We start from the raw sequence: 144,179 nt of genomic DNA, 5'->3' as shown, positions 1-144,179 counted from the left end.
CTGCCTCCAGTACCTGGGCTTAAACACTGAGTCACTCCAGTAGCTGGCCATGGGTCCTCAGTTGCCTCATGCATAGACAGACACACACACACGTCTGACCTCAGCCAAGCCCACACCCTACAGGCTCTCTGCCACACAGCTGGGACCCCCGCTCCTTCCCACAGCCAGCTCCTCCAATTGTCTCACTCTCACATGTGCACACCTGGCTCAGCAGCAAGCACGCTGACTGACATACCTCACCCACTCCCCTGACTAACACCACAGCCAGTGCCCCCGGTGATCCCATGGCCCCACTCCAGCTGCTGGGCTCTCAAACCTCCTTACACACAGAAGAGAACCCTGCGCCCAGGAACACAAAAGTAGAGTTTAACGAGAAGACGGGACAGACTGTGCTGATCGACTGCAGGGATTGTCAGATAAGTCTACTGACCACTACCTGTTTACATGCAACTGCTGCCTTTTAGCCCCTTATCCCTCTGTTTTCCCATGGTTTTTTTTCTCCCCAAACCGGGGAGGGATCTCCCTTTCCCTGCTTGCAGTTCCTTTCCTAAACATCCTATGGAAAGTTTTGCACAATCCCAAAATGCTCTTCCCCTGCAACCCATAATACATCCTGTACTCTCAGGCAGCGACCCCCCTCAGTCTGTGAAGTGCTACAGAGACACACTCCCATCTTGCTGACAAAACTTTCTGTCTGTATAACAACAGCAGACCTGGATTCTGACAAAATTCAACATGAAATGAAAGCCTCTTCCCCTTACAGATTCCTCTACCAGTACAGCATCATCCCGACATCTGAGATGCTGTATCCATGTTCTCAGCTGCTCCAGAGCTCTTAGATCTTGCTGGCATCTGACACACAGTGATAGCTTGCTTTTGCATTCCTTGGTAACCACGTGGAGGGAAAAAAGGTGAAGACCTGCATGAGAAAAAAATACCCAATATGAAACAATACACTCTGGTTGTAACCCACCCCTCCCCTAAATCCAATGCACTAGCATTGTTCAAAAGCTGTTTATAAGAACATTAGCTGGCATAATCTTGTTGCCAGCTTCCTCCATGCTCTTTTTATTTCTATGTTCAAACGTGTGCGTTTGGACTCTTCACACGGCATAGACACCCCATGCTAGCCAACGTCTAAACCTGCAGCAACAATTGTGCCCTTCTGAACGGAAGGTTTGTTCAGCTGTAACATTACTGATTAACCACCAATTCAGCACAACAATGTTTTAAACTAAAAAATAAACCTGCTTCAGAAAACCTGGCATTATACTCGGCATTGTGTGTTCCAATACATACACACATGGTGCTGTGATGTACAGTTTCTAAAGCTGAGCATTTTCCTGGGAAGAATGTATCCCTGAGATGCGAGGGATGTATTGGTCAGGAGTTTTTTCTACCTTGAGAAAATTTTCAGCTAGGTATATATAACCTGGACACAATGCCTCCTGTAACAATAATTTCTCTCTGTACAAGAGTGGTGCAGCAGGAAAAAAAGAAAAACAGGAAAAAAAGCTTACTTTCAATAAGTATCGAAATAAATTTTCTAGCAGTGACTAGAGATGTTACCAGCTCAGCTTCATCTGAAAACTGAAGATAATTACGTGTCCCTCACCAAATACATTTTCATAATACAATCAAGTCACGCTTATATTTCAAGATTTTCAGAAAGTCTTGAAATGCATTTTAAAAATCAGTGCCAGGCAAACTCTGAAAGGAATTTTCTTAACCAAGGGCAATGTATTGCTTTATCATAACAAATGCATTTTGCATATTAACAACATGATTAAGTTTTATAAAAACATCTCAGTTATTTACAATAGCTGTTATTCAAGTGACACTGCTCATTTCATCTAATTAATCCAGCTCTTAAGTTGAAATTGGGAAGAAATTGTATACAGCAGCTAAAAAAGAACTAGATGAGACTATATATATAAGTGCTTTCCAATTTAATAACATACTTGCACTTCTAACATAATGATAATGCTCCCTAGGTACAGACTGGAAATCAGATTCAAATCACCATAGGTTTGTACATGAACATAATGAACGCTAGGTATTCTTTGAAAAATAATCATAACACCCTCTTGCCAAAAAATAGCAACACTTCTTTTAATTATTTCCTCTATAACAGCCCCTTTTCCATGTGCAGAACAGATCACCTCCTGTTTAAATACCACAATCGTGACTACAAAATACCAGAGTCAGCCAATACTAAAAACACTTATGTGCTGTATATGTTCATAATAAAGAACAAAAATATGAAAGCACTTGCGAAAACAGACTGTGCACGTTAGCTTTGAGGCAGCACAGATTTGCACAATGACAATCTTATCTTGATACTGTGCTTCAGTCTGCAGTGGCCTGTTTTGCCTAGGAGACACACCTGCCTCATCATTTATCTGACATAAAAGACAGACCATTTTTTCAAAGATATATAAACACCTTAATATGTCATGTCAGTGTCATCTGGAATGGCAATGAATATTATTTCTATTCCAATGATCTTCTTTCAGATGCATTTAATTTTGGTTTTCTCTCTCTCTCTCTTTTTTTTTTTTTAATTAAAAGACAAGCAGGTGAAGCAGATGATAATAGTGCTTTACCTCACATGTGGTGTACTGTGGTCCATATCCCATTGTGGCACTTCTCCAGAGACTGAAAGAGAATGAAGGTGATTAGCAAAGTACTGAAGTCTCTGGAAAGGGGATGAGAAGGGGCAAGATGGGGAATGCTCATACATGTTCTGTATCAAATTACATGCTGAGGAGGAAGCAGGAGAACCTTCCTCAAAAACCAAAAGGGTGTTGTAAAATAAACTATGAGAAATTGCCTAGAATATGTTTCAGAAATCTGAATGTTATTTCTGCTGGTGATACACAGCAGCCTTTGGAAAATCACTTTTCTTTGCATTCTGTTTGTAAAATAGAATAGAATATTTTCAGTTGGAAGGAACCTACAATGATCATCTAGTCCAACTGCCTGACTGCTTCAGGGCTGATCAAAAGTTAAAGCGTTATTAAGGGCATTAAAATGGAGACATCAATACCTTCTTCCTTCTGTACTTTCTCTTGGCTATTCACTGTACAATTTCCTTGTAGCCAAGACTTCTTGTGTCTCTTCATGTTTATGTAGAGAGTTTAACATAATGAGGCCTTAATGTGGACTGAGGCCTTCTGGTGTCTTTGTAATACCAGTATTTAAAAGTTAGCTAACTTTTATTTACAGTTCCACCACGGGCTTCAAAAGAAATTCTGATATTTCAATGAATGTGTATGCAATTTGACTTACAGATTTAGTAAATAATTTAGACTAATATTTACCAATCATTGTGAGATATGGAAATTTAGCTTAACTAAGATGTACAGACTACTTTTACTCCCTACAATAAGTGAAGCATGTGAGCCTCCAGAACATTAGTAGCAACAGCATACCTAGCACAAGTTGAGTAAAATATTTTTAAAAATAGCATTATATTTGGAAATTTGATGCCTTCAGGATGGTTTCAATGTTCAGTGACGTACATAGTTTTGCCAATGACTATAAAGGGAAGGAGTGTTTATGAATTACATTCACTCATTCCTCTTGCTATTCAATTAGATGTGGCTGATATGTTAAGTGGTTTTCAGTAAGAACATAAGGGACCAGCAGGAATGGCTTTCAACAGCATTAATCAATAATGCAATAGCACAGTGGTTGATAATGAAAAGGCAGCAGTTACTAATGGTTAGCACCGTGCTCTGAGACATTGCTCTTCTCTCATTGTGGAGTGATGGTAACCCTTCTACACCATAGCCAGGTAAGCACGCACCCCAACAGGACATTTCTTAAGGCTTTTTACCATTTCCCGCCCACTACCAGAGCGCTACAGAGTTGCAAAACTAACTTGCACTTTCATGCATGAGATGTACCCATCCAAACAGCCCAGAAATTTCAGGGCGTGAGTTCATTTGTGCCATTCATCGCTCCAGAGCGGCGATCAGGCATTGCACACATGATCACATTAATCTGAGGAGAACAAATTTTGTCTGAGATTAAAAGGGGAAAAAAAAACCCCTGAGCACAGTGTAACTTCTTGCTGTGAAGCAGATCTGCCTTAAACAAAAAGTTTTACCCATAGGGATACCTCTTCAAACAAGGAATACACCTTGTCGTGACCCAAAGCCCTGGGGTTTTTTGTTTACAAAGATTTTCTCTGATTTCAACAAACAGTGCAAACAGTAAGACCTTCTGCTGCTGCCAGTCGTTCTTACCCCTATAAATCTCTGTAAATGTGATCCCTCCTTCCCCTCCAGATACCCTTGTGCTGGCTGCAGCCCAGATTCCAGGGTGCAGTATACACAGTTTTCTACACACCAAAGGCCTCAACACTGACTCCAGCGTTGGTGCCAGCTGCCTGCTTGAGTGAATCATGAGCTACCACAGCTGGGACAAGCAAGCTCATTGAAGCTATTTCTTTCCCCCACTAAGTGAACTGACCTCAGTATCTGAACTCTAACAGCTGAAAAGACTCATCAGTAGATGGAATCTCTGGTGCCAACAGAAACACTAACCAGAGGATTTGAAAAAGAGTACCTGAAAGTACCAAGTGAAAGAGCTAGCACGTACTCTGGCAGTGAACAAGGACACTAGTTGCAATTACCAAGGAGATTCTGGGGGTTGTAAAAGAAAATATCCAATTGGAGCAATAGCTTGCAAAATCCTAGTCTAGAAATAAAGACAAAACAGCCCTCTTCAAGGCTGTGAGGAAAGCATAGCATCTGCCATCCTCATGTTCCACCTCTCTTCATCGTGTTAATACAATTCTGTTTGCTTGTTTCAAAAGCTTGCTTTAAGTTTTGCCTTTCACTGCATAGCCTACTGATAAAAAAAAAAAGCCTCCTCCCTGTCCTTTGATCTTCTGCCTTTTATTAGACATAGTTCAGACCCCGTTAAAAGAAAGACAGGTTCTCCTATTTATATCCCTCTCCTGATGATCATTTTTCATTGACATGTTTCTGACAAGGATTTCAGCACCTCTTCTGGGCAGGACCAAATCCACAGCGTATTCTTTCTCCACTTGCGTAATTGGTTTAAAGGTCCTGGTGCCAAAAGACTGCTCTATGGTACAGTGAATAACCTACTTCACAAAATAATGATGCCATATAAGTTACAAAGCAGAATTACATTGATTTTCTAGTGCAATCTACATTATATCTGGCAGCAGGCAGTGTGTAAGTCGCCTCTGAACAGAGCCCTTTGACCATGTGCGATTATTCCTTTTATATGGTGATCATGTGCCACAGAGCAAATGAAACAAGAAGTGGAATGGGGTCAAATGGGCATCCTTGCAGAGTATTAAGATAAAGGACTTTATATTTAAAACTGGAAGATCTAGTCATCTTAACACAGGCTAAAGATTAGGATCAGTGCTTTTACAGTAAGATGAATTATACTTTGAGAAGTAGGGAATCTATCAGAACAAAAAGCCTGCTTCATGAGAGCAATTTAGCAAATGCAATTTCAGCTATGACTGTAAAAAATGATGAACTTGACATGCTAGTAAATGTCAGTTACTTGAAGCTTATTATTCATTTTATGTACAACAGAGTTGTCTTAATACTCTGCTTAGAGCAGCTGAAAACAAGAATCCATCTGCTTTGTAATTCTGTAGTTGTAGGTGCATGGCCCATTAGCAATAGCATTTCTCCTACCAATAAGTTCATAACATCCCCTAAATTTTTTATCTAAAAGGATAATGGTACTGAACTTCTACAGCTGTTTTCAGTTTCTTCTGTTTTTTAAAAAAAGAAAAAGGAAAATGGAAAAGTTTATTTTCCTGCAAACAGAAACATGCAAAGAAATTTTTTTATGCTACCTCATTAAGTAGGGATGTAATCATTAAGATTCTTATGGTATTTTGCATATTGTAGCAAAAGTTGCTGGAAAAAATATACACTTTCTCATATAAAGGAGGTCTTTGAGTAAAATTAGGTTTTTTGTAATGTATCCTATCATAGCAGCAGTTTCTATCACAACAAACAACATTTAGATCAGATGTTTGTTAACATTGAGTTTCTAAAGATAAATAAAAAGCACTTTGGGACTACTCATGCTACAGATTTGTTTCTAATGCATTGTAACTTATATTGAGAGTCTACCAGCAATTTTCAGACTGTTAACCTTCTAAAATATTTGCCAGTTGTTTCATTGCAAACCATTACCATTTGATATAATAACGTACATGAAACATATCTCAATTTAGATTGCAGCTATCATGCATGAGGTAAACAAGATCTTTCTACTTTTCTCCAGCTATCTGATAAAATCTATGTCCTTGCATTGCTGATTACGGACCCTAGAGCCTCCACAGAGTCAGGAGAACAAAGTAGAGGTGAAAGACTGTTTCTGGTTTTCCTGAACACATAAAGAGAAACACATCACGTTTAGCCAGGTTGGGTGTGTACAAACTAAAGACGAGCTGAAGGGCTAGGCTCTTTTTATGGAGTGACATTCTGGGAATGTAGATGAAAAATCAGAAAGATTTAAATCTCTGAGTTCCATAAAGTATGAGAAAGGCTGTTAGAAGGATTAAGTAAATTAAATGTGTGGAATTTGGGGATGCTTACTTCTCTTCTGGAGTACATACTGTCTGATTCTTCTTCAGTATGTACCCTGCATTATTCCCTACCTCAGGTACTATTTTTCCTTGAGCAGCAACCAAGGGATGCAATCCTTGTTGAGCAGGCTAACAGATGTTACCAATTTGGGGGTTTTTATTACAAGAAATTTCTTAAAGCTCCTGTTCTAACAGTCAGGTGATTACATTAGTTTCCATTTTCAAGGAAGTCTGAGGAGTAGGCCTTGCACCTTTCTCCATCTGATCTGACAGGGACATGGCTTGACATGCCATGGCACAGTGGTACCAGTCAAGCCTCTCCTTTCGCAAGAACTCTACAAAGCCATTTCACCCTTCAGCACGGATGGGTTTATAAAACCTGGCTACTTCCTAATAACCAAGGAAAGCAAAGCCGCCAGAAGCTAGGATGTTTTGGGAGACATAAAACTGATCAGCAACACATGGTGACAGCAGCAACAAAACATTCACTTATCCATTCCACCAACCCTAGGCTAGATAACAAGCTTACAGAAAATAACTGCTTGCACATATACCCTACAACTACCATTGCAGGGTTTCCTTCCTGCTGCGGCAGACTGTAAGGAAGCAGGAAAGTGTGCAGAGACACTCCAGGGCATGATTAGTTGGTTATATATTCTGCAAAAAGCATAGCATACAGCAATCACTTTCCATAGCAACCTTAATGTATGGAGAATCAATTGCAGAAATAAACTGATTTTAATTACAGGAGTGAATGTAATTAGCAAATAAGCTACATCTAGACAATGTAAGAGAAAGGGAAAGCCTTTTTCCAAAGGTGTTTTGTTTCTTCAGTCAACTGAGAGCTTAACCAGCATTATGCTCGTATTCAGTTATTTAGCGTATGCTTGTATTCAATTATTTAGTGTGTCCTCAAGGGCAGCTCTGCAGCAACTGAAGGGAAGAAACAGGCACAGTGTTGCCAGCTGCAGGTTTCTGATCAGGAAACCAATGTTATTTTGGCAACTATGGTCACCAGGAATAAAATTTGTCTAGCCTAAAATAGTTGTAAACCTGTGAAATGTGTGTGTCTGAGTTAGTCACCCTAGGCTCATTTTATAAGTATTGGAGAAACATAGACATATTTGGTGTGAAATGCATCTCATCCTATGCTAGAAAACTAATTATTTTTCTCTGTAAAGAAGACCAGGGTGACATGCTTAAGATACTTAATTTCTACATGTAAAGGTAGGACTCAAATGGTCTTGACCAGCAGCAGAGAACCGGTGCTGAAGGCTGCTTATTCATTTCATCTAAAATGAGAGACCTTGGAACAGCAACCAGAAGCTAAGATTTCCCTCTACTGGACAAGTAGTTTAACCACAGTTTTAGACCAGCCTAATGAATCCATTTCTCTGCACATGGCACAGCTTCAACAAAAGGGCAAATTATGGCCCCAGGTTGGAATTTAGTCTATGAAACCTTGCTACTTAGGGGGAGAGGCAGACAATATCTTCCCCCCTTCCCCCCCCCACAAAAAAAAAAAAAAAAGGGAATTAAATTAGAGTTTTCCACTTCTTACTTAAAGGTGTATTTTGTAAGAGAAGAGTAACAGTAGTGGTGGCTTCAAACAGAAGACTGAACCTCCGTTAGGACTGTAAGAAGAAGGGCACTGCTGCTTGCCTTCAGGAAAATGCAGAGACTCTAATTAAGTGAAGCCAGGAATTCTGTTTTGTGAGCTGCTTTATACTGACAGTGCTAACTGCTCTTAAGCACCTGGCTTGGCAAAGTCTGGGCACCAAAACTTCTTTGGGTTTCAGCCCTCCTTGATAAAACAACTAAAAAGCGTTTCTCTGCTTTTCAGGGACACTGCTGATATAAACAGATCAGAGATTCTCAGGGGATCAGTAGTCTGGTACTGTCATGGTGCAAGTATTTTAAGATTTTATCATACATCCTTGTGTCCCAGTGATCTCATATTCTTGGCCTTTGAAAATGTCTACCTTTAGGGAGAAGGAAGAGTATGAAAAGAAAATTCTTTTCACAAAAAATCTTCAGCCTCTTACATGGAATCACAGAATCATAGAATCACAGAATGTTCAGGGATGGAAGGGACCTCTGGAGATCATCTAGTCCAAGTCCCTGCTAAAGCAGCTTCAAGAAGCTTGGTAGAAAGACTGTTGTAAGAGGTCAACACCTGTGTAAGACTTTAGGCATCACCAGCACACTGCTATATTATTAAATACCATTAGAGGGGTGCATTCATGAATATATTGCAGCACAGAGGATGTCTGTGTGTACAGCATACTACAGTATGTTTCTGAAAGCCTGTTGCACACTAACAATGACATCTCCCACAGGCAAATATGGCTAAAGCACCAGGATTGCCTTTGTAGCTTAATTTGGTTCTATTAGTGGATGACTGAAATTCATTTCCCTGAGATATTTCTTCTTGTGTATCAGTCCAGCTTCCTACATTCCTGAAAACTGCTTGCCAGCACCACCATTGAATCCAGCAGGTTTCATGCACTCCTTTATCTCACAGGACTCAAGGAGATAGGGAACGCTGTGCATCATGCACACCGATCAGAAAGTGTGGAAGGCTGTTATGCTTAGGGACTCATCGGAAGAAACAATGGGCCACCAGAATGGAAAGGGAATTATGCTAGCGGCAGGTAACATTATAAAAAAAATGAAAAGCACAGGTTCTTCAGGGCATCCCTATTTGCCACTCCCCCATTTACAGATTATGGCAAAAGGAGATTCCTGTAAGCATAAATGCCAAACTGCCGCATAAGAATCACCACTTACTTGGCACTACGCCTTTTTAAAAAGGTGCATAGTTTTGCACAGATTGCAGCGTCTGACCACATTTTCCTTTACAGCAGTGGCACAGCTCTCCACTTGCAGATCCCTGCCGGACTGGAAGCGCGTGGCTTGGCGCCATGGCCACTACAGCATCGGGCGCGGGCACGGCCGGAGCACCCTCCCGCAGCCACCCGCCACTTCCCACACAAAGCACCTCTGCGTAGTGACGTGCGGAATCGCAACTCTGCAACTCGAGGAGAGTTATAAAGCAGGTATGTTTATTGTGGCACTGGGTGCAACGGGGATCGCTCCTCCTAACTTGCACACCGTTTCAACAGGCAGCCCGATAGTTATTATACAAAGGCACGCACAGGTTTCCGAGCATTCAGAATCTCCTCCCTCTGGCGCCTCTTCAAGATGTACTTTTCATCTTCTTGGGCAGTTACCTGAAGTTCTTGTTTATCTTTGCATACATTAGCAGTCTTTCTTATTTAGTTTGTTATCTTAAAACATCTGCTAGCTAACAGTGAGCCCTTCCTTATTGCCCACTCTAAACATGCCAAGCTAACACATGCCCACAGGGCTGGTTTTAATCTGTACCAGCATGATCCCTGAGCGGGGGATCCACCCTCTTCGGAGGGGCGGGGGGGGGGCATTTCAGTAGGAGGTCGCTGATCTACTACTACAATTCCTTTACCCTGGTTTGTTTTTCTTGTAGCAGTTAGCACGTCCTCGTCAGAAGGTTCCTTATTTACATTCTTGTTAGCTCATCTACATCGATACTAATTGTCCCCTCTCGAAGTGCTAAGTGCAAAGCTCCCGCCCTTCGCTCTTTCTCGGGTGTTAATGTTTCTGTTATCTAGGCAGCTTCTGTGTGCAGCAGAGTTCTAGGGTTTTCACCGTATCGGTAGGACTTCAATAAGCTGCGCTGCAAGGCTGGCCCCGGGCACCCCTCCCACAGCCCCGCTGCGAGGCCTTCCCGAGCCAGCGCCGTGGGGCGGCAGCAGCCCGGCCTCCTGCCTGCCCACCTCGCACCGCCCGCCTGCCGGAACCGAGGGAGGGATACGCGGCTCCGCGGCCAGCCAGAGGCACGCTACCCTCGGGCAGCGAGGCCCTGCAGGCCAGCCGCCTGGGCACGGACACAACGCTCCCACTGCCCGCCGAGCGCTCCCTCGCCGGCCGAGCCCCCCCGCAGCGGTGGCGGCGACGGGGCCTCCGGAGAGAAACCGGCGAGCCACCCCGCGCCTCCTGCCCCCGCCCACCCAACGGATGGTGCCATGTGCCGCGGAGGGGGCACCGTGACACCCCCCTCCGGACCGCTACTTGGTACAGCCCGCTCGCATCGGCTTCCCGCCGCCCCCCCCCCCCACCGCGCATGCGCGGCCGCTCCCGCTCGGTTTGACAGGCGGCCCGGCGCCGTGCCGCGCGTGCGCAGCGGCTGGAGCGGCGCGCCCCGCCGGGTCTCCGCGTTGTGCGTCTGCGCGCCGGGCCGCCGTCATCTGCGCGCCCGGATCCTGCCGCCGCCGTCTCGCGGGAGGTGGTTGCTGGCGCCGGGGTGAGGCGAAGCGCGGGAGCCGTCGCCATGACCTCTGCTTTGGAGAATTACATCAACCGTATCCTTCCGGCGGGCGGAAGCGTCCCGGGGCGGCCCTAGGGGTGGCGGGAACGGGCCTTCCTTCTCCTTCGTGCCCGCGGGCGTGAGGGGAGGCCGGGCGCGGGGGGCCTGGCGGCTCGGTGCCGCGGAGGGCGAGCGGCGCCCGCCCCCGGGGGCTGGTGACAGAGCTGTTGTGGGCATCGGGTACCTCCGGGCCCGGCAAGGTGTGAGCTGCCAGGAGAGCCCCAGCCCTAGGCCGGCTGCTGAAGGGCCTGCAGAAAGCATACCGGCCGGGGCCGCAGGCCTCCTGCATCCAGCTCCCGCGGGTGGTGGCGTTCGTTGGCCCTTCCTGGCTGGCTGTGTCCCTTTACATAAGGTAGAACAGAGGTTTACGGGAGACCCAGAGAATAGAATCCCCTATAGCCTCCCGCGCTGCAAACTTGATCCTCGTTTGGTCGGTGTGAGGAATGAGGCCTGGCCCCATAAAGGGCTCTTTGCATGTATTAAGTTGTCGGCTTTACATCGTTTGCTCAGAAGCTGGGAGTTGCTGTTCTTGGAACGCCCTTCTTGTAGTTCTTTGCACTCCTAATAGCCTATGGGCATTTTCAAATTTATTCACAAACAGTAAGGTAGTAACCCAGAATCATTCAGGATAATGGATATGTGGTCATCAAATTGGGATAGCCAGACTGACTTCAGAGTGAGGGCATGTAGAATGCCAGGGATCCCCACTAGCAAAACAGCTAAGCTGTTTTGAAGGACTTAGCTTTGAAGTGTTTATAAAACTTGTTTCAATTTTGAGGTAGTGCAGTTAGTAATGGAAGAAGAGATGAACTTAAATCTTTAGTCTGCCTATGGTGTTCATGTTTGTGTATAACTCTCCATAGTTGAGTAAAGTGAAACTTTAAAACAGAATGTCATAAAAAATACTGCATTGTCAAATGTTGCTAACAACCATGGTGCTCTTTCTTATGAAAAAAAAAAAAAATACTGGTAGGCTTTTCTGGCTTTTACTGCCTCTTAAAACTTTCAGAAGTGTTAATGGTTCCGTTTCAGATATGTCTAAATATTTTCTTAATGAACTATCAGGTACTGTTGCGGTAATTACTTCTGATGGAAGAATGATTGTGGTGAGACTGGTATTTTTTAACATTGTATTTTCCCCCATAAAGACTCCATCATGGCATTAAAGAAGCAGTGCTAGGGTATTATCACTTACCTATTCACGACTTCACAAACTTTATTTAAAAGCTTTATGACCATTATTTTATGCTGTTTGATTTAAACACTGGTTCTTGCCTGTCAGCTTTGTCCATTGATAAACTTGTGCATGCAAATGCTTGACTTTTTTCAAATGTTTTTGTCTATAGGATTGCACAAGAAAATGCATTTTCTGTTCAGTAATATGGTTTCCACCTAAAATGTTCTCTTTGTTCAGTAAGCTTTTCAACTTCCATGCTAAAACCAATTCTTCTATATGGTAATAGAAAAAGTCAGCTAATAATTACTGAAGAATTGTGGAATTCTGTAAGCTTGAAAAGCTGAGGATTGGCAAACTGTTATATATCAGACTGCATAATGTTTTGGTTTTATTGCTTATGTATTATGTGGGGTTTTTCTTCCCCCTGCCCCCCATCTTTTATTCTTTTGTGCTTTAAGTTTAACTTTTTAGTGTGATCATTGCATGATGGTTATATCTTTCTGTCTGTACTTAGCTTTGTGCAGCCTCTGGACAGACAAAACAGTACTTTTAGCAGAAAAATACTAGTTTCACCCAATCTTCTGTCTGTTTGGAGTCAGTCTGGTAAATTTTGTGTTGTGATACAAGATCTTTTCCACCAAAAAGATTTGAATGAAATCAGTATATATGACTCATTGTTACATGGTTAGATGATATAAATGGATACTGCCACTGCTTGAATGATGGTGTTTTACATTAGTTGGAATTTCTTAATCAATTACAGATGGTAAATTGCACAAATCAATTACACATTTGGAAAAATGATAACGCATTAAAGTGGCACAGAAATTCTTCTCTTGATGCATTTTAGTTTTGCAGCTTGGGTGGTTTGGGGTTTTTTGAGTAATTTTATGGAAATAAGCTAATCTCTTTCAAAGAGATACCACTTAAAATTGCATGTTAAGAATAGATTCAATACTGTTGACCACAAGAATCCAACTTTTCTGTTTGTTAATTTAATTATTTGATTTTTGGAAACTTCCGTACAAGGAAGACTAACACAGTTTATAAGTAGCAAAATTAGTTGTCTAGAAGGCCTTCATTGGTAAAAAGGAAACTTTATTTCTTTCAATGTTAAAGATTGCTGTGGCTTTTAGCATGAACACAGTAGTAAATACAGATACTTAAATTGATTATTGCTTTTCAAGTTTCATTCTCCAGCTGTTTCTGTTTAAGCCTAACAATAAAAATTAAGTAGAGCATCTGTTCTCCAGTGCCTTAGTATTGCCACCTTGTTTAAGATATCCTTGAGACCAAAGATGATAAATTTAAAAGGTAATTGGAGTGTTTTATTTTTTGTCTTGTTTTTTTTCAGGGAACCCTCAAAGGTTTTGATCAGACCATTAACTTGATTTTGGATGAAAGCCATGAACGAGTGTTCAGTTCTTCACAAGGGGTTGAGCAAGTAGTGCTGGGATTATACATTGTAAGAGGTGATAATGTGTAAGTATAACATATTCATATTTAAACCAATTAATAAAAATTTAGTATGTGTATATATATAGTGTATCTGTATATATCTTAGCCCCAGACGTCTTATATCTTTGCATCTGTGGGTAGCACTAGTAGTACTGCCAAAGCTGAGGCAACCAAGGAGGTGGTTGAGTCACCATACCTGTATTTAGAAGACATGTAGATGTGGTGCTTATGGACATGGTTTAGTAGTGGACTTGGTAGTGCTAAGTTAGCCTTTGGACTTGATGATCTTAAATGTCTTTTCCCACTGAAACGGTTTTGTGAATCCTTAATAAATGGCTACACTTCTGTTACAGAAGTGATTGCATTGTAACGTTAAGATACTGTTAGTCTAGATTTACTGAGCTGTAAATTAACCAGATCACGTAGTGATTTCTATCTAGGAAAGGTCAGCATAAACCTCAGCCATTTTCCTTTGAGTCAAGGCATTGTGTAGATTTTCTTTATTCCAGTCTGTGAAAGGCAGGATCCACTGATGGAGGAAAAGATAGAAGAATGAAAAAAGATTAGATGGAACTTGTGTGTAAAAAGTCAGCAATCTTGTATACAAAGTTGACTTTTAACAGGATTTTTTTAGATTTTTAGAAAATATATGAAGGTTCTGGCTTGACAATGTAACAGCTGCTGAAGCTGATATAGTGACATGTCAAACGTATGAGTTGATATTTGATGTTAAATACGCTGACAAAATGAAAGTAAAAGCTCATTAAATGCAGTGAAAATTAGCTATTATGCAGAACAGATGGGATGGTTATAAGAGAAGTGGAAAGAAGGCCTGGTAAGTGGCCCTGCAAGGAAGATGACTTTTGCAGCAGCATTCTGAAACTCATGGTAAAAAATGAGATTATTTTTTATCACAAAGGAAAAAGGGCATGTTGCAGTGACCAAAATGTGTACCTGGACAGGAATCTCAATCTTCTAATTCTAATGGATATTTCTGTACAAAGAAATGTCAAGACTGAATTTTATTTAGACTTATTTAGGTGTGTTTATCTAACATCATTGAGAAAGTGGATCATTTTGGAAAGCTTTCATCATTTTTGACTTGAGCTTTTAAGCAAAACCACATAGTGACAAATGTACAAAGGTAGGCTAAACATGCTGCTTGTAACTTTTCAAATTGTATGGATGTGTATAAAGCCAAATTACTGCTTCACTTTTTCGCCATACTAGGCTGCCACATTACTCAATTATATTCAAAACATTCTTTTATAGAAATTAATCTTTTTTTTAATCATAACAAACTTGGAAACATATTTGTTAGAAGGAATAGTTCTGTATTCATGCAACTCCTAACAAACTAAAATTCAGCATCCTTATAGGAAGAAGAAGAAAGAAACAACAGCTAAGTAACAGTAACTTCAAAATAGGGGACTCGTATAATAGAGAAGCTATTGAAAAATAAAAGAAACAAAACACTCAAGGGATAAAGTGCCTCCAGGCGTTCCAGTGTGTATCACTAGAAGCTTGCAGTGAATATACAGCATCAATCAGAAGAACTTGGTATGGTTCAACAGCAAGTAAAGGCTGTTAGAAGGAAAAAGACAACTTCTGCTTTAGAAGGTGTGATGACTTAGGAAAATAAAAAAAAGGTATTAATACTAGAAATTTATGTGTAAAACTGTAATAAAAATTGTGAAGAAAAGCTGATTAAAAAACCAAAACCTCTTAAATACATGTGTGTTTGTTCTGCTGCAAGAGAAACAGAAAGTCTGTGAAAGAGATATCAGGAGTGACCGGTATTGTCTGTTCCTTTTTCATCTAGGAGAATGTGATCTCTAATGAAAAGGCTTTATTTCTCTATGTGAACTAAAGAGAAACTTACGCTGTGATACCATAGATGGATTTTAATCTAAGGAAATGTTTTAAATTGAAGTGTCACTTTGGAAAAAGCTAGTAAATGAAATGGTAATGAGCATGCAGGATCAAGTCCTTTTCATGCAAGAATTCTGAAGGCACTCAAATTTGAAGTGAGGCTTCATGCTGGTCAGTGCTTGAATATTCAGTTGGCATAAGCAGTTTACATTTGTGTTGTCTAAGCTCCCAGTGTAGTGATGGAACTGAGAAAACTACTCGGCTAACCAGATTACTCTTTCAAGGCAAGTTAAACTCCTCTTTAGTTTCCACTGACTGTCATAGGAACCTGGACTCCTGTATTGGGATGTTTGCTCTTAAGCTCAGTCTCACCCTGCTCCCTGGCTATTTTGTGGTAAATATGGATTCACTGGAAGAAAGAATGTTAGGGGTTATTAGGAAGAAAACTAGAACAGTGGGCATCATCATGTCATTGTATAAACACCTGTTATGCCACTGTGTTTAGAGGGGTACAGGATGAAATTACATGAAGAGCGCAAGTGAGGTATGAAATGTTTTCTTTCAGGGAAAGGCTGAATAGGCAAGGGCTCTTCAGTTTGGAAAAAGCACAGATATAGTGGTTATTGTTTGCTGTGAAATCAGGAGTTGTAGGAGAAGTTGGGAAGATAATTGCTTTATGTAAATTCCTCTGTTTTTTTTCTGCTATTGAAAACTGACATAATCTGACAAGTCACATACCAAGGTACTTCATTGCACACCGTAAAAGTTAATTGTAGAACTCACTGTTGCGGGATGTAACAAACACCAAAAATGGAAATGTATTCAGAAAGCTATTGGATGGATTAATTTAACAGTTTTTAATGGCTCTTAATTCATTTTGTGGATACAGCCATTAGCTCATAAGTCTCTGACGTGGTGAATGTAAGGGTGTGCTGGAAGGAATAGATTCTGTTCTTACTTTCCCTCTGGGTTACTTCCCATCCTGAGCTAGTGTGATCTCTATTATCTTAGCCTTCTCTTTAAAATGGTTTTACTGAGTCCACTAGTGTTTTAGTTCAGGTAAGTCTTAACATAGCATAGGTGAAATACTATGTACTCTCCCTTGGATAAATGAACGTTTTACTAGGTTGTGTTGAAGGAAATTGTCTTGCTTCTCTAATGCCATAGGCACTTACGAATTGCTACAGTTAGACATTATTCTTGAAAAGCTGTTATCTCTCTAAAAGGTTGTGGTTCTTGTTTCAGAGGCTAACCTGCTGCCTAAAACAAACCAGTAGTATTTGGTTCTTATAACCTGTGTCTTTAAAAAAAAAAAACCAACCAAAATCCAACCCGAAAACAACAAAAAATCCCAGCAACTTCCTTTAGATTCTACTTAAGACTATTTATAGTCATCAAAATTTGAAGTTCAAAGGATAGAGTTCTACAATTTTAAAAAAAAAAATCTTCACTAACAACTTCATTTTGTGGCTTTCCAGTTTTGTACCAGGGGATTTCAACAAATGATAACCTGTTTGTTGTTTGTTTGTTTATTGCAGTGCTGTCATTGGTGAAATTGATGAAGAGACAGATTCAGCTCTTGACTTGGGGAATATTCGAGCAGAACCTTTAAACTCAGTTGTGCATTGAAAAGATGAAAATGCACATGGACTTTGTAAATCTTCGGTTGTACAGACCTATTTAACAACGTGGATGATTTTTACAAATTGTGTTTAATTTTAGTCACCAGTTTTTTATTATGAATATATTGTAGTTTGCCATGTAAAGTAAAGTTTCTACGTTTTACTAAAGAAGTTTTCATTGAATTTCCTTTGGGGTTTCATGCTGTGTGATGTCACTCTGAAATATGTACTGGGAAATGTAAACAATGTCAGTGGTAGTCCTGTGTATATATACCTCATTCTTAAACAAAGATCTCAATCTTAAAGGAAAACCAAGGCTTTTTTAACTCAGAATTATTTGGAGGTAGATTGTGTAATGGTCAGTTTAACCAGCTCTAAACCTAGTTCTGGCTGTAAGTAGAAAACCAGGTTTTGTGCCTTTTTTTTTTTCATTTTATTTGTAGTGTAGAGAGCAAGAGCATTAAAAGCTTTTGCAGTCAAATTAATGACTTGTGCACATAACAGGGTTTTTTGTGGTTTATTTAACATTGTTCTCTAGTCCCTAAGGGTGTACTGGAGGTGCAAGAGTTCTTAGTGCCTTAAGACTTGCAGACAAATTAAATGGGGGAAAGAAAGACTTTTGAGTAGAAACACAGAACCTAAACCAAATATATGCATTTATTTGAAGCCCACTGAATTCCAGACCAACTGATTCTCTGTCTTCTCTTCTCACCAGATGTTGTGGTGCTCAAAAACTGGGTAAGATGTATAGAAGGAGAATTGTGTCTTTGCTAGTATGTAACCATTGTCTTGCTAGATTGGAGGTTTTAGGGGACACAGGAGTACTTTGGCTAGAGAAATTATTTCCTTTGAATGAAATTTGCCTTAATATTGGGTGTAAGAATTACATGTGACCGTAATAGACCTCCTCTTATACATCAGCAACACCTAATTTAAGTGGGACAAGCTCTGGGCAGCATGGTGTATTTTAGGCTTACTTACTCACTACCTAGCCGAAATACTGGTACGGTGGCAGCAAGAGGAAGTTGGTATTGGACAGAGCTGTTTTCCTTGTCCTCTAGTGTGCCAGCAGGTCCGGTATTCCTTCCCCACCCACCCACCCCATATAAACGTGCTGTTGAAAAAAGAAAAGTGACTTTAATGTGCATATTTGTTTTTACATTGATTTTAATATTAAGTGGGATTTGGTACTTTTTATTATTGCAAGTTCAGTTTGGAAGCCAAATACATTGAATTGAAGGTATTTGTTCTGCATGTAATTGGTTCTCAATTCTTGTAGCTTCCAGCTTGTTTTCTGAGATTGTTCTTAGTGACGCATGTGAAGCCCAGCAAACCTATTTCAACTTTATCCATCTTACGACCTGGTGATGTGTTGTTTTTTGTCCACATTTCTGCAGGGAATTGCTAAGCAGATGTCGAATTGGGGGGTTTCCATACCAAAGTCCGTAGAGTCTGGCTATAATTCATTATGTTAAAAGAATCGATCAATTTTGTTAAACAGTCAACAAAACAGTGTATAACAAAAAGCCCTTTTGCTACTCATACCAGCATGAGAGAAAAGAAAGTATAGAAAGTGAACTGTATTGATAAAGGACAAGTAATGTGGATGTAAATTAGCTACTTTGGGGCTCAGCCAAAAGAAATGCGGAAGCAAAAAGGTAGAATCAGGATGAGCTGAGTTTAAATGCACTGCTTGGCCTTGCATGTATTAGGAGAGTTACTGTTGAGATACACAGGCTAAATACTTATAGGAGCTCTGGAATGACTAAGGAAGTCTGTTCCTTTGTAGCTGTGGAATTATGTTTGAAGCAGAGTTATGGAATGTTAATACATACAGAGGCCTTCTGCCTTGAGCACGTCATTTGTAATGCAACTCCTTGGCCCTGTGCTTGGTTGAGGACTTACAATATGATGAGCTGCTGATGTTAATTGAAAATTTTCTCTGTCCTTGAAGTGATTATTTCAGATGCAAAGCTGTGGCACCGAAGTGGTGAAGCTGATTAATAATATCTAGGGACTGAACAGATGAGAATTCTGAGTAGTTCAGGCATTGCTCAAGCAGGAAAAACAGTCTGGAGAACCACAGTTTCACACAGTTATGTGTTTAAAATGCAGATTGCAAACCCTGTCATCTTCCCTTCTGGTGAGTGATTTCAGCTCTTGCATGCGCTCTTTCTGGACCTGTGAAATTGTGTGTGTGCAGGGTGGGGTGGTGGGGGAGGGGTTACAGCTTGAAAAATTAAGATGTGTTTCCGCTTACAGGCTGACATAAACGGAGGGCGTTTTCCAAGGCATTGAGAAAGGTGTTTAAATTCCCTTTCAAAAAAAGATCCTAACAAAACCTGGCTGTACAAAGCCCAAATGGGTTGATATGCAGTGCACTGTCAACTTGATTCTTCTGCAGTGAGATAGGTGAGGGATGGCCAGCTCACTGGTCTGACTGGGATTGTGGGCAGTAAAAGCCCTGCCAAGGCAGAGCCCACTCAAAAGCAAAATTCTGTCTCAAACCTTAAAACTGGCAACTGTGGAGTTTGCTTACCTTCATGCTTAGGCAGCAGCAATGTAAAGGTTTTTGGAGTTGTGGGTTTTGGCTTACACTTAAATTTTGTTTCGGTTTCTGGACCACATTTTGCTTCAGTTTGATGCCATTGACTTTGATCTGGGTTTGACTAAAGCCTTTTCTGGATATACTGGTGAAGGGATCAAAGCCAGGAGACCCAGTCAGAAGGGGTATCTTGAAATTTAATCTAGGGCTTAATATGCATTTAAAATTCATAAAATGAAATTATAGCCTTGTGAACTTACAGGAGCTTTTAATCCATAGGGGGTAGCTAGGTCCCTGTATGTATGGTGGAGAGAAAGCACTCTGGAAAAGTGTTGGATGCAAGATGTTGAATTATAACCAGCCTGAAACTGTTCTCATAGAATCAAATCTGTAGTGCAGTCCAGCTGAAGAAATAGGTCATCACTGAAAGTTAGGGGTTTTATATCATTAATTTATTTTGATTCATTCTATTAAAGTAGGAAAAATAAATGGGGTTGAAGTCATAAAGTGGACATAGTTATACTTTAGTATAACTTGTATTATCATTCTAATAAAGCAAGCCAGAGGACGTTAGTTAGTCCCGGGAGGAGGAAGAGTCTAGGGTAGAAGCTCAGCAGGTGTGAAGGTTGTGGATTTATCTAGACTCTAGGTGAACCCACACTGCAGCCAGTGTAGCAAAAGTGTTGAAGGTAATGAAGAGGTAAAACATAGAGGAAATTAATTAGAGCTGAATTTTTGGGTGGAAAAGTTATTTCTGATGCTGAGGAGGTATGAAAGAGGACTGGAATGGAAAAAGAGCACCGCAGATTACTATTGTGTGTTGAGTGGGGGTATGCCAGTCAGTGTCTGTCAGCTGGCTGGGGCAAAGGTTCTCTGCAGATGCCCACTGATTGTAGAGATGTAGCAAAGGAAATGTCTCCTGGGAGATTAGGAGTAGTGTTGTCTGCAAAAAGCCTTTGCTTTATTCTTGCTGGAGCAAAAGTACCCTCAAAGAAACAACAAAAAGAGTAACTCCCTTTTCTGACTTGAAGGCATTCACAGTGCTGGCCACTGTGGCTCTATGACTGAGCTGGTTCCCTGTGGTATGTGAAGAGCCCTGCTGAGATGGGAAAAAGGTCATCGTAGTCCATAGTGTTCTTGGAAACTGTCTTTTCCTGCAAAAAGCCTAGATTAAAGATTCAATAAATAACAGGTGATGTTCCCTAAAATCCAATGAGTCCTTGCAGAATAATAAACCAATTTTACAGAAATGAGTAGGGCAGAGAAAGGTGATGCTAAGGACAAGAGGAAGTAATGCTGAATTGGAGGTAATTGTCATATTCCATTAAGTTTCCTGCATTGCCCTAGGTTGGTCACTTCCTCCTTTTGTTTGTTTAATAGAGATCATGGAGGGAAAGGACAAATCCTGACGAGTACTGGAAAAGGATGCCTCCAGTGAAAGGACTCAGTTGGCTTATAAAGAGATTAAATTCGTTTGTTGTGCATGAAGCAATGCAGGAGCCATCTTCTGTGGTTCAAGGGCAGCATCCCTAATTGCAGTCCATGTGAAGTACCTCCATGTCCACATACTTGGAATCAAAGTTCTTAAAATACTGCATGGCCTATAGGCAGGTTATGGGATTGAAGGAACGTGGATTCTATTTTGAGGACTTATTCCAACAGTGGAGAATTTCTGTACGACTCAACCTTTGCCATCAGCTATAGCCTGTCATCCTTAGTTCCTGGAGTGTTTATTCTTCAATCCATTTTATAAGTAAAGCAGCTGAGTGACACATTAAACGCGCTGTGCTGGAGCTGAAGATAAAGTACAGATGGTTTGTACGATTTCTCATGGCCACTGCTGTTCTCATTTCATAGCAAATGTACCTTGAGTAGGTCCTTTGCACCTGTGGTAACATAATTCCACCTCTCAGTCTCTCCTGCAGGAATCTGTGCTCTACTAAGAATTTTATTCTGCAGATTTATACAGAAAAATTCCTAAATACCAGGGTTGTGTTCTCTGTGCATTGTTAAGAAAGAATTAAATTATTCCACAGTTAATGTGACACATACCAAGCCATGAGCTGTTGTTCCTTTAAGAATTAAATGACAACCACCATGAAGGCACTTCTGAAGAAGGTAGATGCCTCGTTTGAAGAGACTTGGAATCTATGAATGTGAGTCGTGCCAGTGAAACATCAAGATGGTTTGTGCTTGCTAATTATATTTGATCTGTCGTGCATTTTGGCACCGGTGTATGCAACTCTACTAATTTTTACTAATTGTGTTCTTATTTCTGCTTTCTAGCTGGGGAAACTGCAGTTCCTTGATTAGAATCACAAGTCTGTGGATTATTTTTATTTTCAGTGGAAGAGAGTTCTTCAGTCGCAGTAAAGATCCAGTAAAGCTGTGTCATGTCAATCAGTCTTAGCTTCCCTGTTGCTTAAATAATAAGACATACTTCATGTAGCGGGTATGCACAGACAAACCGCCAAACCTAGATGTGCCAGAAGGTGCTATCTGTATGGACCAAGCCTTGAGGTGAGGGAGGGAAAACTTGTACCAGGCTTCGGTTAAAAACATGACAGAAGATGGTAAAGAGCCAGGCATTTGTCCTGGAAGTCCTGTTCTAACAGCCTCTTCCCGGGTGCTATATTCTGTCTTAGGGTCCTTTTCTGGGCCTTTTTTTTTTTTTTTTTTACAGTAGTTTTTAGTTACGGCAGAAATGCTGACATTTCTTCCAGTAGCAATGTTTTCCCTGAAGAAAATAAAAGCTTCACCGACAAAGGTGGAAATCAAAGCTGAAAACACAATAGCATTCAGACTTTTGCCAAGAATTACTTGCTAGCACTAAGGGCCTGACCTCATCCAGGCGGTAATACCTTCCTTCCTGGAGCCTTCCAGAACGTTCCAGGAACTCTGGAACTTGCGTGGAACAACGTGCTGCTGCTGTTCAGCCTTACATCAGTCACAGTGCTGCCGAATGCCAAGAAATTTTACTCGGTGCTGAACTCCTTGTCTGCTATTTGCACCTTTTTGATACAAGGTGTTCATTACTCAAGGGAGCACAAGGGCATGTGCACACGCTGGTTTTGTCCACCAAAACAGCTTTAATGGTTGTCCCACCATCATCTTTTTGTTTTGTACTTTAGATTTATCTTTAGTGCCAATTTTTCCAGCAGTGATTACGGTGCTCTGCATAGAAACAAGTGGAGATTATGCAGGTGGAGAAATGAAAGAAGCTGGATATGAAGTAGTGAAATCCACAAAAAAAAAAAAAAAAAAAAGCAGAACACAAACCTGTTGAATGTGAACAAAGTTAGGTTTTACAGCAGTGCTCATTATAGGGACGTTTTCTCTAACACAGATACAATTGTTGCGCATGTCATTCATATTACAAGAAATACTGAGAAATGTGAGAAAACATTCTCTACCGAGAAATATTTTAGGCACTAGAATTTCATATGGAAGCTTCCTATCATAAAATGTTATTTTAAAATTTTTGTTCTTGCTTTGGATTTTTGCGCTTAAATCTTTGGCAATTCTCACTTGTACAATTTCAGGCTTCATCTCTGCTTATGATGCAGATGGAAACCTACCTGTGTGCAGATGAATGCTGTGACGTTTCTGTGAAGTGGCCACAGTTGCAGGTGGCGTATGGCGAGAGTCTGCAGTATTTGCACTGATGGAACGTGCAGGTGATGTAGTGCCCTCAGATACAGGGGACAGACTGTCAAAACCGTATTTAAAGCAACGTGCCTGCAGAAGACCAGGAAAAAACATGCAACAGTGAAAACCTATTTACAACCATTTCAAATTCGGTTCATAGCATTTCCAATGAATAAAAGCAGTTCTTGCCAACTGCCACCTAAATACTGCTTCATCTATACCATTTCATGCACACAGACCAGGTGTGTGGGAGTTCTGTTCTGCAGCGAGTTGCAGTGCTTGAACAGAAGCCAGGGCAGGAAGCGATTATGGCTGAAGAGCCGATGCTGATTGAAAGTGTGTGATGCTGCGGAGGAAATACAACACAATAGAACCTCAGTTAGTTTGGAAGTAGATTTCAAAAACAGGGCACATTAAGATGTAAACAGTCAATAGGACTGGAGCCCACCTTTCTCCTAACAATCGGGTCATTAGCAGTAGGAGTGTGCAGAATGATTTCCATGATTAAACTGCAAGTGCAAAATGCATGAAAGTGCGTGCTCATCAACGCTGAGCGGAAATGGCCTTGCTTTTTGCCATGTTTCTGCTACTGCTTGTTCTAATTCATCCTGGATACAAGAGTCAGACGTAAGTGCAAAGAGGCCTTTGAAAAGGCAGGCTTGATTCTTTTGTGTAACTGTAATGGGGAAGTATTGCTCACTGGACTTGTGCTTCTGATTTTCAAGACTGCGTCCTTGAAAAGTCATCAGCTTGCATTCAGTTAAAATTGTCAGGATCTGAGTGGAAAGCATCTCTGATGAGAAATGGAACAGAATTCAAATATTTGGTAGTGTTAGCTATTGTTATAATGTAAGTGATGATTGTTACATGGGTGAAGGGGGCAGCTTCCTGTTTTATCTAGAGGTTAATATCTTGCGTAGTTTATAATATCTATTAAGTAATTTTGAGTTTTATTCTCTAACTTCTGATTGCACCATTTTTTAGAAGTCCAGTCAGTGTAGAAAGGAGTAAGAAAGACAAACTTCAACCTGGGAGCTTTTTGTTTGGTTGGTTTTTTTGTGGGTTTTTTTGTTAAGATGCGTATGATGCTCTGCAATCACATTGTGTATGTCAGCAGTTTTCCTTTTCTTTGCTTTTCTGCAAAGTGCATGTGCCGGCAGAATTGCTCATAGCTGAAAGGGAATTGCCAGGCTGCCCTACTGCTAATGCCGTGCTTCAACACAGATGTACCCAGAGCAATGCCCTTTGTCATCTTGGGCCTTTCAGCAGCTGAGCATTATTTATGAAAGCACTGAAGTTTCCCTGCACTCTTCCATGCACCACCTGAGCCATGGTAACTTATTAAAGTGAGAAACTTCTAGGATGACAAAGGTTCTAATACAGCACCAAGAAAGGCTTTATCAGTGAAGATAATCTAGACAGAAGGAAGTTTAGGTAAGTTGCAAAAGCCAGTGATCCATCATTTTCCCCCTGCACTTCTTTTCCGTTTGCTACTGTCTGTGTGCCCATAACATCTACACATCTTGTCTTCCATGTCCAAAATGAAAGCTGATTTTTCTCACAGTGACTTGGGCCCCTCGTATGACAGATGGCAAAATGCAGGTGCAGGTTTTTGTTTCAGGGATAAAGTTGGAATGTAATACAGCCAGTCATTTATACAAGGAAGATTAAATTCAGCCCATGTTCAAAGTCATTTCTTCCTTGCCCCAAAATAGGTGAGTAAAAAAATCCCCCAAGTATGTCCTTTTCTTGATGGAAGAAAGCTCAGCGCCATTGTGGATGCCAAGGAACAAACCAGGTTTTAAATCCCAGCTTCTCTGAGATGTTGGTGTATTTCTGGGAAGCAGCCCTGCAGCTCTCAAAAAATTAGAGGACAGCATAAAACAATGAAGAGTTTATTAACAGTAAATACAAAGACACATTGTTGATTAGATTGCTCTGAAGATTTATGTGGAAAAGGGAGCTGGAACAGGCCTGTGTGATTTAGGATTCCTTGGTAAATAATTTCTAGCTGCTGTGAAAGGACTGTTAGCTTTGTACTGGGTTATTTTTGCCTTGATGCTCCAGAAATCCATAAGCACGATGCTGTTCCATGAAAAGCCATTGAAGAGGAGCATTTGAGCTGGGTAATAACTGCCTATTCATTCTTGCAACAGGGAACGCAGTTTTATGCACAGGATTTTGATAATACAACCGGAGATTAAAAGTGAACTTTCTCTGAGGCTGTGGCAATTGGCACTTCACCAGCAAGAAGGTGACTGGCAGTAGTATTCGTGTAGATGCCGTGAGTGTTCATAGAAGTGAAGCAAGCTTGCTTGTTTGTTTGTTTATAAAGGTGCCTAGAGCTCCATTCTACGCGAAGGCATTGCTGTAGACATCTGGGGATGGGCCTGTGAGGCGGGAGCAGAATTTGTACTCAGTTTCTACAATTAGAACAGAATTGGCAAGAGAAGATAAAAAATACTGTCCTTGTTGTCTGCGATACACAGCTGTCCTCATAAGGCCCAACAAGTGTGTGGTCCAGATTATCCTGAATAAGACATGGACTGTGCTGCTTGTCTTCCTAACAGTCACCATCCTTGTTGTGCTTATAGTAATTAATTAATCATTTATAGTGATTAAATTTATAGTGATATAATAGAAAAAATAATAGTAATAATCATTAATAATTCATCATAGTTAATAGGTAGGAGAATGATCATCTATTACAGTAACCTCAGCTAAAGTAGCGCTTATACTTAGGGAAAGGTGGTACTATCAATGAAAAGCAATTTGCATATTCAAGGTTGACAGTGTCAAGAAATATAATTATCAACTTGATTTGCAGGTGCAAACAGTCAACACCATCTGCTACTGGCAATATGTAACCAGGGGGTGAGAGGAGGCATGAATCAAACTGATGGTGTATTAAAAGTTGAAAAACTGGTTGTCAGCCCCTTGTCCTAGGGGCCTTTTCTAGGTATCCTGATACCTCCCAGCACCTGCACCTTGTGCTTCTGGCTGTCGTGTAGAAGAGGTGTGTTGTGATGGTGATTCCCACAGTCTTCTCAGGCTAGCTGTACTAGGAAAAGGCATGCAAAGACATTATAATTATAAGCAGATTAAGTCTTTCACACTGCTATTTCTTTAAGCGTTCAGTGATGTTAATCTGTTTTAGAAGTTAAAAGAAATCAGTTAGCCAACAGCAATGTTAAGTTACCGGACGCTGGTATGAGGAGAGATTGGGACAGCCATTAAGAGTGTAAGTCAACACCAGCCAAAGGTCGTTTTGCCAATTTCTTGGGGTTTTATGGGTAAATAATGGGTACAAGTGACACTGGTGAGAAATCTGACCCATATGCATGCTGGAAGGCGGTGAGGCACCGAGTCGTCAAGTGTTGGATTACATGATAAAAGCTTTTCTGCTTGCCCCCCACAAAAGAGACAGGGTGCAGGTGGGGTGGGACACTGGAATAATACCCTGCTCCAGCTGCACCCAGGCCCATCACAGGAGCTGCCAGCTCTTCAGAGGCCCATCTGCACCAGCTCAGGGGAGCAGAGAGGCCCAAGGGTGGGCAGGAACCCAAATTAAGGACCCGGAGGAAGGGGCTTGCCAAATCCTGTAGGCTGCTAGAGAGATCCACGCTGTAGTACCTGTACCTAGCTAGGTATCTCTGTCTACAGACGTACCTACATGCATGTATCTTTGTATATGTAGCTATACATGTTTTTGTACTGTCACATCCTCATCAGCCTACTGGATTTGGCAGTAGGAATTGCCTGACACTATGGTCTGGAGCTGGAGGTGTGGTGGATAGGAAAGAAACCAAAGCTCACGTTAGAGAAAATGCTCCACTAATAGGCATAGTTGAAGAGATGTGGTTTGGTAGTGGGAAACATCTCTTGGCATGCTGTTTGTTCAAAGTCTCATACATTTCTGCCTTGCTTAAGAAAGGCATTCTTTGTTTGAACTCCTTGCTCTGGGGTGCAAGGAACACTGGCAGTGGGGAGCAGGAACAAACTGAAATTCCCTTGGTCACATGCGATTTGCCTGCACTGTTTGCATGGGACAGACAAAATGAAAAAAAGAACCCTGGGCATGCACTCGCTGTGTGCAAATAGTGTGTGGTCAAGTACTAAAGACGCTAGGTTACTGGTCCAGATGCTTAGTCGGAAATTATGAAAGATAAACACCTGCACAGAAGATCAGTTCCCTGCTTTATAGAACAGGACACAGCTCTGCTTCAGCATAGTGAGCTTGCGTATGGTCAGGTGTGGTAGCAGCACGCCCTGGTTTCAGCTGGGATGGCGTTAATTAGCTTAGGAGCTAGCACAGTGCTGTGTTTTGGCTCTGATGTGAGACTTTTCAGTCCCTCAGGCCTTCTTAGCAAAAAGGCTGGAGGGGCACGAGGGGTTGGGAGGGGACACAGCCAGGTCTGCTGACCTGAACCAGCCAAAGAGGTATTCCATACCATGGGACGTCGTGCTTGGTATATATATACCTGGGGTTGGCTGGGGCAGGGGGGTTGTTGCTTGGGGACTGGCTGGGCATCGGTCCGTTGTGTTGTGCACCTCGTGTTCCTTTCTTCCTCTGGATCTTCTTCTTTCCCTCGCCCCTTCCATTATAACTGTTACCGTCATTATTGCTCTTTCATTTTTATTCTGTTTCAATTACTAAATTGTTCTTATCTCAACCTTTGAGTTTTACATTCCTTTCCAACTCTCCTCCCCATCCCTCTGGGTGAGGGGGCAGTGAGCGAGGGGCTGCGTGGCACTTGGTTACCAGCCGGGGTTAACCCGCGACACGGCACCGCTTTCAGGTGGTTCCCAACAAGCAGCAGGAACCAGCCACCCCCATTTGAGAGCAGGGTTTTCACTGGCAACCAGAAAACAGACACGTCATCACTGAAGTTCCGTGACTTGCCTAGGCTTTCCCTCGTGGTCCTGCTCGATGTTAACACTGGTTTGCCCAGCAGCCAGTAACCTCCGCTTCTCGCTGACAGCCAGCAGTAAAGCAGCATTTACCAAGGCTTTCCTAGGTATATAGAATGTGTAGCTTGTCTGTTTTGATTAACAAGTGCTTTATCTCTGTAGCCAGGTAAGTGTGGTGAGAGGTACTTCTAGGGTAGAGGCAGGATGAAAACAGGACGGAGTTGGTCAGCATGCTTACGGGACACCGGATTTATGTTCCCTCTGCAAAGCATCAGTGAAACAGCCATCAGTGGCAGCCATCGGCAATGAATTATAAGCAAATGCCCGGACGTTTCAGAAGCCAGGACTCGCTGTGCAGACATACTAGTGCTGCAGTAGCACTACTCAACTGCTACTCTGCTAATAAGTAACAATGAAAAACTAATGTTTTGTAGCCATGACTCAACACATTTTGAAGACAGCAAAACCTGCAAAACTTCTGACACATTTGCTCATGAGGAAAAAGTGACTGGCATAATAAGATTTTCTGAAACAGAATTGTTTATTCCATACAAGTGATTGCAAAGATCTGCAACCTGCTTGTAGCTACTGACCGAAAAGGGTTTCTAATGTATCTTAGCAAAGAAATCAAGAAACACACTTGCTTTCTTCTTTGGAAAGAGATCCGGAAGTTCCAAAACCTGAACTCGACTGTTAATGCACAAGCCAGAGAAAGCCTTGCTGAAGTCAAGGTCAGCAACACGCACTGCTCCTCCTCTGTCCACTCGATTACTCACACATTGCTAGAAAGGTACCAGATTAGTGTGGCACCATTTCACCCTTTGCAAACCCATGCTGGCTCTTCCCTACCAACTTCTTGTCCCTAACATCTTTGGAAACGGCTTCCAGAGTATGTGCTCCATCACCTTCCCAGGCAGCAGGATAAGGCTGTAGTTCCCCAGCTTCTCTGTCTTGCCCTTGAAGATGGGACAGACGTTCCCCATCTTCCAGGCCTCAGGAGCCTCCCTTAAGTGCCATGCCCTCTCCTGCCCCACAGTGACACTGGAGATGGACTTTCAAGCGAAGGAATTGCCTGGACTTCTCTTTACTCCCCTCACCCTCATCATAACTGCTATCAATGCCTGTTATGGCAGATGCCAACACTGAATTTCTGTTCTGCTGCTCCACCAGCCAAGAGCTTTCCCCTCTCACTAACAACTGGCAGCAGAGCGCAGGTTAAGAAACTTGAGCACAGGTCGTGTCTGAGTTCATCACAATGACAACACAAAGTGAATGTCAGGATGTTCTGTCCCTGCTTCCTCTGTGGAGGGACACTAGAAAGTCACTTCTCTGTGACCACTCTGGTGCAGGCTGGAGAAATTCCGTTACACCTTTTGCCTTTGCAGCTACACATTGGCTGGCTCCCCATGGGATCAAAACCTGTGGGATTTCCCGGCATTTCATGGCCACCAGAAGCTCACCTGCTACCTTCCGCCCAAACCACAGGAAGGATTGCTCTAAAATACAGGAAGAGTCTGGGAACTGAGCATTAGCAATACCACAACTCCAGTCCGTGGTCTTAACAATTGTGGAAAAGGACATACACAGGTGCTGGCCTTTCACCTGGCCTCCAGGACAGGCTGAAGGTGCAGCTGTGAACAGAGCTGAAGCGAGCAGAGGAGAGCTCGGGAGAGCTGTACGGTTAGGGAAAGGGGTAGAAAGTCATGTCAAGAAGGGGAACTATAAAACAAAGACATATACTAGATGACAGAGTTTATTAAATTTCAAGTTGAAACAATATCTGGAATTAAATACAGTATATTAACTTCACAAATATGTATTCATATAAAAAGGAACAGTGTCACAGCAACATTCATCGCTTTCCTCACTGCCTGTTAACTCAAGTCCTTGAATTAGTGAGTAAAACCCCCAAATTTTTCCAGTCTTAATTCATCTGGCGACAACCATTCTTCCTTTTCCAGAACTGGGACTTTGCTCTATCATCTTCTGATCGCTACTGAGTTCTGTGGACAGGAAACGACAACGCAGATCTTCAGTAACAACAGCTAACTCCCTGAAATAAGTAAAACTGCTGCTTTTATTGACACAAATGTCCCAGAACACTGGCTAACATCTGGGCTACAGCCACCATACCATCAGCTGCTAGCTGCAACAAAAAGATTGGCTATCCTCTCATACAAGTTTTGGAAAGTACTGAGGAGACTGCAAATTAATATATTAACATTCATTTTTCCCGCGCATGAAGTGTTTCAGGTGCCCCACAGCTGCTGATGTAGTAACTGTGAATGTCTACAGCTGCAGCGATTTTTGATACAAACCTCAACACGAATACTGTGAGAGGCAATGGGCGCAAACCGAAACACGGAGGGTTGAGGCTGAACATCAGGAAATGTTTCTTTACTATTAGGGTGACGGAGCACTAGCACAGGCTGCCCACGAGGCCGTGGAGGCTCCATCCTGGAGATAAAAGCCAGCACGATCTTGGGCAACCAGCTCTAGGTGGTCTTCCTTGAGCAGGGGAGCTAGAACAGGTGACCTCCAGAGGTCCTTTCCAACCTCACCCGCTCTGTGATACAAAACAAACATACCAAAACCGCCACATAACATTCTTGGCACTACTATACACTCACAGTAATTTTAAACCTAAGGCGCATAAAGTGACAGCAATGTAAAGTGCTCTGTTCTCCAGCATGAAACGTAAAGATTTCACTTTATCCACAGAAATATTTACAGCATCTGGACTGAAGCAGCAGGCTCAAATCACATCAAATGACATCCTAAGCATTAAAATAACACTTGAAACATTAAAAACACATAGGGTGAAAGGATCAAGCAGAACAAAAGGAACGTTTTTGTTAAAACACAGGACATCAGTGGAGAAAAGTAATGCATCTACCTTAATAAGAAACATTTTGACAATTCTGTCAAGCTCAGGAATCAAGATGAGTCATTCTGCTAGTCAGAAAAAAATACCTAGGCTTCTTATGGTGAGTGCAAAATAAAACAACTATGCATCAATAAACCAACAGGCAAGTGCAATGTGCTTGACATCCATTTAATAGACTTAGAGTTTATATTCAGATTGCACTAAACGCATTTTCACATCTGAACTGTGGGATGAGAAACTATAGATGCACTATGTAAACAAAATGATTTCCAGAACTTTTTCCCAGCATTCTGTTCAAATCAGGTAATTTTTGGTTAAAACATCACGGTACTCCTGTATCGCCCTGCAAAGGGGATCCTGGTCAACATGGATATTTCTTGAAGATCCATCAGTCGATACCATGGGAGAAGCTCCGGCAGATCCAGTTTCAAGTTCAGCAGTGGCTAGGGAGAAGAGAGACGAGATTCCAGTGTTGCTTTTACACTAGACAGGGCCAAATCAGTCACTATAAAAACATTATGGGTAACTGGAGAGACTACAGTCCAGAAAGAGATTTAAAAACTTCCAAGGGAACATAACAATCAAAGGGCTAGGCACAAAGGAAGAAACAATCTTTTTCCACATTTACTTACCAGTCAACAGCATTTCTAAAGCCAGTGAAAGAAATTCTATAGGCTACACATTGAACATCTTCAGGGAATCCACAAATGACTCCTGCTTACACCGGTGCTAAATTGAGCCCCCTCTTGAACCTCAAGTATCTGTTTTCGTTACATGTTCAAAGCAGCGATTTATTGGAACTCTACTCCTAAAAACCAGCTTCTGCATTCTCTGTGACACACTTAAAAAGAATCCGCCTGTGAAAATGCAAACATCTGTGCAATGCAGTCAGGCCAGGACAAGTCTCCCAGCCTGGCACTTTCTTTGAGGCATGTCTTTGTAACTCACCCTGGCAAAACCCTCTTTCCTCCACAAAAACACATACTCAATGAAAGCAAACCCACCTTTACTATCCTTCTCCAGCCACATTTTTCAGAGAAGGTCCTGAAACCAAACGCACTCTATGACACCTAGCAGATGCACAATTATGTTCAAAATGCACGTGGATGAAATGTGATGGCTTTGTGTCCATTTGGACACATGCAAAGAGCTGTGAAGCTACAGCTAAACACTCTCTGTATTATTAAAAGCATGCAGGAACAGAAGGAAATTCTCTCAAGGGCTACCTGCTTTGAAATAGCACCAGTCACTGCAAAGCAAAGCAGTGACTCCAGAGGAGCAACTACCATGAAATAGGTGGAATTCCTCTTTGGACACCTGGCCTCCTATTATAGAGCATGTTTTATGCTATGTGTTAAAAGCATTCAACTTACGTTTGCCTAAGTGCTCCTAAATGATCTTTTCCTCAAGAAAAGGTATCTTTTATCACTAATTATGTTTTTCTTGCTTATTCAAAAAAGACTGCAACATATAAGCTACAAATACAAGCAGTGAATAAGAAACAGCAAAAATCCAGACCCAACAGCAGAGAACATGTGTGGTCTGATTTAGTGCGGAATGCAACTGATGCACTTGGAAGAAGCAGTGATGGCTGAAGTCTATGAAAATCTCAGGGCTTCTTTTATGTTTGATGTTTGTGCTCAAGGATTCACTCTAGCAAAAGGTGACTTCAGCTTAAGCCACCTGTGTAGAGGAAATGGGTTAGTTTTCTTTGCACTTGGTTTTTTCAGGCAACTGCGTAACATTCTACACAATGTTTCGGTAAGCAGGAATTTTTCATGTTCAAGTCTAAACTGGAAAGCTAGCAGAAAAAACCCCTGTGCTTAGCACAGGAACTTGACAGCTTTCAAGCCATTATGTTCAAGAGTTAGGAACACTCTTTCCTTAAAAACTAACATAATGACACATTACCTTGTTCAAGTTCTTTAGTGATTTTTTCATCTAGTTCCTGCCGTACCTAGAATTATACAGAAAATACAGTTAATATTTTAACAGTTACATTTTTCTAATATTAAACTTCTAAAACATTCTTAAAACCCACACATAATGAGATAAAACCTAAAAATATCATTCCAAACAGAGACATCTTGGTTTGGGGTTTGATTTTTACTAAAGAGAAACTTTTGGTCAGGCAGGCTGCAGCCGCCTCATTGCTCAGCAACGTTTAACTGTAGCACAAAACAATCTGTAACTCACCAGCTGGATTATAACTGGGCAGTTAAAAAAATACACAGGAAGAAAGCAAGAAAGCCTAGCGCAGTTATTACAATGAAGGTATGGCTACAGTTTAGCATCAAACACATGAACAGAATGTCAGCTAGATGCCGAGATATGGACAAATGCCATCCCCGGGGACAAATCAGCCAGCTGAGCCTGGCTCCTGCAACTTCATAAAGAGAAGAGGCGCAACAGCAGCTGCTGCAGGATTGACATATACCGTTTGTATAGAAAAAAGCGTGTGCCGATATTCTTCTTTTCTCCACTTTAAGATGGGAAATTGAAAGAGCTCCTACAGACCACGCCAAAATTTTTCTTTATTGTAATTGCAAATACCATGACACACGTTTATAAAAATACAAAAGTGCACACAATTTTTTCTTGCAAACTTTGTACTAAGAAAAGATAACCACAGCTACAGCTTCTACGCAGCAAGTGCTGTGGGATTTGTTATGTAGCTGGAATCAGGCTGGATCACTAGAAAGGAGCACTTATACCTTTTCTCCCCTAGAAAGTCGGTACTGTTACCAATTAAGTTATTCTCACTTATGATTCTGCCTTCAGAAGCCTTCACAAGAAGGAATCACATCTCTTTAAGAGTCAGTAGTCCAAGCGCTATATGCTGCTGTTTACATTTGATGATACTTGTTATTCCTACATTTTTTCCATCAAATTTGTGACACACAGAAGCGAATTTCAAAATAGCTATCATACAGCTTCCAGGCCTATGATGGCCATGAAAACGCTGCAGGGCTTGGACCTTGTGAGCTATATGGAGAGGCTGAGAGCTGCAACTGTTTCTTTACTGGAGTACAGGAAAGCTCAGGGGGACCTTATCGATGTGTATAAATACCTGGTGGGGAGAGTAAAGATGATGGAGCCACACTCTTCTCAGTGGTGCCAAGCAAAAGAACAAGAGGAACAGGCACAAATCCAAATAGAGGATATTTTAACGTAAGGATTTTTATACTTTTTTAAAAAAAATAATTTTAAGCATGGACAAACACTGGAACAAGTTGCCCAGAAAAGGTTGTGCAGTGTCCATCCTTGGAGACGTAAAAAACCTGGCCGGACAGCACAGTGAGAAACCTGCTACGGCTGGCCCTGCTTCCAGCCGGGGTGAGGTTGGACTAGATGATCTCTAGAGGCTCCTTCCACTCTCACCCATTCTGTGATTCTCTGATTTTAGTACTGAATTCCTGGGGGAAGAAGCATTTATTTTATGAAATGAGCAGACCCACCTAGCAACATGACAACAAGAAGAATGGAAACACTGTACAATGTACTCAACAGGACAGAGAGAGCAAGAGCCTCAGGAAGGAAACTGCTCTGCTTACCCTCACAAGAGAAGCAGTAACAGGCAGTAGCTGCAAGGGTCAAAGAAGCGGGGCTGTAAACCAGCAAAGCGGAGGGAAGGGCTCCTCTCTCCAGGAACACAGGGACAGCTGTGACCAAATTCACCAGCTCCTCCAGGAGAAGCACCACCCTGTGATACTTCATTGAAATACTCTGTGCCAACAGAGCTTCATGAACAATGGAAAAGGACCCCCGCCCCCCCCGATCTCTAATTGTTTTCAAGCAGGTACAAGCAGAAGCAAAATCCTGGGGAGAAAGGACCCCCTAACACCTGAGATGAGACACAGGTAACAGAAAAAAGCAGGTAAACTAATGCCTAGACCAAAATAAGACCCAAACCCAGGACCAATCCCAAGCAAAGAAGTAGTAGTTGAGGTGTTAGAAGAAACCACTTTCCCTGGTTTCTGGAGTCTTCACAATGACTAGAAGGTCCACAGGACCCTCTGCAACATGTATGAATCGATCAAGAGAAGAAAAAGATCTTGTTTTTCTCTTATTCATTCCATCAATGTCTTTGTGATTCTCACCCATGTCTGAGGGAAGAGAAATAGGTGGAAATAAAGCCAATACACTGATTTCTGAAAAGGGAATGGATGAAGAGCCAGGCAAAATACACCTCTGCGGACCTTAACTTGCCTCCACTGTTCTCCTTCCCCCCACACCCCTGGGAAAGGCATCACAGCTGAGTATCCCAAACCTCCTGAGCGGGTAGCTCTCACCTCACCGCACATCTCTTCAGGCAGGCAGTTAACACACCAGGTGTTCATTTGCAGCAGTCACCTTCTCAACAGTTCTTTTTCAGAAAGTGGTGGTGACTTACTACTTATCCACACAGGCTGCTTCAGCACAAAGTGAGCTGGATCCAGTAAGACTCCATGAGATGACGCTCAGAGTCTAGGAACTCAACTTCAGAACAGTACTGGTACTCCAGACACAACTGCTGTGACCACCGAGAACTTTTTGAATATGAGAACTGGCAAGGAGGGTAAACCAGCCTACTCCTATAGTTCAAAGAAGTTCCATGCTAACAGATTAAATCCATAGATTATCATCTTTCAGATGGTTAACTACCACAGAAGCCGTAACACTACAAATACATAAAGCAGGAAAGTACTCTGCAACAGTCATTCTTTCACTTGGACAAACTAAAGTTCAAAAATACGTGCAGTGTTAGGAAAATGTGAATACATCAGTAAGTTGTAATCAAAACCTAACAGCATAAATAGACAACATTTCCAGTATAAAATACCACCCAACATTAAACAATGCTGGCTACAAACCTTGCCATGTATCTGGCTGCAGAGAAGAGAGAGACGGACAGATTTTTGATTAAGGAGCTGAAGAAGAAAGAAAAACGGCCTTAAGTTCACAGGTCTTCAGTGAGAAACAAGAACATGGCCTACATGTAAATGAAGCAAGTAAAAAAGCTAACAATAAAGACTGCTACAAGAGTGCAGAAAACCAAATCAGAAACGGAACAGAAATTGAAGGATTAAGTAGGAAGCAGACATTTCCCTTCCCACATTACGTAGCAAAACTGGTTTCATTTATCCACTGATTCACCCTGGTTGCAGAGTTCACTATCCTTTTCTATCAAGACACCCACGTTCATTTTCACCAGCCTTTGGCACAACTGTTAGGATTTAAGCTTGTCATTTGTTAAACCTAACAACAGGACTCCAGTCCCAAAATCTCCTTGCAGCGCTTGCAGGAGACACTCCTTGCCTTAGTCTATGGACTAAGGCAGCAGGTCTGAAATTACAGTACACAGACCACTAACAGTGCCTCGTACTTGTGTTTCATCATCTTGATTCAATTTAGTTCTGGATGGTGACACGCCAATTCATCAGCAGCTTGGGAATCAGTACATCAGATCATAAAAAGACAAAAAGACCCCATCAAAGATCTCTTTATTCCTGTAAAGGAGAGGCAACATGCACGTACATCCTTCTTACGACACAAGTCCTACTATGAAACGGAACAAGTTTCAGTCAACCTCCTTCCAGAACATAATGAATTGCTCATTGCTACAGTCACTGTCTAATTACATGCACAGAATTTGTCAAGTACTTGTAATTTATTCCACACTACTGGAGTTCTAATAAAAATAAAAACCACCAAAAAAACCCAAAGACATTTGCATGGGATTGGGATTCTACTGGTTAATAAACTTGTGCCAATACGAACTTTTTTGTATTTTTAAAGATCCTTTTGCACTTCCACTTCAGGGTTACTCATTTCTGTAGCATATATATTTGATGAAGGGGAAGGGGCTATACTGTAATGGAACACATTTCTTTATGCTTTTTTTAAGAATAACATGCTCATTTTTTGCTGAACTTGCGACATGACCATCTTCAACATGTAAGGCTCTATGTGTAATCACTGATATTCACGCCTCATGTTTAGGAAAACGGTGCAATCTTTCAAGCCTTTAAACACCAAATTCCTTAGTTAAGTCTAAAGAAGAAACCGTGTCCATTTGCTAGTGGAGCACTTCTTCCTCCTGTCAGCATCGTTTACCAGTGTTTTTTCCAACAGCTGCAGTGGATGTGGGAATAAACACCATCACTTTGAATAACAGCAGTGTGGACTATTTTCACCTCTTTGCCCCTGAAGCTCTCTCAAAGCTTCTGCACAAACAAAATTTACATCAACATCTTCCTCTTAAGAATGGCTTGCATGTTCTCTGCTTCCAATAACCTTTCTCACCTTGAGGAAGCTACTACAAGGAACGCCAAATCTGAAGAGAGCTTTGACTAAAAAAAAGAAGTGCAAAAGGACTACCTGAGGCACACTGCAATTTAAGCTTCGTAACTCCCTGTCATTACGAGCTTTAGTGGCAGAAGCATTTGCCATCTCCAGCCAAGGCAGCACTGCGCATCCTGAATTTAAAGGCAAGGCAAATTCTGTAGAAGGGAACCAGGTTAGTGGGAAAACAAACCTGAGGCATAATTGAAGTAAACAGTGAATTGAAGAAAAGGCTTAGAGTCAGCGAAATTCTTCTGTCTTGAAACAGTCTGGTGAACAGACAGAATACTAAGCAGCACAAGCAGCAAAGCATTTCAAAATAGACTAAAACTAGAATCTCTGAACTCCTCCCTCATGCTCCAGCTTGCCTCCTGAATGGCACGGGACTCCTGTGGAAATGACAGCACAGACTGTGCATCTGGTAATTTTGAATTTGGAAACTGATTTTGATTTGCCACCCATTATTGTATGCAGAGGGATATGTGCAGTTTTTCCCTTTTGTTACTTCTTAAGTGTCTTACGTTCCAATTCAATCCCCTTCTTTCAGATGCACGTTACACACATGACATACTGCACCCAACTGAGAAAAATTAAGCCAGCAGTTCTAAGTGAAATACTCACTTAGATGCACGTCCTCTAGCAACTACTGCACCTCTGAGAACTCAAGTTTCTTTTTTCTGAAGGACTCAAGAGAAGATCAGGTTTTAAGACTTCCCTGAATACATCGAACATCAGGTGACTTGAGGCTACAAACAGTGCCATTACAATTAGTCTCAGTTGTTCCCTAACTGGTGATCACAGGAAGAAATATCACAAAAAGATGTGCAGCTGCATTTAGTCACAGGGAGGTTATTCTTTTTTTCCCGTTTCTTCTTCAAAAAAAGAAACCACAACTGTTAAACCCTTTTCTTTTAAACTAGGACAGCTTTTTTCCTAGAAGTGGGATGGTTTCCTTCTTTGCCTTTTTCTTCTTGTAACATCTCGCTCCCATCTCTCTGACGTTTTTCCCTGCCCTCACTTGCTCCCTGCTGCCTGCCCCTCTTGTTCCCTTGTCCTGGCTTTCTCCTTATTTCAGTTTTGCAGTGGATCCCTGAATCTTGCCTCCTTTCTACTGCTTGCATGCTGCATAATCCCTGCAGATGGTACTGTACTAATTGCCTCCCACGTTCTTTGTGTAGTGTTATGGCCACCCCTCTGACACAAAAACACATTCACAATGATACAGAGAAGTTATCTCTTAACTGCCACTGCTACGCATTACCTACACACTGCTTTGCCTATTTTTGTTTTCTTGTTTGGGTTTTTATTCTTTTTCTTAAACCAGGTGCAGTATGCAGACATCTTAGTGAAATGGATTCTTTCCGCTGTAGGTGGGACCACTGAACCGAGGTAAGACTTAAAAGTGAACAAATACTCCTCACATTTGTTCAGTGACAGAATATGCGAGGGACAGAACACTGACTGAATAGGCTTGTCCATGCCTCAGTCCTACGCTAGGTGGGAAACTGATTACAACTACTGACATCTGGTTTCCAAGTCTCATGACATCATGTTTACCATTCTGAGAGGGATGTGCGATCATGCTGACTGCTAATTACAGGGCATACTTTGACCAGAGGTATTGCAGAGGTTGCAGCTTTTGTACAAAATCAGAAAGGTCCACATAGCAGGACCTACAAAAACAAATGCCTCCTATGCATAGCATACATCCCACACTCAAGTGAGAAGTTACGTGATCCTGTTCATATCATCCTATTTTTGAAGCATCCCTTTGTTGGTATTGTACTAAAACAAGTTCTGGTGAAGAAACTGCTAAAACGAAGATCAGTGAAGAAGGAAAAGGTGTCTCAAACATAGATGTCCGATGGGATTTTGCACTCATCATGAAGTTAGCTGTTTTAATAACAGGTCATCCATAGAATGGGCTGGGTTGGAAGGGACCTTAAAGATCATCCAGTTCCAACCCCCTGCCATGGGTTGCTAGACAGGGTTGCTCAAAGCCCCATCCAGCCTGGCCTTGAGCACTGCCAGGGGTGGGACAGCCACATTAAATTTTACTGAAGAGCTATCTGGGAGCTTCCTATGCCACAGTATTCTTTCTCTTCATCATTTAGATCTCAGTGTTTTTTGGTCTTTGAGCACTTTTGGAAACTTGTACAACCCTGATGACCAAAAGTCTTCAGTTCTACCACCTAGTTGTGTACTGTTTTGATGATGAGCAATTTGTTCTGGCATATGAGAGCATATGGTTTGGAACTATAAATGGATTCTAAGTTTAGACTGAAAAGCACAACCTTGCTTACAGATACGCTTCAACACTAGTTGAGAACAGTATTTAAAGACGCTTACCTTAGCCACGTAGGCTTCAACTCTGTTTCTTGATGCTAACGTATTCACGGCTGGGCTTAGGAAGCTTCCTCCTAGACTTAGACTTCTGTTCAGTGCCAGATTGTTGCCAATATGTCCCAGTTCAGTTGAATACAGAACTGGACTTGCAGCCAGACCTCCAGTGACAACGCTACTTGCAATTAAAGGTTTGCTTCTATGGCGCGCCTGAAGGAGCTTAGCGTTGGCTTCTGCTAGTCTCTCATTAGCTCTGAAATGTTCAGAAGCACACAAAGAATTATCCTTGGTAGTAACACTTCTGCAAAGTTACCCTCCAGGTCTTTGACTATTATTTGACTTCTGAAAGTGGAAAGGATTAAGAGGGTCTAAAAAAATCCCCGTGATTTGATCTGAGGTTTTTTGGAGAGCCTATTTCTAAGTAGTCACACCACCTGCAAGAAGCAGCAAGAGTTAACCAATACTTTGGACTTCTCAGCATTCAGGCCTCAAAGCAGTCTGTGCACACCGTGTGTTTACATAGCTTTTCCTGAAAGGTACATCGCCTGCGTAAGAACTCTGGGCTACCCTTCCTTTCCTAAAGAAAGCTTAAACCTAAGGCGTGCTGCTAAAATGGAAGCCAAAAGATTTTTGTTGATGTCGCTTCACAGCATCAAACGCTGTTCTCTGAAGGGCCTATCCTTATTCAAGCAGTAGAGGACATGAAATTTATCTTTTCTGCCACACTTAGAATAAGAAGAGGAGATTAGAGACTGGCAAAAAGGCTGCCTGTTAAAACAAAATCAACTTCAAAAATATCCTATTAACGCCCATGATTGGTGGTGTTACTGCTGGAACACTGAAGAGAAATGAAGATAGTTCCAATGAAGAGGGGGGAGCCTTAAGGTACTTTCACCACAAATATGCTATCTTGTGCATAATGCTGACCAGATGTAGAAAGGGTATTTAATGAAGAAAACTGCTTGAGGAAAAAAGTAGTATCTTATTACCACCCCAAAAAAGCATGGACTTACCTTTCCAGTTTATTTGCTAGGCATCTTCTGTTTTTTACTTCCTCCAGATACAGGTCTTTGTACTTTTCCACTTCTGCCTGTGTGGATTCTTTTTGAAAAATACTGTCTTGTTGGGTATTTTTTATCCTGTCCAGTTCACGTTCGAGGTCTCGAATTCTGTGTTTTAGCTGGTTTCTCAGTGAAGCATGATGACTGGCTCTGATTTGTTCTAATCTGTCCTGGGAAGCTGCCTGCGTCTGAAGTAGATACGTACTTTCAACCACCGCAAAGAAAAAGAGAACTCTCCTCGCCAGTCAATTGCATGTACCCAGTTTCAAGGGCCCAGCTTTACTCAGCGAGGCAACTGGGCCTCCTCACTGCCATCAGCGACCAGGGCAGAACCCTGGAACTACCACATTAAATAATTCTTTTCATTCGGAAAGAACCCCCACCTTAGCACTATTATTCATCCAAGCTACTGATGAAAGAACGCTACCTCTGTAGGACAGGGCATAGCATTCCTCAAAGAAATTATGAGTCTGCCTCACCCTCACACCCCACCCTGCAACTGTGGTGACTTCTTTTCTGAGCATTGTCCCCTGTACAATGACTAAGGAAGATGTGTATGTCTGGCTGCGACAACTCTAAGTTGCAATACCCATTCAAGGATAAACAATGAGTACAAGACCCGTGGACAGTGATACCCCTCCAAGAACTGCAAAATGAAAATCTACCTTGGGCAAGCTTTTGATTCAGGGCCTGCAGGCACATTGCACACACATGAAAGCATCTTGCCCAACCATATCCCCTTCTCCCACTGCCCTTCAGGAAAAACAGAAGTATAACGTAACACATGGAATCAGGCACCAAAAAAAAACCAAACCCCTAAAAATGACAACCAAAACAAAAGTATATAACAGACACACATAAGAAATTAACTTACCTGCAAAAACAGATTGACTTCTTGCAGTTTTTGTCTTATTTCTTGTTCAGCTCGTTCTTCCACCTCTTTTTTGTATTGTTCTAAATAGCTGCGATCCACCATGTTAGTATCCACATGGTGTTTGAGATTAGCCACCTCTTCTTTCAGCTGGCTTTTGCTCTTTTCCAGTTTTTCATGGTTCCCACGCATGGTGGACAGCTCCTCTTGCAAATCGTGATTTTGTGCTTCTAGCTGCATGCATTTTTTAGACTCTATCTCCAGCTGCTGGGAAAGTTCATCAACCTGTAGACAGAAGAGGGGAACAAAAAGGGAACTCAGAGGGATCTAAAATTAGTCAATTCTGTGAAAACTGGTAAAGGAGTTGGCCATCAAGACTGCATTTATCATCTGCTGATTCAGTATTAGAACAAAAGTGAAACCAGGCTCTTCTTTTAAAACAAGAACAGCTTTCACAGAATTTCTGATAGTATTCCTCACGTTCCCATCCTTTATCAGTTCTGCAGTGGGTCACAGACCAAGAGGTACCAAACTAGCGGCATTACACCCATAGGGCTAGGTTGAAAAGGACTAGGGCTATTCATCTGTGAGATGTTCATATGATCATGGAAAATTAAACACACCCATACCCGGTTACATCACAGCCACATTCTGGTTTCATCAAGAAAAAAAACATGTATCGTGCTTCAGAGGAATTTTTACATGCTGTCACGCAGTCAAAGCTTCATTACAGAACTGACAAGACAAGAAATGGGTACCCTTTTCTTCCATTACGCTAACAGATCTGGAAATAGTGGTTCAGACCACAGCTTTTACAGCGGTGGCGGTAGAAGGCAGTCTCTTTAGGCCAAAGCTGCAGTTTGTTTTCAAAAGATTTCCAGGAAATATCAGACTTCCCATAGTTCCCATTGGTCAACTACAGCTCTATCCCCTTCTTTCTGCCTCCAGAAACATACATTGTTTATACCTATTAACCATAAAACATGATATCCCATCTTTTATTTTTAAAAAAGTGGAGGAAACCAGCATAGTAAACACTTGAAAGAGTCTCTAACATAAGTAGAAACTTTACACCTATTTAAAATGGCCCAAACGTAATTCCATGCCCTGTCATTCAAAATAACTCTTCCAACAGGAACACAAATATGCTGCTAACCTGTGAACTAAAAATGAGCCACTGTAAAGGCAGTTGACTCATTCTACAATAATATGTTCTAAAAAGGAAAACAACTTTGAAATACAGCTGCTCTAGCAACAAATCTCAGTAATGAGCAGAGAAGCAGATAAAAGGTTACATGCTACCAAACAGCCAGAGCAACCTCATAACCACTTCTGGGTCTTCATGACCAGGGAAAGATGGACTGAGGCAGCTACTAGTAAGCAATAAGTTATTGCATTTTTAATGCATCACCTCACATGGCATTGTGCCTTAGGAAGCAAAGAACCGTTCAGAAAAGCAAAACCCCAACTGCCTCCTGCTCAACTGGTGCCTAAGACAGGCTTCTGGGGGTGATCTTGGGCAAAGCCAACTTCATGCAGTCGTTCCGAGTTATGGTGGCGTTACTCCTCTCTCTTCCGAGAGGGAACTCATCCGTCAGAGCCGGACGATGCTTCCACGGCCTCAAGCTGCAGCCAGGCCTGTGCTGGGCCTTCACTGCTCTCAGCCCTGACCCTCACCCATGGACGTGACGTCCCAGTAGGACCGCAGACCTGCCCATCCCTATGGACTGGCCTGGTGACCTGCACTCTTGGCAGACTCTGCTTACTGTCCCCAGAACTGTCCCCAGAACTCTTCTGCTCTTCTTGGTGAGGGCCTGTGGGACTGATCCCCGGCCTGTGTGGTCACAGACCCAGCCAGCCTTGCCGTGACTCTCGGTTTGCCCTTCCTCTGCAGGACAGCCTACCCTTGATGTGCCCTCACAGATACTGCTGTGTATGGAACACTTTCATCTTTACCCCTAATAACTACATCAGTATTACAGTCATCTGCTACTGTGACAGTAGAAGGAACATCAGAAAACACTCAATTCCAAAATACAGCCAAGGAAAAAAAATAATCAAAATCAACAATATGAAAAGAAGTATAAAGAAAGAACAAAGGTTCTGAAAGAAAAAACACCACCACCAAAATAACCCAAAGAAAGCAAAGCTCACCTTTGTTCTTAATCTGCCAACTTCATTGACCATTTCAGAAGACGTGTTCTTCATCTCTCCCTGCAAATTAAGCTGGGACAGTCCCCCTCTCTCCTCATAGACCCTTAGTTTCTTTGTAGCTTTGCTCAACAGCCTCTTCAACCTGTACAGCAAATTAGTCACGAAAACAATGAAGCAAAGGAAAAAAACTGGACTTTTTCACATACTCTCATGTAATCAGCACAGACAGAGCTTATTCATCTTTAATGTGCTTGACACACCAGGAATTACTGAGAATAACCAGTATTCCTGTGCCACATACACTCGGAGAGTCCAAATTTCACCTGAAAAGAGGAATGAAAGACTCCCTTTTCTCCAGGAGAACTGCAGGGCAACCTGCATCTGCAGTTGTTTTGGCAGCTATTGAAAACTAGGGGCTGATGTACAGAAGCACCTTGCAAGAACTAACACGATGCTGCTCACAGCTAGGTACGCCTGTTTCTACATTATAGTTCAATAAAGCATGACTTCTACTTAGGGATACCTCTTCACCATACTAAAAAGCCGTACCTCTTACAGTCTTTCTGCAGATCGAGGTTTCTTTTCATTTCTTCGTTCAGACGTAGTTCAACTGGGCGTTTCAACTCTACCAGCTTCTTCACTTTCTTTCTTTCACTCTCACACTTTCAAAAGAGAAAAGAAATATGTATCATACACTCAGAGCATAGGAAAAATATCTACATACAGTCTGTGCATGTAGCGTTCTCCACAGAGAAGCTGCCGGACGTCTCTATCTGTTAGCCAAGCTCCAGAGAATGGCATGGGACAGAATTCCTGAGAATATTCAATCACTTCAGGTTTCACATCAAACAAACCAATATCTAACTACAGAAGCAGATGCCCTCACTGAAGCTAAGGCCATCCTCTTCCGGACAAAAAAGGCGGAAAAGATGCTGGAGAACACTTCCGGCACTGCCTCTGCTCATAGCAGGGATTATGTAGGTATGCACTTCTTGGGAGAACATCGATCCATCTAAAGCTTTCATGGGATCTTCCACCAACCAGTAGGCAGGGGCTTGTGGAAGAATCTGATCTTTTGGTGTTCTTCAACATTTTATTCCCCTCTGCCATTACCTCCATCTCTTCTGTGTGGGTATTTATTTATTCACGTGCTGTTCCTCCTCTTGGTGTTTTCTCAGCCACACCAGAGGAGAGCTGCCAGCTCTTTTGACTTTGTACTTCCATTTTTCCTCTACAGAAAGGCAGAAAAGGGGAAGGCTGCCCCTTGGAAACTGGCAGCCACTGCTTGTTTCCCAAGAACTAGTTTATTTACCCAGAATTCCTTCAGTACGTTTTTCTGCAAGGCTTTTAAGCTCCCGCTATGCTGAAAATATACAGCAGCTCCTCCGTACCTGCACTGGAAACAGCAGGCTTTTTAAACGTACCCAGAAACCAAGGGGTCAGAAGATGACCACATGAAATCCAAGGAGGAACTGGGAACTGTGGCCTTGCTCGATGTGCTCAACTGATAGCCAACCACACCGGGAACTCTTCCCAACAGAACCACTCCAGAACTTACACAAAGATACCTATCTAGCTTTTATTTGCTTCCTCCATGACCCCTAAACAATAAGGTCCTTGAAGCCTGAATGGCAGGGATGACAGAAGACAGTGAGTATGTAAGAACTTGACCAAAAGGTGCATGTGGTTCTCCTGGGTATTGGCTCGATGCCTGGAGAATTTTCTGGGCTCACCTGTCCCAACAGTTCAGCCTTTTCCTTGTCAAGCTGAGCAACGCGCTCTTCAAGGTGGAATCTTGACTTCAAGTGCTCCTCCCACATGCTGTGCAAGTCCTTCGATGTCAGAGCCAGCATGTTCTGCTTCTGTGTCTGTGAAAGCAACAGTGCCAAAAGAAAAAGTAAGGTGGCCAGGAAAGACCAGAGTGCAGGAGAATGCAGTAACTTACACAGAAACAGGCCTAAGCTCTCCTCTCCCCATCCAAGACCTACAGTTAAGGTTGATGAGGAGTGTAAAACATGTTATGTAGGAAACATAACCAAGAACAGCAGCTGGAGCTGGTGGGAAGAAGGAATACTCTAGAAGTGACAAGATGAGGTTACAACTTTAGAGGATAAGATGACATGCGCGCACACACACACACACAAAATCACCCTATAGCTTTCCTGAAAAGGTCCTCTGGATTTCATAATGATACATACTTTATAATGTAATAATTCCTCTAGTGCTCACCACAGAAAATACCCTGCCCTCACAGCCTCTGTAACAGCTGTACATCTCCTGAAAGCAAGAAAACATTTTCAAATCAACAATGCTATTAATGCTTCTACCCAAAGGGACAAAGATTTATCCAACAGATGCATTTGAGTGAAACAGAACTTGCTGATTCAGTTCAAATATAAAGAATGCAAGCTGACTACATGCTTTTAGTGGCACTCTAAGGAAAGAAAAAAAAAAAAAAAAAAGATGTCTACTAATCTACAGAAAGTCATGAAGACCTTAGCACAAAGGCTTAGATTAAAAAAATCCTTAGGGTGTACAACTTTCTCAAGTGTCCTTACAGAGTAGGTGAAACGCTGGGTCTTACAACAGAAGCAAACACTGTCTCAAAGGTAAGCTCTGACAAAGCTGCAAAGATAATACGGATCTCCCAATGCCGGTCTTCTCTCTCAACGTTCAGCCATAGGTCTCCCCCCGCCCACAACATCCATCCTATCCATTATCTGCCATTTGGTTTAACTCCAGTGAGCAGCTCAGCACCACACAGCCATTTGCTCGCTCCCCCTGGTAGGATGGGGGAGAGAATTCATCAGATGAATTATGCTGACAAACACAACTGTCTTGCACACCACGACACAGGTACAAAAGACAGCAGGAAGGGAATGAGGAAATTTACAGTCTTTTCCCTCGAGGGTGCCTTGCCCTAAAACCAGAAGGGTACTGTGAGGTGCACTGTGCCTACACAGCCCACCTGATCTTTTCAATTACCTGCACAATTTCAAAAACTGAAACACTCATAGAAGCCACTCACGTACCTCTTGATGGTGGTGGCCCTCTGCAGCTGCCTGCGTTGTCCGTAAGCTAGTTATCAAGTCTTCCAGGTGGTTATGGACCTACAGAAGCAAGAAGAGAAGCAAGAAGACACACTATGACTTTCCAGACTGAAGTTTACACCTCATGACCAAAAAAACCCCAATATTACATACACCTCTTCATTCTTAGAGTCTTTACACCCAGCACCAATCAGAATGGCTTTAGTTTGATACCACTGTAAAACTGTCAGCAATCATCACCTCTGCTCTTTGCTTCGGGGAGAGAGAACGCCATGTGGTACGCAAAGGATCGTCAATGAAAACAGGCAGGAGTAGCTTTCTCCACCCACAGTACATTTGAAAACCGTACCCCAATAACCACAGGGGAAGGACCAGCGCCGTGACTGCCTTTCCTCTTCTCTTGTCAGTATCAGTGTATCACAAAATTCAACTTTCACATGTAGTCGTTTTCAAAATCTCTTCAGCACTAATTAACAACTACAGTTGTAACAGGAACCCTAGGTCACCGGTTACAATACAAAATGAATTTGCTTCATACAGGCCACAGGTGAAAGCACCTTCTCTGAGCTAAAATTAACCGCTGTGTAGAGAGAGTGGGAAATTCCAAGGCTTGCACTGACTTACGCAAATGACACCACTGGCACACCTCTTCACTGTTTCACAGAAACAGACACACATCAAGTAGGCAAGGGAAATGCAATGCTGAGCAGCAAAAGCTCTGAGGAGTACAATTTTTGTTCCCATCTGATGATGCCCGTCAGGCCTCCAGCATCAATATCCCCTGTGGTATTTCCAAGATTTAACTTGATAAATACTTTTAATGCTACACTTTGCAACAAGTGCCTGAAGCAGCATCTAATGTCAAGACGGGTCTAAAGCAGACAGTAGTTACACCAGCATATTAGTGGCAACTCCTTACCTTTCAGAGCGTTAAAGAGGACTTGCTATAGTAGCATGGGAAAACTCAAACCCAGAAAGCTAGGGAACGGTTCAAGCAGCCTATAATCGGTAGAACACAGGGACTGAGCTCCCCTAGGCTCTCCAGGAAAACCTCATCTTATCGCTTTCCCACAGAAATAAGCAACTGGGCTCAGGAGCTCACAAAGAGGGAAGTTTATGACCAGCTTACCGAGGCAAAAGCTTGCAGATCTCTCTGAAGTGCTTCAATCCTATCGCTCTGTTGCTGGACTGTGGCTTCCAATCTGGCATTTTCAATTTCAAGGCTTAAAAAGAAATACAGGTCTTATTAGGGAAATCCACCCTAGCACCAATTCTGAAAGAACAGTGTGAAATAACATCATCTAAAACAAAAGCATCCTTCAAAATCGTGTATTAACTTGCTGTGATGCAACAACACTATCCTGTTCCCTCCACACAATCCCGGAAAGCGGCAGACACCTTGTTTCACTGTGTTATTCTCTTACCGTTGCACGTCTTCTTGCAGTTGTTTTATAGTAGTGTTAGTCCCAGAAGATGCCTTCAGGAGCTCCTGCAGTTTCTGGGAAGAAGCTGTTACTTCTCTTTCCTTATTATCCAAGGCAGCTTTCAAGTCATGAACACAATGCTCAGACTGAAGATGCTGTTCTTCCAACTCCCGCAACTGTAAACTCACAGTAAGAATCCACAGTAGTCAGATGAGCTTTTGTAGAGAGGAGTCAAAGGAATCGACTGCTGCTGAAGAATTCAAGTCCTGCATATATCTGCACATACCCTCTACCCAAAGAGCTGTAATCCTTTCAAGTACATTCAGACCTTCACTTCTCCAAGCAAATAAACACAAGCTGTGTTACTTCACCATCTTTTACACTGGCCTCTCCCATCCCTCCACTGATTTCCTGCAGCACGGTTCCGAGCACCGACACTGCCCCTCGTACCCTGTCAGTGACTTGGGACACTCTTTGTATCCACGTGTTTGCTCCTCCATTGAAAGTGTGGATTAAAAAGTTCATTCTTCTCCTGAAGTGACTTCACAACTGCCTCATAAGGAGATTTAAGATTATCTGTTTTCAGAACTCCAAGGCCTCTATACTTCAGTTTTCATAAGAAAATTTAAAAACGTGGCGCCCCCCCGTGCCCAAAATTAGCTTACAATTCACTTGCAAGAAAGCTGCTTAAACGTGGCAAATGAGAGCAGGGCCAAAGAAGAGGGAGGTGGAGGGAAATGCATATATATGCACAGTAAGTTACAAAAGCATTTGAATTCACAGGTTCTGTGGTGGTGGGGCAGGGAAGGAGCAGTGACCCCATAAAAAAGCACCAATGCAGCAGTACAGTATTTGTATTTTTTTCCAAAATCAGACAACATGCTTGGCCAAACCAAATGCAATAAACTAGAGACACATCATTTTCTTTTGCAAAGCATCTTAGCAAATACAAACCTTTGCCCAAGTAAGGGCACAGCATCCTCGTGCCAAAGAGTTGGACACATTTGTAAAACAGTGAAATTAATTCACACGTCATTAAATCTGTTCTGTTGAATTTTTTTCTAGGGTTTTAGGACAACATTCACTCCTACTTTCAACAGATACACTCAGATTTATTCATCTAGTTACAGACATTATGTACCTCAGTTTTAACCTTTTCCAACTCCTTTTGCAAGCGGAGCTTGTCTTCCTCCAGGTCACTGCGGTAGCGTGTAGTAACTTCAAGTGAAGCTTCTGACATAGATTGCTTTTTAAGTGCATCAGCAAGCTCCTGCTGCAGTTGTCTGACCATGCCCTAACGACACAGTTAAACGAGCATGAAGAAAGTCCTAAGAACACGAAATATGCCTTTAATTTATTCGATTATACAATTAGACCTGTCTTTAGATTGAACCCAAAGGTATCAAAATTTGCCTGCCACCAGCAGGCATCTGTACGGATGATGACCTCTCATCATCCTTTTCTCAGCTGAGCACCTCTGACTATCAGCAGCTGTTCGTGCGGATTTCTGCTTCCTAACACAGAAAAAAGGCTCAAGTATTGCTCTTCCTTGAACAATACACAAACACACACTGCAATCAGGTATTTTTTTCTAACAAAACCCAAAGAAATCTGTTGTGATCTAAGAGCCATAGTTTGACTGCAAATAGTACTCTGATGACTGAAGGCAGGACTTTGTATTAGATTGCTCTTTGTTCTGTTCCTTCATTATACAAATATAATTAAATGAATACATATATCTGAAAGCTCTTTTGAGATACACTTTAAGGGTATGTTGAATCACATCCTCTTGTAGTCTTCTTAATCAACTTGTTTTAGAACAACAACTGCCTTTATACTCATAGATTAGGTTTACAAACCTCTGGATAGCTCATATATAGCTATATACATATACACACACACTCTCTCACATGATCTTCAAAAGGAGCCTGTTATTTTGGCAGTAAGAATACAAAGCAAGTCACAGATTACAATGATTGACAGTACTGCTGGAGTGTGGCTACACATCACAGAAGAGAAGAGAAAGCTTAAGGTCACCGTCTGACATGAACTTTGAGGAACAGGCAGGCCCCTTCGAACCCTCAAAACACATAAAGAAATTAACATCTGGACATTACTAATACTCTTCAGTCTAGATAGCAACTTCCAGAGAAACTATTTTTTCCCCTCTGTAGAAGTTTCATATAAATCCATCCCCAACCACTTCACTTGTCTGCATCGTCACTTCTCAGCCCTTGTGTATTGGACGGTTCCTCCTTTTATACCACTCTCATTCATGTCATCAGTGAAAGACTTACATCAAAACCATCAAATACATAAGACTATTCTATAGGGCATAAAATGGACTAAGTAAGAAGAATCACCTTTCTTGATCAGAGCTTAGACTTGGATACCTTTTTTCTGTTCTCTGCTTAGATCTGAGGACTAATATCCCGTTTGCCAAAACTTTCCGCAATTCCCAAGAGAAACATAACAAACCACAACAAATCAGTATTCTTTGGTCCCATGCATATACATACCAGGTACATTGTAGAAACAAAATAATTTCAAGAACGGATAAACTTTAAATTGTTCTTTCTAAGCATATACTTTACCTCTCTTTCTACTTTGTCAGTCTCGTATTTGAAGACTTGTTCCCTTAAATCAGAACACTTTGCATTTAAATCCTTGTTTCGCTCTTCTATTAGATAAACTTGCTTTTCCGTATCAGCTCTGAGTTTGTTGAGAATATTATTAAACCGGTCCTGCACATCATTCACTACTTCTGCTTTCATGATCCTCTTGTTCTGCATATCCTCCAGTTGCTGACGCAGTAAAAGGTTTTCACTCTGGAGCTGGGCCAATCGCTCCTGCAAGGACTCCTGTTTTATTACAAGTTTGCTTGCTTGATCTTTCTCAAGTTGTCGAGCATGATCATATTCCTTTGCCTGACACTGGGCTTGACTTAATTCTTTTTGTGTCATTTCTAGAAGCAAAGTTTTTTCTCTGAGGGCTTGCTTCAACTGGTGAAGCTCATTTTCTAGCTTATTAGCTTTGCTTTCAGCTTTACACAGCTGCTGAGACAAGCTCTTGTTGGTTTCTTGCATGTCGGAGAGGTCATGATGGAGCTTGTCTTGCAAGCGATGCCATTCATCACGTTCTCTGTGAAATCTTCGATCAGCATCCTTTTCTGACGACCGATGACGTTCAAGTTCTTGAACAGCAGCGTTCAGGCGGGAACGAAATGATTCAATTTCTGTCTCTAATCTGCCTTTGCTTTCGTTTGTCTGCTCAAGTTTGGAAGTCAGCACTGCAGATTCTGTCTTTAGTAAGTCCAGCTCTGCATTGTACTGAAGAACCGTTTGTGTTAATGCTTCCTCGTTCAGTTTAAGTTCCTTTTTGAGATCTTCATTTTTTTCTTTCAAGGTCTCATTTTCCTCTAAATATTTTCCTTCTTCCTCCTGGTGCCTAAGTCTTACTTGATTGAGTTCTAGCCTTAGCACAGCAATCTCGTCTTGTAGTAACTGATTCTTGTACAATAGATCCTTCTCTCTCTCACTGCTGGATTCCTGAATGACAGGGAACATGAATAAAGAGCCAACTGGGAAATGAATCTACAAAAAAACTTCAGCAATAAACTGCATTTTAACATTTCTAACACTGAAGCATGACTTCAAAGGAAGTTTCAGGCAATAAGCTACTCTATGAACCCATGCACATGTACAATCCATGTACACAATGGAAGTGTAACATATCCTTAAAACCTAAATGAATATCCCAAATACACAATGCCTCCCCCCCCCCCCCTTAAAACAGCAACCTAATAATAAAATTATTTAAAATATCTCAAGTGTAAAGCTTTTCAAATGACTGTGCTTTCTTGTATGTGCATGCCTGTATAATATTGCCTTTAAGGTTGAATTAGTTGTGCTACAGATCTGGTAAAAACAAGGCTAGAAAGGGTATTTTCCTTCTCAAATGTCTGCTGAACACTTATCCTTTTGTATTACTGAAAGTTAGCTATAAAACTCCATCATCCTTGGAGTGCAGTAGTCCTGTATATTTCCCCTTTCTTATATGTATAACTTTTTTCCACTTAAACACATTCACCCTACATTTATTGGGCAGCACAGCCAAGAACAAACAAGGCTTTAAAGCACTGCACGTTCTTAGGAAATTCAGTAAACTCTTTTCAAGATCTTTTTTAATACAGTGTTTATGATTGCTTTTTCTCCTCTGGTTACTCTAACTCCTACAGAGAGTTGAATTCATTGTTGATATTCGATCATAAAATTTTAGTATGTGGAGGTGGAAAAGAAAGGCATACTTGAAGAAAGTTCAATAAGGGAATAAGTACTTAAAAGAAAAAAAAATAATGGAAACACACTGTCAAACAACTTTCTTCCTGGTCAACCTTGACATAGGTAGCTAGGTGTTTCACTGCTAGAAACCCTAAAAAGTGATAATAAAATGTCTATGGAATGAAAAATAACAGATAGGTTAAGAAACGGTGTAAATAGTGTCTTCTTTTAGTTTCCGACTTGCGCAAGTAATTCAGGTACACACAGGACTAATGCTGCTTTCCAGAACTTTAAGGACATAAGAGAAAACAGGAAAGGTATTTAGAAAGTTAAGTTACACTGGTAAACTGTAAATAAACCATCAAAAACTAGAAAAAGTTATATAAGATTTATTATGACTTTAAAACAAACATGGTGAAATCTGATTTATTAGGAAAAAATCTGCTTACCTCTGATTTTTTTCCTATAGTTCTTATTGTCTCTTCGAGTTCCTTTTGTCTCCAAAGGTGGTTGTTCAAAATTCCTTCTTGAAGGGCTCTGGCACTTTTTTCCTGAGAGAGCTGTCTCTGTGTTTCATCACGCTCCTCTTCAACCTACAGTAATACAATACAACTACTTGCATCTTAAGAAAAATCAGAGCTAGCAATACATCTTCCCATTCTCCCTTGTATACTTGAAAATATATTTTATTCCCCACAGTTATGATAATCCACCTATATATAATAAATTGCAATTTTCTTCTGAAAATTCAAGAAGAAGAAATACAGGATGTTTTGTAGTAATTTAGAAGAAAGTCAGGCTTTGCCTGAAACACAAATGAAACTTAAATTCTGAAAAAGGAAAAAAGGAATAATAAACTGCAAAGCACAACAAAAAAAGAACAGACCAATTGTGAACCAACTGTACTCTACCGCCCTCAAAATCTGGCAATAGTTATCCAATGCCTCTTCCGTGAATAAAAGCACCTCTTTCTCTAGGCATACTGGAATACAATTGAGAAGAAGCAGAAAATAGGACAAAGTGTTCAATTCATTATTTCATATACCTGTTTCAAGAGCATTCTCAGTGTTCTTAACTCCATTTCTAAATTCCTTGAGTGTAACTCAAGTTTCTGTTTCTCCTCCATCTCTTTACAATATTGATCTTCTTGCTTTTGGAGGTTTTCTCTCATTTTCTCATACAGTACTTCTACTCTGAGCCTCTTTTCTTCTTCTTGTTTCAAAGAACATCTGGGATTTAACAGAGTATTTGAGAAACAAAACTACTGATATGAAAGTAGATATTCCACATTATGAACTTGCAGAGACAACTCAAACCATAAAAATGTTAAATGTTTTCAGATTTCATATTTTTACTGTACTTTTCAACTTTTTAAAGAATTCTAACTTCATTCCATTGTCCATGGTATCAATTGTACAAGATATGGAAATAAACCTTTGAGTGATTTAACATTCATTTGTAATTTTACATTGGGAAATACACACTAGCGTGCACACTTCTATAATAAAAAAAGAATCATCTTCATATTACAGACATTTTGTTCAAAAAGGAGTTCGTTGTCTCATCAGATCAAAGCATCATAAACTTTTACTATCATTAATATACATTTTCTTAGTATACTGAGCATTGCCTACGTATTACGGATTCAGTGACTAGAAGTAATACTGATGAATCAGCACGCCACTTATCTACGGCAGACTCAACAATTTTTTTGCAAGCCTTCTGTAAGTCTAAAACAACTGCTGACCATAGAAAGAACAAGTAGTTTCTATTTACTCAAGAATGATGTCAGTGTTCAAAACCAGATTCGGAAATGCATAGGGTTTAAGCTTAATATGATTAAAAACAGTTTTAAACATCAAGGGATCTAACTCTGGGAGAAGGAACAGCAATTTCATTTTGAAGTTAATTTATAATGAAAGACTTGTGGAAGGTCATCTTCTTTACTAACTCAAACAATCAGCAATAAGCACTGACATGGTAAAAAACGGTCCACGGTGTGCCCACAGTACCCAAACAAGAAAGCAGTTTTGTGTTTGATTATTATTTTGACTATTTTTTCCGATATACTTGCAATGGTGAACAAGAAAAAATAAAATAAAATCAAGTATGAACATAAGGGAAGAACTGCCAATTGAAAGCCTGCTTTAGAAATTCTGCAAAACAAGAATTAACAACTACTAAATTTACTTGAAAGACTGATGGAAACATTTGTATTTGAATGGTGTATATTGCAAGGAAAAAGATTTACATATAAGCTGTAGTGTGTAATTTCACAAAACGTGTAACTTTTAAGTATAAATTTAACACTGCTTGGAGAATTTATTTAAAATGAAAACATTAATTCTTTATAATTGATAGATATTTGAGAATTTTGAACAAGTGCTGAAGTCAAATCCAGGCCAAGCTGGGACTGCTTTGTCTTCCTCGTACTCCCCCCCTCCCGCGCTGGGAGGCCCAGCTCCCCCAGCCTCCCCTCACAGGGCTGGTGCTCCTGCCCCCGGGCCAGCCCGGCATCTCCCAGCCGACCTCACACGGACTGGGTAAGATCTCTTGGGCTGGGAGGCCAAAAACCGGACCCCAGGCTCGAGACACATCTCAGCAAGCCCTGAGGAGGGGTGGGCACTCACTGCCCCACTGCGGGCCGCCCCAGCTGCCAGCTCACGGTGGCTCCTGCTGAGCTCGCTCTCTGCCTGGGCCGTCTGGCCCTGCTGGGCCAGCTCCCCAGCCACGCCATCCCACCGGGGACCACCACAAGGAGACCTCCCCTCCCAGGCCAGGGCTTCACAGTTGGCCTTGCTGAATTTCCTACGGTGCCTGCTGGCCACCCCTGTCTGACGTGAATCGTGATGAGAAACCTCACTCATACAGGTCCAGCTCAGGAGTATGGGGAAAGGGGCAATCCCAAATTTTACCTTTCAGCTAAACAAACAATAAGCAAACAAATGCTCTAAGCTCTGTTTTGAGTTGCACAGTGTGGAGTTACCAGAAATCCTAGTATAGACCAACAGAAGCTGCAAGGACAAAATAAATAAAAAAAATTACGTATCTCAAATCTCTCTTATAAATCTGAGTTTCTTATACACACTCTCTTGTTCTCTTCTCTTGCGATAAAAGAAAGATAAAACAACATACACATACGTGGAGCTGATACCCAGACATTTTTCCCCTCTGACATTATGCACTTTATAGCGTAACTTGCCCACAGGATTCAAAAAACCCAAACCCTAAAGACTGGAAACTTCTCATCCCGTTGCCTGTTCCATCAGAGTCTTTCGGAACAAAACCACTGACAAGATAATACATTATCAGAACACAAAGTTACATACTTGAGGTTTTGGATATCACTTTTCCATTCTGCTTCTTGGTGAGCCAATGTGGATTTCAAATCTTGAGTCTCCTCTGCTCTTAACTGTGACTCCTCCTTTTCACCTTCCAATTTCCTTACTTCTCTTGAGAGAGCTGTACACCGATTTTTTTCATGTTCTATTACCTGTTCATATTCAAGAAGTATGTTTTGCATTTTCAACAAAATAGTAGAACCTGTTTTGAGAAAGAAAAGACACAAAGTTGCACAAATACTTTCCAATGTATGAACTGTTCAATGCTTTGCTGTATTAGGTGCAGGTGGCAGGTTTCGGTAGTGGGAAGGTCCCTGTGAGAAGAAGGCAGGAGTCGCCCAGCACTGGACATGGATGGATTCAATGGACCCACTGCAGGGCACAGCTGAGCCTCTCAGCCGTGCTGGCAGCACCTCAGGAAAAACAAATTTAGGAAAGGGCAAAACCACTACACAGGCAGAGAAGGGGAAAAGCATGTGAAAACCAGCCCCGCAAATGAACATCCAGGCCAGCGAAGGAGGAGGGGGAGGTGCTGCTCCAGGTGCCAGAGCACAGACTCCCCTGCAGCCCCTGAGAGAACCATGCTGGAGCAGATGCCCACAGCGCAGTGCTGCGGAGGACCCCGTGCCAGCGCAGGTGGATATTTCCAGAAGGACCAGCGATTCACGGAGAGCCCAGGGTGGAGGAGATTTTCCCCAAAGGACTGCAGCCTGGGGGAGGACTCACACTGGAGCAGGGAAAAGGGATGAGGAAGGAGCAGCAGAGAGAAACTGCTACATCCTGACTGCAGAAGAGCTTGAGAAGCGGGGTGGGGTGGCGACGTGTCCTTTTAAGTTTTTTGGTCTTTGTTTCTCACTGTCCAAACGTATTTTAATTGGTGGAGTCTGTTTTGCCAGTGACAGTCACTGGGAAGTGACAGCCCTGCCTTCACACTGACCCACAAGCTTTTTCACCCTGTTTTGTCAAGGAGGGGCAGTGGCAGCCCCTGGGTGGGAGTTTGGCCTTCGGCCAAGGTTAACACTTGCCTAATGAAATTTTAGCATAGTTTAATAGACTAGTAAGTGATGCTTATGTTTATATAATGCTATGTGTATATATGCAAGCATCTTATAACAGTTGATTTTTGTTATACATCTATTTATTTATTTATTATTTTTAAGCAAAGCTGTTATTTTGCTGTACTATTTGTCATTAGCTATTGAGGGGTGTGCTGGTATTGGCTGGAATAGAGTTAATTTTCTTCACAGCAGCTAGTACGGGGCTATGTTCTGCGTTTGTGCCGGACACAGTGTTGGTAACACAGGGATGTTTTCGTTATTGCCGAGCAGCGCTTACGCAGAGCCAAGGCCTTTGCTGCTTCTCACCCCACCCCACCAGTGAGGAGGCTGGGGGTGCACAAGGAGCTGGGGGGGACACACAGCTGGGACAGTTGACCCCAGCTGACCAAAGGCATATTCCATACCACATGACATCACGCTCAGCATATAAAGCTGGGGGAGGAAGAAGGAAGGCAAAGACATCCAGAGTGACGGCATTTTGTCTTCCCAAATATTTGTTATACGTGATGGAGCCCTGCAGTCCTGGAGATGGCAGAACACCTGCTTGCCCATGGGATGTGCTGAATAATTCCTTGTTTCGCTTTGCTTGCGTGTGCAGCTTTTGCTTTTGCTATTAAATTGCCTTCATCCCAACCCATGAGTTTTCTCACTTTTCCCTTTCCGATGCTCTTCCCCACCCCACTGGGGTGGAACAAGTGAGTGGCTGTGCGGTGCTTAGGTTTTTAGGTGTGGCTGGGGTTAAACCACAACAGGGGGATGTAAAGAAGAAAAAGATCTTGCTAACTTTTGATGACTGCATTAGAAGGAGCTGAACTGTACTTTGCGAGAAAGTGCTTCTTCAGCCCTGACTAGACAGAGAACCAATGATAAAGTAAGGCACGTTGGCTGGTAATACAGGCAAACATCTCAGGTTAGGTCACAGTTTCACATCTTTTGAGGGGGATCTCTAATCATAAAGAGATATTATATCAAAATATGAAACTAAAATACTTAGGAGTGCATACAAAGAAATCATGTTTTAAGGGGAACTTGTAACAGCCGAAGGCAGTGACTTGAAAACATACCTGTATGATCCACACTAAGCTGTTCTAACAGCATCATAGCCTCGTTGTAGGTTGAAGTTCCTAATTTGACATCCTCTGAAGTTGAGACAGATGAGTGAGATAAATCAGGGTCATCAGTTACTTCCATTTGTCTGCCGACCTACAAAAAATACAGTATTTTCTGTATGCCACTGTCTAGTATTACAGATCATTACAAATGCATGAATGATTCGTTCTCTCCTTCACAGCCTACAGATTTGTCTCAAATACAGTAAAGCTGCATACTAGCAGCAATTTGTACATCCGGTTGATCACTACATAAACACGGTTCCCATCTAAGTGATTAAAAGCTGATAGAAACTTTATCAAGAAACTAGTTTTACAGTACCTTGTTCTCTTCACTCCCGGTTGTTGCTCCAGGTCTAGAAAACAGAAATATGTTTCAGTACTGGAGTGCTTATATTGCATTATGAATAATACCTGAAGTTGCTTTGAAAACTTCATTTCAGAATTGAATTAAACTAAAATCTAGTATAGCAACTTTGCTAGATGTAGTTCAAGACCGAAAGAATTATTATGTACTATTATGTCTACTGGAAGGCTAATTTTTCCGCAAGATATTGAGCAAATAGTTGAAATAACCGTTCTCTCAGCTTCACTCATCGACAGAAATCGTACAGCTACGGACATGTAGATATACAGTTATGTGCCTTCCCTGTTTAATACCAGGGGTTTAGCTCTCTTCAGTATTGAGAATCCTTCTCTTACAGGTCAAAGAACTGTAATTTTGGATTCTCTAGTGGACTGGGTCTGGCTGGGATGCAGTTTATTTTCTTCACAGCAGCCCACACTGACCAAAACAGTGTTGATAACAAACCAAATCTTTAGCTAGTGCTGAACAGTGTCAATAACTTCTCTTTCTCACTTTGCCACAACCCACACAAGTAAGGTTGGGGTGGGCAAGAAGTCAGGAGGGTACACAGCTGCAAAAGAAAACGCGGAGCAGGAAGCAGGGCAAAACAACCCGAGATACCTGCAGTGAAAGAGCAATTTTGCTTTTCTGTCTCTCCTCTCCCTTTTTAAAGCTATAAAATACTTTGATGCATGTGCACACACTCACATAATTAATCAGAATTTGTACACATGTGACCTTATCATTAACTTGGCCAGCATGCTCAAAGCACTCTAAACAAAAAAGAAGTGTTTTTCAACACAAAGCACATCAGGTAGTGTCGTCACATAAAAGAACAAGAATCTTGATATGCATCAGGTGTACAAAAAACCTCAAAACACAACAAAACCCCAATCCTGCCCCTAGCTCTTAGGTCAATTTTCATCATTAAGTAAGTTTTATTTTTAACATTCCTTATATGCATACCTTCCTTCATCCCGAGATGTTTCACTGGAAGTGCTATCATCCAGTACTTGACAATGATTCCCACTGGAAGAGCTCATCTGCTGGTGAGCCTTCTGCTTTGAAGACTGTCTTTTACTTTTCTTTGCAACGTTGGCATTCAGGGCAAATTCACTGCATTAAACAGAAAGAAAAAAAAATCACCAAGTGAGTAGGTTTACAAAAAATATTTCTGTAAAACAGACATACTTAAGATGATGTCCAGAAATGACTGAGATAAAAAATATCTACGATACATTCACAGACTTGACTGCAAAGATCGTGGAAGATACCCAAGTATTTAAAAAAACCTTCCCCTAGGAGTGAGGGGCACATGTGGAATCTGAGCTAGATTCAGGTTAAGCTGGATATCCCCGTTAAAGCAAGCACCTAGAGCAGAGATCCCTTTGAAGGACAGACAGGAAAAAACCTCCTGCTTAGGTTTACATAAAAATATGTGTGCCTTCTTTAGACTTTTGAGATTGGTTTGGTAATATAATCTTTTCCCCTTTCCTGACAAAGGGCATATTAACTTAATGAAAAGGAAAACACCAACTGCATGGAGACCACTAAAATCCCTTAGAAAAGGGAGTAGTAGTAAACCACAAGTTCCTACTTTTCCTACTCACTATGGCTTTCACCACTGGGGAAACTACTTCAACTACTACAATATTAGAAAACCTAAGACACTTACATAGTACTACAAGTAAGAATTAGATATTATTTCATTAGCTTACTCTTTCATTGGCATTTTAATCAATTTTGAGCTCTCATCAGATGAAAAATTCTTTTCGCCTTTTTCTTCTATAGTGTTTTCATTCTCCATTTTCAAATAGTCATTCTTCCTTAAAGTAATCTTTTGTTTCATTTGCCGATCAGTGACGTTGCCTGATGGTATATTTAATTTATCAAGACATTCCTGTTTTGCCACCGCCTGCACTTTGGAAATTCTTTGTTTGCTTTTTTCCTTCTCAACCTATAAAAAGAAAGTTAAGCTTTGTGTATTTCTTACTATTTCTAGAAGACAGAAACACCACATCTAAGATTGATTAATTCAGGGTTTACCCCTGAAATAATATGAAATTAGAGAAGCATTTTCACAAAATTACACTGAAAGTGTATTATGTCATTGAAAGTACTTCAAATTCACTCAATTAAAGATAACAAAAATAAAGCCCTTAGAAAGAAAACAACAGTCTATCTTAAAACATGAACAACAAAAAAGTGAAAGCATTACTGATGGACAGAGTTAGGAGGACTGCACAATGTTGGCTGTAACAACACCAGAAAAAAGATCAAGTGGAACTGCAGGGGGATAATGCTCCCTTAACAAGGGGAGGAAAATAAAAAAGATGCCAAACCCACAAACACAAATGGTTTCACAGGAAAGAGGAATTTTAGTGAAAGGCAATGAAGACACACCATGCAGATACCACAGCACATGAATTATTAGTCAAGACCCTGTTCAGAAGCTATTTTCATTCTTTGATTCAGAATCAGAACGGATATAATTGTATGGATTTCTTTTTATAGCAATGAAGTGATAATTACTTACGCTGGAACCGAGTGCCACCTATCGTTAAACTGGAACAAGAATGCATTCTGTTTTCCAAAAATGGGGAAAAAGAAAACTTTCCACTGCTCTCTTTATTCACAAGTAACATATTTCCATCAGAACAAAACACAATTTGAAGGAAGCATCTTCCCTTAATGATGAATAGCTAAAGTGAACAGGACCATTGATATAGAGAGAGATTAAAGAATAAAGAGTAGCAGGTGAACTACCTCTTTTTGCAGCTGTACCTTCTCTTTCTCCAAAGCCAGGAATACTATTTGCAGCATTCCTACCTTACCCTTAAATCTTTCAATATCTTGTTGTAGTTCTTCATCAAGATTCCTTTGCAGCATGCTATGTGCTTGCTGAGCATTTGCAAAAAGACCTTCCATTTCTGTTTCTCCTATTCTGTTGTCGATAAAGCAGTCCCTGGGAACATCATCATTAAATCCAGAGTCTTTTCCAAGTTCCCTCTCTGTTACAAAAAGTGCATTTTCATCACATGTAGAAACTGGTCTTATTGTAGGAATAATATTAGAAATGTCATCCAACAGACTTGGTTTTAAGCTGTATCTCAGGGAGTATTCAGGACCTCCCACTACATTTCTACTACTTCCATTTTCATTCTCTTCCACTTCCATAGTAGGCATTTTTTTTTCCTCTCCTTTTGCTAGAGGCACCTTTGTATCATCGATATTGTTTGTGCAGTCTTCTTCATCTGTACTCCAGGTATCTTCCATGTTTGCATTTAAGTTATTTTGATCAGAAAGGACACCAAGAGTTGGAATTACAATTTCCATTTTGGGTACTTTTCCACCTCGTGTAAGTTTAGTATCTCCAAATTCAACTTTACTTTCTAAGTTATTACTTGATTCTGTTGCATGAGATGAAACAACATGAGAACTCTTCAATTCATCACTGAAGCCAACTTTTGACATTTCTTCCACAAGAGAAGTAGTTCTCCCAGTTTCATTAATTTCACCAAACAGCTGCTTTAGCTCTGCTGTAATGTTTTTAAAGTTTGTTTTCAATTCCCTTTTCTCATTTTCAACCCACATTCTTTCATATCTTTCCTCCCAAGGTTTTGGACTTAACTGCTTGTCAGCACTGTGCAATTCCTCATTTTCTGCTAGGGCTTCCTGATGTGAAATTTCTGCTTTATCAGTCTGATTTTCATGTGCTGTTTTTTCTATCAAGTTGGTAGTTTCTAAAATATATTTATCCTTACGTAAACAGGTATAGACAGAAAGATTATCAAGAAAAAATATTACAGTTAATCTATGCAATTTCTGTTGCAAACTCATCATGTAATAGAAATAAGGCATTTTGAAAGCGAGTTTTCTAATAAAAATCAAGGGTTACTAAATTAAAGGTTCACTGCATCACCATCTTCTTGAAAAATAGAAGGACTTAAGAGACAACAGTTTCCTGGATTAGATTTGTCTGGGCACTAGGGTTGCTTTTACCTTTTAGCCTGCTTGCTTTCTGTAACTGCTGGCATTTGTCACAAAGTATTTTTACTTTTTCAAGTTTTATTGCTTTAATACCATTTTACATTAAAACTGCCAACATTTTTCTCACCCAGTCCTCCCTCCATCATTCTCTACTGCCTGGCATTTTACAGTCCCCGGCCATCTAAGCTAATACAATGTGAATGAACATGACAAGCTTTTTACCGTTCACCACACAGAGAAGTGGCTAAGGGAGGATTATTTCTTCACTCAAGATTCAGAAATAATAAATTCCATTCCAAGGTCCAAAGAAAAGGATTTATTAGGGAAACCTGTCTGTTCCTTCCCTCATCCCAGAAATCAGGAACCCAACTTGCAGGAAAACCGCACCGTGCCTTAATCCTACCCAGTCCCCTCAAGTCCCTCTCCCCACGCTCTGTTTCTCAACAGCTCCGACTGCTTCTGCCCTGTGTCACAGTCCTCCCCATGTGCCTCCTCGGCTCGTGGTGCCTTCTGAACAGGTCCTGGCAGCCTTGGTGTCCCAACAGGCTGAGACCATCGCGCTCCTCACGCTCCTGTCGTGTTAGCCAGGCCCTTTTCTCCCGCGGCAAAGACCCCTCCTCTCAGAAGGGGGAAGCAGCACCTCAGCCAGCCACCACCCGTCTCACCCTCCCTGTTCCCAAGCTCATCGGCCAACTACTACCACCTTGCAACAGGCTTTCTGTGCTTTGCCTGTTAAAATTAAGCATGTCCCTCTTCCGTGACGCCCGGGTGTGCGGTGGAAATAATTTGCTATACTGTCCCTTCAGGTGCTCCAGAGGACGCCAGACCCCCCTGTGCAGCCCCTGCCCCGTATGCCCAACACAAGCAGGACGCCTGCCTCATTCCCCTCTAGGATACCCTCTGAAAAACCCTTTTCAAACACTTAACATGGCCAAACAAGAGCATACTTTGCAGAGACTGGGAAAGCATCAGAAAGGTCACCAAATCTCAAGGTGTTCTGTTTGTTCTTTGTTTTACAAAGAGGAAGACCAGGTATGTTTAATCAAACAGATCAGCATATTATAGACAAATCTCCCTCTTCACTTGAATGTGCATTTTGCACAGGCAAAAAACCCCCACATTTGGCTGCACTGTTTCTCAGCAGCGCACAAAAGGAAAAACCCTGCTCAAAATTTAAGCAAACCAACTGAAAACAAATCACTATAACAGCAAGTATCCAACATAATGGCAAAGATTTTACCCCACCATAAGAAGAGTGTATCCAACTTTACTTCAGACTGTAATACAACCTCCAAGACTCTCCCTTTATTCAGCATTATTCACTGACTGGTAAGTTTTCTTTACCTTAGTGTATAATACAATTTACTGAATCAGACTGTAATCCAAAATACTTGGTTTTACATACCCACAGCCCGTAATTTTCAATAGCATCCTTCATGTTGTCTTTTTCAGCTGATGATGACATAGGAAAGATAGATCCTGAGTTCTCACCTGCAGTAAAAAACCACAAATTTTTATAAACAGCATAACTTAATACTACTTATTTACAGCTAGAGTGCATCTTGAATCATCCTATTTGTGACAAAAATCTTAACACAAAATAACACATCCCCTCAAATTTGTGCACTGTTAGAGAGAAAATCATAATACAGATTTAAGATGCATCTGTGTGAATTCCTTTCTTCCTTTCTTCCAGGGCATTATACTTTTTAATGTATAAGGGAAATTTGCTGAAATTCACTACATATGGCCACAAATAACCCATTCCTGTTTCTTAAACATGCACAATCTCTCTCTCTCATACGTAGATAGATACCTCTGTATCTCTGGCACACTGTGCGCCATACAGTATTCCTCCATCAATTTCAAGTTCCCTATGTGTTGTGCACAGAAAATCATGAACAACAAAGTCACAGGTTTGAAATCTTGAAGACCCCAGCTTTGTTCCTTGCACGACACAAATCTGTCTCTAGACATGGATCTAGACAGAGTATTTCAGTCAAACTGTTGCCCCATCTGTTCCAGAAGACACGGATGGGCCACTGAATGAAAGACAGGCTTGTGAAATGTGGAGAAATAACCCATGATCTGGATGTCTTTACAGTTGGAAACTGGATTCCACCCTTTCCTCTCTCAGAATTTCTAAGTAATACTGGACAGGTCACAAACTCCTCAGAAGCAGTCACTCACTCAGTCTGGGCTCCCCATTATGGGGTGCCTACCTTGAATCTCTGTTATACCCGAGAACTGGACTCCAAATAGTTCCAGACACAATTTAGAAGCAGCAACTCATTGTCATTGTTTGCGTGGAAGGCACACTGAACATTTTGAAGGAACAAGTATTCAGAAAGAAACAAGTCCCAGCAGCTCAAGTGTGGCATCTAAAAACAGAGATGGATTCTTTTCACCTTAATCACTCTGGATCTCCTTTCCTGCTCCATAATCCTATGGCTTCTACCTAACAGCCTTTCTGTACACAAAGCTTCGCTGCTAGAGAGGGACACAACATTCTTCCCATAAGAAAAGCAAGCAAGAAGGAAGAAAATAGATAAAATCATAAGAATACAAAAGGGTCCACCATTTATGAGTCACAGGGCCAACCTCACTTTTGGCATTTTCTCCTGTAGGTGACTCCTTTTACAAACTTTCATTGTATGTGCTAGTCCTAGAAGCCTCTCCACCCAAGTACAGCAGGGGGTGGTCAGTCTGTCGGACAGATGGGGCTGCTCCAACTCTGTTTCCATGAAGGTACGCTTACCAGATTTCTTCTGTCACTTCACCAATGTTCACTCAGGTCAAAACCAGCAAAATGCAGGCAACTTCCTACCATACCATTTGATACGTGTCATCGCTCCCATCATCTAACATGGACACCACCATTTTGCTTAAAAGACAGACTTTAAGTATTTTGTGGATGCAGGAGAACTGTGACATCTTTCCTGTGCACAACACAGACTGAATAAGCTTTTCTGGTCAACTGTATCTGCCTGAAAACTGGATAAAAGCAAACCTGCCAGCACCCAGAGTTTTGTACTGGCCTTCTAAGAATGCAATTCACATTCTCTGTTCAGAGTATGTAGGTGTCTTAATGTTTTGGATTCTGTTTCAGAGTGCGGTCACTTTACAATTAGGTGCCACGCTGCTATAATCAAAAGCAACCCTAACTCCTGTTCAGCCTTGCCCATCATGGTCAACAGTAAAGTTTTCAGCAGCAGCTATTTGAGTCTGAAGTCTCAGTCTTTAGATAAGATTTTAGTAACATTGGCGGCCTAAGAATTCTTTTCCATAGGGTTTAAATCAACCTTGAAATTTCTGTATGATGGGTACAGAACAAGGAAGAAGGCAGGAAAGATGAAAGGCTACAGTGTTCTTCCCTCCTTAGAGTTCTCATTGTGTCGGTAACTCTAGTCAGTAATTACTTTTCCAACCACCAGAAAAATAACTAAAAAATAAACCAGACTTCTCCCATTAGCTGTTGCAAGTAAAATTTCTTCTTTTCTTGGAGCAGTAATTCATGAATCTATTTTCTGTATTATTGGCTTCTGTCAACATTGTGAAAAAGGATGACTCCTCATTGCCAAGAGTTCTTCACTTTTAGCACAGGGAGAAAGTTTTAGTTAAAACACTGGTAGAACCCTACTCCAAGGCTTCTGAAGAGCCCGTCATTCAAAAAAATGTATACAAAAAATTCACAGGGTAAATTAAATTCCAGTATTTTTGCCTATCATTTATTGCTAGCATGTATTTTTATTAACGGATGCCTGCAGTGCAGTGTATACAAAAGATGCAAGTCCCCCACCTTTTACTCTGTCTGCTCTCTAGCTAGCACTGAAAAATGACTTCTAGTCATCTTAGGTCTTTCCAATTAGTCTTTACCTCTCCACTCTATTCTGAGACTTCCCTCATAAATTGTCGTACATAATGACTTTTTGCAGATTACAGTGGACAGCAGCTACTCTGCTATACAGGAAACATGAGAACACCACTACTTTACTTTGACTCAAAAACAGATTTTAAGAATGTATTACTATGAGTCAGTAACAAAGTAAATAGAATGGGAAATTCCATCTCTCCTTGAATATTTAATTGCGCAAGATACTGTACCCGTTTTCCACATTTATGAAATAAAACTTGTCAAGGATGGCATTCAACCCTTTTAGAGTCAGAAATATTTGTGCTGCAGGAATCACGATGCTTTGTTGAAGCAATCTAATTTGCTTAAACCCAAATTCAAACATAAAATGTTTGAAAGAAAGAAATAAGAAATTTTTACATCTACTTCTTAGCACCTGACCTTCAAGATAACATACGGGTAAAAACCAGCATGACACAAATGAATAAAGCCATACAGGAAAAATAGCTGACCTGAAATGAGCCATGAAAAGGCAACCTTTCCTTTCTTTCTTTGTAATATTGTAACATACTGGTCCATTATGGGGCTACACTTCACATTACTGTGGAATACAGACATAACCAAAACTCATGTTTTAACTGAACAACTTCTAACAAATATCTGTGTGTCTTACAAGAACACTGTCACTGCAAAATAAAGGGTGAAAGAGGACTCGCTGCTTACCCATTGTAAATACGTGAGAGGGAGAAGAGCAAGAGGAGGAGGAAGGAGATACTGCTAGAGAGAATTTTCATCTCTATTATTGTCAAAAGAACAATACTTTTTTTTTTTCTTCCCCTACAGCAAAGATGCCCAAGAACTTGGAACTATTTGTATTCTATACTTAGAAGTTACAAGTCCGCTTACTTGTCTACATATCTGTTCACCTCTCTCTGGTTTATAATTTCAAGAGCCAATTGTAGAAACTCTAAAACCTGAGCGGCAAATTGTTTCTCATCTTATAAACAAGTGTGATTAATACAAAATACAACACAAATAATCAAATATGCAAATCAATAAACATTAGAACAAAGAAATTAAAAAACCATTAAGGTTACATATCCTCTCTCCAATATATAGCGGACCAGCTAGCTGCCTCAATTTTAGCCTTGTTTCCAAAGGAAACAGAATTCCTGACAACATGCTGACACTAATTTCCTCCCATCTTGTCTCTCTTCCCCACTTCCTTCCCATACACCTCTGAACCTGCTGGTCATTTTCCATGAAATAAGAGAAGGAAGCCTTAGAGGAATGTGTTTGCTACATGTTTCAAAACAACTGCCAGACAGGTAGAGAAAAGCCAGGCAAGTAGTAATTCCTGAAAACTACAGCTACAGCATGAGCCCAAGAATTACCCTTTCTGCCTCACCTGCAGCTCCTGGACAGCCTAGCCTGCAGATCCCTAGCCTGGAATCAGCCACAGCACATGCTCAGAGACCCAGGAAAATCAGGAAGGGCTTTTTTTTAGAAACTGAAAGAAAAGCAAACTTCAAGACTGCCTGAAAAGGGGAGATGGCAGCAAGTATGGTGTAGGAAGCGTGTATCATGAAAGGGTATGTACAGTGCTCAATAGCAGACTAGAGGAGGGAGCAAATACATACACAGAGGTATATTTCAGCAGACCTTCTGCTCCCAGGATGCCTTGCTAGAGCCACTCATTTAACATTAGAAACAAAATTGCAAGTACAACGTGTCTGTCCATAAACGAACACTACAAAGAGATTGTTATGATACCTTCAACATCTTCTGCATCTCCTAAACCAAATTCCTCCAACAGATCTGCAAAACAAATCAGATGCTTTATTAAATACTCCTATCTAGAAAATTATGCTAAACCCAGAACCACATGAAGTGAACATTACCTGACTTCTGCTGCTTTTTTTTAGGAGAGGTTTCATTCATTTCCAAAACAGATTCAGAGGTCTTCAGCTATGAAAGACAATACAATGACAAAAAAAAAAAATCAAACTTAAAGTAACTACATAATATTTAATGAGCAGAACAAGTAGTCAGTCTGACATGAACAAATACTTACCTGGGAATTATTGGGTGTCTCCAAAAAGCCTGGAGGTGAAAAATGTTTTAGAAAGTGTTATTTTATTTAATTTATACAATTTTTACTCCATCCAACATCAGTAGTTTCTACAACTAAGTATTAGTTGCAAGCATTATTTCATCGAGACTACGATACTGAACATTCAATTTACCTCATCATACAACATTTGTATCAGTATACAAGAAATGGACAATGCATGCTTCCCATCATGCACCTTGGATTTAAGAAATAATAATCACAGAACTAGTACAATCCATAGGAAGCAATAAGGACTTGCTTGTTAACAAAACAAGATCAAAATACTTATTTTGAGGAGCTGAATCCTGCTTTCTACAAAGATTATTTCAAAAGCCAAAGCTGGCTTGCTGTAATGAATGCTCATAAAATAACACTATGAATTATATAAAATAACAGCACTATGACCGTGATGTTGAGGGGTATTTTCCTTTCCATGGATGGGACAGAGAAAACAGGCGTGCAGACATAGAAACCTCATACACATCATACAATGAGGAAGAATCAAAACTAGTTCTTATCAGGTTGTTCTGGTTTAGATTGCAAGGAAAGAAAAAAACCAAATTACAATTGCTTGTAACCTGCATTTATAACACAGTTCCAAATAGTTATTTTTTTTTAAAGGCTTTTGTCCAACATTAAGTAACTTACAAACCCACACAATCTACTGGCCCACCTATATTTCTCAAGTCCTCTGCTTTAGTCATCTTACAGTTTGAGTCCTCTCATGAAAGAAGCGTATGAAATGTTGTTAAGAATGGCTCCACAGCAAAATTTTTGTATTTAAAAAAATTGTTAAAAACCTAACAGCATTTGATTTCAGTAAACTTGGTGGTCTAGCAGTATGGAAACACCTTAGAAAGATTATCATAATCACCTTCTATCCCCTTTTTACACTGATTCTGGATTTGTATGAATCTACTAGAATCTAGTGGATTCACACAAAGCAGACTTTCATGACAACTACTCAACAAGTAAATTTACAAGCTCCCAGGAGCTTTTAAAGTTTTGCTTCCAGCTTACTAAACTAAAATTGGATTAGCTTCTTCAGCTATTCTATTGTACTTAAGCTACAAGCAGGACTGACCATTTAGTAAGAAAGAAATCCTTCAGGTAAGAGTTCTACCCCAATAGCAAAACTTCCCTGCCATTCTATGCTCCAGATGCTCAAGAGACAGTGTCACAAACTACAGGCAGAAACCCTTCACAGCAAAACCTGAACTTTTAGTCACATTTTAGCTCCTAGGCAAAGCATAACAGAAAGGTATAAAAAAGATTAAGATAGGGGGGAAAATGCTTTAGCCAGATCATAGCTCTCTCCTGCTACATTATCATCCAGGAATGTTTAGATGTTCAGACAGCCCTAAACCACATACACTTTCATCGCTATGCCACAAGAACCTGAATCCAAAAAAACAGAAACACATCCAAAGAACACACATAATGCAAACAAGATATCTTCCTTTACAAACTTGCCAGCAAGCACTGTGATAGCTGGTGTTAATTAACAAATACTAAGCACTTCATTGCTATAGTGCACACCCACACCATACCAGCATTCCTAAGGCAGACATTGATAAAAGCTCATGTTAGCCTATACGTGTTTACAGACAAACATTTAGTCCACCAGGAAGTTACCAGTCTTGTGGTCCCCTGAAACCATCTGTGAGCGTGCTCCGTGTCTGTCTGCAGCTGGAAGCAACACACCAGGTGATACTATTTCCGGACTTTCAGAATCCGTCTGTATAACATAAAACACATGCGTGAGAATCAGTACAAATTTTCAACTCATTTCTATGTAAAAAGTTCCTGCTAAGCCAACTTGCACAGCATGGAATCACAGAAGCCTTTGATAAGCCCCTTGGAAAGGGCACATCAAGACACAGTGGAAAATCACAGCAGACTTGTGTGTTTTCAGATCTTAGGCAAAAACCTCACAACTCATCTAAACTATTCTGTCATGTTGACAAACTGCACAGCCACAAAAGAGAATTAACATGGTAACTCAAGATGTGGGTTGTGAACGAGTAACTGCAGGTCTGTGGTGATCCAACTTTCGTACTGAACTGGTACCTGATACTCAAATTTGTGCTGGTGTTCCCCAGGCACATATCCTGCAGTGCTGAGTGAACACATGGCTATTCCCAATCGCAAAGGTTGAATCAAGACTGTTGGGGTTGAACAAAGACTAGCAAGACAAAGCTTACAGAAACTAAGGCTACCTAAAAAAACCCAGTAATATTTTAGCCTTGTATTTTTAAGAAGGGGATGGGGAAGAGTTCCTTCTTCCTCACAAGAAAAGTCAGAGGGGGTAAGCTACAGACTCTGCTTGTTTTCTTCTAACCCGTTACCATAGATAGAAAGAACTAAAGGGGCAAACACAGCCAGACCGTGTGGTATCTCTGTTGAACATTACTTTCAAAAAGGGCCAAAAAGGTAGAAAGGATCTTTACAGAAGTAGCTAATCATCTAGGCTGTAGACCCTAAGGGCAACCACTGAACAGGTCAGCAGGACAAAGTTGTGTGGTGAAAAAGCAACAATCCCACCAGCCCCCGTGGGAAGCTCAGAGTATTTTAAGCAGCAAGAAACTTCACGGCCTCAATACTATACTAGAAACCAAACTCAAAAGGCCAGTTGCTATGAGACCCAAATCATTAGACAGACCTAACTTCATCCCAGGCCTACTGAACAGCTAGTATACAGCACAAGTATTTCAAGGGCCCCCAGCTACAAACATACAGCAGAACCAGGAAAAGAGGACGTAAGCCTCATCAATGGCAGGGCCCAAGCTCCGAGTGCTTCTGGATCTTACTCCCCACCCCCGCCAGTGGGTGTCTTCACAGTCCTTCACAAAGTCCTTCACAGGAAATACCTCAGAATCCCAGGGAGATTCAGCATCTTCCTCTTCCTCTGCTCCAACTGCTGTCAGGGCACCTACAAATGCAGTAAGAAAGAAGTGAGGCACTGAGTGTTTATATTTCACTCTGCTTTTCCCCATCAGTCAGTCCCTGCATCCAAAAGATGCACAGTGGTTCTGTTGCTGAGGACAAACTAAGAAGTGAGTGCTATTCAAGGGTTTCTTCACACCCAGAAACATCATGGTGTTTCCTTTAGATTGCCACCTCTCTTGCCTCCTTTCCAGCAGAAGACGGCTATGCACAACAGCTGGCACAGCTACAAGCTACACCGAACACGTGTTTGGGTCACACCTAGGAAGGGGCTCCAGCACGCCGCAGTCCGGTGCTATACAGAGTTTAGGTCACCTGCTCTCTGGCCTACAGCTCCAGAAATTGCCACTGACTACCACTATCCACTGTACAACAAGTACCGTAGAAACATCATCCAACATATCTTCACACTCAAATCACCAAGAAACAATGCTCCTTTTGTAGCACTACCAGCAAAGATCTTCCTTGACTAACAGTTGTTATCTTGCACCTTCCCAGAAGGCAGACACCTAAGCGTTGCCATTTAAAAAGAGCAGAGGCTCACAGCCCAAAAACTCACCCCAAACACACAAAAAAATTGTTTCTATCTCAGGGGGCTAACATCCAAATCTCTTCTCTACTAGACAAATGTAAGGCTCAGTCTCAGTAGGTTCCTGGCCAGAATAAACTATCTTCATTTCTGTTTTAAGCTAGTCCATTAGGTAAAAAATGATTCAGGATTCACTCTTGTGGAGACATGCACACAAAAAAGGGGAAAGGAGCTAGAGACCAGTGAGGGCACCCATCCTAGCAGAGGGCAACTACTGGTTCCAACCTCAGCTATGACTACTTACACTGTGCCAAATGCATGCTTATGGTAAAATGCAGAGACAGAAGAGCGTGTATAGGCACAACATCTGGAATACAGCAAGTTTTGCCAGGGCCCATGTAGCATTTAACCAGCTCCGGTAACATGCTCCGGTACCATCTACCATACCTGCTCCGGTAACATCTACCATGCCACACTACTCTCTAGAGACAGACAATGGAAACTGTGCCTTCTACTCCTGCTCCAAGACCTGAGGTGAGTACCAAAGTGCTCAGCCCTGACTGACGTGGCAATGCTTTCAAGCCCACATAAGTGTGGCACTGGAGAGACTTTCTCCATTTTAAAACTGGACAAGGTGAGGCACTGGACCAGAACAGCTTTCTCTCAGACTGACTCAAATCTTTCCCAGGCTTCAGCCAAGAGCAATCACAACTTTTCAGTCTGACAGTATGGGCCAGAAAGGGGAATGCTACTCTCACACCCAAGACACTCTAGTCCTTCCCTTTTTATTCTGTGCATTTTGTTCTAATTGCTTCAGGGAGAACACAGCAACAAAACCAAGAATGACACTTGCTCCATATAGCATTGTTTGGAATCGAAGGCCACAATTTCTTCTTCAAGAACAAATGAAAAGGAACAAAAGCTACTTTCCTTCTCTGCCAGTGCCCACTAGGGTTCACAGGCAAGGGAAAAACTAACTGTTCCAGAAGTCAATCACCATTTTGGTTCATTTACTGTGCATTAATGTTTATAGGAAAGAAGTGGGATCAGTATTTACTAACTCATTTCTCTCACCAGTGTTGTCTTTTGAAGCACTGTGGACTTGACGGCTATCATTACGAACAGAATTTTTCACACCCTCAACAACTGCAGTTTGTAGCTCTTTACCAGTGTCTTCCTTTTCCTGCTCTTCCTCCTCTTCTTCCCATTTAGGTGATTTTTCCTAAAAGAGATTAACCAAACAGCTGGAAATAGCAGAAACAAGCATCTTCTCAGCCACCGATTGACAATTTTAAAAACACTTTTCTTGTGCAAGACAAAAGGGAAACTTTGTTGAGCTTTCTTTCACAAGGCCTTCAGTTTTTCCATGGGAATCTACGAGTAGACAGCAATGACTCATGTCCTAAGTCTTAACCCTGGTTCTGCAAAGCTCCTGAGAAGCAATTCCTCATGCCAGCCTAACTCTAGCTTTCATTTAAGTTACATCATTCTGGAACGCACTCCTTTTCCTCTACTTTGCTCCAAGGAAAATCACTAGCTTCCTGCCCTCAATCTTACTCAAACTTTTTGTTTCCTCACTTTCAGCCATCACACCATGAATTTTACTAAATGGTAATAAATCCTGACAGATAAAACCTGTTCATACAACTGAGAAAAACCAAAATGATTTCAGAAAAATTATACTGCCTATTCTTTCTCCTGCAAAACCAATAAAAAAAAAAATGAAAACACTGCCTGATATTATTCTTATATCTAAGAAACTGCTTTGCTTAGGAGTAAGGCATTTTCTAATATAAAAAAAGGATGATCAAAAGATGGATATATGTGAAGTAGTACCAGAAATCCAGTTTGCCATTTGGTTCTTACCATTATTATCCTTAGAAAATACCTTTGTGATTGAATCGTCCTTATACAACTTACCTTGGTGCTTGAGTGAAATGCTGCTCTTAAATTTTCTTCATGCCTATTCAAGCCTAAGTTTTCACTTTCTTGTTTCAGGGCTTCACAGACTTTATTATCTACTTCATATTGCTCTTCTTCTGTATCTTCATCATCCACATGTTCAAGAACAACAGAGTCTGGTCTTTGACTTTCAAGCCTTGGGTTTTTTCTTGCTGACCAAGAACTATTATCACTTTCGAAGCCATTACTGAAGCTTGACTTTTTCTCCTTAAGACCACAGCTATCTGAGAGAAGCTGAGGTGTCTCTTTTTTCCAGTCTGTCATCTCAGAGCCTGCAAAATGGGAGTCATCATTTCTGTTCAACTTCTCCTGAATTATGCTTTTCTTGTTCCAACTTTCTTGTTTATCTTGCAAATTATTTAGATTTTGAAAGACAGTTGGCTTTGGTACTGACTTGCAAGATACTTCATTATTCATTATCTTTGGAGACACGGCAGTTACATTTTCTTGCAACCTTTCATAAGACCCAGCTATAAAAGACACAGGAGTATCAACAGATTTCTCCACGTTTTCATCAAGTTCTTGACTTATTTCACCATCATCACAGACAACTCCAGCTCCAGTGTCCAATTTCTGATTAACTTCCCCTTTAGGTTCTCTCTTCTCCCTCTGTTTCTCTTCCGGTATGTCATTAAACTGAGTTTCTTCATCTTCCAGATCTTCCTCCTCCTTTTCATCTTGAGTAAGATTTTCTTCCTCCTCCTCTTCTTCTTCCTCCTCATAATCTTCATTGTCATATACATTGTCATTTTCATCCTCCTCCTCCTCCTCCTCCAATTCTTCTTCCTCCAGGTTGCTTGCATCTGAGACATCTTGATTCAACAGTTCTCCACAATCTCCTTTGTTCCGGTTTGCATCTGACAAGGTTCTTTGTTTGAGGCTTTTCTTTGGTGACCTAGGGATTTCAGTTCTAGAACCATCACCATCATCTTAAAGCACAAGAAAAGGAAAAATGCATGTGAACAAAAGGAGTTATGTGAATAGCAACAGGCACGTTACCAGATTAATGGAGTAATCTGGGAATGTCTGGAAAAGGAACCATGTAAAGGATGGGCAGGATGGAGGAAGGACTTGGCCAGGGACAAAGGCTTAAGAGGGGATTAATATCTTCATTTTAACAATATGACTTATCTTTTCTGAAATGACTAAGTGCTGTGTTTTAAAAATGCTACTTTTCTCAGTCACTACAGGAAAAAAAATTGTTTAAAAAACACTTAGCAAATCTACTTTTATATATTAGTATACCATGCAATCTTTTCCAAATAGCTTACTGTTTTTCCTGAACTGCTGGGAAGCATTCATTAACAGTGCCAAGTTTGGCTTCTGCAGCTTCTGTAAATAAAGAAGCCAAAAAATAATTTGGTTGAGTTTTTTGTTTTGTTTTTTTAGAACACTAACGATGACAACAACAAATCCTTTGTTCACATCAAATCTTGAACAGTAAATGTAATCAGGCTGTCCTTTTCGTATGCAATTCAGTGAGCACTTCACCCCCAAAATACTGCGCAGGCACCCTTCTGCAAATTGTTTCCAAAACTATGTTTACATGCATAACAGTTCTAAGAATCTGTTTTTAATATTTGTAATATCTCAGTAAAATTCAGTTATATTTAAGATCGCAGCTTCTGGATGCTTACTTGCAAGCGTGCACAAGGAAAGTAACTGTTAAGAACCCTAGACTTAATGCATTAATTAGTCCCTGCAAGCACACTTAACAAAATATCCTTAAATTTCAAAATCATGCCAAAAAAATGCATCATTTTTATTTAAATCAGTGCAAGAAAATGAAATTATGTTAAAACTAAACATGCTTGCATCTCCAGTATTACAGAGCAGGTTGAATACCACACTGGTTCTTCATCACTGCAGAATCCCAGAGCAACAGAAGAGATGCTCCAGACATCACTGCAGAAGTTGATAATTCTTCAGAACATTAGCAAAAAAAGTAGGCATGAGAGCTTGTAGCTGACAAAAATAATACTACCCAAGCATTCAAAAAAGAGGGAAAACATGCAGTGTGAGATTACATGCAAGTACAGAATGCCATCTCAATAGAAGAAAAAAAGATGACACATTTGAGTAACTCATCCACTGAGCACTCTTAAGTAACCTGATGAGGAGGAAAGGAGAACTAGGTGATGAAGGATTTCAGTAGATCTTCATTAAAAAATGCCCTTTATCAGTCAGGATTCTATCACGAAATTTACAGGAAACATTAACAGTGTTTGGGGAAGAACAGAATAGGTTATAACAGTAACTTACAAACTTAAAATCTGACTCAAATGAACAAGAACAAATAAAACTGTGGTGGTTTATCTCGTCACCTATTGCTCTTTTGCCTCAAACCACAAATCTACTGCATGCTCTGCCATAGCTACAGATCTTTTAGGAAAAACTCACAGCAGAAGAAAGGCTGGCAAGTCAGAGACTGCTTCTAAGGAGAAAACAATATTGGCTGGAACCACAGTTTCTTTCAATCCCTCATTGCCTTCAAAACACTTACTTTTACAGGACATCTACTGTAAATACACCATACCTTGGGAGTAAAACCGAGTTCTTCTTCCTCAGAAGTATTCCAACTGACATCACTCCCCTCCTTCTCCGAGCTTCTTAAAAGGTAAAGCAAAATGAGTACTGTCTCTCTGAAATCATTCCTCAGGTAAGTGTTGGGTATGTTTAAAGTCTTACCTGATTGAGTCTCCTTGCGACAAGTCATCTATTGCTGTCAAACATTAATTGACATGATGAAATTAGATTTGGCATGCTAAAAATTAACCAGCGCATACAAACATTTAACATGGACAACTCTACATGTCATAACAGAATGAAACTCTGGGGAGTCAACTTAACATAAGACAGCATGAATGAATGCATTTCCAAACAACTGCTTTTTCAAGTCACACTGAATTATAAAAAGAAAACAAAAAAGACTAGAGTTATATCTCCTTTGAACTTTACAACTTAAAAGTTTAAGAACTATCTCTAAACTAAAAAAAACCCAGCACAGCATGAATATGCTACGTTAACAGAATACTGGTGCTTTAGCATGACAGTAAATAAATGAACTGTTGAAGTACTCATACTGCACACATGAGTATACATTATTTACAGAGATGTTACCATTTTATTTACTATCCCAGCTGCTGCTCTACCCAGTTACAGATTATTCTGAAAAGGGGAGAAATATCAAAAAGCATAACCAAGATCTAAAGCTTATCCTCGAGTAGAAGAATCACCAGCAGTTCTCTACACTGCACCAAAAAAGGTATTCAAAAGGCAAAACAGGCGAAACCAGGGCATTCTATACTACACTCCAAGCTGTCATCAGTGTTATGAAGGCAACTTGCACATAGGATCACAGGATAAATCAGGTCACAAGGGATATCAGGAAGTCTCTCAGCCAACCGCCTCCTCAAAGCGGACTCAGCTCCAAGGTCAGATAAAGCTGCTTAGGGCTTTATCCAGTCTGATCTTGAACAACTCCAAGGAGGGAGACTGCACAACCTCTCTGTTTTACTGTTCTTACCATGGCCAAGCTTCCCACATTCCATTAGAAATTCTCTTGTTTTATGCCTCTTGTATCTTTGCTTCCTTGTCACACACCACTGGGAAGCGCCTGTCTTTGTCTTCTCCTTATACATACTGGAAGCTGCTGCTGGGTCCCCTTCAAAGTCATCTCTTCTCTAGACTGAACAAGCCCAGTTCCTTCAGCCTCTCCCCAAAAAGCAAGGAGTCCTGCCCCTGACAAAGTGTGATGGCCCTCCACTGAACTTGCTCACTGATGAAAGACAAATCTCTCTTGCACTGGGGGCTCAAAATTATACCCAGGGAGCTGGACACAAACCAGTGAGTGCCACGTAGCGGTGTACAATCACTCTCCTCAGCCTCTTGGCTATGCTGCTCTTCATACAGCCCAGGACACGGTTAACCTTCTCAGTTGGCAGGGCACCCTGCTGGCTCATTCTCAGCTCACTTTCTGCCAAGACCCTCTGGGGAATACCCAGCAAAGTAGCTCTCCAGCCAGGCAGTTCCAGCATGTGCTGTAGCAAGTGGTTGCTCCTTTCCATGTGCAGGAATTGGCATTTGCCCTTGTTGAATTCTGTAAGACAGGCCTGACAGTCCATTTACCCAGCTTGTCAAGATCCCTCCGAATGGTAGTGTGGCCCAGAAGCATATATTGCAAACTCAACGACTGTGCACTCCAGCACACCACTGATGTACTAAAGAAATCTGAACTCTAGGAATCCTGCCTGAAGAGTGTTAAAACTTCTCAATTATCAACAACTAAGACGAAATAAAGGGCCTCTTCAATTCCCAGGACAGAAAGGAAAAAAACAAATGTAACCTCCACATCCTATCTATTTCAGTATTCCTCAATTCCTCGATAACTAGTTCTTGTTAACTATCATCACAAAATGAAGTTGCTTATAAACAGGAGATTGGTGACCTTCCATAAAGTTGGATGATAACAGCCAAACCGAGCTCTTGGACAAAATCATTAAAAGGAAAAGAAAACAAAGGGCATACCATGTTGAGTAAGTTATCTGAACTTTTGCTTTCGATGTATAGTAACTTCAAGCAATGATCAAAACCAGTTCCCATTGTGCTTTAGAAAGCAAGAGAGAAAGTTCATGAGCTAGTTTTCAGACAGACCTTGATGCCCTGCTGTAGAAATGGGATCTAGAAAAGCAGTCTCTGGGGATCACTTGTTTCCACTTTAACTGAAGTCCATTTTCATTTTGGAGTAACAGAAGAGCATGTTTTTTTTAAAAAAATTTTTTACTATCAACAATGACACAAAGCAAACACTCAATTCAGTAATAAAGGACCCATGCAAAACATGCAAACAAATAAAAAGCGCCCAGAGCCTGCTCTCAGACCTAATTTATAAAACCAAAACCATCAGAATAGAGACCTCCAAGATAATAAACATCATAGGTGTGTTAGTATTTGTACATCACACAACATGTTTCATATTTGAAATGCTACTGTATAGAATACCTTTCTTTGTTTTTCCTGTTCTTGATGTCTGGTTAGGAGATTGTTGCATTCCTATATCCATTTAGGGAAAGGCATGTCAAGGACAGACCAAACAATGACATCAGAATAAATGTGAATTCCCAGAAATTTGGAAAACATAAGGAGTACATTAACACAGCTATAGCAAAGGGGGAATGTACTGTGGCCATCAGCCTACTCTACAGTTACAAGTGCTAGAAGCAACACCTATCACAATCTACAGAACTCTACTCTTACGGGACAGTGCCAAACAGTGTAACTTAATGTACTTGCTCCATGTAAAATACCTATATTCCAATGTTTTGAAATACTGAAACAGATTACTGGAAATTTAATGTACTGCCAACTTTATATGTCTCTCAACTTGACTAGTCCTTGTCTAGCACCGAAAGCAAATGCAATTCCTTCGTATTTGTAGAGTGCTTTATACATACAGCATACAGCACACTTAAAATCCCTCCGTCTAAGCATCCCCAAAATCCGTAGGTGCCAACAAACTTCAGAGATACACTAGCCACTTGTGTCAGATGGTACCCGATGCAAACATATGCCCCTCCTACCTCAGTTCGAAGGTAAAAGCCCTGCATATATTGATTTGACCTGCTGAGCTGTTCACATACAAATGCTACGCCACCAGCCAGAACGCAGGTATGACAAGCAGTCAGAATGAATACCCTGTTCCCCCCAGGGCTATAGGGCAGGCCACAAGTGGACCAAAACAGCTGCGTTGACTGGTGTGAGCGTCATGCACGTGTGTTTGTGTGCGTACGCATGTCTGTGTGTTGTGGAAGAGAAGCTTGAGAATATAAATCACCATCCACCTGCTCTACCCATACTACTTAGTATAATTTTATATCAATGAATGGTGTGGTTCTGTTATTGCAGCTATCCGACACCAAATTTCGTTGTGACAAGGCCATAACATTTGCCTCAGAGCAGCAGGGAGTCCTGCTTATATTGATGTTACCACAAATACATGGAATGGATGTGGCAAGAGGACTCCTATCAAAACCACACACTTAAGAGTTAAAAAAAGGACCTCAAGATTGTTTCTCATTCCTTCTCCATTTCTTGGTCTTCTTAAAAGGTGATACAGGATAATGTTTCCTGACCTCAGGAGATATAAATCACACTGAAGCACTCATTTCTATTCCAAGAGCTCTATGATGAAAACCCAATGGTTTCTGTAGGGACTCGGGGAAACACGGAAGGAACAATACACTAATATGCAGTGCAGCAGCTAAAAAAAGCTGCCACTGCAGACATACTAGAAATCCGAACCCCTGCCTTTAGAAAAATTGCATAATTACTTTTTGCCAAAGAAATTCCAACTTCAAATCTGAAAAGTCTGTCATCCAATACGCCAGAGCTGGAAGCCATTCATTTGGAGGTTTTTGCAAGTCTGTCTGTAATTAACAAAAAGGTTCATGTTCTGACAAAAAGTAAACACCCAAATAAGCGTGACCCAACTTCTTAAATATACCGACTTGCTCACTAGAGGAGAGTATTTTGAAGAATGTTAAACAAGTGCAAAAGTAGTAAAAGGAATAAGGACTACATTGAAGATGCCAGAAAAACTGGAATGAAGAGTAAGATTAAAACAAAGAATTCAAAGTGGGTATTCCTCTGTTGTCTCAAGATCAATCTAGCTTCCCCTCTAACGGGGGCTTCAAAGCTTTTACTGCAGCCTGAAGGGACTCATGATGCAGGACCTGTGCTTTGTGGGTGCAAGCAAGAGACTGCAGAATCAATGCCAGTAAGTGTTCCCTGCATGCTACTAATCTCTCTCACTCAACAGGCCAGAGTCATTTTTTAAGAGACTGTGCACAAGGAGAAAAAGATTTGTACTACTCAAGAAAACAAGCCCTACTATAAACAGTTTGAGAACACAGCATATTCTTTCTCCTCCCAAGTCCTTAACCCACATAACATTCTGTTCACACTTACTATGCCTCTTCAAGTGAGGACTTCCCATAATATTGTGGGCTTATATTAGTACTGTTATCATTTTCAAGGAACTGAGCAAATTATTTGGTACAAGAACCCATATTTCTCTGAGGGTATATTAATTTTGGAATCACACAACAGTACTATTCTTCAAGCCACATCTTCTAAAATAACCCAGGCCTGTCAGCCATTACAGTGTGGTACACAGCAATTATCTACGTGCACAGGAGGCAGCAACAGAGTGCTGTTTAGGTAAAAGCAACGTTTTGTTGATTAAACTACCTATTTCCAAAAATAAAATAAAATAAAATATAAAAACCTCCACATCTTCCTTCAATCTATCAAGAAGCTTTACACATCTCTGACTAGATCAAAATAACTATTCCTAAGTCAAAGGAACAAAGTTTGGCTCTAAATTAAATTCCCCTATCTGGTAAAAGTCAATTAGGAAAAATATCCCATGTTTTGCTCATATTTCATGACATATCTAAAAAAGGAGTAATAAACTGTGTTTGAACACTGTCTGCTGCCCATTTGCCACAAAGTTCTGATGTAACACTCTTAAAAAAACCAGAAAGAATAAAACTTCCCACTGTAGGGCCTGAGATGTAAAGTACAAGACAGTTCGATCTATATTCAAGTATTAGTTTTCTAAGATACCTCCAGGGCTATATGAGCTCATAAGCATAGATTGGATCTTAAAAACTATGGAGTTAGTTTTTTAAATTTAAAATTAGCTCACTGAAGGAGTTAATTTTTTGATAACAAGGCAATTTAATTGCTTTTCTGGATCACAAGGTAATGTGGATTTTTTAAAGTTTACTTTATAAAATTACTGGAAGTGGAAAAAGTGTTACTTTTACTGTAAATCAAACTATGTCCAAGAAGATACAGTACACGCAGAAGCTGCATTATTATTTCTAACAAAGTTACTTTTCCAAGACAATTTTTCCTAAGTATGTCTCTGCAGTACCTACACGGAAACAGTCATAACTGATGCTGAGAAATAAGACAACTCACTCAAAGCAGCTTAGTGCAGGTGAAACTATTAATATTAAAACAACAACACGCAAACTCAGTGGAAATCAACAAGACATGTATGGTCCTGCTAACTCATCTGCTGCTTCCCAACTACAGGAAGATGAAAACTACGCAGCATGAACCTACTGCTTTTGCAATTTGTTTTCACAATCTGAATGGCCATCTATAGGTAAAAGTACGCACCCCAAAACCAAAAACAAAACCACCCTCACCTAGTTCCTTCCCTGTCCCCCTTCTCTCTCTGTATGAAAACCTATACAGATGGGCAATCTGACAGGCAGAACGCAACAACCCTATAAGCGAGCACGTAGCACACAAATTGCAGCTGCCTTCACACCTGACAAGAAGCACCTCCAGCTAGCAACAAGTCAGCATATTCACAAAGCTTCTTGCGCTACTCCATCTGATGCCTCCACTAAAGTCGATGGGGAACACAGTGAGCACTGACAATACAAACCCCCTAAAGAAAAAGGCCATAATGATTTTTCCTCATGAGCTCCTCCATGATTAAAGATCCTACCTCCTCTGTCCACAGCAGGTGCACCCAATGTAAAGCCAGCAGCTCTGGCTCGGTGAGGAGTTCCAAGTCCTGGGATGCCTTGTGCATCACCTTCTCCTATATTTTCCCAGTCCGCGTATTCCGCCAGTTGTTTACTAAGACTATATAGGGAAAAGAGAGGAAACATATCTGGTAAAAACAACCACATACTTGCATATACTGTTTAACAAAATAGTTAACAGCCACTTATCCATCCCACATATATTCATAGCCATGAATTCATATACTTGTATGCATTCAACAAGGATAATACACACAGAACTTACTGCACGACTATTACATACTTCAATATTCATACAGTCATGTTCACTCTATAGATGCATATCCATACCTATGAAGCTATTAGCTCCAGCTTGGCACAGTATTTTCAGCCCAGCTTTTAAGCACACACAACCACAACCCTTAGAGAAGGGATACCCACAGGTACAAAGCTATCCCATAAGAGGGGTGAAACTGCTTAAGGTTTTAACAAAAGGGCTATCGGTTAGATCTCTGAAACAAAAGGCTGGTAGTTCCTGGTCGTAGTAGTGGAAGTCAGTAAGGACAACGGTGCTGGCCTGAGGATTGACATGCATTTTAGTTTGCGAACGTTCTACCTCTGGATAACTGTAGGATACAGACATGTTTTAGAGTTTATATTGGGCAGGTGCAAGTTTAGCAACAAAACTTGAAATCTAACAGACAATTCTGGGTGGAAATTTTCCTCAACTTCCAGATTAATACTAGACACAGGGAACGATACATATCAGAAGATGTCACTGAGCACAGCTTCAGGACAGGTCTCAACATACCATTAACTGGTGCTGTTACCAAAAACGTTCAAAAGCCACACTGACAACTGACAACTTATTCTAATGATAAAGTTAAAAACTTACCTAGAATATCCATGAATAACAGCATAATCCTCAGCTGTCCATCCGTTAGTGTCTTTATGGGAAACATCAGCACCGTATCGAAGAAGAACTTTTATTAAATTAAGCACTCCACCAGAAGCAGCAGTCATAAGTGGGGTTCTGAAACATCAAAAATATGATATGAAATCGATCATTTGACACAGACACTGTAATTATTTTTGTTCCTATTTGCTCTCAAAAACTACTGTCCTCATTACTGAATGAGCAAAAAAAAAAATGTTTTCATTACATATTAAGAGCAACCATAACATGCAAGAGGGAGTCAAAACAATTAAAGGTTCAATCTTCAGACAAAGCTTCCACATAGACAACACTTACAAATTATGCCACTATGCAGGAGACGTTTTTTCAAATTGAGGCAGTGCTGCTGAACTAATAGCATTTTTCCTGTCAGAAGGGCCACCACAGACAATGCCTTCTTGTAATCCTCAACGAGGAAAGCACTCACTGAGGTATGACAACAGCCAAGCGCAGACATGCTTTCACAAGTTATACAGAAATAGCTGCTATGTGGCTCCTTGTTTTTTTTTCAGAGCTCATCCTCATGCCTCTCAACAATCCAACCTAAAGAATACTAAAGAGACCCACAAACCGCTAACCTTTCACAGTGATCTCGAGCATGCACATCAGCTCCTTTCTGAAGAAGAAACTCTGCTATATCTTCATGATGCTCAGAGATAGCAAGAATAAGTGGAGTGTATCCCTCCTGAAAGGACAGATAAATAAATTTAAAAATCAAAGTAAAAAAACCCTACAAGAGAAATATTAATGCAACTTTCTGAACAAACTTTCTTAACAAATACAAAAATTTACCTTATTCTGAGCATCAATATTGGCATTATACTCAAGTAAGAGCCCCGCTACAGTTGTGTTCGGACACCGGACAGCAAGGTGAAGGGCAGTGTTGCCGTCAGCATCTGCCAGATGTGGGTTGGCACCGTGCTCTAGCAGAATAGCTACACATTCTTCTTGATGGCACTGTACTGCCTGGGAAGAGCACAAAAGGAAGAACTTCCAGCAGTCTGTTGCAATTACCCCAGCTTCCCAATGCTGGAAAATAAGAGCACCTTCAAAGCTTAGCTAACATATGCCTATTCCATGTGGATGACAACATGCATGCTTCTACACAGAGCTGTGTAAAGAATCCTCCCAGCCACCTCCCGTTTAATGCACAGTTGACAAGTCCCACTTACAAGAGTATAACATATTCCACATACCTTCATCAGTGGTGATCTGTTATCACCGTCAGTAAGATTTAACTTACAATTGTTTTCCACTAGATATGTAACAACATTCACATGGCCATTCGCAGAAGCGAGATGCAGAGGCGTCCTAAAAATTAAACATATTAAATTAGCACAAACAGACAACTAGAGAGATAATTTCAGGCTGTGATAAATTGATATGCCCACAAGTTTCACTTTGCAAAAAGCAAGCTTAAGAATTGATTTCTCATTCTGTTACCAGTAACAGCAGTTGCTCACCAAACACCCAAGACTGGCTAGCAAAACCCCTCCACAGCATCTGCTTAGTGAGGTGCCATTTCCTTCACTGTACAACTTAATCTGCACAGATCCCTGTGCTCAGGCGTTTGTCACTGCCTCCAGCAGGACTACACCTGTGGCACAGCAAAAGAGACCAAAGCTTGGGAATCTGAGAACTATGGCAAGTAACCCTCTAAGTTCTTCTATGATTATTCATGTGCCAGAAGTGTATCAGAGATGTAGATGGGCTTTATATAAAGAGTATTAGCGTTTCTCTGCACTTTGAGAATTTCTGCTTTTCCTCTAGCTTGCTTCCTACTGCAGCAAAACCAAGAACTCACTTGCACCAAAGTGCCTGCGATAACATGTAGCAAACCAGACAACAGAACACTGTAATCCTGAGCACAGGAAAGTAATATTTGATCTTTCCAATATGTATAACTATGATAGTCATAATAAGCCTACTACAGAGGAATTCCTCTCCAGGGAGGAAATACTGTGTTTCCATAATACATGACCAGCATAAGAAAATGAAACTCTTCAAGTTAAAACCCTGCCAGAAAGAAAAGGACTCCTTCAAACCACAGAACATCTTAGGTCTGATGTCAATTAACCAGCCTACTTACACTGAAAGAAATTGCCCAGAAAGTCCTTGCATGTGTTTCCCCCTAAGTCACAGGCACAAATCAGCACAAGCTTCGCTCTGTGCAAAGGCAAAGCACCTGCTGCTCTGCAGGACACCTGTCCCAACAGAGCAAGAGACAAGCTAGAAAACAGCTGGAACCTTCCTCCCTTGAAGGTGATGCAATAAAAATCCCACAGTTGCTCATGAACTGAGGGGAACACCAGCACTAGTTCTGAACCACATCACTGTAGGTAGGTCCTTCTCTCTATTTAGGAAAGCTCAACCAACCTTGCAATTGTTTTGGTACCTTGCTGAGACAGGAGCACAACAGCTCCCTGGCTAAGTGGGAACGGAAAGGGAGAGGTACACAAATGCAGCGGCAGGTGATGTAGAAACACAGCAATTTGTAATGCAGATACTTGTTACAGGGCAGTTGACAAGCCTCCTCCACTGCAACAAAGAAGAGGATGAGAGAAACACAGAAAACTTCAAAGAACTTGTAATGTCTTGCTACAGACAGGGAACAGACTGGAGCATTAACAGAAGAGTACCTCCAGAGCAACTACCACCACTTTTTCAGAAATTCCCATGTAAATATGCAGGATCCTTCCTCTCTGAAGAAATGACTGACTGAGATTATCTGAAAGCTAACCAGGACTGGTTGTGAAGGAGTCCGCAATCTGCTACTACCAACCACTAGGACACATGACAAATGTGAAGTAGTCACTATCAGCACTGCAAACAGAAAAGCCTTCAGAAAACTTGTGGACTTGTTGCTGTCCTCCTCAACCCAGACTCTCAGTTTGTCAACAGGAGATGGCTCTGCTTGGAGCGAGGCCTGCTGTGCTCCACAGAAGATCCACTTCAGGGAACAGGCTGGCAGAGAACACCAGTGTTCAGGGTTGCCTGTCCCTGCAAGAGGCCTCCAGTAACACCAAAGTTCTTCTGCCACCCAGCCCTGGGGACACTGCCCAGATCCTGTTCCTCCTGCTGCTGCTGCAATGCTACACTGATCACCTATTGAGTAGAGGAGAAGTGCTGATGCCTGAGCAGCCACGAAACAACCCCGCCGGGAAACAGCAGGTTGGCAGTACGCACTTTGAATGGCCCTTGGGCCGACAACCCAGCAGCTACAAGCCAAGCAATGAAAAGCTCTAGAGTTCAGTCTGACAGGCAGCTGACAGGGTAAATCTCTCTTAGTGATTAGCTTTGACCCAGGATCCATGACTAGCTGGCATTGTGCCTACAGTGCTTCCAGCTCTGCGCTGACTTTTCCCCATCTCTGTCAGCGAGGCTGAAGGTTTTGCTAGACCACCTCTGAAAGCTGCCTGCTCCTAACTGATGCTGTTTCAAGCACATTTTTTGGGAGGTCTTATGGGCTACAGGACCCACTTTATGGAGGGAACCTGTATGTGTGATATTTGCCATGTCCCTGGTGCAGGATTTTGCTTTTGGAAATCCTGAGGAGCAGAACTGAGATATTCATATGAACAATACACACATTTTTGCCATTACTTCGCTATTTCCCATTCTTCATGTCTATTTCCAATGATATTAACTCTTCTTCCAACACCATGAAGCCCTGAAACTCAACTGCATCTGGTGGTCACTCAAAACACATCACACCCACAGCACTAAGAGGGCACAGGTGGCCTTGAAACCCTCATGGCTGGGTATAGTGTGCAGTGGCTGCAGCAAGCAGGCAGACTCTGTCCGCTGAATCACTCTCAGATAAGCTTTTCAGCAGCTTTTCAGCACTGGGCATTATCATGCCGAAACCATCACAATGCTCATCATGTGTATGCTGACTTTTCTTTTTTTTCTTCTTTTTTTTATAGTTTATTACTTTATTTGCCCTGTTATAACACTGATAATAGCCTGGCACACAGATGGAAACCCTTCCAGAGGAAATAAAGCTTTCTAGACGAGGTGAACTTAAAATGCAAAAACTAGCTACATTTCATACCAGGCTCTGCTAAGAGCTGATGACGACTGAATCAGCCACAGTGAATGGGAAGGTAGTAAGAAGAAAAGAGACAAACATTCAGAACTATTTCTGTAAATGCCATCGGGCACCTTGCCTCTGGCAGCTGATGTATGCACAAAACTGTGCTCAAGCCACCTCAAACTGCGTGCCCCACCTCCAGCTGCATAAACTAAGATTGGCTGGCAACTGCTCAGGCACACAGCCCACGTGCTGACTGCCTGCACTCTTCATTGCTTTTCCTACAAATCCTGATAGTTTTAGGTGTTTTCAGGGCAATAAGCTAGCTGGCTAGCAAAAGTCCAGTCTTCAGAAAAGACAGCCTAGGATGCTGAAGTACTCTGATAAAACCAGCATCTCCTTTGAATATCATGGATGTTTTGACTCAGCCTTTTCAGAAAAGGCATTAACGGCTTAACACATACAAGACCCAAAAACTTCAGCTGATTTCCTCATGCTTATGATGGATCATGAGGAGCTATGCTGCAGCCCAAGGCTTCTCCTTAAGATGCAACTGCCAAGTACTTGTTGTGCTTCACTCAGAAACACACCTCATAACACCTGGCAGAAGCAGCAGCTTCTTCTGCATGGCACTGCCCCGATCTTCCAATCCAAGGCACTAATTAGCTGTACCAAGGCCACAGCGCAAACAGCAAAGTAACTGCCACCTAAAATCAGACTGTTGCTTTGGCTGCAACATCACAGTCACAAAAGGCACATCTGGCAACTGTCCACGCAGCACCAATACACAGCACATTTACTCTGTGCTATAACCCTTTCCTAAATGCGGTGCTTACCGCTATTTAAGTTACTCCCAGCTGAGGCTGTGCAGCTTTCTCAGCTCAACCACTCACCCCGCACGCTGAGGCCTCAGAGGGGTATACAATTGCACTCTGCCTTTAAAACGTGCCTGGAGGATGGCCGTGAGGCTCCTTCTGCAACCCGCCTTGGCCAGGCTGCTGCCGGCCCCCTGCCGCTCCTGCGCCCCCAGGCAAGGCGACACCCTCGGGAATGAGGGCACGGAGGGGGCCGGGGCAAGACGGGGATGCTCGGCCGAAAAGGGCTCCAGGCAGCACAGACCTGGTTCCCCGCCCAGGCTGAGGCTCCCCGCAGCGATGCTGCCGTTCCCTCCCAGCGCCGTTGAGCTGCCGGCGGCTGCAGCTGCGGCCCGCCCCAGCACCGCTGTCCCGCTCACCGCTCCGCCTTGTCCCGCTCGTCGATGCTGTATTTCTTCAGTCCCTGCCGCACCTGACCCAGGTCGCCACTGGCGGCCGCACGGTGCAGCTTGCTCAGGTCCTTCAGCCGAAGCTCGTAGGCACCGGTGGGGAGGGGCTCGGCAGCGCTGCTGGACGCTGCCGGCTGCCCCTTCTTCTTCTTCCCGAACCCGAAAAACCTCTTCATCCCGCGGCAGGGGCGCGGGCACGGTCCCGCCTCAAGGAAGCGACGGCGGGAGGCAGCCGGTGGGCCGCGTCAGGGGATCGGGGCCCCGGGCTGGGACGGGGAATCGGGGCCCCGGGCTGGGACGGGGGATCGGGGGCCCCGGGCTGGGACGGGGGATCGGGGGCCCCGGGCTGGGACGGGGGATCGGGGGCCCCGGGCTGGGACGGGGGATCGGGGGCCCCGGGCTGGGACGGGGGATCGGGGGCCCCGGGCTGGGACGGGGGATCGGGGGCCCCGGGCTGGGACGGGGGATCGGGGGCCCAGACAGCGGCTCGGTACAGCTGTCTACGGAGCGAACCGTCAGGGGGGCGGGAACCTGCGGGCAGGAGCTGCTCCCAGCGCCGGCAGCTGCAGACAGCGCCTCCCTCACCACAGCGAAGCCCGCGCAGGCGCGGTCAGACACGATGGGAAGGTAAAGGCCGGCCCGCCGCGCCGGGAGGGCCTGTGGCTCTGCGCATGCGCAGCCTCTGGCGGTCCGTGGGCGTTAGCGGGGCGGTTAAATGCCAAACGGTCACTTCCGGGGCTGGCCGTGCCGGTTGCTGCCGCGTGCGTCGCAACGCGAGTGACGTCACTTTCTGCCCCGCGGGCGCCAGGGAGGGATGGCGGTTGTGGGGCGGGAGGCACCTGGACGCGGCGCTGCCGAGCGCGGGGGGGGGCGGCGGCGGGAAGCCGGGCGGGTGGCGGGGCCGCAGCTCCCCCCGCAGAGCACTCGGGCCGCTGCTGGGAAGCCCGTGGGGGTGCCGGCGTACCGGGCAGCAGCTGCCCCCCGGCGGGGCCTGGTTGCTTTCAAAAGCAACTGGGAAAGTGCTTGTCGTTCAGGGCAAGGAAACCTCAAGGAGTTACGGGCACAACAATTCTCCGATGCGGTTCCTCTCCTGCTTTATTGAGCAGTACTGCTCGTGTGCCATCGTTAGGCCTGGGCAAATGGATGCCAAGGGAACAAACTGCAAGGGTTAATATAACGGGAGGTGGGCTGGAGGGGGACTGCAGGCATCAGCTAGTTACCTGCCTTACCATGACAGGATCAGAAAGTTATTTTCCATTAAACACGGCTGAGCTGGCACTGCCATGAAAGAACAAACACACCCCCTGAGCGTACAGAAATGTGGTACAGAAATCAAAAGACAGGTTGTGCCTTTGGTATAGAGAAGTTGGGACTCCTTCTCTGTATTGTACTGCTACGGTGATGCTGCTAGGTAGTTCAGGGTGGTGAAACCTTACTATAAGATACCATATGGTTTTGGGGTGATGTCACAGTCCGGTATACTCTACATTGTCTGACTCATGGAATGCCTTGCCAGAACACTTCTTCCTAACATTCGAAACTGCTTCTTGCCTGTGAGTTTGTGAAAAATGGAGAGATGGCAAAGAAAACCTAGGTCAGGAAGAGGGACACACTTCGCTGTGATAAGCAGTGAAAATACTGATTGCAACAGGACAGGAATCTAGTACCACTTTTTAGGGAGGAGATTCAGCCCTTTGAAATACCTTCTTTTCCTTCATCGCTAATAATGGTGCAGCTACTAAAACCTTCATTTTCCATTTCGGAATGAGTCCTCACAGTTTTATCAAGCCTGTTTGCCTTCTGGCAGTGTTCTCGCCGACCAAAGTGGCTGATGTACAGTCACCTTTCTTAGTTGATGCTCAGTGTATTAGCAGTGTTCTGTTATTTCAGACGTGATCTCTCGAAGTAAGAGCTATAATAATAATAATCTTAAAAAGACAGAAAAAAGACTTGCTGAAACTACAGCCAAGTAAATTCAGGTTGCAAAACCTGAATTCTGAGTTTTGGGAAATGGCTATGAGCAGCAGCCATTTCGAGAGTGCCTCTGTAATCAGTCTGACCATTTAATGGAGAAGTGGAGAGCAAAATGCATTTGTTAATGGGGTATATTTGTTTTCTTCCAGACATTAGAAGAAAGGCAGGATTTTATTTACAAGATGGCAATACAGAATAAACACAATCCGTCTCTGTGCTCTTTCCAGGAGGAAGTATTTCTTCTCCAGTTCTTTTTCAAGTGCACACATACTCAGCCCCCAAAACTTTGGTTTTTTTACAGGTCACTCCCCAGCCAAGACCAGGAGACCCTACAGTTCCTGTCCAATATCAAATGTTTCAGAATGGTATTAAAACCCCCTGTGATTACACAGTTTTAGTTGGTAGGGACTTGGGTAGCTGGCTGGGCTGAAATTCAGTTTCAGGCTTTGCAGATAAGGGGGTGCTGATGAGTCCTGTGGCTATAGTCTTATGGGCACAACAGGCACTGTTTGTTTATTATTAGCCAGAAAGGATGCAAAATTAAAAGCTAGAATCTATCACCTAGAGCAATCTCAAAAGCACTTCTGGGAACTCTACTTCTGGGTCTCCATGACCAGGGAAAGATGGACTGAGGCAGCTACTAGTAAGCAATTTTTTCTGCATCACCTTACAATGCATAATGCCTTGGGAAGCAAAGACACCATTCAGAAAAGCAAAACCCCAACTGCCTCCTGCTCAACTGGTGCCTAAGACAGGCTTCTGGGGGTGATCTTGGGCAAAGCCAACTTCATGCAGTCGTTCCGAGTTATGGTGGCGTTACTCCTCTCTCTTCCGAGAGGGAACTCATCCGTCAGAGCCGGACGATGCTTCCACGGCCTCAAGCTGCAGCCAGGCCTGTGCTGGGCCTTCACTGCTCTCAGCCCTGACCCTCACCCATGGACGTGACGTCCCAGTAGGACCGCAGACCTGCCCATCCCTATGGACTGGCCTGGTGACCTGCACTCTTGACAGACTCTGCTTACTGTCCCCAGAACAGTATAAAGAAAGAGAAAAAGTACATTCAGACCTTCACTTCTCCAAGCAAATAAACACAAGCTGTGTTACTTCACCATCTTTTACACTGCCCTCTCCCATCCCTCCACTGATTTCGTGTAGCACAGTTCCGAGCACCGACACTGCCCCTCGTACCCTGTCAGTGACTCGTGACAGCACTGTGCTGGAGACAGCCTCACCAGGAGCAGTGGCTGTGGCCTGGAGCTCCCCAGGCGGTGCCAGGGATGCCCTGACCCTCTCAATGTACATCCCTGAAATGAGGCGGTGGCGGGGGGGACGGGTTTTACTGTTAGTTACATCTCTGTCCACATCGCATAATCCATAATCGCAAGGCAGCAAGGAGTCTTGCCGAGTCAAACCTGCATGGCTAAGGATTTTCCCCTGCCCCCTTCTTTTGCACTCTTCTCAGAGGTTCACAGCCTCTTGCAGCCGGGACTTCTGAACTCTGCTGAGCCCTGTCCTCAGAGCTTCCCCATGCCCCGTGTGGGGGCTTCAGCTGTAGCCTGTTTGTGGAGGTTTTTATATCTTTTGGGTAACTAGCTTTACAACGAAACTGGATGCAGAGGGAGGTGGGTAATTAGGCAATGTTGGGACTCAGTGCAGCTTTTCCAAAGGCGCTGTGCGTGCTTGGGCAGGGCTCTGGTGCTGCCTTGTTGTCTTCCTGCTTGTGCCCCTCGAGCAAGGAATCAGCTCCCCTGGATGAAGAGACACTGACACTCGTAGTCCCCTCCGGAACGTGGTGCTGCTTTCCACGTGCGCTTTTTGCCATCTAGCGGCAACAACGTATTGGTGTGCCATGTGTGTCTGCTAATTGCACTTTCCAGCCCCACAAAATCGTGCTGCGGAACTTCTCCATCAAGCAGCAAGCTACAACTGTCCGTCCATGCTACTGACTGTACTGCTGTGATGAAGGGACAAGAAGCTAGCTTTTCCTGGAATGGTCAGACTAGGGGATGTATCTAGTGTCAGGTAAAACCACAGACATGCTCAAAACTGGTGCTTTTCTGAAGCTTAGTGGAGTTTATTTAAGCAAATGCTTATTATGTGATCGGATGCCTTGTTACTGATTTGGGGATGTATCCTGAAAGGTAAGAAATCTTACGAGGAGGGGCTGAGGGAACCGGGGTTATTTAGCCTGGAGAAAAGGAGACTTAAGGGAGACCTTTGTTGCTTTCTACAACTATTTGAAAGGCGATCGTAGACAGTTGGGAAGTAGGTCTGTTCTCCCAAGTTACAATCAATAGGACAAGAGGAAATGGCCTCAAGTTGTCCACAGGAGGTTTAGATCAGGTACGAGAAAAAAATTCTTCACTGAAAGGGTTGTCAAGCATTGTAACAGGCTGCTCAGGGAACTGGTTGGATCACCATCCCTGAAAGTATTTAAAAGATGTGTAGATGTAGAGACATGGTTTAGTGCTGTACTTGGCAGTGCTATGTTAATGGTTGTACTCAATGATCTTAAAGGTCTTTTCCAAGCTAAATAATTCTATGATTCTCTGATTGTGGTGCTTTTAAAATGAAAAGTCATATTTTGATGGGAATGTTTGTTTCACCAGTGGCCCCCAGCACATTTAGGTATGCTGTGTCTCTGAAATGCAGCAATTATGCTGGTCATGCACGTAGTTAAACCATTTCCAGGACAGTGATGCTAAATTGCTTTAGAGGAATTTCCCTCACTGAATTACAGTCCTGCACATCTGTAGGGAGTTTGTGTGCCCACATTCCTGAGCTTTCACACTTTTGAAAAAGGCTGTGTCTTGGAAATGAGTTTTTCTTCATTTATGGCTTCTTCTGGCTCCTGCTGTGAGGTTATGAAACGTGTCTTTTCACATGCAGAAATTAGAGGCCTGCTGTTGGTCACCCCACATCTGAAAGATGCTATGATCTCACCAGTTTGCAAGTATGATAGGAATAATATCTATCCATATTGCTGTTGAGGTACTGAGTCCTAAAGCAACGATTAACAAGCTTCAGCATGGATAGTATGTGTCAAAAGGCTGTAGGAGGTATGTTCCAGGTGCTTTGAGATAGATGTTGCACACAGGAGTAGACATGACATAACATGTAACTATTCATGGAGTGTTTCGGGCATGTCCTGATGTCCTGAAAAGTGACCTTGGAGTGGTCCTTTAAATAGCTTTACCAGGGCAACCCTGAGGAGCAATCTTGAAGAATAACACTGAAATGGCCAAATACCCTCCAGTAGGTTATAATGTCTGAAGAGTACTATTCAATGCATACTTTTGGAAGGCAGGCTTGTTTGAAAATGTGTTTTTCTTTGCTCCAAGATGTGTTATTTCCCAAGATACAGAAACACTGTGCGGCATACAGTTCAGTCAAAGGCAATATTGAAATCACAGCTCAAGTTAGGATTGCACTGGAGATGGGGAAATGAGGTAGATCTACATTCCATGGTAGGATGGCTTTCTTAGCGTAATTATGTTGCCATAGCTAGATTTGCTCGCGTGAGCAAGTGAGGTTTTTTAACAGTATCTTCACCCTGTTCACCAGGACACCATGAGGACAGACACTTCATCCCATCTCATTTGGTATGTCTGCGGAGTTTCCCCACTCAGCTTTAGTGGCACACCTCTCCCATGTGTGAAACCTGCTAATTTGCTTTTCCCTGTGGAAACTTCACAGATTGCTATTGCCCAGTTACTATGCTGTTTCCAGATGTCTAGCTGATGTTTAGCAAGCATCTGTGGTGATTTAAGGTGATCTTCCTTCTAGCTGCTTGCTGTTGCCTTCTACTTTGAAGGAAGGATGTTGCCTTTCACCTCTGTGGTACACGTAGACATTCGCTGATGCCCTTTCCCTTTTAAAGTGATGGACTGGATTCTCTCTGAAGCGATTGATTGAGGAAGTACTCAGCAAAACAATCCACAGGCTCAAGGTAATAGCTTTAGATGGGGATACTGGCTGCTGTTTGCAAAATTACTCTCTGCTTACACCCAGCTGTGTGACAGTATTCTGAGAAAGGGACAAGAACCAACACCTGGAATTGACAAAGTCCTTCACCACTCCAGTTGAATCCAGGAGGAGGTGAATAGTTGTAGCCCAAATGATGCACAAGATAAAGAATTTATATCTTTTCCATGCTCCTGCTTGGGACAAGCATTTTATTTCTAAAAATCTATTACTGCAAGACAAGAACTTCAGCTGAATTTTAAGAAGGCTAGAAAAGAAAGAAGAAAAAGAATACCAGCAGCAAAGATATCTTGAATGTATAGTTTATTATTGGGATACTAAATTTTTCAAAATAAATCAATGACTTAGTGCGCTAATGCATGAGCTCAACAAATGTAAATGTTATGTATTTACCCACAGAAATAGTCCCCGTAAGTAGGCAAAATTGCCTGTTCCAGGTCATCTTGCTCTGTTTGATATATTGCAGGACATAGTTACATAGTGTACCAAGCTGGGGGCAGAATCCTTTCCTTATCTTTAAGTGGTGTGACATGATTAAGGAACGACGTTCTTTCACCTCCACCCTTATGTTTGGAAGTTTTCCTGTCCCACTAAAGCGTTATTCTGTTGTGTCAAAGCCTCTGTGGGTATAACGTTTAGATTTTTTGGGGTTTTTGAAATTCAACTTCAGTTTCTTCTGTCCATGGAAATTGGTTTACAATACTCTTTTAAAATAATCTTCCCTTATAAATAATTTTCAGGCTGCTTAGTTTAAAATTAGAAGCTCATGGAATGAAAGTAAAAGGCTCGTTACTATTAAACCTTGTGTTGATTTAAGCCTCAGGCTTCATTCATCATTGTTGACTGTGGTAATGGTCCCTCAGGTATTTGAGAGATCAAGAAACTCTCATATACCTGTAGGAGTGATACAAAGAAGTGGCAAATTCTTCTCTTGAAGTGAGGCTTTTTTATAACAAAGCGAAATGAGTAGCTAGAAATGGTAAAATAACCCTTCTTGTGTGGCTGGTGCTCGGCTGGCTGTATTTGGTATTCTCAGAGCTAGAAAGTTACTCTGTTTTATTGGTGTTTGGTTTTTTGGTATTGAATAGTGTGCTGAAAGCAGTTAGGTCTTTGCTACCACCTTTCCCCCATCTTTTCAGTTACTATAACCACTTGTTTCCCATCTCATATTTAAATAGCAAATTGGCTTGCTAAGTCTGTACAGACCTTGCTGCAAAAGGCATTGAGTGTTCCACTGCTGTATTACAATGATAATAGTTTTGATTTTTTTTCCTGTACAAGTTAACCCATAACTAAAGGAAAAATGGACATTTATAATTTTATTGGCCTACCAGTAATTACTGGAAGGACAACTATCTTTTCAGTAACTAGAGTAAGAGGTAAATAAGCAAATAAAATACTAAGGTATCTAATGAAACATAGTGCAACGTTTCCCCAAATTGCAGGATAGCTATTGGCCATTACATTTTATCAAAGTAATTAAAAGGCAGCTAAGAAGAGAATCACCTATGCAGTATGCAAGCAAGAAGGTCTATTTTTCAACATCAGGTTTTGAAAAACATTGATTTCTATATTTGCAGATAGCTCTAAATAATGTTAATGAAAGACAGAAAATACAGGGTATGAGTTTTACATAAGCTAGTGAAGGGTTTACTTTTGGTAATAAAAATACTAATTGTCTATGGAAAATACTCTTAATACTTTATAAATTATTGAAATAACTGGGTGCATTTCTTTGTTTCGTCTCTGGGTACCACTGTTATGCCATGTATATACTTTTTTGACTGGTTGGTTTCTACTAGCAAGATTTTTAAGGGAGTAATCACAAACCAATTTTCTTCTTTGCTACAAAGACTGGAGCTTTCCTTTACTGTTGCTATACATTTCAAATTACAGTGGTCTATTGTATACAGCTTGCATCATTTGTGGCTTTGTTTATATACATAATACATATGTACATATATTGTTGAGTAAGTATGTATATAAAATACAATTGATAGGCTATTTAAAATGTGTAACTAGCTTTGGAATACAAACCTTGTTTGTTTTCAGAGCACTTGTGGTTGTACACTACTTGGGAAAAATCTGCCTTCCATTTTTGTTTATACAGAAAACAAACCAAAAGACCAACCGAAAAACCAATTTCAGTGTTATAGTAATTCTAATTCACCAAGGATCAAATCCAGAAAAGTATAAATTTTCTTCTAGATCCAAGAGGGGTGAAAGGAGGAGAGAAAGTATTTTTTCCTACATAAAAGCCAAAGAGGGATAGTTGAAGTGCCTTGTTCATTACTAATAATATAACCATCTTAGAGTAATATCACCTGTCAAAAGGCTTTCCTCTGCACCTAGCAGCTATGTGTGACAGAGAGTGGGTCAGTGGTGAATCCTGGTGCTATTCCCAGGGATCTGATGTCTATTGTCAGCCTCTTTACCAGCCTGCTTGTGTTCCCAAGGAGAGATGTTACAGATGTGCCATTTCTTTTTTCTAAAAAGAAACAATACTCTTTTCAGGGAAATGTCACATATTTTTACTTTCCTACCCTCAGGTTTGATCCTAGTTGATCTCAGTACTATGTCTCTAGGCTTGATCACAGTAAAAAGAAGAATGTCACCATGACTGTCACTCTTCTCTAGGGACAGTTTGTCTGCCTTGTTCAGCACTTTGCAAGAGCCTTTGGCTTAGTCATGTCCCACGCCAGCAGTAGGAACGCTAGCTAGGTAGTTGAGTTCCTCAGTTCCCACTAGAGATTTTTGTTTGTATATTGTACATTTGTTTGTTTTCTGACGTTCTGGTGAACTCCAGCTGTGGGTGAAGCCACATGTGTACTGAAGAAGCCCTAGATTTCCATATTCTTTAGCATCAGCTTAACGCATTAGTATTTCCTGGGTTTTTACTTGGCTGGCTATTCTCCATTCTCACAGAAGTGCAATAAGTAGGCCTCTAGCATATAAAAGTTTAAGATTTCTTCCTGATGCATTTTTTTGCACAGATGCCCAGTGGCTGTGATCTACCACTGAACTACTAGCTGTGCTATGTCTGTCAGACAGCTCTGGAGTAATTGTCTATGGCTAGATAAGTAGCTATACAGCAGATTATTTAAGATTAAACAACACTGGACTCCATCTTGTCTTGAACATCGTTCAAGTTCAGGTGGGTGGCAGCACAAGTGACCTACAGGTGCACTGGTCTAAAAAGAGCAGAAAAAAATAGATGTAAAGAAAGAGAGACTAGAAAAGAGGAAATCAGATATGGGGGTACTCAAGAGAAAAATGTTTGAGAGACCAATAAACACAGTCTGTAAAATGTTAGTCATTTGGATCAGTCTTAATTGTCAAGATGAGGATCAGTAAGTTTGTGTTTCTGCCTAGGGCAGAACTGTTGTGAATGTTAAGGGAACAACAGCCCATCTTTTTCAAAGTTGGCCACCTTTGAAGTAAAACCCCATGCACCTCAGACACAGAGCAACTGGGTGCAGGTGTAGGTTTTGAAACTCTGTGAGTCGGTAACATAGGGGAATTAAAATGTCCAGGCCAGCCAGTAGAACAGTAAAAGCAGTCATAGTCCATAGAGCCAGCAGGGGTGACCAGTAGGGTTCTTCTTGTTGCCACAGATCCTGAATCTAGTAGACAGACCACCCATCCTGTTTTCATTACAATAGTTTGGGAAATGGGTCCCTTTGTCCCTGCCTTGGTTGACACACAATCACACAACCTAAATATCAAATCCTCCAAATCAACACTGCCTTTGTCTCTTTCTCCAAGATTGCCTCCCTGAGATCTGCAGATGGTACCTCTGGCACACGCACAGAAAAACAATCTCCTGGGTCACTTGGTGATGACTAAACCTCTCACTTGCTGTGGTCACCCCTTCTGCTTCCAGAAAACAGTGCCACTCACAAAAGCCAGCAAGGTTCTGCTTCTGCCTTCACTTCAGCAGCCCGCCTCTCCCCCTTCAAAAGCCCCTCGGTGCCTTCACTGCCTGTAAGATGTGTGACATCACTGAGCAAAACCACACTGGCATCACAGTGTGATGTGTGATCTCTGATCTCTTCTGCCTTTTCTCTGGCTAAAAACTGGGGTGGAAGAGTTTCAAGAACTCCTACATCAGCACTGGATGAATGGAGGTATTGTTCTTGCTGGGTTTATAATTATGAGGAAAAATAGAGACAGCAGATCAGCCTAGAGCATAGCACAGAGTTGTCAGTGAAAGAGCATCAACTTTCACATGAAACATTTATTATAAAAGACTTCCCAACCATTTCCACAATTCATTGGTTAAAGTCTACAGAAGATTTTGTTTGGAACAAAGATATCCATGTCTGCTTTCACGTAACAGAGAATTGTGTTACCTTGAGAGGATTATTTGTAACACCAGTTCGGAACCAATTCTAGATCTGCTTTACTAAATAATGTTTAAAAGGCGCTTAGAGGCAGACAGCTGTTCTGGGAGCTGCATTGCGCATCACCTGTGAATATCCATAAAGCTCTGCAGCTGGGTGATGAAAAGGGCAAACACACATTTGTTCAAATTTGTTTCACTGGAGCATTGCAACAGAATTTCTGCATGCAAAGTACTTTAATGGCTAAGGGTTAAATCCTTCTAGAGCAGACTGTTGCCAACAGGAGGTGGGGCTCTGTTGCTGAGCTGGTAATTTTCTCCAGACACGTGCTAAGGGCTGAGATCTCATCTCTGACCCTATATTTCAGCTTTTCGAACATCTCAGATAGTTAATTATAAGCTCTTTCTGCATCAGTGGATTTCATAATTTGCCATGCAGTGACCAGTAGTAAAGTATAGAATAGCTGTTTCACAGACGTGTTCCTTTGAGCCAGAAAAAAGGGAGGATGGTCACAGCTGATGAGTTGGAAGGGCAGAGAGGTTAATTGTTTTTGCCTGTTTGCCCAGTATCAGTCTTTTCAGGCCTCTGGACAGAGAGGCTGTAGAAAAGCTAGTGACACAGAAAGTAATTTCCCTGGTGAATTTGTTTATTTACAGTTTGTGCATATGCCCCATTTAATAAAGAAGAGAGGGGGGTGAGGCTCAGGTGCACTGATTTGTCTCTGTGAAGCCCTGCCATACGTAGGAGTTCTTTCCTCAGGCTGGGGAGCACCACTGGGTGGGCTGGAAGCTTGGGCAAAGCACCACAATTTCTGCTAACATGGTGCAATCACCCAGCAGAGAAATACCTGGCAGAATGTGCAAGCCAAGCCAGGCTGGGCCCCCGTTCCTGCCTGGAGCAGCACAGCCCTGTCTGCTCCCACTGCCCACAGCCCCGCATTTTACCGATACAGCTGTTTAGTTCCTGAGGTGAAGCTGTTCATGGCTTGATGCTAAGGCATGGGAGAGAGAAACCACAGCCAGTCCCTGTCCGTCTCTGTAGACATCCCCCAGTTATCTTCCTCTTCAACTTCCACGGGCACAACTTTCACTGCCAATTTCCCTTTTTGTCTGTAAATCAGCTTAGGCTTATGATAGAGCTGCTAGAAGAGCATGCAAATTCAGCAGTGCACTTCCTCTACAAACAGTTACACAGTGATTGTAGGAGCTCAACATTTGTATTTGATCATCAACTTTTGTCTTACTATTTTATATGTATAATCTCTATTTTGGCTTTTCATTATCATGCCAGATTAGCAGTCATATCGTGGGAAGAAATATTAAAGCAAATGTTTACTAACTTGCACTTTACTTACTTGCATTTTTACATACAAGTGACTTTTCTTCTAGATTCCTTTCATATTCAAATCCTTCTGGAAGATGTATTTCCAATAATTACCCTGTCTGAAAGGTAACACGATGCCTGATGCCAGATGGGAGCTGTTGTGTGCTCCAGTAGATCCTTCACTGTCCAGCTGGTAAAGTTAGGGACACTGAGGGGAGCAAGTTTAGAACACAGGCACGTTAAGAAAGTTTGTGTTTTCTACAATGGTAAATTTTAGTTTGGGTTTTAAGGCTTAGATGTTCCATTATCATTAAAACATACCGTGCACTGCAATCCCTGGAATTCTATAGTTGCAGAAATTAAAAAAAAAAAAGTGGATTCTAAACATTTTCTATGAAGAAAGAATTCTAAACTAAATGATTTAGTTTATAAAAATGGAAATTAGTTGCTCTACTAATTTTAGAGTGAACAGAGCAGTCCAGATAAGTCCTGTGGATAGTACATGGGGCCAGCATGGAGATGAGGGAATCCTGCCATCACTATACATACATACTTACAGCAAGAGGATGCAGAAGGTGTTGTGAGGCCTTCCTGAATCTCCGATGGAGTCTTGAATGAGAGCTGCCAGGCTGCTGGTTGTCTCTGGGCATGAAACAGCATGGCACGAGGCCATTCTGAACCAGCCAGGTTGGGAACCCGGTGCGCTGTGGGTATGGCGCTCAGCACTGCCTGGGCTAACTCCCAGGAGCAGGGGGTTGTGCAAACGTGGGGCAGGTACTGCAGCTGGGAGCCAAGCTAATATCTGGGTAACACTGAACGCTGCTGTATGGCAATGTCAGTTTATCTGGAGATAGATCCAGTGTTTCTGCCTGCCACTAGTTCGAACAGGTCAGTGCAGCCTTTGGTAGGACACCAAAGAACTAGGGAGGTGTACATTTTTTCTCTGTAAATGTTTTTCTTGTGTTCAGATGTTACTACAGGATGTCTCAGTTTTAATGGCACTGTGTGTCATTTGTCACTGTGAAGCTACTTTGCCAAAATAATAATAATAATCATCATCATAAAAAAAGAATTCTTGTTGACTCTAATCATAAATCTTTACGTAAGAAATGAAACTGTTCTTAATAAACAAATTAACAACCAACTTTTGTTGATACATTACCTTGCTTTGTTCATGTATTTGTTCTGTTATTCACTAATTTTATCCCCCTGATCATTAGTGTTAATTAATGTTAATTTGTGAGATTTGGCTGTTCCAGAATGTGGGTGAGAGGTTTTAAATACTTATAATTGGTTAACTACTACAGGATATTTTCAGCAATACTGAAAATCTGCTTTTATAGAATAATATTAGAATATCACAGAATTCAGCATTAATAATAAAGATAGGATATACTTTCTTCTTTATATGCCAAAACAGAATGACACAAGTTATGCAGGCTTTTTATTACAGACGATGTATGTGGGAGTGGAATTTTTTTCAGGCTGTTAAGTCATTAAGAAGAGCAATTTTGTAACTTGATCACAGGTGATAGATGGGTTTTGAGACATAGAAGGAAAACAGAAGATAAGCATGACATCTTTCTCCATCTGTCTCTTGGGCTGCTTGGATATTAGCTACTAATCTATAATAAGCAACATTTTATGCTTCCTTTCCCTTCTTCCTGGTATGCTCCATTATAGTTTTCAATTGGGTTTTCATTACCTTGGGTAATGAAAAGCAGCTAAGAAGAAAATGAAGACTTTTGTGTTAGTATTTCTGATGCTGTAAGCAGTTTGGGTGCACAAGGAAGGCAATATCAAATTCTTTGCTGATGTAAGAGCACCCTAATCAGAACTGAGTTCTTCAGATTTTCAGTCCCTTTTCCAGCACGTATATGAGTGAAAGTTTTCACGTTACCTGTTGAACTTCAGTAACATTGCAAATACCTGGGGGTATTGTAATGTCTTACACAAATATTTCAGCAAACTGTACTTTCTCACTGTTCTGCTTTTTGGGGTTTTGTTTATCAGTTTGTTTGTTTACTTGCTGCCTGTGTTACTGCACATATACCTATCCATTAATTTCTTTTAGAGCTATGACATTAAAGTTTGCTTGGGACAAAAGTCTTCTGTTATTATCTCCTTCTCTTCCCCGCGTGCCCCCCCGCCTTCCCCCCCAGCTTTATTGACCTCCACTGCAGATTCCTGGATGGTGTTAGTTGATCTGGCTTCTGAAGCATATAATTTTCTATCAACTGAAGATCTACTCTGGGGTTGCCTGTTTTCAAGAAGGTGAGTGTCTCCATAGGGAATGCTACATCTGGGTTAGAGCCTTGTCTTTAACCTCATAGTCCTACGAATCTTCAGAGATTTCTTTTGTGCCTGAAGGGCATAGTCATCAATTACTGGCAGATTTGAACAGGATCAGACCATTGCACAGAAACCTCAGTCAACCATTTTGAGATGTTCATATTTTCCCACAGGTTGTCCACCCCTTCTCTTTTTCCCCTATTGAGTTTGGTTTTTTTCCCTAAGATCCCATTCCTCAACCAGTTCTTTTGTCTTTACTTGAATCATCACATAGAAAGGCACGATTATTTCCTTAGCACTAATTTATAGTGCAATTCATAGCCCTGGTCTAGCAAAGTGGTTAAGTATTTCCTTATCTTTCACTTGAAATTTATTGTTCCAGTCTCGTGCTCAAAAATAAATGATTAAATACATTTTTGGTTCAAAGCCAAAATAAGTGCAGGTATCTTTGCCTTGTATATGATAATCACAGATGTCTTCCTGAAAATCCCCTTTGGGTAGTAGTTTGCACATTAGCACAGCATAACTTTGAAAGATGTGAGAGCAATGTAATAGTGCATGAGTGTTGCAGTACTCCCCAAATTTCCATACTGTGATAATCCCATTCCTGAAAACGAGCCAGTGTTGTATCAGGCTGGAAATGCAGGAGTGTTTTTTTAAAGGCAAAGAGCCTTTATAATACCTCCAAAATACATGTAATTTTCAACTATGGAATGTGACTGTTTCAGGATGTATTTTCTTTTACTGCTGAGAAACAAGAAACATATATTAGTAACACTTTAGTGGCTACACAGACATAAGTATTGGGGTAGTTGCAGGTCAAAGTCTTCCTTGCCCTTAAGCAGGATACCCTTCTTATCTCTCTCGAGTGTCAAATGAAACAATCCTGACATTATTTTACAAATGCAAAACATTGTACTCAACTACAGTGTACACTGACTTAGTGTCTCTATGACAGGCAGAATTTAGTGCAACAAGACAGGCAAAAGGCTGAGGTTTTGCTGAACAATTAGTGTAAACTGAAGAAAAGATGCGAAGTTAAATAAGGAGGTAAGTATGTAGATGTGAGGGACCAGATTTTGAAAAAGGTGGGATGATATTTGTATTCCTAAATATCTAGCAGCATGTCTAGGGAAAAAAACCCAACGGAGTTCACCTATTCATGGTATTTTCAAAGCAGACTGTTCCTATGGATGCAAGTTGCCAAGGCACCATACGTGAAAAATGCCCTCACTGCAGAGGCTAAGACCTTGAGGGGCACAGACACTGAACTCATTGGTGGTATTAGTCACTCCAAAACAGGATTAATTCTGGTTGCCAGATACAGTATAAAATGGGGACAGCTGTCACTATAATTGATGGATACAGGAGACAAGGCAAGCTTTAATAAAGGTCAGGAAAGTGCACATGGGAAGATAGTAGGGGCCAGGAGATACCAGCATCTGAGCTTTCAGTTTCCCTTCAGAAGGTGACAGAGTAATTTAATCAAGAACAGAGACACTTTAAGACTTGCTAATACTAGCAGTGATTCATCTTATTCACAATAAATTCTTTTATTCAGACTGCTTACGTAGATGCAGTTAAATGTTTTGAATCTTGTTAAATTGCTCTATGCAGTATTAGTTGTCTGTTTTATTCTAAGCTACAGGAACATAATGTGGAACATGTGCCCACTAGTGACAGTAAGTAAAACAACACAATTCCCTAAGACAAAGGACAGGAGTGTATTATGTAGCTTTCAAAAATACTGTAATTACAGTGACATGATCTATGATAGAAATGAGATTATTTATAGTATTCCAATGATGTGAGTCCTATTTTTGCCCTCTAGTGAGCAATGTGTTTCTTTCTTTACGTATAAAAAATTCTGCATAGATCAATTTTGTCTGACTTGGCAGACAAATAATATCATTCAGTTCCTTCTTCACTCCTACTGTGCATAAAATATTAACCCTAGCATTACAAAAAGGCAGATTTTTTGCATTTATTATTGTTCAGTTGCAGCCTGGAGAAAGTATTAATTAAGACAAAGTATGATACCACTCCTTCCCAGTGTATGCATTTTTTCTGCTAAATTGCTGAAATTAGGATTGTACTGGGATAGCGCTTCTCTATTCAATTCTTATTTTACATAATCTTCTATATTTCATGTGATCATGAAGGCACTCACTGAGATCAGAGTCTTAAGAGAACATGGTGCAGACATGATTCGCTGTGGGCCCGAAAAATTTAGGTCTCTTTTTAGTCCTCATTTTTTGGTTTTCCTTTGCAGTGCTAACATCTGACTCAAGACCTGCTGTCCCTCAGGGAGCACCTTTTCTCTAGCTTCTCTGATATGAAGGTGTGTAGGTGGAGGGCCTGACCCTCTTGCGCAGGGGCTGCTTCTGGCTCTGCATCCCTGTGAAAATGGTGGCTGGGAAGGGACCATGTGCCGTGAAAGACATGGGTACTTGGAGCAAGTCACAGGACTGATGCACTTCTGCATGAAAAGAAAGATGAAAAGGACATGCTTTGCCACTGCCTTGTTAGAGCCCCAAGTATAACCCTGACCCCCTGGGGGTTTTATGGAGTCAGCTCAGGGCTGGCGTTGATGTGGTGCAGCTGTGCAGCCTTGGTTGACCCTGCTTATTGTCCCTGGGCCTGCTCTGTGCTTGCTCAAGGCCTGTGGGACTTCATCCTGGTCGGTAAGGCCACCGCTAGCCTCGCAGTGTCACACAGCTCCTGTCTGGCCAGCCCTGAGGCTCCTGGCACTTGCTATGTTGGCTTCAGCAGGGGGGTGAGTATTTCCAGACAGGTTCTCCTATAGCCAGAGGGCAGAGCTGCTGTTTCAGGGTGAGGGACCAGGGTTTGGATCCAGAGGAGCTGACCCCAGAGCCCTGAGGCACAGAGGCTGAAGCCAGGCACTGCCCTTTAGATCCTGAGCAGACAGGGCTCCTAGAGGCCTGAGGAGGTGCATGATTTCAGATGCTGTCTGGTGGCCACCATTTCTTGCTGCTGGCTCAGGCAGCTCTCTAAGCAATGTGCTGCTTGTTTTAAGTCCCTCTTTGGAGTTATCTGACCTTCCACGACTCCCTTGGAAGGTTCTGAGGTTCCTTCTGCATCAGGCAGTTACATTGCTTCTACTGGTGAGTAGTAGACCAAATGCCAAGGCCAACAAAGGGACGTTTACACATGTTCTAGGATGCCACAGGAGAAACGTGCAGGAGAAGACAGTCCACTCCCCCCAGCATGGTGAGTAGTTCTGAACAACTTTCCAGGATTAGGTATATGTAATATTTGTAGATGAGGAAGCTTGGAAGCAAGTGGAATACAGATTTTGGCAAGAACATGGAAAGCAATGATCTATTTAACAAGCCATAGATATACACTGGAATCTGACAGGATCACTGTGTGTTTATTTAAAAGTTGTAAAATAGCTTATGTCTCTGACATAAGCCTGTATGGAAAACTACTTCCCTGAGAGCTGCTTTGCTGGAAGTGATGCTTTTTCTAAGCACTGTGGATCCTAAATTTATATAAATCCAAAGCAAAGGCTTTCCTTCACAGCATTTAGATATAAGCTCCAATTTAGGTATAAGCTTTGCCTTGCCTTCTCCAAAACTAATAGTGTGCTGAGGCTTAAGTCCAACTAGGATTTCTACCTTGAAAAGAAATGCAGAACAAAAATGGAAAGGTGTATTTTTCCTTTTTTTGCCTTCAATATTTTCTTTTCAGTTTGACAAAACTCCTAGAATTCTCACTAAAACTAGGATTTGAATATACTAGGCTCAGTAAAGGAACATGAGGTTAAATTTCCTTCCTAGATTTCTGTTTGTGTATAGGTTATGTGTGTGAAGGTGAAATTTCCCTCTTTTCTGGAATGAGTTCACATCATAGTAATACCCCGTGATAGGATCCATCTCAACTGACTGTATATATAGCCTCATTTCACGTGTACTTTCCAGCTATTCCTTTCTAGTCAAGAAAAAATGTAGGCACTTCTCAAGCATGAATCACCAGACCTGTTTTAAATAACTGCTTTAGGGGGCGATAAATCTCCACGATCAAAGAAATCTTGAGTGACTTAGTCAGATGTAGCATTAGATGATTTCCATCCATTGCCCCTTCTCTGGCAGACAGAAATGTCAATGCAGACAATTCTTGAAGCCTATTACAGTACTTCTGGTTTAAACTGCAGTTAAAAAATGGGTGACTACCTAGATATTTACAAAATAAGAGGGAGGCTGAGATTCTTGCTGATTTTCTCAAATCTGCATTTCAATGAGTGAGTGCACTTTTTATATTTTTTAACAAAACTCTTAGTCAAGCTCCTGAATTGGGGTGGGCTGGGGGGGTGGGGGGGAAAGAAAGAAGAAAAAGGGAAGAATGTTTTATTTGTTTCCTCAGCCCAAAATGAATCTTTCGGCTGAACAGCATTGTCGAACCTACCAGTGCACCTAGGAGGGTTTTTTTGTGTTTATGTTAGACTCTTGTTCCTTTCTAGGGAACATATGCTTTAGATCTAAGGGACAGGAAAAACTTTGCTTAAGTGCACCCAGATCAAGTATTGCTTTCCCCAGATTTCCTGTGTAACATGCTACTACCAGTTGCTCGGTCATGTCATGTTCCTTCATGTGGAGTAATACATGGTGACTGTGGCAGCCAGATGTGACGTCCTTCAGGGAGACATTGCCTGAGGGAAAGTGCTCGTTATTTTGAAACCCATGGCATTCTTCAGAAATGAAGTTATAAACCCCAACTATAATACCCAACAACAGATTAACACTTCTCATTCAGAGAGGTGTTGGCTGATTCTTCCTGCAAAGATCATAAGAGACCAGACACTGGCTTATAATTAATCCATTCATCTAATAAATTTTAATGAGAACAAAAAGGGCTCAGAATTCTATCTGCCTGATAAAAAATGTAATGAGAACAAAACCCAGCATTAAGATTACTGTGTGAACAGAAATTATACAAACTATTTCCATTTGACTAAGGTTAGAATGAGAGCACCAGGACAAATAAATGGTGTAAATTTAATCAGTTCTTTTGACAGCATTGACATAGCAATTTGATTGTTCTCTATAGATGCTGTGCCAGCTCTTGACAGGCACGGCATACTGTAGGCTAGGCTAAGTAAGGAGGGCACAGACAAAGAAAGACTAAAACCAATGTGTATCACAGCTTATGTAAAGAAAAGATCACACAAAGATACTTAGGAAAGAAAGAAAGTAGTCAGTGAGATGAGGTGTGTGATAAAAGTGTGTATTTCCTTCACTGCCAAAAGAGTTGTGAGATGCATTCGGAAGAGTTACTGATAAGAAAAGTTATTTTGTACCTAGTGAGCAAACAAGTAGGTAACTAACGGGGATGAGCACATAATGTCAACTACTGTTCCTAGATACGATAAAGTATAGCTGAGCCTTTCTACTTAGTGGAAGAAACATATTTAAATGAGTCATTCCTTTGTTCTGAGTTCTAGCCAGGATTCAGTCTAGCAAGGCAGGAGATGCTACTGAGATTAGCAGCTATGTTTAATTGCAGAACAGCAGAGAAGTGTCTGCCTTACACAGAAGACTTATGTACCATAGTGTCAAACTCATAAATGCCAATGATTTACACATATCAAATAAATGATAATAACAAGTGTGTGCTTGCATCTGATGTAGCTGCAGTGTTTCTGGTTTTTAGCTGGAAACCGTGTCAGTTTAAGATAATATAGAGAAACAGCCTCAAATCTGCTCCCCTGAGCTCTACCACCAGTCTTCATGAGCATGTGACCATATGGAGGAATAACACAAATGGAAGAACCTATATAGAGTGGTTGCCATGTCTGATGCATTATCTGTCTTCTGAATTTCATACATCAGCAATGCTGTTTCTGAGGGGACCAGTCTATCTCTTTGCTGTGACAGATACGTAGTAGGTTACAGAATTTCACAGACTCTCCCTGCCACCCCACCAGATGTTACTGCTGAGATAGGCCAGTCTTATCTTGTTTCCTTTAAAGACTATTAAAGGCCACCTTTGTATTCGCTGTAGCCAGCCCAAGGAGTTTAGTACAATGCTTAGGACAGTTGACTCCTGGTAGAGATGAAAAAAAGGTAGTTTCGGTAGCAAAATCTGAAGTCCTTGTGAAGGTAGGGCCCAATTCGAGGGGAGAACCCCAGGCTTGATATCTAATCCTCTTCTGAAAAAGCTAGGTTTGGACTAAGAGCTCATCCTTCCAGGATGATTTACTATCAGTAAAATGTTTGGATCCCATTAACAACTACTGTTAACGATCTGTTAATGACCCAGTTTTGATGAAATTGTGGTGCTGCCTAATGCAGTGGGGGAGTTTTATTTGAAGTATCCTGTAAATAAGTGGTGCTAATGAAAACCTGGAAAAATATCATCAGCACAGTAGTCTATCAGTTAGTGCAGCAATTTTCTATAAGAAAAAGGAAACAGTTATGCATGACAAGACCTGTCTTCTTTAAATCCTCATTTTCACTCATGGTAATTGCATTTAGAACACTGTAGTTATATATTGCAATATTATTTGGTAGCTGATTTTTTTGTTAACTTTTCTAATTTTACTTATGAGTGATGTCAGACTAACCAGTTTATGTTTTGCTAGGTCATCCTTTTTAGTCTTTTCAAATAGAGAAATAGCATCTGCAATTCTTTAGTCGTGTCAGTATTTCCCCTTGTAAGACCCACAAGACTACTATTAATATTAGTGGTTCACCCAGTGAGCATCTAACAGGGTGAGAGTCATCTCAACTACTTAACCATCTAGATGTTACTCATTTAGCCTATACAAAATTAGGCTTGTTTAGACAGTTCTATAGTATAGCAAATAGAAGGATAAAGGCTCCACCAAAGAATAATTAACACTACTCAGAATATGAGCTGCATTTTAAAGGTTGTCCTCTCCTAGAAGGGAAAGGAGTTGCTATATGACTAGCTCAAACTCACTAATTAAGTTTTAGAGTGCTAAAATTAGGTGAGATGAATCTCATCCAAACTAAGCAAAAGTATTATAATCATTGCAACAACCAATCCCACTTTCCCATTCTTTCTTCAAAATATTTAGTCCCTCTGTTCTAACACTTGAGATAATGACTTAGCAACGGGCATCCTTACTCTATATCACCTCTTCATAAGGCATCCTGCTGCTGCAGAAAAGCGTGCTCTTTAAAAATACAGTAGTGGCTCAAGGATTTTGCTAGCAGATCTTGCATAAGTACATAGTCCTCCTTATCACACCAGTAGCATTTGATTAAGCATAAACCTTAATCAAACTCAGTTTTCAAGAAAAGTTATTCATCAGCTAAGGATAAATTGATTTAATTGCTTTTGCAAACAAAGAGGATCTTTTTAAAAATTATTTAATTTTTTGGTAAATCACACCTGTCTGCTCCTTATTCTCTATCTCCACAACTGCAACTAAAATAACCAAAGTTATGGAGGAGTGAAATGTGCACACAAGGCCAGCCCTGTACTCATTTATATAGGTGTTTGTTCCTCTCTCCCCAGTGATTCCTGCTGAATTTTTTGCCTCTGCTTTCATAAAATGTGAATGATGGATGACAGTGTGCTTTATTTACTCTTATTCCTTAGCACTTAGTTCTCTGGTAGATTTGTTTGTTTTTGAGGAAAACAGCACCCCACTCGAACTGATTAGGCAGCCAGAATCTGGTCCTATATTATCCAAGTACAAATAGGCATGAAAGAAAAACAGGAGGTGATCTAGTTATATGGAGGAGTAAGGTTATTGTTCAAATAATATGCCTATTTTCCTCATTCTGTGTAGGAAGCATAAGGATACTGTCTTAGAGCTATGGCAAATTCCAAAGCCTTAGACACCTTCCTATGCGATTGAAGGGGTCAGTGTATCAACTGTATATCAACTTTAGAATCTGTCCCATAACCTTAAAGGAAAAAACCCTACCTATTACCACATGCAAAAGATAAATGGAAAGCTTTTTGAGGATAGTAACAGTTCTGATGTAATTTTCAGTAGCATCACAATCAAATCCCTTTCTGACTGCATGGAACAAACTTTCAGCAAATTTGGAAGATCCAGGCTTGTGTTTCCTACTCACACATTAGGAACCACTGAAGCTGTGGCCTTACTCATTGGAGAATGCTTAAGCCCAATATACAGAAATATTGCCTATATACAGAAATACTCATATATAGACAAGCAAGTTCTATGTATAGATCATATTAAAGGAAAACTATCTTGAAGGTTAATACAGTGCAAATAGCCATTGTGGAAAAGTCTGTATTTTTTAGAAATACATTTGAGTAATAGCAATTGTCTCATTTCAAGACTTCGAATACATTATATTGTAGCAACTTTTGGAAGATGAGTGAATATTGCAAGAGTCTATACTTGTTACTCATGACAGGTTAAACGCATGGTAAATATGCAAACTACAGGGCAGATGAATTAGCTGTGTTGATTTTTTTGAGGAAATCCAGGTGACCACCAGACACGGATTTACCGGCAAGGATAAGGACGCTTTATTGTTTCCATTAGCATCAGCTGACACAAAACGTATTTCTACATTGATGCTTGTGCTGTATAGTTGAATGGCTGCACAGCCCTTCCTCCTCCTTCCCCTCCTCTCCCCTGTTTAGACCAGGGCTCTCTCTGTCCTCATTATTATGCTGCAGGCTGTCATGGCCTGTGCTGAAGGTAAGTACAGCCTGGCATCAAATGTGAGAAATAGCTGAGGATACTGTCAGACATATTTAATTTAAGACATTGGTATTCTCCATTGCTGTAATCAATCTGGTGGGTTGTTTGTTACGCTGCAGTTTCTTTGCTGTTTCTATTGGCTGGCCCAGTGCTGTAGTGGATTCGGTGCCGTCGCAGAGCCCTGCTGCATCTCCCTCACTGCGCCACTCTGACCTAAAATGATGGATGGCCTGGAAGACATTTTAAACAGCAGTGAAAAGGCAAGAGCTATTGTAGTTTAGGAGATGTAAATGGGAGACATGGGTCAAAATATTATATTCTTCTGTGAGAAGGAGGAGGAAAGGAGAAACTGTAAATTTAAGGTGGTTAGAGAACATCAAGGACTGTTATTAAATACAGTCTATTTAAGCTGATAGACTGTCATTAATAAGGAAGCTGTAGTAGAGGGAACGGTAAAATTTACAAGCTATTATAAAATGTTATCTATCAAAAATGATGGAAATAAGGGGAGACAAATACCGAAATATGTTATAAGAAATCAGTGACAATTGCTAGGTTCAGCAAAACTCTTGGTGATTAACAAATTGGGCCACTGAGAGACTTGATGTCATTGATTTATATGAGCTGGAAATAGATCAACAGTAAATTCACTGAAGTGATTTTTTTGTTGTTGTTGACTCTTAGAGCATAATTAGACAGAGAAATGCACTAAAACAGGCAACTGAAATTCTGTACAAATAGGACTGTTTGGACCTACCAGATTTAGAATAAACTAGCTTTAATAGTAAACACTATCTTTCTTCCAGTAACAAAAGAAGCAATTTTGGTCCCTTGTAACAGGCTTTGGGGCTAGAAAGTGAGCATATTATCCTTCCACAGATTTTCATCTTACAATTACAGTATGTTTGTATGTCTGAAACATCACAGACATTCATGGCAAAGCTACTGCTGCTTTCTCTTTGTAAAGCTTAAACAAGGGAAGAGGGGAAAAAAAATTCCCAGCACCATCTGTCCACACAAAACAATCAACACAGGTCGTCTTATTTCTACAAGTCCTGCTCTAAATTACAGACATCAGCCCTGATCCTTCACTTGACACTCCACTCTTCCTGGGAGCCAGGGACTGCAGGAAGGCTCAGCTAAGCCTGATCTCCTCCCACCTGGGAACATCTCCCTGAGCTACCTCTGAAAACCTGTGCTGGGATTTAGCACAAAGCCTCTATCTGCCTTGATGTAAGCTCTCACTACTTATAGCAGTTTTGAATTTAAGCTGTACTTAGTTTGCTAAGTGATGTTCTAGGTGACATATGTAATAGTGGGGGACAAGTGCTCTCAAGAGCCAAAAGAATATTACATTCCTCAGCTTCTTCATTAGGGACTGTCTGGATCTCAAAAAGAGCCAGAAAGCATGTATTTGCAATATTAAAAGGGGATGGGTTTATGTCCTCAGAGCAGACAGAAGCCTTTTATGCAACACAGGGGACTGAGGATTCAAGAACGCACCCCGTGGCTTCTCTTTCCAGGCCCAATAGCAAATGTCATAACAAGACCTTGTGCCACTTTGACAAAACACCTTTTCAATCTGATGCCCTTGTTCGTATATAATGACTGGTATTGTTCCCTATCGGAAGTCCCAGGGAGGGTTCCTGGAGCACAAGAGGCCTCTCTTCCCAACCGAAGGCATCAGGCTCAGCACTGTGTAAGCAAAGCACAAGTGTGGTGCAGCAGCCTTGTCTCTTACGCTGCAGTTTGTTTCCTTTGCCTGTAATGGCTATAAGCTGTGGGCTCACTGCTCCAGCTGCAGCAGGATGAAAGCAGTAAAAAGCTCATGCTGAACTGCCTTTCCCCAGACCTGCTCAGAAAGGTGCCTGTGTAATTCCAGGACACGTGCATTCGGTAGTGTGCTTCAGAGTCCTCACAGTCTCGCCCCGTTTTATTCTTGTGTAACCACCTTGATTTCAGTAGTTAAAAGGGCTGTCTTAGCCCTACAATTTCTGCCAGGGAAGCCCTGATGTATATGGCAGCAAGCTGTGCAAGAAAGGACATGGCCTACTGTAACCTCAGTGCTGGCCATGTGCTCATTAGTGATGTGTGTGGCCACATGTTGGACTGATGCTACCAACACATTGCTTTGCTTTGCTTGTTCATCAACGAGTTTCAGAGTTCAGAATTAATTAGATTGACTAGAATATTTGTAGCTCAGGCTTACAGTGTAAAGGAGCAGCAACTCCCTCCCTTTACTCCCTTTACTCCCTGTAAAGGACCCCTCTGTGATCCTGGGCAAAAAATTTAAAATCTTTGTGGCTCATTCCACCCACCTGTGAAAATGGGAACAATACTACTTCTCAGACCCATAACGTTTAAGAATAAATGCTGCTCAGATTAGAAACTGTATCAGTAGAAGCCAAGAAGTACATTAAATAGATACTGAAAAGAGTGGACTACAAAAATGCCAATGGACTCGATACCTATACTGGGAGCTCAGCACATTTCTGTCATAAATACCATCTTCCTTCCCTGCTGGAAAATCAGTCCCAAGACTTCCTTCTTCTTAACAGATGGCATATAAAGCAGTCAAGGGATGAACCAAAACTGGAAACAAACTTAGCTGCCATCAAACACAGTACGGTATATTCATTGAAGCATATAATCATCCCAACATGTATTTTTTAATAGATTAGGACCTTTTTTTTTAATCCAGGTGATTTTCATGTGTATGTACTGACACATACCCCCCTCCACTTTTTATAAAACAATCAGAAATATAAAATAAGTACTGCAGGTAGAAGTAAGTGGCTATAAAGCAAGATCAGTTTTGCTGTTTGCCTCTGCATGACTAACCCAAACCTCAGAAACTGACACTTGTCAAGAAGAGCTTGCCTAGCACTAAACGAGTATACTTCAGGGACTGTGTCACTCTGTTCTAGTACTGTATAGCACTGCATGCAGCCTTTTGCTATCCTAGTGTCACTTTTTAAATAATAAAACAGGGAACTACCAAGATTGCTGTAGTTTTACATGCCATGCAGGAAGAGCTGCAGTCAAAACAAGAAAAAAAATAAAGGTATTTTTAATGAATGACATGCTGCCATAGGTGACTTGGAAAAAAACAGGGACAATACAGGTATGATCACTGAAAGCTCTTAGATGGCTCCATTATAGGTGCTTGCAAGCTCTGCCTCAAGGCAGAGTCAAAGCTCACAGGGAAGAGCTACTACAGGGAGCCCCAGGACGATGATGGGCACCCTGTGCAGGCTCAAGCTACAGGGGGTGTCATGGCAGTGAGCGGATCCTTCAAAGTCCTCCTTCCGAGCAGAGCTAGCACCTGGAAGGGCAGAAACCAGCCAGCCAAAGGCAGGAGCTGAAAACCCTTTCTCCCTTGGCACCAGGTAGGTGGAGGAGTTGAAGAACATGCAATGAATCTATTGATTTTCTTCGAATTTAGCTCATAAAGCTGGGCAATTGGTAAAATTTCTTTGAATCATATGTGGACTCAGACTTTGGCAAGATGGATGAAATGTCAAAAGGCTTATGATACTGGAGAGATTTCTGACCTTTTCCTGGCTGTCGAGGAAAGAGGGAGAAAGAGGTTGAATGGGAGAAAGAGGCCTGAGATCATAAGCAGAGGCAAGGAAAAAGGGATTATGACTGAGAAAAATAATATGCAGTGTTGGGAAGATTGAAGTCCTGGGTGTGAAGTATGAAAAAAAAGAAGCAAATATACAATCAGATCTTAGGGACATATAAAGTAAATACAAATTATTTAGGATTTAAATAAAATCAGTTAAAATCATTCAAAAATAGTCAGCAGAGTAGATGTTTTGTTCTGATTAATTTTATTTGGTTTTTTTTTTTCCCTGCATTTTCCTTATAGCCTGACAATGCAATGTAACAGCTGTAGCAGAACACCAACCTACACTTCAATGAGCAAATGCTCCCTTTTTCTTACTTCAATGTCTATGTGCTTTTTTTTTTTTTTTGGAAAAGTGTATTATGGTCATGAGCAGAGGTGCTAAAACTGTTGTATGTTTAATGATTTTTTCATGGTTAGCAAAGCCCAGGGCAAGCACTAATATCTTTATTGATATAAACCTGGTTAAGTTCCATTATTTGAAATGAGCTTGTTGGGAAACAAAGAATTTTGATCATTCGATGTCTCATAAGATTTCAGTCCAGAACTGGAGCTTTGACTTTTTTTGGCATATCTGCAAAATCCATAATAAAAAACAAAAAAGAAAGCTAAATTTTAATGAATCAAAATATTAATACTGCTGCAGAGTCACTGCTTTATTTGAAGGAGATAGCAGGAAAAAATATGTCGGTGGTTTGTAGTGGTTTCTGTACTAGACCCACTTAGTTGCATGGCACAGCTCAGAAATTGGTAACTGCTTTCCTTTCTTTCCAACCACAGTGATCTCTGAAAGGGAATAATCTTCAAGATGTTTTCCACCCTCTTTCATTCTTCTTTTTTGCAGATTAATGTCTCACCACTGTGAGAACAGCCCTACAGTGCTCAGCCTGCAGGCTCCACACTGTAGAAATGCTCTAATAGCAGTACTTGTGTCTGCCAGCTGACATTCTCTCCCTCTTCTTTCTTTTTGTAACCTTCCAAGAATGTGAAAGGAATGTTTATTTTTAAAACATCAAACCCACATTTCAATAAGCGAGTAACCTAAGTGCTCTTTTTGTCAATCCAACACGCTTACCTGTGCTATTTCTTTAATAACTCTCAGCCCTATGTTTTTAACAGGTTCTTAAGGAGTTTGGCAAGTGCTGCCATTGCAGGTGGGAATGGGTAAATGAGCAATACGAAGTAAAAATATCTAAAGAACAGGAACACAGACATTTCAGTGTTCAAAGCCTGTTTAAATCTCCTTGCAGTAGTTGCAGCTTTCTAGCAAGCTTCTGCTAGCCAGCCAAGAGGAGGTCTGGAGTACGGGCAGGGAACTTGGGCGGTTTCTAGGGCAGGGGAAGGGAAATGAAGTTTTTAGGTACATGGGAAAAGATGCCTTTAAGCTTAGAATTATCTTTCTAGCTGCATACTAATGTAACTGGACTGCACACTGGGTAGGTAAGCAGCTGAGAAGGACAGAAGGGACTTTCCCTTTGGTGTTCTTAGTTGTGGTGACCCATGCAATCCCAGATATCCTGATCCCAATCCCACATCACATGGGGCTGCAGTCTTTCTGCCAGGTCATCTCAGAAAACGTGAGCTCCAAGCTGCCACTGCAACAAATACACCTTTTGTGAACTCAAGCTCTCCCCACTCTTCTGCGAGGATAGTCTCTTAACTGTGGAGGCAGAGCATTTTAGCCTGTGGCTATGTGCATTGCAGCCTCAGTGCAGCCCACCAGCTGCACCCAATTAACCCTGATTATCCAGTTTTCAGGTGTCCCAAGAGACCTTCTAGTAATTGAGATTCTACTGTAATTTGTTTTACAGGTGGGACTTAACAGTTACAAAAATCCTCTCAAATAACTGGCTCTGTTCATTTTGTAGGGGTTTATATTGGAATTGACTCAGGAAAAAGGCTGATCTACCCAACCTGTCAATGGTTAAGTATGTGATACTCAGAGACATAAGCAAATGAATGGCCTACTAAGTAGAGCATATACACTACTAAATTACAGAGAATACATCCAGTGTGTTTAATTCTTGTGTAAAAGTAGCTGAGTAGCTGAAGTCAGTTGCTGAAGCTAATTCCAGTGCAAATTTTATTGGAATAAATAAGATTGATCAAATGTCGTCTTCTTTTTTTTTAACATCACACAGCCTCAGGATGTGTCTCCTTCCTAAAATACTGAGAAGCACTAACTGAAGAGTTCATCAGCTACAATCAAAGCGCTTACTGTGCATATCAATATTTCAAGTTATAGACTCAGTGTAGAAGTACATGTTTACATCCAGCTGAATGCTGTCTAAATAAGCCATAATTACCAAATCAGCTGTACTGATTTGAGTAATGCTGACCTGGGCATGTACATTAGTCCTACGCATTTAATTTTGAGTTCTCAAACTGTGAGTTTGCAGGGTGCAGTATAAGTGGATACATAGATCTTGTTTTCCATAGCTGTGTCATCTGATTTCAGTAGGACTAGTTTTGAAAAAACGGGCTCAGCTAGTGACAAGTACTGTGTGTAGATCTAGCTAATCGTGTGTTTACTGTAGGAGAACAATGCTTTGGTATAGAGGACTGTGACAGAAGAACGACGCTCTAACATTATGAATACCATAAAACCTGTGATAATTTAACAAAACAGGTATATAATTTATAAAACCGTTTTATCATAAGTAAAGTCGCACTATCATTATGCAGATCATTAGGGTTTCCTGACTGACTTTTCAGCATAGTAGCCTGCTGGAATTAAAAACTGGAAGGCACTGGAGCTGTTTTATATATAGCCTGTCACTACCATGGTACCAATGCCAGCTCTGAAGGTCTTGTGGCCTGTCTGCAACAGGTTGTAGGATTAGTTTTGCTAGCTTTTGACCTTAACAGATCGGAGGTCTATAAACACTGAAAAAGTATGTGGGACTTCAGATAGCTGTCAGGAACAAAAACTGCTCAGCCATCTTTTAAATTACATTTCCCTATATTTGGAAAAATAACTCCATTTAGAAGTAAGAGAAGAATCTTTCACCAGACCCTGCTGTGATAAGAGGAGGGCTTTCTAGGAAGCTGAGAGTCACTGAAGCAACAGGAGAGATAAAGGTGTTCTGGCAGCTAGATGAAGATCTTGTCTACTCTGTCCAGTCCTGGGCTCCTCAGGACAAGAGAAATATGAGTGAGTCCAGCATAGGACCACAAAGACAACTAAGGGACTGGAACATCTTTTACATGAGGAGAGGCTGGGAGAGCTGTGCCTGTTCAGCCTGGGGAAGAGAAGGTTCAGAGGATTCTTATGTATGTTTATAAATAAATACCTGATGGGAGGCAATGAAGGCTGGGGAGCTGAGCTTGTCTCAGTAGTTCCCACTGACAGGGCAAGAGGCAGTGGTCATAAATTAAATCATGTGAAATTCCACCTGAAGACAAGGAAACTCTTTCATACTATGAGGGTGGTCAAACACTGGGACCACAGCAAGGTTATGGAGTCCCCTTGGAGATATTTAAAGCCTAACTGGACATGGTCCTGGACTACCTGCTCTAGATGACCTTGCTTGAGCGGAAATGTTGAACAAGATGACCTCCACAGGTCCTTTCCAACCTTAATGATTCTGTGATTTTTCCAACCTTAATGATTCTGGGATTCTGTGAACCTAAGCTGAAATAATTTAGTCTGGGTTTTTAGGTACCCCCTAGGCTTCTGTCGTATATGCTTTCCTTTCTTTTTTTCTTTTTTTTTTTTTACAATTACATAGGATTTTATCTTAGAACAATGATTAAATGTATTTAAAATATTTCTATCACACTGAAAAGAAATTCCCCACCCATATGCAGAGAACATGTAATTTTGAAAAGTGGTGCATCACATAAGTGGATGTTCTTTTTCTAGCAAAAAAACTTGATGGGGTGAGACTGGATCATGGAGAAGATATAGAATGGAAAGAAAAGTAGATGAAAGGAGAAAGAAAAAGAATTCTTAAGAGTGCAGATGTAGTCATTTCAGAGTTTGCTGCACATAAAATGCCAGGTAGCAATAAACTGAAGAATGCAGTAGATGAACCTGAATAAGCCATAAAAAGCATTCTCAGTGACAGTAATGCATTAAAAAGCCTTTATAAAAGGAATCAATTACTTGCCCTTTCACAAGAAGAAAAAAAACTAACACAAATGCATGAAAAGCACTGTTTCACGCAGCTGTGATTCTAAGACAAAAGAAGGAAAAAGGAATTCTTCGTTTTCCTTCATTTTTACCACCCCCCTATATTTCTTAGTTTCTTTTTTTCTTGTACTTGTTTTATAGTTTAATGGAAATACTGAGCAGCTTTAGAAATGAAGCAGCATGTAATATTTGAAAAATGCTTGGTAACACGCATTCCTTTGTACTAATGCTTTCTGTCACAAAGGAGTGCAAACACCTTTTGTTTTCATTATATTTGACAGAGATTAAAAAATTATCTTTCTGGAACAGCTTACTGTCCCATTACAGTGAAGGCTTAGAACTGGATGCTCCAAAAAGGAACCAAAAAAAGCCATGCCACGTGCAGAACAATTTTCAGCATGATACAGGCAAAAATGAGTTTTTATATGTCAGTTTATTGATGTTAATTTGTTTTTTATACTTCAGTATTTTATAATGTTATCGTATTTGTATTTTTGTTAGCATTGTAGATTAGGTTTATGGCCTTGATCTGAAAAGTAGGTATTTACATATTCAGATGATCTTATTGTAGTTGTTTAGACTGCTTGTATGCTTCAGATTAAGAGGAAGAAACACTTAGGCTGTTCATAGCCCCTGTCCCAGCACAGTCATTCCTCTCTGGAGCTCAACATGGGGAGAACAATTAGATTAGTGTTTGTAATCTCTTTCCAAAGCACTTCAGGTTAAACACTACAAAATGTCTACGTTTCCAGTAATAGAACAAGAGTTACTTGTATATTAAAACATTAAATGTTCATTGAAAAAGCATACACAGAAGTTGCTGTTTATGTGTTCCCATGCTGTTTATTTTTTCCCTCATGATTTTTATGGTTCTTCAACATTCTGAACTTTTTAAGTGGAAGGCTATACAACAGACTTTGATTATTTTAGATATCCATACACTTGGACTTATTTTAAGATCTGTTATGCATTTTACTACTTCTGTTTCTAGCTAGAAAGTAGTTTTACTTTCTTCCTGAGTATTCACTCTCCTGTCTCTCACTGATGTCTGAGTCAGAAGATCTATAACTGATTGTCTACGAGTTGATGCACCCTAACAGGAAAGTTGTCAGAAGTTAAATTCATGATAACTACAGCCTGAAACTTGTCTTTTCGCTATCATATGGGGAATGAAGACATCTTCACTAGATTTATAGGCTGGTGTTAATCTGTCTCACTAGTGTTTCAAGATTTCTAAGAGTATAATACTTCCCTGATAACCAGAGGGACGTTATTTCCTATCACAGTTTGTAGACGAATATACTCCATTATTGCCTGTCACAGTTTGTACTTCAAATACATTCTGTTTAATACTGCAAACCAGTGAATTATAACACAGAGAGATTCTGAGCTCAGCTCTTCAGGTAATGAAATATAGTGTCGTCTCAGCAGAGTTACAATTAAGGGTTAAGGTTTGTTAAAGCCATGACTTTACCAAAAAAGTGTCTTTTAAATTGTCAGTATATTTTGTGATCAGCTTGTAGCTCAGCAAGCTTTCATCATGAATACCTGTGAGTTTGACTTTAGACATGCTTTGTGTAGTGTGATAAATATTTTCAATTACAAAAATATTTAATTAATTGCAAAACATTTTATTTAGTGGGCTTGTGTCTTAATTTTATATTGAAAACATTAATATGAATTCACAGGGTTTTTTTTCAATCTGTTATCTTTAAAGGATAAGTTAACTGGTGTTTTCCACCATGGGGCTGACTTACGAAAGAGCCTTTCTGTCAGCACATGCATACTTTGCCACATAACAGGATGCATTAATAGTTTTTCCAAGCACTGTGCAACAGTGGACTGATGACTGTATTTGGTCCATATATTCTAGAGTCATTGAGTTTACTCCTATTCTGCACTCCTGCAAAATGTGGTGGTTTTGCTTGAAGATAAAACTTGCATACATATTGAAATGCAATGCTGGGTTGGATAAATAGTAAAGATGAAACAACAATTTCCATTATAAAGCTTCACTCTTATTTTTCAGGGAAGTAATTTAGGCAGATAGGGAATTGAATGTACTAAAATGACCAAATTCCTGTTCTGAGAATAATGGTTTTCCTTATTTTATATAACTCATGTTTTAACAGGAAAAAATGTGCATGTGGTTTTGGACATTCAGCTGATACCTAATTGAGGTGGAAGTTCCAGTGTGATGTTATTTGCTGGAAAAATTTCTGGTCCATACACTTATTTGCCTGTTTCTGACCATGTGAAATGTTCATGACTCAGTATCTGGTTAGTCACTGTTGCAGGAAAGATCGTCCATTTTTCACAGCTATAATGCAGAAAGTACATTTCATTCCTTCCAGGCACAAATCTTCCTGGTAAACAGTCCCTTCCATTCAGTCTCTGCATGTCTGAGTGGGACATGTTGCAAGAGAGATGAAGGGACAGAAGTGAAAAAAAAAATTATATGGGATTTATAACATGAAGCTACATGTCCCCATCACTGTATTGCCCTTGGGACTAACATTACATCTTCTGGAGGACTTGATAATAATATTTTAGATTTCAGTTACAAAATCCATTTGCCTGCCTTAGATTTTGTGTACTTCTGTCGCAGAAGTGCCTCCCAGGGATTTAAAAATAGAAATGGCCATGATTGACTTTCCTTTCCAACCCTGAGAAAAAAAATAACAACCCGTTAACTGATAAGTTTATTTTATTTTAATTACAGTGATGCTTAAGTAGATGCATCCTATGATAGGAAGCTGATCCAGGGAAAGAGTTTAAGTAGAGATTTTACTCATATGTGAACATGATGAGCTGCTGCTGTCCTGCATCATCTGTAAGAAATCCTCTGCTGGTTTGTGCTTGTTTGGGACTGTGTAGTTTTTCTGCAGCAGAGCTAGTAACAGATGATTTATTGCCTCATCTATTTCATTATATTCACCTGCCCTTTCTATTCTCCAGTGCCTTAAAGCTATTTTAATGACAGTGTAGCTGTTTACCTATAGCAAAACAGAAATAACCTTCTGTAATTATTTAAAAGAATAAAAAATTTCTGTCACTTAAAAAAAAGCAGCTACCATTCTCCTGAAAGTCTCCTATCCACATGTGTTAGGAGGAGGTGGATCTGGGAGAACAGGGTACGAATCTCCTTTCTGCCCCTCTACTTCCAGTGGGAGAGGAAGAAATGCCTGACCCACCACCACTGCCTGGAATATAAGTTTCTTTAAATGCTCTGGTGTTTAAATTAACTTGGAAGGAGTGCTTGTGCAGAATCAGAATCATAGCATAGTTTGGGATGGAAGGGACGCTTAAAGGTCATCGAGTCCAACTCCCCCTGCAACGAGCAGGGACATCTTCAACTTGATCAGGTTACTCACAGCCCCGTCCAACCTGACCTTAAATGTTTCCAGGGATGAGGCATCTACATCTCTGGGCAACCTGTTACGGTGTTTCACCACTCTCATCATAAAAAAATTCTTCCCTACATCTAGACTGATGTAAACATGTAGGTATGCACAGGAGACTTCAGCGATTTTGGAGCAACATTTCACATGTTATTTCAATATTGTTAGACCTATGTTCACATTTTCTATCAAGTCTGATATTAAACTTGATCATTAAGCTTAAAGTGACCTCAAATCCAAATCCAAATGTTACCATGCTCCCTGACTCTAAAGCATATTTCTATTTGACTGTAAGTGGAGGCAGTTTTTCATTATTGTTTTGTATGAGTCAGTCAACCAAAAGGGAACCGCAAGAACATTTGCAAAACCAACAGGTAGTTGTCTGTATCCATACTGATTGCTTAAATCTCCACAACACCTTTAGAGCAACTGTGCATTTCCTAGTGCAGAGCTGAACCATGTGACGTTTACATGGTGTATTACAGCTTTGAATACAACCTGTGTTCTGGAAGCAAAAATAAAGATCGAAGTAACAATGTGAGGCTAATACCAGGTGTATCTCTGAGGAACTGAATGGATCATAAAAACAATTTTGCAATAAACACCTTTTTCCCATCTAAGATATGTGCCAGTGCAATGTGCATCGAAGCTTATTCTCTTTTTAATGACACAATGCAATGATAAAAGTGCACATGCCACTGGTCCCTGAAGAAAATGCTTAAAACTTCACTGTATACTGCAGCACAGCAGCTATCTGTGATCTACTGGATGGCAGCCAAGCGGAACCCAGAAGGAATGGCAAGAAGTGCTCTTAACAGTAGTGCAGTGAAAGTTGTCTTCTTTGTAGGAAGATAAACCTTTTCAATTATGTTGGGATCTGTAAGAGTCTAACATGGGGCTCAGTGGTGAGATAATATCTCCAGAACGTGGGGAAATACAGAAGGTCCTATTCTAAGAAATGCTGTGCTTTTCTTCCCCTTCACCTACACTAAGGGCTATTTTTTCCCCCTATTGAAACACCAGCCATTTACACAGCAACAAATGTGAAAAAACCAAAGGTTTAAATCTGGATTGGTGCTGATTCTGTAATAGGAGTGTAGAAACACACCAAAAAAGCAATTTCCTCACCTATTTGATTTATGTTCAGTAAATCCTTAGCAATGATGACTCTTTACTGGTTTTTGTATTCATTGTCATCTTCATCCTCATAGTCACTGAAAAAAACTTTTCTTCTGTAGCATTTTTCTTTGTTGTTAGTTTTATGTTGTTATTATTATTATAGGTCACATATAATAGTAAAGTATGTCCTCTGCAAAATGACATGGATGATTGCAATGTTTCTTGTACTTTTCCCCATGCTAATGACCCTGTGTCACTTAGCATCTCTTGGATGGATGCCACACTTTCTTGTCTCCTGCTGTCTGAACAATTGTTTCTAGAAATTGGACCCTGAATCCAATGACTCAAGTTTATGAATTGTTTCTTCAGAAGAGCCATGTGTGACCTTCAAAATTCAGTGTTATCTGAGGACTTATAGCACCTCCATTGAGAACCAAATCAATAACTTTGACTTCAGACTAGTAATCAGCACTTTGCTTTGATAAAGTGGAGCTCGGGTTTAGTGGGCTTCAGCAGAATTGTATTGCACAATTTACTATTAAACATCAGAGACATCGCGAGTGTTGCCTACAAGAATGAATGAAAAAGAGTAGGAAACATGCCCAGAGTTCATTCTAAAAATGACACAAAAGCAGTGCAACCTGTTTCCATAGTTCATTGCAGCAAAAGTAACTTCTGACTAGTCTTTTTGATTAATATATTGCTTAACAGATCTAATGTAGTACGCCAAGTTTTTTCACAGGTTCTCAAGTTCTGTTGGTGTAACCAGGAATACTGCCTTACAGAAGTCCATTTGTCTATTCACAGTCTACCACTGTAGTTAGTTATAGCATATAAGCCCCAAAGAATGTATCTATTACACACCAAGTTTAATGAAAGCTGAACATACACCTAAGCAGTCTGTCCTGTTGCTGTTTAACATATTTATCCAATCTTGTCTGGATTCTGCTTCTACTGAAAACAAAAGCAAAATGTCAGTGATGTCATAGGTTTGTTCCTGTGGAAACTTGATGGTCCATCTAACATGGAAAAATGTACTTATATTTCTAAATCCACTCATTTTGTTCTTTTTTGGAACATACATAGGTAGGATGTATATAATAACTGAAATACTTGTAGCCTGATTTCCTAAATTTTTAAAAAAGAAGATATATCTGTCTTTTCTGTATGTCCTTCTTTGCCTTCCTAATAATTTTTGACCTTTTTTGACCAGGGTTCACATTTCAGAGAAGAATTGATGTCCTGAGCATGTTTAAGTTCTTACAACTCTGGTTATGACTGCTCCCTAAATAGAGAAGAGAGATCTCCCTCACTGAGAGAAAGGCTGATAACTTTTGCCTGGCAGCCCATGGGCAGCTCAAGGCTGGTCCCACCCCACACCAGCCAGCAGGTGTATGGAGTATGACATGAGGTCTGTGGAAGGAGACGTGGGGAAGGCTGGGGATACACAAAACCATCAGAAACCATGCATCGATGTTCTGACTGCTTAGGCAGTGATCTGTTTATAGGTGTTTCCTTTTGGTAGCCTCTTAAAATTCATCTGTATTCCTGGCTCAGTGACATCTGAGGGCTACAAGCTGTGTTGATTGGAATGCATGGCTGTTGCTAGCTGAATTGCCTTCTGATCAAGTGTGTAACCCATGAGTCCTCCGTGATTTGCTGGAGCCTGGCTGGAACATCAGGAGGTCTGAGGTGAGATGGGGCACACAGGGTGAGAGCAGCCTCTGTCCCCATGGCTGGAAACACGCAGAGTGGCAGCAGTTTAGGGCACCTGTCTGACCTGGCTCAGGTTCTTGCCCAAGGATGTGGCATAGGGATGCCAGCTCCCTGGGAAGTTAGTCTTTAATCCTGGTCTCTGTGATCTGAAGAGTATACATAGGAAAAGACACACTGTCCTGAAGATCTGTCCTCAGTCACAGCATTTACAAGCTGGGTATGGCTTGTGCTCTCTAAGTGTGGTCCGTACCACGTTGGTTTGATAAGACTGATACAGGAGGGGCATACATTCTTCTGAAAATTCAGCCAGTGAAGAACAGAGTAATCCAATGAAGAGTTCGTTCTGGAAAAAGTTCAGGTTTAGGTTTATCATTTTCATAAAAGAAATAACCAGAGGAAAAAGAGGAGACAAGAACAGCTCTCTTTGGAACAGTTAAAATGTGGAAAGAGGAAAAGCAAATGCTTAATGAAGAGAAAAATGATCTCGTTTTCTCATACTTGGCTTAGAAAAGTGAATTCATCTTATTGAGAAGTGTCTAATTGAGTAGTACACCTTTTTAAACAAAACTTATGCTATTTTACTCCTTGGTTTGATGGTAATGCTTCACAGATAAATCACCGCTCAGTTAATAGCCACGTTTCTGTGCTGACAGCTTGATGAGTTGGTATGTATCTATACAGAGCTGTAACTCAGCATGCAAGCTGACAAATAACGAAGGAACCTAAGTGCCGGGTTTTTGCTCAACATAAATGAAGCTTGGAGTCTGCAATGACAGTGCTGACTGAGCCTTGAAAATAGCCATGGTAATGGCTCTAAATCAAGAGCTATGGGCCTGGTAAGCTTCAGAAGAAATTTCATTAGTTTGAGGGAATGAGCACAGAAAAAGAAAAAAAAAAAAAAAAGGCAAACTGTGGTAACAGATTAGCAGTAAGTGTGAGTCTGGAGGGGAATTCTGTGACACCTTCTTGTATATAATTATACTTCCAACAGTAAGATAAAACTTGTGTCACCACTTTCACTATTCCATCAATTCTCATCATCAGATTCATCTGTAAATGACTTTAGCCCTCCACACAGAGCCCCAGACGGATACAAGTTTTTGTCACTGTAAAGGAGTAAGGGATTTTCTGATGCAGCCTTTGTGAAGCATTCCTTGGAAGTTTTTTCCTCTTTGATGGTTTTGTACGTATGGGGTAATGTGACCTATTTTATCTGGCAGTGTAGAGACTGCCTGGTGTTACAGCTCTAGATGGAAATAGCTTTGACACAGGTTGTCTGTGTCATTTATCTTCTTGATAGCAACATGCATTCTAAACCTGAAAATATTGCCAAGCGAAGTTGATCCTTTTCATGCCTTTCTATGGAAGAAAACTTGCTTAGTTCAAAATAATCGACAACCTTACTAAATTCTTTAGTATCAATTGTCCGTGCAATAAAAAGGGATGTTATCATACAACTAAACCCCCCTCTTGATTGGAAAAGCACTCAACTTTAACTAAACAGCATATATTGAAGTCTGGATTGATTTCAGTGAGAGCAGACATGACTGGAGTGAGATTTGAGCAAAGGGGGCATCTGTTTTAGGCACCTTTCAGAGACAGCTGGGGAAATGTCTTGACAGAATCAGGATCTTGATGCTGAGTTCAGCTGGCCCAGGTGGCTGGCCCAGGTTCTACTGAACACTTTCCTTTGGAAGGTTTTATTTGGTCAGGCCAGGCAATCAGTGGCCAAAATATTGCCCTGGAAACTAAAATGAAAGGCAGAGGTAAAGAGAAGATGCTTGCTTCTGGATTTCATACCCATTTACCTTGAGTTAAATTAAATTAATTGTAAAATACTGATAAACAAAGCCTGAAATGAACTGATATTTACTGAACAATACTGTAATACCCTCTGGAAATCCAGACAAGAGTATTCAAATTATGGGATTAATTCTTTTATTAATCAGTAATGAATATTTTAGAGGTAATGGAAATATGTTACTTTTTACTACTGCTAACTAAATATCACATTTTCTTCCCAGACTCCATTCATTATTATTAAATTCTGTTTTGAGTAATCTTGCACATGATAAACATATAAAAAACCTACACAGCCTTTCCTAGAAATAGTTTTCAAATAAAAGGAATTATAAGGCTGTACTGTATACTTGCAATATAAATGTTCATATTAGGTCTTGTAGCAGAATAATCACTAATGTAATTAATGCCAGTGCATGTCTGCCCCCCCCCCCCCCCCCCCCCCTCATGTGTAATACTCTGTGGTATCTTTTGTATATTGAAAATCTGTCAGAAAATAAAAATTCTTGCTTCACAGATAGAGTGACAGAAGTATTCCTGAAGGCTAATGTTAAGAGATTTCCAGTAATGAATGGCAAATGAACACAGAAAACCCCCACATTAGTGTCTGCCACTTCAGATGGTAAAAGGAAGAGATTTTTGGCTTCTAGTGTGTAAACTTCAGATTAAGTGATTAGTTCTGTGCTTCATAGGCATACTAAAATTAGCAGAGATTTTTATTTCTGCTTATATATATTGGAAAGCCAAATTTTGCAATTAGCCTTTCTCTGCTACAGTAAAAACTCCTCACTTTTTCCTAACAACACAGTGCTTTGGGTGATAATGACAGAGTAAACATTTAGTAGAGAGCTGCATTGCTGATCGTCCTGGTAAGTTTGAACATGCAAAGTTCCTCAGTTTGTAAACTTGAAGGCTGTAAACCCCTGGCCTTAATAAAAACAGAACATAACTTTGAGTGATTTGTAAATCACAGCATACGAATTACACTACGCGCAGAGCTGAGTTATGCAGATCTAAGCCATATAAAAACCAATGTCCAATAAATAAGTAGAGTTCTCTGCTATGTTCTTAGCAGTTTCTTGTTTACATCATATCAGATTCATTTTCAGTCATATATCTAGAAAAAAACAAGTATATGGAATCTCTAATTTAGTTGTTTATCCCAGTTTCAAATCTGTTCCTTCCCTGGTGCCTAATTACCGTTAGAATAAGAAGGCATGATACATAATGAGGTATTGGAAAATACCTCCTCTGAGCTTTGCTAAAGGTACTAATATTTACTGAAATATGCTTTATGTTTTCTAAGGTACTTTGACCTATGTACCATTGCAGACTGAGTGAGTTTTACTGAGCAGAAGTCCCCATGGAGTCTGATAATGAATACGTTATTGCTCTGAGCACAATTGAAAAGGAAGATCCAAAAATAGCTTCCAACTTTACCTGGAGTGACAGCATTAATATTGAATCCCTTTTTCTTCAGCCTCACACTATTCTGTTCATGCTACTGTTAATGTATGGGCTTTATGTCTTCTGAAAAACTAACAGCAATGTTTTAAGCTGTTCTAAATGAGGAACATTTACCATATGCCATAAAAGAAGTCATTGGCCTTGTTACTTGAAATGAGCTACTGTACATTAGTTGCACAGTATTGTTGCTGGAGCCCTGAAAACCCTTAAAATATATTTTTTCCTTAATTTTATGACCTACACTTCAAGTATAAAATAGCACTGAAAATATACTTTTCTATAAAACAATAGAAATAGGACAGCTTTTGAGGAAGATTTATATTATCAGGGATCTGCATGAACATACCTGTAATTTCAATTGCTGCCCTGGGAAATGTGTTTCCAGAAAGATGGTTTAACTGGTTGACAGGCAGTTATTCTTTGAAAAATGTAGACTAATTAGACAGTTCTTCTTTGTCATAGATATTCAGCTATTTTTCTCTGCAGAGTGGCATGCTGACAGACATATTGGCCCATTTATAGTCTGGTGACAAGGAAAAACTTTTAAAACAAATTACAAATGCTGATATATTTAGAAGACATTTTAATTTATCAAGAATTAATGTTACTTTAATTACTTAGGGAAAACATAAGCTTTTAAAAACAGAAAAAACTTGCCTGTGTTCCCACAAGTGGTTCTGCTGGCACCAGTGGTGCTATTCAAGGGAATCAAATGACTATGCTACAGTGATTCTTTTTGCCAGATCTGTGGGTGGTTCTCATTTATTCTGAAATAGAAACTATATTGCTCTACCTTTCTTCACACTCTCCTTCCTCTGTGAGAAGTATAATAAGAAGCCAAGAGCTGAACTGTATTTTTCATATTTTACTTTTGGTCTGGTTTGACTCAGGCCCACAGGACCCCTTCAAACATGTAGTGTATTTCACTTGAGAGGGTATTACCTGGCTGAGCGACTGGCACCAGACTTAGCTGTAACATTTGCCTATCAATCAATTGAGAGCTGTAGGCAGTTCAGATGAACTATGAGTTATTGACTAACGGAGTAGCCTCCTAGGCTAAATTATCATAGAATCGTAAAATGGCTTGGGTTGGAAGGGACCTTAAAGATCATCTAGGTCCAACCCCCATGCCATGGGCAGGGACACCTTCCACTAGACCAGGCTGATCAAAGCACCATCCAGCCTGGCCTTAGAACGCTTCCAGGGATGGGGCATCCACAACTTCTCTGGGAAACCTCTCTCATTGTGCCTCACCACTCTCATAGTAAAGAATTTCTTCCTTACATCTAACCTAAATCTACTCTCTTTCAGTTTCAAGCCATTCTTCCTTGTCCTAGCACTACATGACCTTGTCAAAAGTCCCTCTCTGGCTTTCTTGCAGGCCTCTTTAGGTACTGGAAGGCTGCTGTAAGGTTCCCCCAGACCCTTCTCCTCTCCAGGCTGAACAATCCCAACTCTCTAAGCCTGTCTGCACAGGAGAGGTGCTCCAGCCTCTTGGGATCATACAGCTGGGTGCTATAGCTACCCTTCCTTAGGATTTTTATTCCTGCATTCACAGGTTCTCATGGGAAATGGGACTTTCCTTCTGTCAGACACTATATACTACATAATACTTTATAGTTGCTGCAGCTGATTCGCAGTGAAAGAAAAATGGACAAAGGTGCAGAAGAGCAAGCTCATGAAATCAAGGTTGCATGTCAAGTCATCACCAGAGCTAGGCTGATGCCAAATGCAGTATCTTGTCTGCTAAGGTGCCTTAAAGAGAATGATTTATGTTTATGGAATTTTGGGTTCTTAATGAGACATTAGGAGTTGCAATAAACTCATTTTTTTGCCTTCCAGTACATCAGCATTTTTTACAGACTTAATATTAGGTTGGACAATTTTGGGCCACTGAAAATAATCCATCAGAATCGTTTTCCCATCTTGAATACCTCCTTGTTTCCATGCAAGAGTCAAGGATTATCTAGTAAAACTTATATTGTAAATATGATGCATTTCCTTGTTAAGCTAATGCCTGGTGAATGTCAAGATATGAAAAAGTTAAACCAGGAATAGTCTATAAATATTAATAGAACAAAGTAAGAACATCAATAAAAAAAAATTACCAGGTTCGTTAACACTGAGCACAGTAGTTAAATCTGTAAATGCTGCTTGACAGTAAAAAAGTCCATTAGGCTGAATTATTTGCTATCTTTCTTTATTTTCCTGGTCTACCCAGACAGAGTTGCTATTAAGTAGCATATTTTCCAAGTTCTTTATCGAAAGAACTAAAGCAGGATCTGAATCAAACATTTAAATGCAAATCACAGGGAAAAATGTTGAATTCAGGCCTGGATCTGAATGTATCACTGCAGTTCTTGCTTCCAGCTGGAAAATATCACAGTTTCAGGTTTGAGTCTTTTGCACATGAGAACCTGAACAACTTTTTTCCAGCTGAAGCTTCTCTTCTTTCCTTCCCAGCTGGCACCACTCATGCTGCCTCAAGCCATGCCCAGTTGATGTAAGACAAGAGGATGAAGCTGCTCCCTTTCCACTGTCTTAATTTTTCTTTCTTTCTGCTAGAGAAGAGATCCTTTGTGATCCTTCATTTACTTGCTCTTGCCATCTGGCAAGAAAGATGAATTTAGATGCTTATTTAGATGAATAAGCAATGTATGTGCTTCAAAGGCTGACCTGTCTTTCAGCCTTTAATCTCTACTTATGCTCTTTCTGAAGATCAGTTGTAGGAGGAAGATGCCATACCAATTTTCTGTAGTGCCCATGATCAGAATGGCTGAAATAAGGATGAGATTTTGTAGTGAGGTGCACATACAAAGAATCCCATCATCTTCAGTGAGATTGCTCAGAGGAGGAAACGTGCAAAACCCTTTCAGGGGTCAGAGTGGAAGACTAATGCTATAAAAGAAAAAAGTGATTTTGGAAACATAATATTTTATACTTTCAGGGTGTTTGGGATATTTTAGACCTTACAAAGCAGTCTTCAAAATATATAATACTGTATGTAAACAACATTCCAGAAGCAAAACTTTCAACTATGTCCCTGTAAATCTCCTGTCAGACAAAAGTGGAAATGGATATTACAACAGAAAAATACATTCTCGAATATCCAGCGTTGTCTCTACAAAAGCAGATGAAAATTAATTTTATTCTTAATTAGAAAAATGCCTCCATGCAACTGGATATAAACACAGGACAGAGAGAGAAGAAGATTTCGTTCAAAGTGCAGAGGAAGCTGAGAGTTTGAAAAATTTCAGTGTATGGAAAAGCATGAGGAGGATGCTAACTGAAAAAGTAATCTTTACTTACACAGAATGACAGCCATTGCACCTTTGATACTTCTTTTTTGAAGTCTGCCTAAAAGAAAGAGGATTCCTCAAGGAGATTCAGACAAGCAGCCTGAAATAGCAGAGCCACTGGGGAATAGGAAGCAGACAACCGGCTGTTTGCTTTGAGAAGGAATGGAGGAGAATTAAAGAAAATAATGTTTGGGACTGAGAACAGCCAACTACAAACACATTGCACCTCCTCTCCTCCTGAGATTAACTGCCCTTGGCTGATAAAAGAAAAAGCCTGTAAACATTTGTAGGCCTAAATGTGCACAGTGCTTCCCAACACTTCAGGAGCACTGAGGAAGCAATGAAATTTGCTAAATGCAGCTGCTGTCAATATTTAGCATACATAAGGGGGTGATTCATACAAGTAGAGTTATGGTTTCCACAGTGCTAGATGAATGAGTGAACTACTAATAATGGGCTGTTTCAGTCTAAACCCCCCCAAAATATAACATGCAGTATGCAGCATTACTGTTAACAACAACCAGAGCATGTCCACGAGGAAAAAAAAATGTGTATTTACTACCTTTTCCAATATTTCTTTCTTACAATGATGCTTTTACTGTTTTCCATTCAGTTCAATGTGACACTTCTGCATAATCAAAGGAAGTGCTGATGGGGCAATTTTTGCACCAGGATCTGGGGGAAGCATTCACATTTATGTCACACCCAGTCTTGCAATTAAAAAATAGAAAGCAGAAAGGAGTACCTTGGCTGTCTTAGTGTGTCCATGAAAAGTATGTAAAGGGAGTACTTACGTACCTTCACGTTATATCTGGTCCTACACAATTCTTCCACAACTTTTCTTGGTAACTTTTAGTAATATTTGTCGCTGACGTGAAGACAGAGAGTTAGGTCACCGTTGGGCCTTATGATGAGATGAGTCTGTGCAAGACTCACTTCCACAGTCTCATGGCTCAGATCAGACATTCCAATATGCTGTTACAGCCAAGGCTAAAGATAATGCTTTAAGTAGATGTAATGAGTAGGGTGTAAAAATTAGCATTTTTGGAAGCTGAAGGTACCCTGAGTGCTTGGCCACAGAGCTCAACCTCATCTGAGTCCAGCTTGCCCACATAACTGAATGTTTATTGTTACACCCTCCCTGTAAAAGAACTAGTTTTTTCCATTTGCAGTGACTGAGCTAGCCACCTGTGTATTAATTTTTACAACATTATTCTCAGGGTAAATTTTACAACCCCTACATTCAGTATGTGTTTTTATAGTATGAAATACACGAGTCACATAACAGCGTGGTTCTTCAGCTGTACCAGTCTGTTCTGAATCCTGCAATGTATAATTAACTTTTCAATCGTTAATTAAAAATGTAATTACTGCTTCTGATATATGACCATAATATAATAAAGACAAATTTTTACTTGACTGTAAAAGAGAAATGAAGATACTAGGAATAATCCTGCAAATTTTAATTCAATACTTAACGTATTATTCTGCTTGGCAACATGCTTCTCGCAGATAATTTTACAGTGCATATATATAAATAACAGTCTTCTAACTCACTCTCATGGCCTTTTATCCCCAGTTCATACCCATAATAAAAGGAACAAGAGGTAAGACTTCCAAAACGGTTTCAGTAGCTTAATATCCTAACTCAAATAATAATAAAAAAAGTTCCCACTAGCTTCAAAACCATGTGCCTGCATTCAGGTGGCCTTATACTTCAGCTAATTACTTTTCTTAGCAGAACATATCAGGGGGAATCAAGCTATATAACTTCTGAGTTGGGCTGGTCCCTGTGGAAGCGGCTGTGGCATTGATGCTCTGTACTAGCAGAGCTATCAGGACAGGTGCATAGATACCCAAACCCGGAGCTGCCACTGGTTTTGCACCAGATGTTGGGTAATTATATGCTGAACCTTTTAAACAGGAACATGTGATAAGAAAGTAGTTTGATAACCATGGAAAGCTCCATTTGCAAGTTGGAGAAAAAATCCAAACATATCAAAAAACTGATGACTGAAACATTTCACTGACTAAATCATGTCTCTAAAGAATTCATATGCTGATTTCCCTCCTGATTCTTCTGGCAGGCAGCTTATTTAAAAGTATTTTAGATTTTGAAATTCTTAGTTTATGGCAGTGCTTCAGACAACAACCATAAGTAATTATGGTCATATACATGGATGAAGGCTATTGTCAGCCCCTATTAGTGGTCAGACAGTGATGCACATTGAAAAGTAAATGGCTTTTTAGTTAATTCCATTTGTTCTGATGCAAACTGAAGCATTAGTGGTTCCTGGAAAGTATTTTGAGATCTACTAATTGAGAGCTCTACCTAGCTCTAGATAATATTATAATTATAATTATTAGCATCAATTATAATAGTAAAAACCATAGCAGCAGCTAGCCAGTAAGAATGTTGGTATGTGACTAAGTGGGGAGTCACTGCTGGATCCCCCCAGTACACCTGCACTCATGCCTAATAAGAAACAACATAATTTATTGTGAATATCTTGTGGTTTGAATGTCTGCTAACTCTGAAAGCATCGGATTTCAATTATAAAAATGACCCTCAGTCCTCTATCTCACACACGCACATCCAACTCCTCCTATGCATCAGAGATCTTTCAAAGATTAATCTGAAAGATGTAGTTGATATGAGAAATACGCTGATAGCTAATAGAGTTACTCACAAAGCAAGGCTGAGCTCAGGTTCTTCACAATGCATAGGAAGGAAAGAAAATGAGGCTGCTAGAAACATGTTGTTACTCAGGGAGTGTGGTTAGTTTTCTCTCCTCCACAGCAAGGAAATTAAATTGAAAGGGAAGAGGGAACTGCCAGTTTTGGACTACTGAAGGAGCTGTAGGGGAGCCTTAATCAATCAGACCTGGATCTCTTATTTTCTTTTTAGCTCTGTGTCCCCAAACATTTACCTATACCTTTACTTCTTGGCTGAGGGAAGGCAGAAGGCAACGTGGGTCAGATAATTTTTCATGAGATTAGGAGAAATCTTTGCTGGAGATTTGTTGCAGGTGGGGATGAATGTTTGCATGTTTATCTGACATCATGTGGCAGCTAGGGATACGGTTTAGTAGTAGTCTTGGCAGTGTTAGGTTTACGATTGGATGTGGTGATCTTAAAGGTCTTTTCCAACCTAAATGATTCCATGCTTCTATGATCTGTTTCCTGCATTCCTGATTTCTCATTATGTGGCATGAGCACACCCATGTCCTTTTCCATGACTGGCAGTACTGAAGTGCTCTTGCTGAAGATGGCTCTTCTGCTTTGGGAGCCAGAGATCTGTTGGCACACAGTGCCTGTACGCACTTTCCAGATCAGCTCCAATTAGGCAGAAGAAGGAAAAATGGCAGGAGGTGTCTGGCGTTAATACCATTGCACTGAGTGAGGGCTGCTGAGTGATGGCTGGTATTTTTCTGCCATACTGCATGGAAAGGAGTGGAATAGCTTGGACCAGGAATGGTGAAATGGGATTAACTTGGAAGCTTTGGATCCTTCTTACTGACTCTTGTAAATCATTAGTGATTTTGGTTTAAGATTTATTTGTATGAAATACCAGTGACCTGCACAGTTCATAGCTTCTGTTGGCTGAGTTTACTGAAGTTTCTGAAGGCAGCTTCAACACATATTTCTCCCATGCCTTCCCAACTGCTGTCACCCCTTGTCCCCCTCCTTTAGAAACTTCCTGTCTTCATACCATCCTCTTCCTCAATTCTGGAGAATCTCTGTGGCCCCTCACAGCCATCTTCAAACCCTAGAAACATGGTGTATGGCTCTCTGTGGCCCTGTTTCTTTTTTGACTGTGTTATACCCTAACTCCGTTCCCTCTTCTCCCCTTATTTCCCTCTCTTCCTGCTCCCTCTTGTCTTCTCACTGTGCACCCCTCAACAGTCCTGCATGTGCCACTGCACAATTGCACTATTTCTCCTGGCAGAGGGAAGAGGATCTTCCTGAGATTCTGGCTTTGGTGATGGGCTTCATCTGACTCACTGTCAGCCATGAAAGCAGAAGGCTGTACCACGATTTGGAAGGACATTCAGAGAAGTGCTTGGAGGCTGTGGCAGCTGCAGCCTGTTCTATGGAACGTGCCGTGTTGGGCATGGAGGATGCAGCTGGCAGAGGGTTGTGGAATGAGATGCAAAATGCGAGTTACTCTGTGGCACATCTGATGAAAGGCTATGTGGACATGAAAGGTTCAAGCCCTTTTCTGTGTGCATGTCACTAGGGCATGTCACTGTTTCCAAGGATGGGTATACCTGTGCAGGTTTTGCTGCTACAGAAAGACAAACAGCTTTTGTGTCCACCCAGTTTCTCCCATCATGTTTTTTTGACTGTCACCAGGATGTATGAGATTTAGACAGTCATTCCCTGCATTTCTGGCACTGATCAGATACAACTTGCAAATATTATTTTCTAATGAATAAACAAGAATATACAATCAGACAGAATGGAGCACCTTGCCTTACCCAACTGCTTATAAATCAGTGTGCACTTCAGATAACGTTGCTGACCAGCATGGTGTTTGACATCTTGGAACTCTACTTCTGCTGGAATAAGCATGATTTCTTTATTCTTGCCCTGTATAGTACAATGCCAGCACAACTCAATGTACACTTTTTCTTTGAACATTTTTGAACATTGCCTTTAAAAAATGCCAGACGGCCACATTTTCCCCAGAAGTGATAGTGCATATAAATTGCAAAATGATTTTAACGTTTCTACTAGAGGTGGGAAATATGATCTCCTTTGATGCTTGAGCAATTTTGCCAGCACTAATTAAAGAGATTTAATTAGATTTTTAGGAATTACTTCAAGCTATCAGAAAACGTAATTTCTTGATTAAATTTTGCATAATTAAATTATATTTTGCAAATCCTTGTAACCTACACCTTCACTTGTAACCTTCACTTGTAAGCTAAAAAGATTGATGAATTGCACAAATAAGCTGATTTGGCCATAGAAATACTCTTACAACTAGTTTTAAATGTCCAGGAGCCTGGAAGTACTAAATCAAATGTAAACTTTAATCCTAAATTTATTCTGTTGTGTTCCCAAAGTAATTATAATGCCTAAGGGAATAAGTTCCTCAATTCTGAAGAGCTAGTCAAGAGCAATTAAATGGTAAAAGGACTATTAATGTAACATGCAGGGGACAGAATTCAGGACATGAATTGTTAACAACACAAAGCAGACTTAACTTTACTCTCCTTGCATAGATATAATACTTCAATCAAAAGTATTTTTAATGATGGGTACAAAAAAGTGTAAGACCTCAAGCTGTCATTGGCATTGAATGGAAGTTAACAACCTCAAGACCTCTTTATGTCTTTGAAAATTTTCCAACAGCTTATAGACAAATCTGGAATCAGGTACAGATAGTTATAAGATGGGAGGAGCTGGAGGGGCATGAGCATTAGATGGCATAGCACTTTCTCCTGCATTACACTGTGTAACCATGGTTATGTGGATATACAGCCTATCTACCCCTCTGGCCCTCTAAGTAAGACCGAAGTTGTATCCATCTTTGGACATTATACTGCATCTATCATTGGGGTAATTTGAAGTTGCGTGGCTGGAAGCCCCGAGTGTTTCATTTTTATGTTACATCTGGTGGTTTCCTGTAGTGCAAAGTTCACTTTGACTGCAGTTTTTTGGAAGGGCTCAGCAGAGGTTGTTCTCTGAAGCTGGTCAAACTGACTGCTGCCTTTTAAGTAGGATGGAGTCCTTGGCTGATAGCAGGAAGCAACATTTTCTCTCTGAATAGTACAAGGACCACAACACCTCTGAAAGAATATCTTAATATTTAATTTTAAATACTCACTTACATGATTTCTTCACACTGTAATTCCATCTGTGGCCTTCCCCCTGTCCCAGGCTGGCACTGGTGATATCTAAGGATCCTTGACTCTAGTCTGCATGGACCATATGAATAACTCTGGGTCACATTGCTGAGTAAATTGCCTGATGGGGAGAAAGAGCTATGAGAGGTCTCCAGAAAGATAAGAAATGTGAAATTGCAGACAGAGGTAGGGTTGTTGAGACAGAGATTAAGAAGAAAATAGAAGCTATTATGAAAAGGTATAAAGTCCTACAGGAAAAAATATGGAGGAGTTTTGGATCATTGGGTGAAGTCAGCAGTCAGTTGGGTCATCAGTGTCATTAGTGTGTAGATGCTAATGAAAGAGGTTGGTGGAGGAAGACAGAAACTCGGTAACATTGATCATGTGGGAAAAAGGAGAGTTTACCACTAATGGAAGAAAGAGCAGGCAACTCAAGAGGACTATAAGGATGTCATGAATTTATACAGGCAGAAAATTAGAAAGGTGAAAGCCCAGCTAGAACTCAAGCTGGCAACTGCCATAAAAGATAACAAAAAATGTTTTTACAAATACATTAGAAACCAAAGGAAGGCCAAGGAAAATCTCCATCCTTTATTGCATGCAGGGGGCAACAATGCCACAAAGGATGAGGAAAAGCCTGAGGTGCTTAATGCCTTCCTTGCCTCAGTCTTTAACTGGGTCCTCAGCCCCCTGATCTGGAAGACAGGAATGAGGAGCAGAACGAAGTCTCCGTAGTCCAGGAGGAAACAATTCGTGACGTGGTGCTCCACTTAGACACAGACACGTCTGTGGGGCCAGATGGGATCCACCTACTGGTCTGCAGTACTGAGGGAGCTGCAGAAGAGCTCACCAGGCCACTCCATCATTTATCAACAGTCCTGGCAAACTGGAGAGGTTCCAGAAGATCGGAGGTTAGCTAACATGATGCCCATCTACAAGAAGACCAGGAAGGAGGATCCCAGGAACTACAGGCCTGTCAGCCTGACCTTGGTGCTGAGGAAGGTTATGGAGCAGATCATCCTGAGCGCCATTCACATGGCATGTGCAAGACAACAGAGGTATCAGCCCCAGCCAGCATGGATTTGTGAAAGGCAAGTCCAGCTTCATGAACCTGACCTCCCTCTATGACCAGACAACCTGCCTAGCGGATGAGGGAAAGACTGTGGTTGTTGTCTACTTGGACCTTATTAAAGCCTTTGACACCATCTCCTACTGCATTCTCCTGGAGAAACTGGCTGCTCAGGGCTTGGATGGGCATACTCTGTGCTGGGTTAAAAGCGGCTGGATGGCCAAGCCCAATGAGTGGTAGTGAATGGAGTCACATCCAGCTGGTGGCCGATCTGTTTAATATCTTTATTGACAAGCTAGACGAGGGGACCAAATGCACCCTCAGTAAGTTTGTAGGTGACAGCTAGTTGATGGGGCATGGTGATCTGCTTGAGGGTAGAAAGGCTCTATAGAGGGATCTCCACAGTCTGAACTGATTGGCCAAGGTCAATTTTATGAGGTTCAACAAGAAGTTCCAGGTCCTGCACTTGGGTCACACCAACCCCACACAGCGCTACAGGCTTGGGGCAGAGTGGCTGGAAAGCTGCCTGGTGGGGAAGGACCTGGGGGTGCTAGTTGACAGCGAGCTGAGCATGAGCCAGCAGGGTGCCCAGGTGGCCAAGAAGCATCCTGGCTTTTACCTGAAACAGTGTGTCCAGCAGGACTAGGGAAGTGACTGTCCCCCTGTACTGGGCACTGGTGAGGCCAGAGCTCGAATACTGGATTTAGTTTTGGGCCCCTCACTTCAAGAAGGATGCAGAGGTGTCCAAAGCATGTCCAGAGAAGGGCAACGAATCTGGTGAAGGGTCTAGAGAACAAATCTTATGAAGAGTGGCTGAGGGAACTGGAGTTGTTTAGTCTGGAGAGGAGGGTGCTCAGGGGGGACTTTATCACTCTCTACAACCACCTGAAAGGAAGTTGTAGGAGGTGGGTGGCGGTCTCTTCTCCCAGATAACAAGTGAGAGAAAAATAGAAAACGGCCTCAAGTTGTGCCAGGGAAGGTTTAGACTGGATATTAGGAAAACTTTATTCACAGAAAGGGTGTTGAAGCATTGGAACAGGCTGCCCAGGGAAGTGGCTGAGTCACCATCCCTGGAGGTGTTCAAAACCCATGTAGATATTGTGCTTTGGGACATGGTTTAGTGGTGGACTTGGCAGTGCTGAGTTCACAGTTGGACTTGAAGATATTAAAGGTCTTTTCCAGCCTAAATGATTCTATGACTTTGTAAGTCTATCAGCTGCAATAAGCCAAAGAGGCCTTTCCTGACAGACACCTGCCAGGCCAGTAAGTCTCTGACCAGGGGTGGTTAACATGCTAATGCTTAGCCAAAGATCCCATTAAATTCTAGCTATGTTTTATGTTTTTTGGTCAAAAAACAATTAATTTTTAATTTAGAAACTGGCCATGAATTTTGCTGATGGTCTGGATACCTTGGGTAAAAGCCATTCTTCTGATGGATCATTCTCAAACTTTTCCTGTTGGTAGCTGCCCTGTTACTATTCATATTGGGACTGAGCACTGAAGTCATGCAGTATTTTTCCTGCTTCTCATTTGAACACCTGAAACTTTTTAAGGAGCAAAGGGATGATGAATAGCTTGATTACTAAGAGCAAGTAATAAATAGAGTATTCTCTGTTGTGTGCAAATAAGTTTTGTTAGCTTTTGTAAACATTTCCTAGGGAAGAACCCATCACATTATTTCTTAAAACATTTGCCTGGTCTGAAGTCTTGTGTGCTAATGTTTGAGAGCCAGAATGCAGCCGCTGAAGTTTATGTAGAAGTTCACAAAAGAAGTTTTGATTGTATCATTCTCACTCTATTCATTGCAGAATGGGTAGTAACGATCCTTATGAATGCTGTCAGGGTGTCTGTAACAACTACTGGTGATTGCTTGTCAGTGCTTCTAGGAGTTTGTAGTCACTGTTGAATATACAGTTGCAAAGTCATATTATATCTATCTCTGCTTTTCTCTTTCTTAAGCATGAAAAATGACTAATGGAGGAACCCGTAAGTATCAGTCTCTAGATACCAAAATTATTTTATATATTTATCTCTCAAATGTACTGCTTGAGAATTGTGTTTATGTGGAAATGGTTGGGTTTCTTTGCTGAATTCTGAGCTTGTGACTAAATTTACCACAGTAGTGGTAGTAAACAAGGTATTTAACTTTTAAAAAACATTATACGTGATTTAAAATCAATTAGCCCAGACATGTATTAGTCAAAGTAGTCTCAAAATTAAAGTTTTTAACATAGCACGCTTAAAGTCAGCTAGGTCATAATCTGTGCCACTTTGTCCACTTTGGTGAAGAAATATATCCATGTAATGTTATGAGATAGTTATAATGACGTCAGCATTTCTTTATCTGGAGGGTGTCCTTAGAGCAAGGAGAGTTTGTATGTACCCATTTAGAGAACTGGATCTATCACCTTCACTGACAGATTAATTGTTTCTGCATACATCCATTCTACTCAACTGTGTGTGCTGAAGTATGCTGTTTTCCCAGATGTGCAACAGATGTTTTAAAACATCAGCTAGAGTTTTATAAACGGCATAATTAAATTCTAAATCATGTCAGAAGTACTATTAATGCAGTGCTAAGAAGGATTTATATGTCCATGAGTAAATAATTAATAGAACAGTTGATACACAGGGAAGATTACACTGGTTAAGAGTACATGATAGATGACACCAAAACAAACTTTCCCAATAGACATCATGTTTAGAGCCTTCGAAGGCTGTCAGAGGTGAATTGGTTTTGATTTTAGCTCTTCATTTTCCAATATATCTACTTGTCTTCTAACAATTCACCTTTGTCAAATAAACATGAAAGGTAGATCATTAAATTGAAAATACTGAGAATCAGCTGAGTCAGTGTCTGTTACAGGATTTATTCCCCTTGCAGAAATATGAATTTATTTTGCTGTGATTCCGCCTCACATGGCAGGGTTTGTACAGTCTTTCTAGCTTAGATATGTACACAAAAATGCCTCAGCTGGAAAGAAGGTTAAAGCTCAACTAGTGTAAAACACTGATGCAAATCTGTTTTTAGCCTGTTCCCTCCACTCTTATCTCCAACTCATTCATGTTACTGGAAATCACCACGGGAAGAGATTACTTTACAGACAAGAACTATATTTCTGTCATATGAACATACATCAAAGATTCTCATTGAAAGACTTTATGTTCCTTACGTGAAATGTTAGGTAGAGGGCAGACATAGTACCTCTGTGAGGCTGTCTTTTACTGATTGGTTTTGGAGCAAAATGTTCCATCTTGGTGAAAAAATAAGACGGGACAGCTCATTGACAATGTGAGCTGTTGGGCTGTTCTTCCCCTGGGGAAGCAGCTGTAATAGGTCTGCTTTGCCCAACCAAGTCTTTAACTTGTGCAGAAATTATTGTTCAGCCAGTGTAGTTTTCATGTAATACTTCTCATTAGAGTGTCTGATGATTTAAAAGACATGAATAATTGAAATAAGTTTAGATGTTGAACAAAGCTGCCTGCTTGGCGGGTATATGGTACTCTCAGAATACAGCCTGTGTCCTAGCTGTAGGAAGGAAATAATTCTTGGGATACATCCAACTGTATTCTAAAGCTTGCGATGAGTTTTACTCGTGATAGATGACACTTTCACTTTAGACAATGGCATGCAATTGCTCTAATGCAGCAATTAAGAATAATTTTTGAGACACTGGTTTTGGACATATTTTGGGCAGTGAGAGTGTAATGAGTGATTTCCAGCAAAATACCTGTTCCATGAAATACAAAGGCAAAGCTGATCTGGTCTATTATTTTGTCCACCTTCATTCAGCATATCTTTAGCAGTTAAAAAGAATTCTTAAAAACAGTTTAGATGGCAAAGATGTGGGCTCGATGGTCCTTTTTTTCTTTATCCGTCACTCCCATGTCAGCTCAAAATGGACAAATATCTGAAGTGAAAAGCCTTCCCTTGAACCATTTGGTGATATAAGAAGGCCACCATATAAAAATATATCATACGTGAATGGCCTGTCAGAAAAATGGTTCTTAGTTATAGAGTGGAACAAGATACAGAAAAAATACTTTTCATCATGTTTGCTGTAAAAACAGAAGTATTTTTTATTTTTATAAATAAAAATGGAGCCTGTAAAGTTCTGTATTTAAATGTCTGCAAAAAAGGTGTTGGTGGTGCACAAATCCATCTTGTAAGGTTCCCTATGTATCTGCCCTTTCTCAGTGCTTACGCCAGCAGCAATGGCCTCTTTTCCTTTGTGCAGGACAAGTGCTTTTTCTAGGACTTCACTTCTTCCCTCCCAAAATAAGCAAGCTAAAGTGGTGGTGTGAACTGCTACTCACCTCAAAGAGCTGTCAGGCTCTCTGATTTCTGTTGGAGACCTCAGGCCATGGTGTAACCTCATGATACTTTGATTCAACTCTGTACATAACATAGGTAAAACCAAACTGGATTTTGTAGCTTGAATCTATCGTATTTGTCCTCCGTTAGAAGTGTTCACTTAAATTACCAGCTATTTTGCAGTTAAGGACAGATGAGAAGAGAGGTAAAGATGGTCTGTTTGTTTTCCAGTGTCACTCATAGAGAGCAGCTGAGTACAGCTTCAATATAGAAGAGCTACCTTCTCTTTCCCATGATCATTTCCTTGGAAATTGTTCTGCCTGTGCAGTGGGAGAGACAGAGATCCTAGAGCAATGCGATTGGTGCCTGTGTAATTTAAAAATGTGTCATAGTGTGCAGACATAAAGGGGAGAAGGTACTGTTTACCTTCCTCTCCCCAATCTTTTTAAGTCCTTTTCCCCCCATATTATAAAAATTGAGTCTGACTTTTCTACATTTGTCTACGTTTGTAATGGGAAATTATTGGACAAATGGGCAAGCCCCCCCACCTTTATTATTTGTAGTGTCATAAGATTCTTTCTGGAATTGATGGAATGAAGCAGTCTGCTGAATCTGAGTCCTCTCGTTATATCCCTGCAGTTTCAGAAAAACATTTTTTTGTTGTTTGTCAAGTCTCTTTTCTTTAAACATATGGGTATAAAATTCCACAAGTCAGGATTTGTGTTATAATAAGTTTGATTTTTGAGTACATAGTCTGTTGTGAAACATCAAAGTATATATCTAAGACGGCGTTAAGTGATGTGCTATATCCATGTGGCAAATATGCTGGCATCTGCATTCATAGGACTCTTTGCAACTTCAGAATAATCTTTAAAGATGTTTGGTTAAACCATTTGAGCATAAGTTTCTACCTCTGGGCATAATTGTTCTTTCTGCTCTAAGTGTGATGCCAGCTATGTTCTTTAGAGACTAAGGAAATTATCATTGCAGACAACATAGACAGATGACTTTACATTGTGTACTATTTTCACTGTGCTACTTAAGTCTCATCATAATTTGATGTCATAGTTCAACCATGTCTCTTTTGTTAACAAAACAGGAACA

At 41.2% G+C, this 144,179-nt stretch overlaps 3 protein-coding genes and 1 long non-coding RNA gene across 10 annotated transcripts; 1 reads left to right on the top strand and 3 right to left on the bottom strand.

The window, feature by feature from the left end:
• Positions 1-766: 766 nt before the first annotated feature.
• Positions 767-10,022, bottom strand: LOC130149636 (uncharacterized). The gene is made up of 3 exons (XR_008821967.1): positions 9,389-10,022; positions 2,607-2,658; positions 767-919 (listed from the first exon to the last, which is right to left on the bottom strand). It is a non-coding gene; the product is annotated as an uncharacterized LOC130149636 (long non-coding RNA).
• An 812-nt stretch (positions 10,023-10,834) lies between these two features.
• LSM8 (LSM8 homolog, U6 small nuclear RNA associated) lies at positions 10,835-17,319 on the top strand. Of its 2 annotated transcripts, XM_056339481.1 has the most exons (4): positions 10,835-10,998; positions 12,069-12,109; positions 13,535-13,662; positions 17,049-17,319. In XM_056339481.1, the coding sequence occupies exons 1-4, from the start codon at positions 10,968-10,970 to the stop codon at positions 17,137-17,139; spliced, it is 291 nt and encodes a 96-aa protein (XP_056195456.1). In that variant the 5' UTR covers positions 10,835-10,967; the 3' UTR covers positions 17,140-17,319. The 2 variants fall into 2 exon arrangements, with proteins under 2 accessions (XP_056195456.1, XP_056195455.1); XM_056339480.1 differs by lacking the exon at positions 10,835-10,998 and having other exon boundaries at positions 11,037-12,109.
• Positions 17,320-29,971: 12,652 nt separating this feature from the next.
• Positions 29,972-89,275, bottom strand: LOC130149632 (ankyrin repeat domain-containing protein 26-like). Of its 6 annotated transcripts, none has more exons than XM_056339473.1 (39): positions 88,646-89,275; positions 84,575-84,689; positions 84,171-84,344; positions 83,957-84,063; positions 83,319-83,456; positions 82,405-82,544; positions 78,879-78,929; positions 76,566-76,599; positions 76,414-76,486; positions 75,149-75,209; positions 73,836-74,806; positions 72,990-73,137; positions 71,311-71,372; positions 70,076-70,178; positions 68,402-68,430; positions 68,229-68,295; positions 68,101-68,145; positions 63,880-63,965; positions 60,203-60,441; positions 59,451-59,600; positions 58,461-58,494; positions 58,094-58,232; positions 55,960-56,173; positions 53,676-53,859; positions 53,080-53,223; positions 50,945-51,898; positions 49,492-49,644; positions 48,351-48,526; positions 48,056-48,149; positions 46,909-46,986; positions 45,610-45,744; positions 44,426-44,538; positions 43,877-44,018; positions 41,726-42,007; positions 40,804-41,039; positions 39,797-40,043; positions 35,977-36,033; positions 33,035-33,080; positions 29,972-31,566 (listed from the first exon to the last, which is right to left on the bottom strand). In XM_056339473.1, the coding sequence occupies exons 1-39, from the start codon at positions 88,849-88,851 to the stop codon at positions 31,418-31,420; spliced, it is 6,576 nt and encodes a 2,191-aa protein (XP_056195448.1). In that variant the 5' UTR covers positions 88,852-89,275; the 3' UTR covers positions 29,972-31,417. The 6 variants fall into 6 exon arrangements, with proteins under 6 accessions (XP_056195448.1, XP_056195449.1, XP_056195452.1 ...); XM_056339474.1 differs by having other exon boundaries at positions 76,414-76,483; XM_056339477.1 differs by lacking the exon at positions 35,977-36,033.
• LOC130149633 (uncharacterized) lies at positions 60,449-63,873 on the bottom strand. The gene has a single exon (XM_056339479.1). It carries the CDS (start codon positions 62,343-62,345, stop codon positions 61,221-61,223), a length of 1,125 nt encoding a protein of 374 aa, XP_056195454.1. The 5' UTR covers positions 62,346-63,873; the 3' UTR covers positions 60,449-61,220.
• Positions 89,276-144,179: the final 54,904 nt, after the last annotated feature.

This window comes from Falco biarmicus, chromosome 5, assembly GCF_023638135.1.
Source record: "Falco biarmicus isolate bFalBia1 chromosome 5, bFalBia1.pri, whole genome shotgun sequence".
NCBI classification, from domain to species: Eukaryota; Metazoa; Chordata; class Aves; order Falconiformes; family Falconidae; genus Falco; species Falco biarmicus.
Note: the sequence above shows the minus strand (reverse complement) of the source record. Positions and strands in the feature narration are given on the sequence as shown.

Excerpts from the sequence above, each read along its gene's own strand:
- LSM8 (XM_056339480.1), top strand. The coding sequence starts at position 11,921 with ATGTTGCTAACAACCATGGTGCTCTTTCTTATGAAAAAAAAAAAAAAT. Across the intron at positions 12,110-13,534 it reads CTGATGGAAGAATGATTGTG|GGAACCCTCAAAGGTTTTGA; the intron begins GTGAGACTGGTA and ends GTTTTTTTTCAG. Across the intron at positions 13,663-17,048 it reads ATTGTAAGAGGTGATAATGT|TGCTGTCATTGGTGAAATTG; the intron begins GTAAGTATAACA and ends TGTTTATTGCAG.
- LOC130149633 (XM_056339479.1), bottom strand. The coding sequence starts at position 62,345 with ATGCCTTATTTCTATTACATGATGAGTTTGCAACAGAAATTGCATAGA.
- LOC130149632 (XM_056339473.1), bottom strand. The coding sequence starts at position 88,851 with ATGAAGAGGTTTTTCGGGTTCGGGAAGAAGAAGAAGGGGCAGCCGGCA. Across the intron at positions 53,224-53,675 it reads TGAGAATGCTCTTGAAACAG|GTTGAAGAGGAGCGTGATGA; the intron begins GTATATGAAATA and ends GTATTACTGTAG. Across the intron at positions 40,044-40,803 it reads CTAGCAAATAAACTGGAAAG|AGCTAATGAGAGACTAGCAG; the intron begins GTAAGTCCATGC and ends TGAACATTTCAG.